The 144179-nt window shown below is 37.7% G+C and overlaps 2 protein-coding genes and 1 long non-coding RNA gene across 4 annotated transcripts in view; 1 reads left to right on the top strand and 2 right to left on the bottom strand.

The window, feature by feature from the left end:
• The window catches only part of LACC1 (laccase domain containing 1), a 13869-nt gene extending 5658 nt beyond the window's left edge, over positions 1 to 8211 (bottom strand). Inside the window, exons 1-5 of one of the 2 annotated variants that reach the window (XM_053457651.1) lie at positions 8177 to 8211; positions 4557 to 5129; positions 3091 to 3272; positions 2030 to 2195; positions 618 to 843 (exon numbers count right to left, since the gene is read on the bottom strand). In XM_053457651.1, the coding sequence (XP_053313626.1) occupies positions 618 to 843; positions 2030 to 2195; positions 3091 to 3272; positions 4557 to 5127 (1145 nt within the window). In that variant the 5' untranslated portion in view covers positions 5128 to 5129; positions 8177 to 8211. Of the gene's footprint in view, positions 1 to 617; positions 844 to 2029; positions 2196 to 3090; positions 3273 to 4556; positions 5160 to 8176 lie in introns of those variants that run through there. The other variant, XM_053457650.1, reaches the window with a different exon arrangement.
• Positions 8212 to 10778: 2567 nt separating this feature from the next.
• CCDC122 (coiled-coil domain containing 122) lies at positions 10779 to 15871 on the bottom strand. The gene is made up of 4 exons (XM_053456026.1): positions 15723 to 15871; positions 13273 to 13671; positions 11468 to 11584; positions 10779 to 11004 (listed from the first exon to the last, which is right to left on the bottom strand). Exons 1-4 carry the CDS (start codon positions 15831 to 15833, stop codon positions 10861 to 10863), a joined length of 771 nt encoding a protein of 256 aa, XP_053312001.1. The 5' UTR covers positions 15834 to 15871; the 3' UTR covers positions 10779 to 10860.
• A 27103-nt stretch (positions 15872 to 42974) lies between these two features.
• On the top strand, positions 42975 to 107674 carry LOC128473319 (uncharacterized). Its single transcript, XR_008346268.1, has 3 exons — positions 42975 to 43338; positions 72116 to 72199; positions 107376 to 107674. It is a non-coding gene; the product is annotated as an uncharacterized LOC128473319 (long non-coding RNA).
• Positions 107675 to 144179: the final 36505 nt, after the last annotated feature.

Raw genomic sequence — 144179 nt, 5'->3', positions numbered from 1 at the left:
TTGAATAGAAATGTGTCCAACCTGCCTCTTGTGTCTTAAAAACTGTATTTTTTAAAAATGAATATATTTCTTTAATATATCTATATTTTAGTTTCAAACAAAGTCTGCAATATCTTATATTTTGTTAGCTAGTAAATAGAGGAATTACCAGTTTTCAGTTCACCTTTGTTTTCTCCAGTAATTAAGCCCAAGGATGCCACTGACAAATATTGACATTTGTCATAGACCAGACAACACACATGCCCATACATTAACAAGTATGAAAGCAAACATAGAAATAAAGTATTTCACTTGAAAAACATGCAAAATATACCGTATACTTTAATAGATGCATTGATCCTGGTTGTTTTGCTCTTTGATGCATGCTATAACGCAGTTGGTGATGCACAATCACTTAATGGTTGATTCTAATGGACCGTATGTGTCATCATACCACTCCTTGACACTACTGACACAGGAATTCCAAAACACAGCACAATTGTGTAACAACTTAACATGAAGAAAAATAATCTTACAAACAATGAATCAACTGGAGTCCATGGCAAAGTAGTTCTAAAACATTTGCCTCTAAATGTTACAGGTAAAGGAGTATTATGTTAAGGTGTACAAAGACTCACCTAGTAGCTCTGCGTATGTCAATGTAGGGGTTGGGTGAGTCAAGCTGCCTAACACACTGAGGGTCGATTGCATGAAATGCTTTGGCTTCTTGCTGTGAGAGCGTAAAGCAGCAAGGTCCCACAGAAGGTCCAAGTACCACGAGTATGTCCTTCACATGGGACCCATACTCTGACATCATAGCATTTACTGTGGCCATTGCAACTCCTAGTAGGGTACCTTTCCAACCTAAAATAGAAAATAGTGTTCAAAGAAATTATAGCTTGTAAATGAGTTCATTTATTTAAAATGAATTTATTTAAAAAAAATAATAATACAATAGAGTGTAGAAGGGCCTGGAATGGCCATCAGGCAAACTAGCCAAACACCTTCCACGTACCCTTAACGTCACTAATCCGCCAGATCCCGTCTGTTAGTATGTGGCCACTGGCTGCATGTAGTGCAATTAGTGTTTATTCCAGATATTTTGCTCATCATAGAGATGATGCTAATATATAACACCACAAATGTCTCATAAAGCAAATTAAAGCATTTTCTAATTGCCATTTCTTAGGGACACAGCTGTTTCGTCTAGCTCATTATCCAGTAATAATGTGTTTACTACAGGCTTTTTATGGCGTGTATGTAGGAGGGAGGTGGGGTGAGGGATGAATATTATACTTGACTTATAATTATTTTTTTAATAATTACACATAACATATGTTTGATTGAAAATATAGTAAAAGTAACCGTGACTTGTCAAGTTCTGCCATGATGTCCACAAAGTGCTCCAAATATTATATTTGCAAACTTATAACAGTCTGGTGTGCTGCAGTGCCACCTACTGGATAAAGAGATTCATAGCAGATGGTCTGCTTCATAGATAATTAATAGACAATTTGAAGACAAGCAGACAAAAGCTTTTAAATACATGAAATCAATATATGAACACTCGCCAAGTAATCCCAAAAGAAAATCTGACAATACCAAGGGCTGATATTACACAGAGACACAATAGGATAAGCTTGTATCAAGCTTACTGTTGGCTTCTTCTGATTTACAAGAACCATTTATTTTGCCCATTTTTTTTAATGTTTTTTGGTAAAAAGGTGACATTTACATTCATTCCTTGCATCATTCCTAAATAATGTAGAATTTAGAGCAAATAATTGATGACATGTAATCTAATTGATACGCTAAACACACGTGTGTTATACAGTACAAAAATAACAACTACAATGCCAAGCTTGTGTGCTTTGGATATTACCTTGACCTGGGAGGTCTTCCCCTTTGCAGGATGCTGATCCTCTCGGAACCGTTTTTACAAGGCACCACTGATGTTAGCCAGTCATTAATAATCCCTGGCATTTAATATAAATTACATTGCACACATGTCAGGAGATTGTGGTGTTTTCAGCAGGTCCAGTGAGTTTACCTGAATGGGCAGCTCCACATGCCTTGGTTACTGGATCACAGAATAGAAGAGGTATACAGTCAGCGCCAGGAGCTGCTATTACGACACCCCTCTGATTGGTTACTATCCCATCATAGCAGTCCGGTTGAGGTTTTCCCATGATCCAAACATTATTGGCATGATCCACCTACCAACAAGTAACACATAATGTTGTCATCTTTGATTTTAACTATATTAGCCATGTCTTAACGTTATTAGTTTCTCGGATCTCTTGCTATAGTTTACAAATGTTTATGAAATTATACAATTCCAAAGTAAATATAAGCTACTAGCAAAGTGCCCCCTTAAAGGGACAGTATAATGCCCTATACAGCAGGTTGCAGAGGGTCCCGTTAGATACCCTGGAACTGGGTGTGCTGGAGTTAGTTGGTGCAATGGTAATGCATCTCCTGGGGTAACTGATAAATCCCTCCATGCATTTGCATGGGTTAAAATACATCTATAAAGGTGACACTCAGCTATCATATGCATGGCTGGAGTGTTAAGAGTAGATGTGTATAATCTGCAAATACCATTATGTGATATTACCTATTTAATGTAATATATTTTGGCAAATTTTTGCACTCAGGTTTAATGGTAGATTTTAATCGAGAATATATAAATAAGATACATGGTTATAAAAAATATAAAAATAGGTCCAAGAAGTACTTAAGTCTGCCAAGTCCTAGTCCCTATTTTGTTTAATTGCTAATTCTTATAATTACACGCCATGGTACATAATTTGGGGTATGCTGGATTTAGGTAAAACTGCAAATTACCATTCAATGGAATAAAATATGTTCAAAACATTATGTAACAGTTACGCATTCTTGAGATTTAAAAGGTTACTTAAAAATTGATTACAATTAAGGAAGTTTGGGGGAACCCTTATAAGAAACCCGTGATGTCACAAAATGCATCAAGGTTTAATAGAGAGAAACTCAATACAGTTGAAAGCAAGGACGCGTTATAGGGAATGTAGACTAGGGTGATGGATTACCACTTTAATAATTTACTGAAGTAATTTTCTAAAGTTGTATTACCTTCACAGGGACATAATTCTTTGGACTGAATCCGGCAACTTCACCTAACCGTCGGAAATTTTCTGCAACAACCATCTTTGGATCTCTCCTTCTGGAACTGCTGAAGAGATTTAGTGCACTGAGGGTGGGTATGTAGGATATGCCTCCTGATCTTGTTGTATAGCCATGCAGAAAGATGTCCTCTGTAAGGAATAATAATAATAATGTAAACTAAGAAATATTAAAAATGAAAGCTATTGACACTGGTTACAAATATGACTGTTTATTTTCTAAGTTGTGTTTGATGTATTATTAGCTTGTTCTTCATTACACACAGTTATGTGAAATGACAGGAAGAGTGATGCTAATTGCTTCTGATTCACACAGCAGGAAAAATATTTGGGTCATGGCGCCATCTAGTGGATTCATAGGGTAAAGCACCAGCGTCCTAACATTTGGATTGATTTGCATTCTTGACAAATATTACCAATTTACTGGTACATATAGTTTGCTGGTAAAATGTTGCAATATTTGGCCCATTTCCTCTTTGAGATAATTTGCCTACTGGCTTTCTGAAATTTAACTAAGCTTAAGGTGGGAGCATTTGGTAACTGGCAGACAAGTCATTTATTTAACGCCCACTCATGGGAAGTTTTAAAAGCCAAGCAATTTCCAAATCCAGTTTCTGATTTACCAAAATCTAACATGAGGGGGTATGGGTAAAGGAGCCCAAGGAATTCATCACAGTGATTTTACATTGTGAATAGGGCTGGGTTGGTTTTGTACTTGTACGCATCAACATTCCAACAAGTACACACCTACATGTGCAGATGGGCTGAAAACTATTCGTTTTTGGGCCACAAATTGCGTTCCCTGTCCGTTCAAGAACTAAATTTGTTGCCCGGAACTCACATTCACGTATTTTGGATACAAATTTAAAGCTTTTTGCTTTACTTTGATCTGATTCGTAAGTGGCCTGGCCTCGCTTTTGTTGCTTTGTACAAATTGTCGAATTTACCAAAATTCGGTAAGTTTGCAATTCGTATGAATCCAAGTGTACACGTCTACTATACATCATGCAGGTTATTTCTTCTCACCGTAATATTGCTATAGAATCTGCTGGCACGCTTTAAAAATATATAATAAATAAATATATAATAAAAATAACAACAATAAAATACTCTTGTCTGATGCAGTGATGATAGTGTGGTCACACATTACATTTCTTATGCTCATGCAACTTGCAGCCGGGTATATCTAGCTGGCAATCACACACTGCAGCACCTGGTCTGTCACAGGAGCGGCAGTTTGGGGGGCTATGCAGCGCTGCGTGCCAGCAGCCCACCAGGCACTTGTCTTTTGTGCTAGATGGCCGGTCCAGGCCTGGTCTGCGGCTCATAAGATCTAATGGATCCTCACCAAGGTAGAATCCCCATGATCACAGTTTGTTTTTACAATACATACCCCAGGCAAATAAATAACCTTACCTGGGATAAGATATGATTTAAGGATTTCAAGCTTTCCTTTCAGAGGCGCCAGACTTTCTAGATGCTCCTGGATGCTTCTCCTTGTGTATTTTTCATAATCCTCCAAGGCTACTTGTGATACACCATTTAAATGTTTCACATAGTCTGTTTCATAGTGTACTTCAAATGTCTCAATTCTGAATTTATAGATCTCAGTAAACAGAAGATTTAAAAACATACCCATTTGCTTCTTTCTTTGCTGTGGCAATAAGACAAGTATTTTATTAATGTTCAGCCTATCAATGTCTTGTTTGATTGAATAAAGAATTGCTGCCATGCTTGAATTCCGTACTATTTGAAGCCCATTTTTTAAGACTTTTAAATGCTGGATTGTTGCAACAAATGATATGTCTTGAGTCCCGTTTACGCACCTGGAATCTTGATGGAGCATTAAGTATGTAAATGGAGCATTTGTGCCGTAACATTTTTCAAGAGTGTTTAGGGCACAGTTCAAAGCTTCTTCATTTCTTTGGTTGTGCAAAGGGCATCCTGGATCAAACAGGTCGATAAGAACTGCTTCTTCTCTACTCATTTCTTCCATCATTTAAAAAAAACCCAGAATAAATAATATACCTACAGAGGTTAAGAGAAAGGGTAAAAAGTGGTTTGGGAAACTATAAAACCAATGCAGGCTAAATCAATCACCCAGTCATTAGTAGCACGCCATAATATTGTCAAAGGTGTATGCAGTATTCAGAGTAAGTAAAAAACATATCCTTAAATTCAAATTGTGGATGATGTCCTCTATGAGACAAACGAATTGGACAAACTGGCTTGACATCATCCACAATTTGAATTTAAGTATATGATTACACTTTATTCACATTGGTGTTACATTGAAAGAATAGATATATTCATTTTATTGAATACTGCACAGTATTTTATTTATTCACTTTTATGATATATTTGTTATAAATTATTGAGCGCTGCACTTTATCTTCTTCCTCTATAATACATATAAAACTGTCACATTATAAATGGAAATAAACGTTATTGAATCTAGCACTCAAAAGCATTTATCACTAGTATTGTCGTTAATATCTTTATTTAATGTTACTTTTTTTCTACCTTTTCTTTTGAGATTCATATTTTCATCCACCAATGGCCACGTAACGCCAATTCCCTTGAGTAAACAATTATTAACTAGATTATTAACGTAACAAAAGAGCAGAGATAACTGAGTGGGGGAAAATTAATGGAGATGCCTAGAAGAGGAAAATAATGTACAGATAAGGTGGGCTTCATTGATTATTTTATTCTGTAAAAGGCATTACACAGCAAGACTACAGCAAAAATTAAAAACATTGATGGAAATTGGTAAAAAAACAAAAAAAAATGATTGAATGTGACATTTTCCAGATTACCACACATATTTGAAAAAAAAATGAAGCTCTACAGAGCATCAAATTGTTTTTAAACTCTGCAGGTATGGACTTATTAATAGGATTGCTCGGTATACGTAACTAAATGTAGCTATGTGTGGTTATTGCATTACTGCTTTGGAGCCTGATGTCTGTCTTCTAAACAGCCAGACCAATAGAGTTCATGCTTAACTAGCTGTTATAATGTATTTTTATTTTAATAATAAACTAAATTCTCTACATAGTGAGTGACCCATGTTATAATTTTGCTGTTTACAAAAATGAGACAAGTTAAATGAGATGTCAAAATCGTATTGGAAAAGAGAAGTCAGAAAGGAGACAAGAAACCTTCAGATATAGTAAGGTAAAGATGAAAAGTTTGCAGGTTCAGACCAGACCTTAAGACCATGCCTCATTACCAGTGTCCAGACAGGGCTTTAAATTGCAGGAGAGACTCAGTGGGTTAAAAGGCTGCCCAGTCCCTCTATTTAGCTCCATGGACTCATCCATATTAGGATTAGACAGGACTCACCAGAATTGGGGTACTTTGACGTAGTGGCGGACTAAGCAACATATGGCTATAAAGTATAATGGAATCTCCAATATTTTTGCCTTAGATAGGTGCTTTTAAATTGTATTTGAGGGTTGAGGACTGATTCCTTGCTTTGCTGTAAATACTAAAAAAAAGGAGAAATACTTTAACATTATTCCACAGTTTAAGACTGAGGCTGTGAATGTTCAAACTTTACAAAAAGGATAGTTTATACCTAGATTAGCGCAGATGAAGTAAAGACTAACATAGAAACAGAATTTAACAGCATTTGGCATGTACATAACTCTAAACTACGCAGGCAAATAAAAAAATTAAAAATAGAAAGGACAGAAGGTTTATCGCTGTCATCACATTCTACTTTTCTGTTTGTGATAGAAGCCTTAAGTAGGACAAAGGGAAGGTGCTTCCTCTTTTTTATTCTTTGTTAAACTACAGCATTAAAATGTATTCCACACATTCGCAAAAATGTTTGACATGAAGATGTAATCTGCAGACAGCTGGTTCCATGTGCTGCCAATGGAGCTTCTCCATCTGTGGACATCTGGTGGCTTCTGGTATGTGTGCCAGGTTAGGTTCTCTTAAAGGTCTCACTGCCTATTTTGGCACTTAAAGGGGTTAAAACCTATTTAAACCTTTGTCATCTACACCTTAGTGTTCAATTGTGATAGTGCTCATACTTACAACAAAGCTATCCGCCAGTGTGCCCTAGCTCTGTCGATGTACCTGTCCTACTCTCTGCTAAGTTCCCACTATAGACCTGCATGGTAATTTGCCGACCTATCTGGCTTTGACTAAAGCTTCTCCTGACTCTGATCTTGACTCTGTTATTTTACAGACTTCTCATTGTGACCTCTCTGGCTAGTATGACTACAAATTCACTGGAACCTGTGCAGAAAATTTCATAAAAACATAGCATTTGACAGAAGATAAGAACCACCTGGCTACCTAGTCTTCCCATTTTTGCTGATGTAAAGACGCATAGCTTAACCAGGTCTTGGTCTGGTCATACATTCAGGATAGCTTTACATTACACTTATTTATATAGTGCCCGATATCTCAGGACATTTCTCAGCACATCTCAAAACTGACAAACTTTTGGTTTCTTACACAATAAATGATTTCCATCATCTCATGTTGAGAATCCAGCCTTAAGATCAGTACGGGTAGTTGTGTTTTCACATGGAGTCTCCCATTTAAAGGAGTTTGGGTGTGTGTCACATGAATGATATAAAAGTACCGGTAGTTCACAGTGTTTGCTTTTCCTATATTTGCTGGCTACACTGACGTATAATTGAGAAATAAATGAAACAGTAATTAAATATTACTGCAGAATAAGAGGATGTAAGATCTAATGGAATGAACAGACATTCTTATGTCTATTATATTTTATTTCAAAATAAAACACATAAGAGCTCTTTTTATTAGTCTGAAAATGAAGTTCATGATACCTGTTTATCTAATGCATTTTAGATAAAAAAAAAAAACAAGTGTTTCCTAATAATACACTGTATGCAACTGAAGTTATTCTTAGTGAATCTGGATTTCATACGCTGTTTTGAATAAATTATTATATCTACAAAGTGTCGCTAACAGTCATATGCATTAAAAGCATACATTGAGGATAACATGGCACGTAATACAGCATAGAAATCAGATAGCAAACTTACAGGTACAGCATTCAAAAGATCTCGAGCTTTCAGTAACTGGAGATTGCACTTCCTTAAACTGCAAGGGATTTAAGGGCAACTCTGCATTACGTACAGAGAGTCTCCTCCCTCTAAGGAAGTAAAGATGTCAGCTCCACAATGACACATTACAAATAGTTTGCCTCATTTCTCTAGCTTTTTATTAACGTTATTATTGCAGGAAAAAACAAACAATAAAACATAATAAATCAAAAAAATATATACCATGGAAAGACGTCCAATGAAACCTTTTTATGTGTGTTCTTTTTAATTAAAAATCTTTTTTTTACTGTTCTGCAAATGTGCACAATTTCAGTGCCATAATTAGGGTGATGTTTTTCAGGACACATCATTTTTACATATTGCTGACCAGCACACAATCATCTGAGACAAATTAATGTTCCCCACAGCAGCCCCACCAACAAAAAATGCATTTTAAAGTACTTTGTAAGTACTTAAATATACATTATTTACCAGTACAAAATACAGAAACAAAACTTACCTGGAGATGTTCCCAGTTTGCTCCAGTTTCTGCTGGCTGCAATCACTGGCAGGAAAGTGCTACCTTTGAAATCAATGGGAGTGCTGTTTGCGCATGCATGCAGTGGTTCTCATTAGACACAGTGGGACTCTTTTAGAAGCCAGTGCTAGAGTTGGCTGGCGGTGAGTACATGTGCATGTACACAATGCACAGGAGATGTGTTAAGCTTTCACATACAATGCACATATCTGTGTGGGCTTGCAGCGAATGTATAGAAGGTATGCATCTGCATGCAAAAAAACATACCTTATTTATATGTGACGCTAAACTATCATAAGTATTAAAGTGTATATGACAGCTGGAGTTTATGTTTTTGTGTTGTAGTTCAGGTTCCCCTTTATACTTTCTATCGTCTTCATTCTTATGACCACAAAGTAAAGAATTAATGTACATAATGTACATTCCTGTGAGTGGGAAATACCCAAATGCTAACAGAGCTACAAGAGTCACATGTCACCCTTTCCTAGTGAATCACGCATGCATATGTATATCACCACAGCATGTATACGGTAAGTCAGGAGGAAATTCCTCACTTGAAGAATATCAGCAAAATCAGCTATGGCTTGTTTTTGTTCCATTTAGTTCAAAATGTTTCATTTACATATCTTGTCGTATTTTTTCTTTAACTTCACAAAAGTAAGTAATTGAGAACAGGAGCGTGTGTGTGTGTGTGTGTGTGTGTGTGTGTGTGTGTGTGTGTGTGTGTGTGTGTGTGTGTGTGTGTGTGTGTGTGTGTGTGTGTGTGTGTGTGTGTGTGTGTGTGTGTGTGTGTGTGTGTGTGTGTGTGTGTGTGTGTGTGTGTAAATATATAACCAACTCCCCATAACTGCAAAGGGTGTAAAACAGCCACCAAGATCTTCACAGTGGAACAGCCTTTATTGGTTTCGGGCAAAATAACCATCAAACATCAACCGGTTTCAATGTACCAGCTCCACAGTCAATTATACACCTTGACAATGGGGCTGGTATGCAGAAATTGGCTGGTGTTTGGTGGTAACGTTTGATAAGTAGCTTAGGTTTTAAGCATTTAAAATAACACTTCTGCCATCACATGGACTTTGACGCAAAATCCACAGACTTTCCCCACCTTCCTGCCCAAACACATCTCATTGCAAGTTGTTTCAAGCTGTCAAGAATCTCCAGACCACGGCTGCTATAGAATTACAGCTTCTATCTCAGGTAAGAACTTTATTTTGCAGGTTAAAGCATTCCCAGGGTACTTTAATATGCATTCTTCTTTAGCGGGCTGTCACAGATGGTATACTGTCCCTTTAATGCAGGTATGCAGGAAACCACTGAACTCAAAACAACAAAAAAGCCAGTTTTTAAGTCCCAATCACAAACAAAGAACTCAATTTTTCTATGTGTAACATGGTGGCTTGTTTAAAATGCATGAACTCAAATGGTTTTACATTAATAAAGAAAACATTGCATTATTGTTTTGGTTTTATATTGTTTCTTCTAAGAGGGGCACAGGGAGTACTTTTTGTACAGATCTATCGGAGTTTTTTACATTTTTAAATTAATTTTTATTTTTTTTTGAAGAGGGAGAAACTCTGAAGTCACTTTGAATCTCCTTTTAGTGAACAAACACCTTTTGGATGATCCCACAGAAATCAGGGGCGCTTACTGAAATCCCCAGTAAGGGTCTGTAGAGACCCCAACAAAATAGATACACTGTCTGATGCTTCTTGTTGTGTCAGCATTTGACATCACCAAAAGACAATGACGTGGGCAGAAATAATGTTCTCTACAAATGGTAGATGCAGTTTTATACAGAAACAACAACCGATATACATTATTTTTTACATAGAAATACATTTAAAGAACATTTAATACGTTAAGCCATGAAAAGCAAACTTATTCCAATGTTACTTAACATGAATACAGCTACACCTTAACAAATTAGTTTACATTACTACATTTGAGAAAGCTAGGAGCCTTTATAAGACTTTCACTAAACCAATGTCTGCCAACACAATAGTTTCCATGTGTTTGAACTTAAACTTTCATCCTCCTCAGCCAGTCTCTGAGGTTTGTGATCAAACTTGAGACATGGCTCTAAGTGGCCACACTAAATTCAGCTCGTATTTTCACAAGCACTATTCTGCTTCGGTACAGATCATCATACCAAGGCCCTCTCTCGCAGATCCGCGGCAATCTTCTCCATGCGCTCAATGTCCCACTGATATTGTCTTCTCTTTAGCTGTGCTTTGTTCAGCTGACAATGCAGACGTTTCAAGATGGCGTCATATCTCTTCTTGTGCACCTGTTTATGATGAAATATCATGTGATTTCTGGGACATACTGAAGAGACTTAGCTTATATATGTTTTGACCTTTTGTTTAATATGACGAGAGACTTGAAAGAGTTCATTTAATTAATGAATTCACAGAGGCCCCCTGTCTACTATAGCCATACCATCATAATGTCTTAGCAATATATTCACTATACAACACAAGCGGCACTCTACACACTGGCTTCACAATACACAGCTCATTACAGTTATTTAGTGATGTATATATCACCATCATATGCCACAGCTCTGCTGGAAAGGAAATATCCAATAAGGTTAATAAAATTAATAATCTGGATTCTTTAAATATCATGGTATATCTCTGTGATACATAATTCATTAATATTAAGGTCCCTTTAACGTTTGCTCTCCTTTTATTTTTTCCTGCTTGTTTTGTTTGGTATCTACAACAAAAATGAAACTAACTGCTACTTGCCTCTATTTCTTTCCTGAGGGCAGCATGGATTTCCCTTTCCTTCTCATAAGCTTCATGTTTTGCGGCAATTGATTGTTTTAAATTGTTGATTCTTTCCCTTAAACATTCAATTTCCTCCTATGAATACAGATAACAGGTTCGGCATTTTATGTATTTATTTATTTATTATTAAAAAGATAAACTATTGTGCGATGATGACAATGACATGCAGTTTTGTTTTTATACATACGAGCAGCCATCTTTATTATAGAGGAGCATAGAATGAGAGATCATTAGTATCGCTTTGCAAGTTATGTTACCCCCCCAAAAAAATGGTTTCTAACATTGTCAACACCAGTATTATTAACACAAAATGAAAATTGTCTGCTACTGTCAGCCTCGTCTTGCTGATTTTTTTACTTTTATTATTATGACTTTTTACACATTGCTTTCATTGGAGAGCAATTCAACATGAGTAACGATCTTCTTGGGATCAAGAAGCGTATCCTCATGGTAACCTCACTGGAGCCCCTTCTATTACTTCAATGTATCTATGTATTTATTAATATTTTGTATGATCAGCTGAAGAAGGGTCATTGAGATGATAAGCCCACACATTTTCTGCGTTTGAAAGCAGGCATTTAACTTATCCTTCCCCATGGCATGCATATAAAGTGAGTTTAAAATACATTTATATTGTTTATTTTACTCTGTAAATACACCATTACATTGATTTATTTAGTGTGCGGAACTATAAATTGTTAGATTTAAGAAAGGCGACAGATCCACTTTAAGGAAGTGCTGTGACAGCAGTAAAAACACTCACTCTATTACGCTATGTATCCAGCCATTAAAAAGACTGTAAAAAAATGAGTTGTCATATGAGGGTAGCAACAGACTTAGCGCAGCATCAAATAAATCAGTCTCTACAGACTTCCTACTGCAAACCCCAGACGTAACAATAGTACACAGCGGTGTTAAGAAAAAGGAATACTGTCACAAGTGAACTGCAGTATCTTAAAGTGTTATAAACCTGTACAGTGTATACTTCGCCAGTTATTCTTTTGTATAAAAGTGTATAAAGTGGATAGCTCGGGTTAGTGAGCAGCCAAAAGATCGCATATCTTATAGATGATATATAACTAAAAAGAAAAAATATTTCATAAATAACTCATCTTTAAGTTTGAGGTAACCGGAGGATGGAGCTTTACTGTGGTTTTTAACAAAAAAAGAATAACTATTATTATGTATTCATTTATATAGCATCATCATGTTCCACAGCAATGTACAATAGGTATCGGGACCAGTGGCGGAACTAGTGAGCTAAGCACGCCCCCCACACACACACACACGCACACACCGGTGATGTTTTCTGCAATAAACATTATTATAAATCATCCAGATTAGCTTTTTTTTTTTTTACATTTTTACCATATCTTTATTCAATCATGATTCCCCTTTTCCATGTTTAGTGTAGCTACACAAATTATATATTGTTGTTTTTCAAGGACCATTTATATGTCAAAAAAACAGCAACACATTGAAAAAAGCACAGCTTTTTCTATTTTACTTAGGTGCCACTAATAAACCATACCCCTGATATATGTCCAGCAACATCCTCTGAGTAGAACAATATCCCATATGCATATATTTAGTTGGGAGCAAAATAGTCCCTTAGATACTACATTATTTGTACTTAATTTTGAACCTTGGGGCGGGGTGAAGAAGGGGTCCTGTTTAATGTATATTTCTAGTGGAGGAAGTAAAAGGTGTTTGGGCACCTATTTTTTCCAGTAAAATACGGAAAAAGGAAATAAATATCAAACCTGCACTTGTTTGATTGCAGTACTTTCTGGATTATGCAGACTGCCCATCATTTGCTCCTTCTTCTGCTTCAGAATTCTGATTTCATTTCTCTTTTTAATAAGCTCAATCATGACTGGCAATTTGTTTTCCTCTTCATCAAAGTGTTTGATCTTATTAGCAATTCTTTTGCGATAGTCAGTATTTCTTGATACAATGGCTTCAAAATCTTCTCTCTGGGTTTCCAGAGCGAGTTTAAGCTTAATATTCTCAGCACAAATTGAGTAGTTTTGGCTCTCTAAGATTCCGCAGAGATGCATTATATTTTCCATTGTGTCTTCTTCATAACACATTTGTTTTTCAACTGCCTTTGTATCCCATAAAACAGACTTCAGCTCTGCTTCAAGCTCATACAGTTTTGTCTATGAAAATTTGAATTTTTATTAGATTTTTTGAGACTATTTATGTAGAGCAACATTAAAATATAAGGATGGTTATTAAAACCTGATATACCAAATCATTAAATAGCACTTCAATATCCTTACTGTTGCAGCACAGAATTAGTCAGGATGAAAAAAAAGATAGTATGGTATTATTTAGAAAGAAAACATAATTTGTGCTCTAGACATATAAACATAAAAATAATTTTAAAATGTAATACATTAGACTGTGAACCTAAATTTACATAGAAAACAAAGACATGAGTAACATTTAACAAATAAAAAATGGTTACCATGTATGTACAGTGCGGAATATGATGGCGCTTTATAAATAATATTCATTTTGATGGTATGATGGCTAGTGACAAAGGGAGTTATCTGACAATTGACAACAGGAAAATGAGGAGGGGGTGAAGAACATGTGTTTTGGGTTGTAGAACAGAGATGTGAAAATGTCAAGTATTTATATACTAATAAGGTGGCGGATATGTGAGCCAGCCTTTCAGCATAAGCGGCAAAAGCTGTAAAGTATTATTAAGTTATGAACTAAAAGTAAGTGGGGTTTCTTACTGGCTTTAGAGAATCTTTGGGAATTTTTTTTATAGAAGTAAGGTTTGCTTAGTCATTTTCTTGATGGCAATATGGCAATTTAATCCCTTAAGGACAGAGCTGTTTTTAACATTTATTTTTGTACCCTTCGTGACAATGGTTGCAGTGCACAAGTTTAGCTGTAATTTTCTGCTCTCTCATTTAATGTACCCACACAAATTATATATTGTTTTTTTCTAAGGGCTTTCTTTAGATATCATTATTATTATTATTGTTTTATATAGCGCCATCAAATTCCATAGCACTTATTTTGACCATGTCATCTAAGTTACTATAAAAAATAATATGGTTACAAGTTGAAAAAATACCCAATGTGTTTTATGTTTTTTGGGTAAGATATAGGGCAATAAGTACAAGTAGCATATTGCTATTTTCAAAACCATTTTTTTCAAAACTAGTCATTCTGCCTCATGTCCTATTTGGGACATCTTTGAAACTGGTCAGTTCAATTTACCTCCTTCAAGCCATATACACTTACTGGCCACTTTATTAGGTACACCTGTTCAATTGCTTGTTAACAGAAATAGCTAATCAGCCAATCACATGGCAGGAACTCAATGCATTTAGGTATGTAGACGTGGTCAAGACAACATGGGGAAGAAAGGGGATTTAAGTGACTTTGAACATGGCATTGTTGTTGGTCAGAGTATTTCAGAAACTGCTGATCTACTGGGATTTTCACGCACAACCATTTCTAGGGTTTATAGAGTATGGTCCGGAAAAGAAAAACATCTTTTGAGCGGTAGTTGTGATGGCTACTTCCAGCAGGATACACAAAGCTCACATCACCTCAAACTGGTTTCTTGAACATGACAATGAATTGTACTCCAATGGCTTCCACAGTCACCAGATCTCAATCCAACAGAGCACCTTTGGGATGTGGTGACCTCAGGAGAGGTCACAGTGCATCTTGCTGTGGGTTTTCAGCATCACTGAACATCCTAACTTGTTTTAAAGCAGGCGGATGGCACGTCGCTCTAGGGAGAGATCAGATGGGGCCACTGCTGGAGTTTTCACTTTTGCTGAATGCCTTGATGTTGAGACATTACAGCAACACTGTTTGGGAGCAGAAGGCAATGTTTGATCGATTTCTAAGCTTGGTTAACCTTGTTATGGTCCCAAAATGTGGTTTTCTTTCCATGAGGATAGGCTCCACACAAGGTAAAGCTGTGGAGGTTAAATGTGTGAAAGTGTAAGTGAGGACATTTTAATGTGAGTGTCTATTAGTAAGTGTTGTAGTGTGAGTGTGTAATTTGTAGTAGTATTTGTGGGTCTGGTTCCCCAGCTTGTTGGTCAGACAAAATCCAGCCCCCCACACCAACAACGTTGTACAGCAGTCTAGTTAATTTATGTGCTGAGCAGGCTAATATGAAGAACGTGCTGTATGAATGAATCAGGCCTAACAAGAGTTTATGGTAACTTACTTGGAACTCTCTTAACACGTCCCTGCTTTTCTCTATTTCTGAAGCTTGTGTCTGCTGTTGCTGTGCCACTTGATTTACCACCTCAGTTAGTGAAGGTGTATTATCTGCCATTTCCTAGAACAACAGTATGTTTATTAAGCACTCACATATCCAGCACTGCTGTATAATTAAAATATGAAGCGGTTAACAAGTATATAACAAAGAAAGACACTCATAAAGATTGAGAACTAGCCGTATGGCAATTTCATCAACGGGACTTAAGAGGGCCCCACTTGTGAGCTTGCATTCTAAAACACAAACATATACCGTATTGCCCGATTATAGGCCGCATACTTATATAGGCCGCACCCTTATAGTTTGGTGCTATTTTAACTAAAAAATACACATTAGTGCAATGGTAAAACAGTATTTTATTTAATGAACAGGAATACATGTATTTTAACATGTTTTGGTATTTGTTATGCAGTTAGTCATGCTTTTGACAGGATATGTTATATACAACTTGAAAGTTGAAAAATCAAGGCCCCCTTTAATTGATAATACACCTTACTTATAGATATGCCACTTTCCCCTGATATGCCTTATACCCCTTATATGCCACTAAGCCCCCAGATATGACTTCTGCCCCAGATATACCTTATAACCCCCTATATGCCACTCTGCCCCCAGACATACAAATGCATATCCAGCCTTCCGCGCTCCACACTCCATGGTGTCTAGTGGAGGCAGCCGGTGGACATATGAACGATGCGTGTAGACAACCTCTGCAGCTGCCCAGCTCGTCCACCGAGGCTTCTATGACGGAGCGCCGGAAGGTCATGTCACGACGCCACTTTGTCATAGAAGCCTATACATAAGTGGTGAGCAGCAGTGGAGGTTGTCTGCACATTGCGCAGACGTCCCTGTCCGGCACCAGGAACTGCATGTCCCATGTGTCAGGCGATACGAATTGCGCATCCCTGCGATAAACCCACTTTAAAGACTTAAATTAGGGTGGGGAAATGTGGCCTATATTCAATCTCTCTTAATTGAAAGTTGACACAAAGCTATAATATGCATTAAAGTAAATATGATGGCCGGAGTGTCCCTTTAATGGATGTTTTATATTGCTTTATATGCAGGCACAATGTGAGAATCGAAGTGCATTGCTATAAGAGGTTAAAAGTAAGGCATGCAGTCTTTCAGGCAAACTAACCTTACAGATAATAGACACAGTAAATAGAGAAAGGGAGTTAAATTATTAGGACAATTGTCTGTTTTAGCCAATGGTAGAGATGACTTGGTCCTCTTATTTTGCAGAACTCCACATGTCTTATGCTGTAATTTTGACATGAGATATCAGAGAGGAACACATCTACATGAGCAGTATAGAAAATAAATATAATGTTATGCATGTTTATCATAGCTATGTATGTTTACTTACAATAAAAGTATAGACTAACAAACATATTATATATGTAATATATATTATATATGTAATATATATTATATATGTAATAATATAATATATGTACCTTAGCCATATATTGTTGTTTATTTACAATTACAGTAAACACGTTATTAAACAAATATAATTGTATGCATTTTATTCATATCTACTTATGTTCATTTAGAGGTAAAAGGATGCTGGATCTATATAAATGCAATTAAGGTATACATGACAAATGACAAGCAGGATCTGTTGAATCTATATAAATACAATTACAGTACAACTATGTATTTTACAGCTTTACAGTGTAGTGTATTTTCACCTAGAGGTGAGTATTGGACTTTCTGTGCCTAAAACTATTATTTAACCCTTGGCCTGACTCCGAAGAAAGAGCATCCTAACCTGCACGACTTTTGCGCTGTGTCTTAAGTTCTAAAGACATAGTTCTAAAGCCAAGAGCGTAAGTAGTTCCTGGTCATTGTGTTTCCGGTCTCCAGGAAAATGGTCGAGGCCAAAGACGTCTAAAAACATGTTAGCTGGAAGATATAGCTCTCCACTGCTTACAACTCTTTACTATCTCAAAACGCTGAGGTGTCACGTGGTATAACCCCCCCCCCCCGCACTGAAGGGAAATGGAATGTGCCATGGTATTTACATTCTGCGCGCGGGAAGCGCTGGATGATGTGAGTTGAAGAATGTTTTTAACCAGTAAAGATAGCACTAGGCTTATTTCGCTGTGCTTATGTATTCAATTGCAGCGCTTCTCATACATTTGCTTCGTTGTTGGCTTATGCTTCCATTAGACCAGACTTACAAATTACAAAGCTTTTGTCCATATTTTCAGGCAAATGTGCATATGCTATCTTGAAGATACAGCTCCTTGTACTTGCACAAACTTGTGGCATATGTACTTATGTAACACCTAAATTAACCACTTAATGACCAAGAGTCTTAAATGCTCTAAAGACCAGAGTGGTCATTCTTGTCCTTTTTCAGGAAACTGTGTATCTACATATAACACAATATTTGCTAGAAATAAAGAGGACAGTGAACCAGCCCCTCTGACTCATATCAGGGAGACAATCTCCCTCTTGGACACTCAGAGCCACCTGTGAGGACCTGCATGGAGATCACGGTGTGATCGGTGCAGGGGGATTGCGGATTCGCAGGGAAGAGTGTGAGAAACCATGTCTCTCACCCTCATCCCATGCTGAAACAGAAAAAGAAGAAAAAAAAAGGTTATTCAATTTAAAAAATAATAATAAAAAAATTAAGTAAGTCACTGGCATTAATAACATGTTCAAGAGGTCCCTAAGAGGACCTCTAACCATTTAAAAAATATATATATATAAAAAAATACAAAGAATAAAATAATTTAAAAAAATATATTAAAAAAATAATAATAATAAAAAAAACCTTACATCCCATTGCCCTAGCACAACATCTACCCAGTATAACCCTCCTGCCCCCGTTCACAACCCCCAAACCCGTTAAGCCATAATCATAAAAACTCTACAAAAAAATGTATACCTTATAGTATGTTGCCTATAAGTGCTGGGAAACTATGGAAAATCTATATACCGTATTTGCTCGATTATAAGACGACCCCCCAAAATCTGAATATTAATTTATGAAAAAAAGAAAAAGCCTGAACATAACACGACCCTATAGGAAAAAAGTTTTACCAGTAAATGTTAACTCATGTAAACTATGTGAACATTTTTTTTTAATAACTATAGCTATGATTGAGAAAAATATTTTGTTTTTATTTCCTTTTTTTAATACACATCTGCCCCCTGGCTTGCCACTCTGCCCCAGAAATGCCTTATACCCTCTAAATGCCACTGTGCCCCATGATATGCCTTTTGACCCCCTATGTGCCACTCTGCCTCCAGAATTGCCTTATACCCCTATATGCCACTCTGGCGTTTTGGGGGTTAAAAGGCATATTATGGGGCAGAGTGGCATATAGGGAGGTTTAAGGCATTTCAGGAGGCAGAGTGGCGTATAGAGGGTTAAAAGGCATTTCTGTAGGCAAAGTGCCATTAAGGGGGTTAAAAGGCATTTCACAGAGCACTCTGCCTCCAGAAATGCCTTATGCCCCCCCATTTAACACTCCCTCCCTCCTCCAAACTTACCGGTGCTTCTGAGTCCACGGTGCTTAGTCCGGGCAGCGTGTAGAGCTCTACGCGATTCGCGAAGACAACTTCCGTTGCAGCCGGGAGGAATCACGGGGGAACTCCGATCTCTGACAGCCGGGGAAGGTCTGCGCGATGTACGCAGACAACCCCCGCTGCTAAAAGCACCTCCTCCTGGCTGCAGCGGAAGTTGTCTACGCGAATGGCGTAGACCTCTACACTCTGCCCGGACTAAGCACCGTGGACTCAGAAGTACCGGTAAGTTGGGGGGGGCAGGACGATCCAGGTCCCCTGCATCGCTGTGGGGGATCTGGATCTTAGTCTCATAGTCAGACCTAGTCGAGGTCTGATTATAAGACGAGGGGTATTTTTCAGAGCATTTGCTCTGGAAAAAACCTCGTCTTATAATCGAGCAAATACGGTAAATTAGGTATTTCTGAAATCAGGACACCTGAATTAATAAACTTGGAGGGGATTTTCCATCAATTTACCTAATTTTATGAGGATTCAGAGGGAAAATTAAAAAAAATTAGGTGTTTTTTCAAATTTTTGCTAGTTTTCACTAAATTTCTCATTCTAAATTTTCAGCTAATCATCCAACTATGGTATCAAAAGAAAGCTCTATCTCTCCTTGAAAAAACAATATATAGTTTACATGGGAACACTTTTCGCAGGAAAAGAGAATAATCGCTGAACCGACATAGCGCAGAAATGTCAAAATTGCTCCGCGACGTGAGGTATCAAAAACCCCTGGGATTGAAGGGGTTAAAAGACGTATCCCCGCGCTCAATAATAAACAACTGTTGGCACTGCCCTGGGTTAAGGCAGTGCCGAACGTAAATGTAAGAGTGCACTGAACAATACATTTTATTTAGCAGTTTTGTTTAATACTTCTTACGCATCGACAAAAGCTGATGTAAACATGTTCTTAGATTTGTCCTAATTTTGGAAATACCCAATGTTTTTATCTTTTTTGCTTAACAATTTACCAATTTTTACATTTTTAATATCAAATATATTCTTATATATTTTACTGATCACAGGGAGAGGTCTCAGCCGGGTCTAGGCAGACCCTCTTGCAACTTTTTTTTACTTTGATTGTTTCTGGCCAGCAGAAGGGCGTCACCATCTTGTGAGTGGCATGGTGCCTTTCTCTACGGTGAATGTGATTGCTTCAGAGAGCGATCACCCAGGGCCCTGGAATATTTTGTATGTTTCTGAATGCCTTTATATGGAACCATTTTAGCAACACCATCTGTGCGAAGAAAGCTTATTTAACCGCATGTGTTGTGAACTGTATGTTTTTCTGTGACGTGCTGTCATGAAGGGTTTAAGTTCCTTTAGAAGATAGGTGCCACTTCTAAAACAAAAACAAATGATGTTTGATTTGTGACCGCATTTTCTTTCTTCTATACGCATCATTGTGTCCGTTAGGGCTGTAGGACAAAGTGATAATCTCGTACACAGCAAACACTCTGAGCTCGGAGGGTCCATGACAGTTGCATAATACAGGAGGTCAGCAAGCGGATATTCAAAAGTGCCATGTTGCTTTAGCAGATATTGATGTTTCTGAAGGAGGTTTCATGAAATGCAGAAAATTAATTAGGTATTTGAAAATACACCAGCTGGAAGAAAGTTTTACTTTAAACAAGCTACTCAGCGGTAAACAAATCGGGGAGCTGCCCTGGATTCATGCTTACCTTAGGGGCATAGCAGCTGTCCATTGGGGTCCCTCAAAATCTGGGGGTATGCCAAGGCTGTGAAGGAGTTTGAAATCTGCACACCACCAGGTGACATCGTATCCCAGAGCCTGGAATCAAGTGGTGCACAGACTACAAGGAGGGATTTTTTGTGCAGTGGCTGTGCTAACCTCCATCACACTGCAACAACTACTGCTGAGCTGAAGTAGGAAAGCAGTCCAATTGAAATCAAGCATTTTCTGAGCCATCGCTGGAGCTGACTGGTAGTAAGTATGTCTCATGGATGAAGATTTGTTTGGCTGAACACATCTCCAGTGCGGACAATAGCTGGTGGGGAAATGGGGGGAAAGCATATGGGGGACAACCAGTGGCGGAACTACCGGGGTCGCAGGGGTCGCGACTTCGACCGGGCCCAAGCCAAGGGGCCGCCCGAAATCGGGCAGGGGCGTCCAACATGCGGCCCGCGAGACCTCGAGGTGCTGCCCGCGTAAGATCGGCAGCCAGGGCAACCAATCTTACGCGAGCCGCACCTCAAGCCCTGCTACTTACTTGTGGGAGGGTCTTCTGGACTGCACAGAGGAAGCGGAGTTCACGTGACATCCTACTTCCTCTGTGCTTTAGCAGAGAAGGCAGAGGGAGGCCGCGCCCCCTGCTGAAGTCTGTGAGCGGCATCGAGGAGCTGCAGTGCAGGTAAGGGGGTGGGGAGGGTGTTTGAATGAGTGTGTGTGATTGAGGGAATGAATGATTATATGAATAAATGAGTGTGTGTGTGTGTGATAGCATGGATGTGTAAGTGCTGGAACCTAGGCATAATGGGACTGTGATTGCTGTTAGCAATCACACTCCTATCATGCCAAGTCAGCCAGTACATGCTGAAACCTGGCCAGCTGCCCCCCTTGTGTAGTGATGCTGCCAGCAGTATGGGGTCTGCACTTACAGCCACCATGTACCAGCATGTACTGGCTGACTTGGCATGATAGGAGTGTGATTGCTAACAGCAATCACAGTCCCATAATGCCTAGGTTCCAGCATTTACTGGATGGATGTGTAAGTGCTGGAACCTAGGCATGATGGGACTGTGATTGCTGTTAGCAATCACACTCCTATCATGCCAAGTCAGCCAGTACATGCTGAAACCTGGCTAGCTGCCCCCCTTGTGTATTGAGGCTGCCAGCAGTATGGGGTCTGCACATCACTTACAGCCACCCTGTACCAGCGTGTATTGGCTGACTTGGCATGATAGGAGTGTGATTGCTAACAGCAATCACAGTCCCATCATGCCTAGGTTCCAGCATTTACTGGATGGATGTGTAAGTGCTGGAACCTAGGCATGATGGGACTGTGACTACTGTTAGCAATCACACTCCTATCATGCCAAGACAGCCAGTACATGCTGAAACCTAGCTAGCTGCCCCCCTTGTGTAGTGATGCTGCCAGCAGTATGGGGTCTGCACATCACTTACAGCCACCCTGTACCAGCACGTACTGGCTGACTTGGCATGATAGGAGTGTGATTGCTAACAGCAATCACAGCGAGCACAGTCCCATCATGCCTAGGCACCAGCATTTACTGGTTGCCTGGGTATGATAGGAGTGTGATTGCTGTTAGCAATCACACTCCTATCATGCCAAGTCATATTGCTAATTTTGTCCAATTGTGTGTTACCTACTTTTATTAAAAATGTGAGTTTTTATTATTATTTTTAAAGGTGGGGGTCATTTTCGGTTTTGGCTAAGTGAACCCTGAATGTTTTGGTCCAGAATTTTCATTTTAGTTCATCCCTAGAATAAATCGAGGGAATCCTGAATTTGTAGTCGCAAAACTTTCTAGGCCCAGAAATCAGTGAGAGGAAGAGTAAAGGTTTTGTGTCATTTTACTTTATTTTAATCTGCATATTTTATTAAAGGCCATATTTTTTGTCACAGTGAAAAATGAGTGCGGCCCGCGCACGTATACAATTCTGATGAAGTGGCCCACTGCAGAAAAAACTTGGACACCCCTGGATTATGCCCTTTGTACATGCGCCCCTTTTTCTTTGATTTTTTTACAGATATGATTCAATATGTAAATTGAATTTGTTGAAAATAAATTGTTGGGTAAAAATCATGTTTTGGGGGGGGTGAGGGGGTGGGGGGGCCCTTAACAGATTCTCGCACCCGGGCCCTGAGGTGTCTAGTTACGCCCCTGGGGACAACACAAAACTTTTAAGGGACCACACAGCTTTCCTTTGCATTAAAGTGCACCTCCAGATTTTTGAAGGACATGTGACTCAATTTTATGGGACATCTATGGCTTTTAAAAGTGTCATTGAAAATGTAAAGTGCTGCGAAAAAGTTTTTTGCTGTGAAGTAAGAATGCCTTCAAAAATAGACATGCTAATATTTAATTTTTTATGATTTAACACAATGCAAAGTGAGTGAACAGAAGCAAAATCTGAATCAAATAGATATTTGGTGTGAAGTCAAGGATTTTGTAGGCATATATTATTTGATTAAACAACCGTACCAAACGTGATAATGATTATCAATTTAATATGTAGGTTGAAACATAATAATTAACTCAAACAGTTGCATAGGAAGAATAAAACTGCACAAGGAACAGCCAAAATCACTAACAAGTCAAATTAATGTAAAAAGTCATTGAGACTGAGCACAGCAACAAGACACAAGGCAGTTACACTGCATCAGCAAGGTCTCAGAAATTTCCAGGCAGACGGTTTCCGGATGTCCTGTCCAAGCTCTTTTGTAAACGCACAAAGAAACGGATAAGGAAAGCAGATAAAAAAACATTTTAAGGCTAATTTATTAGCCTGTAGTTGTGGGAGGGGCATTGGGTTTTTAACTCTCTCGCACAACATTTTTGCAGCGTCTTTTCACTTCTTCATTTCTTTTTCCTCTTTATATATGTTTCCTTCCTAACTAACTAGGGGCCTCTTCTTGGCAAACTTTATACCAAATTTTCCTAAATATCTATGTCCTCTTCTCCATTCCTCCCCATTTGCCCCTACAGCAAATCATACTTACTTCGCTTCCTAAAGATGTCTAGTGGTGCCATCAGCGCAATATTGGCAGAAAACAGTGGGAAACTGGTACATCCATCTGCTCTCCAGAGAAGTCTGGTCAGAAGTGGTATTGATGGAAGGCCAAAGAAGCCACACCTTTGTGACCGAGCTCAACTATTCACGAAAACACATGAACTGGGGTGCAGAAAAATGACCACAGATGGGGGCTTACCTAGAATGGCAGCCAGGGCGGAACCTATATTTGCCCCAACAATTTAAAATGTAAAAAGACCCACACTCTTAAGCTCTCACAAACTCACACTCTTACTCTCTCTCACACGCTGACCCTTGCTCTCTCTCTCAATGCCTCCTTAACTTCTCCAGGACCACTTCCATGTCCCTCTACCCTTTACAGCTTCTCCTCTTGCCTTTTCTTCTTGTCTTCTTTATTCATTTGATTCTTCCCATGTCTTCTTTCTGAGGCAAGCGCAGAAGTCGAGCTGCGAGGAATGAGAGAGGAAATTTCCGGGAGACATGGGACCTCTGTGTGCAAGTATGCTACACTCCTAATGAGTGGCGGATTACATAAAGAGAGAAAAGCAACTGAGGCTAACAACCTACCTGCCGGGTTCCTTAATAAACTGTGGGCAAGTGTACCTAGAAGAATTGCTGTTGTTTTGAAGACAAAAGATGGTCACACTAAATATTGCTGATTTAGATTTTTCTTCTGTTCACTCGCTTTGCATTTTGTTAAATGATACAAAAAACTATTAACATGTCTATTTTTTTAAAAGCATTTTTAACTTACAGCATTTTTCACACCTACCTAAAACACTGATACACTGAATATATACATTCAACCATCTCCTCTGTCTATAATGATTTTGGCAATTCAGCTTTCTCCCCTGGATCACTTTGGATTTTATGTGAATCTTAAGGACTTTTAGAGAAGGCTTGTACAACAGGGCATAATGGACAGATTCGATAGGCTTAATGGTTCCTAACTGACTTCAAACTTTATGTTTCTGTGTTTCTGTATTATGTGTTTAAATGAGAGTCAGCTCTTGACATAAAGATTATGGCATGTTCTCTGGATCCTGGCTGTGATTTAATACAGTAACATTATTTGAATCCAATCCTGTATTACTGATGTACATATTTGAAGAAGACCTGAAGCAGTATGGTGGTCTTTAGAGGTTGTGTTATAAGTCGAAAACTATAGAATAAGTATGATGAAATGGCGAAATATGCTGCAAGCAGATGCATATTTAACAGTTTGTTACATAGTTCATAAGGTTGAAAAAAAGACCATCAAGTTCAACCCTTCTACCCTTCTTGATCCAAAAGAAGGCAAAAAAAGCCCTAATTAAGCTACTTGGAATTCTGCCATCAGGGGAAACAAATTCCTTCTTGACTCCAAGAGGCAATCGCATTTCTCCTTGGATCAAGAAGCTCTAAAATATTAATGTCATTCTGGTACTTGAATTGACAGTAAATATTCGACATGGTTTAATTTGAATGACATTCTCAGTAATGCCTGCTCTTTACCCAGGAAACATCACAGATCATTATTCAATTCAACCTCAGTTCCCCTTATTGAAGAATATGTGGTTTTCTGTTCTTCCACATTTGTAATAGCTATATTGGGTCCTCTGAAATTCAATTAATTAGTTACTTGTAAAAGGACTAGAATTTACAAAAAATGGTCATTTTTGGATATCCACATTATGACGTATAAACAAACACGCCAACAAGAATTTAACGGCAGATGAGAACTATTGGCAGCATATAGTCTGGTTATTTTTCCCGATGTTAGGACTCAAACCTAATTCAGTCCTTGGCCTTCTCTTGGATTCAGGTTAGGGATATGCCTATCAAATGCATGTTTAAATTCCTTCACAAAGGTTTACCAACTTACTAAGGGATAAATAGCTAGTTTTGTAAATCAAAGTCTGGTAGGCAGTATTTAAGATAAAAATAAACCGTGTACATAACAAAATAACATAGCACAAATAACATATGTATATACACATATGTAAAAGAGGGAGAAAAATATATCTCCAAAATAAGAACCAATAATAATCAAGCTTGCCACCCAAAGACAGTCTCTACTTCCCAATACCACTGCAAGATGATGCCACCACAGAACACTGCCTACACCCACAATGGGCAATGTGTTCTCATATGTCCTAATGTTGTTTAGAAGGTGTCATTTTATTTTAAATTAACAGGCCACTGTTAATCTGTATGTGTGGGATACTGTGACATATAAATTAAAAACAGTTTGGTCACTTCTTCCCTTTCCGGATTTCACTTTGCAAACTGGACAGTAAAGGGGTGGTTGGTACCCAACATTCTAATGCTTAACAGAAAGAAGGAATTATTCATGGGATAGGCAACTATCATTTAAAAAGCTTGAAAAAGCTAATCGATCTTGCCAAGTGCACAACTTAATAGAGGAATAGTGGCTAGATCTGCCATAGTCCCATAGACGCCATGATTTTCCAACTAACTTTTATTCTCTTCGACTCATTGTGTTTCTTTATCCAATTTTTTTTCTAAAGTGGAAAGTTTTATATATAACTTTTGAACTGTGTTAAATTGTCCATGGTGAGCTCTTGCCTACAGCTACTGGCCCACCCTGTACCAATAATTTATGATTGATGTGCATCCAAAAGAGTGCTGTACTCCATCAGGTTACTTAATTTACCCCGAAATGTCATAATGTTGCAAATGGCATATTAATGACTGCAGGGATTTGCCTTGTAAGACTAGGCCAGGTGCTGTATTTAATGCTTCACTGAAAACCCTCACACCACATTAACTTTGCAAGTCCAAAAACACCAGTAGATGGCACTGTTCCACAGCACAACTGGATTTATAAATAATAAATACAGATGTTCCAAGCTTTTAATAAGATTTGTACAAACATCTCACTGACAGGAAAATGATTATTAATCAGGTTGATTTTCAGACAGACTCACATAATATATATTGTATATATATATTTTTTTTAAATAAAAAGTATGGACATAGGCTTTTTTGTATTTATGCAAAATAACGTCCTAGTCACAGCTCCTAAATGTATTGCCTGTTGTATTTAGAACTCTAAGGATGTAGATCCGTCATTGAAGATAAAATTTAAGGTTTTTCCTGAATGTCTGTCTTTGAAATTTGGCAAGCCCAGTGTTGGCTAAAAGCTTTTAAGAATCCTTCCTTACAGTTCCTTTCAATAAATAGAATAAAAGCATTGTTCTGACCTATTCAATTATTATTATCACTACAAAGTGCATTTCTTACAAATGCCGGAAGTAGCATATTTTAGAAGCAAGAGGTACTATTATGAATAAAAAGCACTTCATGCAAAGGCGATGAATAGACTACTTATAATTTTATACCAATGTTTTGTTAGATGTCTTACATTAATATGTGCGAGTACCTATTTATATGTGTGTGTGTATATATATATATATATATATATATATATATATATATATATATATATATATATATAGTGTTTTATAAATATGTTTGCTTTTAGGGATCTTAAGCACAGTCCTCTAGGTAAATAAGGCCCAGGAACACCAATTTGCAGCAAATCAGTGTACAAATCAGACCCTAAAACAAAATCATTAAGTAAAAGCCTAATTCCTAATTGTATGCTGCTGTTCCAGACTGACAACCTTAAATGTCTTCTATCTTAAACCACCCTGCCAGACACAGCTAAGCCAGTTTCTGGAAATCCTACCCCAGATGAGATACACAGGTCCAGGAAGGCAGTGTCACACCCAGGGATGGTCTGGGAGCTCAGAGAAACTACCTCTCCACTCAACCTTCTCTCTAATTGTGAGCCTTCAGTGGGTTTACATGTCTACTTTATGCACATGGGGCAGGCTTTATCAAAGTCCTAGTTGGACTTTAAAAATCTGGTTTTGACTTCCAGTCTGTTGCAACGATGGAGATGGAGCATTGACCCACCCTGCTGTCCAAATGCTCTACCCCAGGGATGCATACACACATTTGTGCATAGGATCCCCATGAAACGTACACAATATGAACAAAAGTATTGGGACAGGCCTCTTAACCCCTTCAGGACCGGGATTTTGATACTAACGTGTCGCTAAAGGACCGGAGCCGTTTTTGTGTTTTTGCCATGTCTTTCTTCAACTGTAATTTCTCTCTTATTAATTGGTGCACCCACACAAATCATATATTGTTTTTTTTAGGACAAGTAGGGCTTTCATTTGAAACCATATTAAGCTGGGTAGTACATTGTTTTGTTTGAAATAAACTGGAAAAAGTGGTGAAAAAATGAAAAAAACGCATTTTTTTACAGTTTTGTATACATACAAATTGTACACACATTGAACCAATGGGAAAAAATTATCCCAAATATATTCATTGAGTTGTCCTGATTTGGAAACCACCCAACATGGCCAGGATTTTCATCTATTTTGACCAGTATAGGGCAAATATTGCTAGGCATGCATCGTGTTTTTGAAATGTAATTTTTTGCAAATTTGGCATGGTAGTCTAATAACTGCAATAGTTGTCACAGATACTGATTATCCCCCCAAAATTATATGTTTATGAAAAGTAGATAAGTCAAGGTGTACAACTAGGGTCATTTTGACACTTTTCAAACAGGGATTTTATCGCCAGTTGCTGCCAAATTTTGAGGTATTTTTATATTTTTTTGGGTTTTTTTGCATATGTTGCAATGTTGCTTTAGATTTTATATTATATTTTGTATAGAATTTGTGCAACTGCAGAAAAAAACACCAAATTGTGTTCACCAACATCCCCCGGTTCCAACAAGGCCTCACATGCATGGTTCATGCATTTTTTGAGGAAGCTATGAGGGCAAAACTGGAACATGCGCATTTTCGTTTTCACATTTGGAATTTTCAGAAATTGGTTTCCTGGGCCCATATCCCATTTGGGACATTTTGGAAGCCCCCCGCTGTAAATTACCCCATAAAAGTATATATTTATGAACAGTAGACAAGTCAAGGTGTTCAACTAGGGTAGTTTTGACAGTTTTCAGCTAGCCATTTCTTCACTCGTTTCTGCCAAACTTCACAGGGAAATTATTTTATTGCGTTTTTAACGCATACATTTCAATGTTGCACTGAATTTCTTGCACACCATAAGTGCAACAGTGGAAGAAAACACCACATTTTGTTCACCAAGATCCCCTGATTCCAACAAGACCTCACATGCATGGTTCATGCATTTTTTGAGGAAGCTATGAGGGCAAAACTGGAACATGTGCATCTACATTTTTTTAAATATTTTTTTTATCAGATTGCTTGTAAGTGACAGGTTTAGGCCGCTGACATCAATCAGGGAGACCGATCAATAATCAGCGACTTAAAATGTCACCGACAAGTGATCAGGTAATAATTATGATTATTTCATTTATTAATAATTTGTGTTTTTTCATAATTACCCTAGATGACCCCTCTCTCTTTGTAGAGCAGGGTCATCCGTGGGCTGCCATAATGATCCGATCACTCCTATTGGCCAGGAGCGATCTGATCAGCCCAGCATTTGACCTGGAAGCACCCTGGACTTTCAGGTCAGTGCTGGTATTTTTTTTATTATTATTTTTTTATTATTTTTTTTATTTATTATTTTATTAGTATTTTTTTTAAAAAAATTATTTTTTAATTTTTTTTTTTTTTAACTCTTTCAATGCTGATGCTCCATTGAAGCACAGCATTGATTGATATTTAGTCCCCACAAGCTTGTGGGGACTAATATTAACCCCTGCAATGCTGCGATGGGGGTCATAAACAATCGCAGCATTGAAGGGGTTAATTGAGGAAGAGGGGGGGTAGGGGTTAACTATGGGGGGTGGGGGTGGGGGGGCTGGTCTCCACACTAATGTGGAGACCAAAGAGCCCTGTCTCCCTGTCCCTGAAGCTGCCTCTGGCAGCTGGGACACAATCTCCAGTGGACTGGAGATTGTGGGAGAGGAGTCTCTCTGATCAGCCCTACAGGGCTGATCAGAGGACTTCTGGGGGTTCGTTTTTGCTGCTGGAGGTCTGCCTGGGCTTCCAGGCAGACCACCAGTAGCAGAACCCCCTAAAAAACGGGAATTAACCCCTTCAATGCCGCGATCGCGGCATTGAATGCAGCGATCGCGGCATTGAAGGGGTTAACGCTGCACTGATGCTCTCATGGAGCGATCAGGCAGCAGGGGGGTGTTGGATCAGGCCCCCACACTTGTGTGGGGACCCATTCAACACCCCCACCCCTTCCCTGAAGCTGCCTGTGGCAGCTGAAACAGCGATTGCAGATTTTTCTGCAATCGCTGTTTCTGCCTAGAGAATCACTCCGTGGGAGTGATCGTAGGCTTGGGGGAGGGCTTAGACAGGCTGTGCTGTCTGCCCAGGACTCCTGGGCAGACGGCAGCAGCAGCGCCCCCGCGATCACCGCGATTGTGGTGATGTGGGGGCGTTTTTTGGAGGAGACGTACCTGGTACGTCCCGGTCTACCGGTGACTGTTAACCAGGAAGTACCAGGTACGTCCCGGTACGGAAGGGGTTAAATAAATTCTGGTGTTTCAATCAGACGCATTGTCACAAGTGTATAAAATCAAACACCTAAAAAAAAGCTCAGTGAATTTAAGCGTGGTACTGTGATAAGATGCCACTCTTGCAAAAAGTCAGTTTGTGAAATGTCATCCCTGCTAGATATTGCACGGTCAATTGTAAGTGGTATTATTGGAAAGTGGAAGAGTTTATGAACAGCAACAACTCAACCACGAAGTGAAAGACCATGTAAAGTGGGGTTACTGTGTGCTGAGGTGCACAGTGTGTAAAAGTCGCCAACGCTCTGTTGATTCCTTAGGTGAAGAGTTCCAAACTTCCCCTGGCATTAATATCAGGGCGGCAGGAGCTTTATAGAATGGGTTTGCATGGCCGAGCAGCTGCATGCAAGCCTTATTTGACCAAGTACAATGTCAAGAGAGCAGTGGAAACATGTTCTCTGTTTGTCAGTCTGATGGGCGAGTCAGTCTGATGGGCTGATGAGTCTGAGTTTGGCAGATGCCAGAAGATTGTTGCCTGCCTGACTGCATTGTGCCAACTATAGAGTTTGGTGGAGGAGGGATAGAGGTATAGGGCTGTTGTTCAGGGGTTGTCCCCTTACTTTGAGCAAAGGCAAATCTTAATGCTTCAGCATACCAAGGCTCTTTTCTATTCCAGCAGGACCGTGCCCAGTGCACAATGCAAGGTCTATAAAGACATGGTTGGCTGAGTTTGGTGTGGAAGAGCCTGACTGGCTCACCCCATCAAACACCTTTGGGATGAACTGGAACGGAGATTGAGAGCCAGGCCTTTTCAGCCAACATCAGTGCCTGACCTCACAAATACTCTACTGGATGAATGGGCAAAAATTCCCACAGAAACACTCCACAATCTTGTGGAAATCCTTTCCAGAAGAGTGCTGTTATAGCTGCAAAAGGAGGAAGTATATATTAATGTCTATGTATTTAGAATGCAATGTCATAAAAGTGTAATGGGCAAGTGTCACAATACCTTTGTCCATATAGTGTACATATACTATAACTATGTAACTATATAAAGAAGGATATTGGGAGCCATACCAAAGTCTTATGTATCATAGCCATACAGTATTCAGGATGGATACAGTGGGTTCCTAGTGCTTTGAACACAATATGACAATTTTCGCTCCACTCATGCTTACAAACATATTTTTTTAATAGTTTGCTTTTTCGTACCTAGAACATGAGCTTGATTGCCCTGTAACTGCTGTTCTACGCTCACATCTCACCAGTCACTTCTAATATTCACTCTGAATATACTATTACCCTTAATGGTACAGTGTTCATTTTTATGTTGTTTTATAAACCCACTGTAATTCAATGCCAGCAAACAAAAACTTTCATTTGCTGCACGGTGCAAGCATCAGTTTAGTTATTGTGTTATCATTATGTGCACTTAAACGCCTTGGTCTCAATAGCTTCACCGGCAGCATACACGACTGCAGATGCTCGCAAGTCGTGTTTTATTGCCATTTCTAACAGTAATAAAACCAAAGTGCTGAGTCAAGCGACAAACAGAGTAATTTTAAGCTGAGCTATCAGTCAGGTGTCTGAAGGTGTCACTGGAGCATCAATGAAGATTTATCCTAACCGAACTAGAAGTCCAGCACTTAAAACAACTATGAGGCTTGGCAGGGTACAACTATGCAACATAGTCTGGTGAAAAAAATGAACAGCTTTACAATTCGTGTGCAATTGCTTTGGGGAGGTTTTGTTTAAAGTTAAGGACGTGTTTTCCTTGAGAAAGCTAAGACACGTGGCAAATCAGCATAATTGCCTATTGTTCTAAAACCTCATCACCCATGTCCACCTATGGAAGCTTACATCGAAAGTATAGCAACTTGATATAACTTCATATACACATACATTACTTGTTTGTATTTGTAAACACCATTACATCGGTTTATTCAGTACATTGAAATGAAACAATTGGAATTTAGAAAAGTGTGAAATCCAGTTTAACAAAACACAGCCTTCATCCATAAAAAGTGCAATGTAAATTCAGTTAGTATCTTTACCACAGTGCTGACGGAAGCATATTTTCAAATATTTGGATGATGATGATAATCACCATCTTGAATGCTGAATGGGTGTCCCATGGTTGCGCGGGGTTAAATTGTGAGCTAAATTATAATTCCGTAGTTTGTTATGAAGCATTAAACTGATGAAAGAATGTTTCAGATGCTCACACGCCTTTGAGGTTGAGTGTATCTACCATTCCAGGCAGAGCATAAAGAAATGTTTTGGTTTGTTCTATAATGGGAACCACATGGACAAAAGATAGTTTGCAGTATTCCATTGAAATGGTATTTTTAATGGTATTTCTGAGGCAGGGTTTGAGAAATAGAATATTTACAGTGTCGACAAGTAAAGAAATAATGAGCATGCACTGGCTTATAGCATAACGCATCTTAGAAATGATTACAGCTCCACTGCTTTTGTGAAATAACCACAAAAAAAAAATGAAAACAAGCATCCCGATAAGACTTAAATGTGTGCCAAGGCTTGGGGAATAAACACCCTTGCAGTCTTGTATTTAACAGCAGAATGTGTCCATGCTCCAATTGCTTGTCAATTTTAATCAGGCAGCCAAATTCAACAGCTCCATTCTTATCAGTTTTGCTCAGTGTTACACTTATCACCTCTCTTCCGTTGTGTTAATATTTATTCTTCAGCAAGCAATAATGCCAACAATTATGCTGCATTTGACTTCTAAATATGTTTGACTCGTATCTATAGTGTGAATAGTGGGAGCAGTGGAAAGGCTGCCTGCATCGGTCCTGGAGTGACTTCAGTAATTGTAAAGTTATAACTTGCTTTTCTTAAAGTTTAGATACTGCTCTAGAATACATTCTGTGCTGATTTTTTAATGTATTCCTATACAAAAACTTCTGCATCAGGCATACACTAATGATTACCTAATAGTTGCACTGAAACTTTTCCAAAATATCTCCAGATATCCGTGACCAACAGAAGCAAGAGGCTGAGATGCTTAAAAAATCGGGAACATCTCTCAAAGCCTATCTCTCAAACCCTACTATTTCTTCCCCAGTTCCAAAAATATAACTGATCCATAGATACATAGGCTTTTTGGCCCATTTGTCCAGATATAAAGTCTTAAACCTTAACTAGACCTTGGTCTTGCCATATGTAATTCAAATGCCTATCCTATGCACAGGGCTGGTGCAAGGATTTTTGCCAACCTAGGCAAAACATAATTTTGCCACGCCTGACTCCACCCCAACAAGCCCCTCCCCCTTTGTCACACCCACCTCTTTTAATGCTTGTTACCTCAGCATTTTTTATGCATAAATTAACAGATATTTTTGTCACAAATTTAGAGGACAGCTTGTCATTGTCGCAGTCAGTAACCAATGTTTTTGCATGCAGCACTTTACTAGGCTAGCTAATTTCGGATATTTTACAGTTTTCCCCCAATTCAGCTTGAGGATCAAATAAGGTCCTCCTAACTGGCAAACTCGCTCCAACTCCTCCCCACAGTGACCGCGGCCGCAATTACTGAATGACCGCGGCTCGCAGCCAAGGCCGGACTGGGACTGAAAAGCAGCCCTGGAAACATTTGGTTATCTTGCGGTCGAGCTCTTGTACTCACACGCACCCCTTATACATACCCGAATCACACTATTTGCCATACAAATAACTATAAACATTCTTTTTATCACATTATTTGTATTAAAATGCCAGAAAGCAAAAATGTTAAAAGGCCCATTGGGCGGCCCCTTTAACTTCATTAGGCGGCGGCAGACGAAGAAGGTGACCCGGCTGCCGCTTTCAATCTCGCTCGCAGCCGCTGATCGGCTGTTTTGAATGTTGGTCTGCCGGCAGCCCGGACCGACCGGCCCACCGGGAATTTTCCCCCACTGTATTAGCCTCTATCATTTCTGCTGGGAGTCTGTTCCTCTTATCTACCACTCTCTCAGTAAACCAACAGTGTGTTTTACTGCCGGCAGTGGAGGCTTAGATCTATTGAAGCATCCACTTCGCTCTCATTCCATGACTGTGCTTTATAACATTTTGTTGTCTTTTATTTGCATTACGAACAATGTACTCTGGGTAAACCTATCATGTTCTCAGGGGTAAAATTACAGAAGAACTGTGCCTACCAAAAAAGACAAAACCAAGGTCAAGGCAATATGTATGTAAATTGTTTTACAGCATCACGGTGTTTGTATTGTTTAACTATGACAATTTAATTATACTACAGAGAATGTGGCGAAGGAAGAAGGAGCATCACTTAGAAGATGGGATTTTACTTACGCCTGTAGTATTACAGGTACTTGATGATAAATTATCCAATTTGTCTTAAATTCTATTCTAAAAAAATAAAATAATGAAAAATAAGTAATTCCCTAACGTGTTTAATGGAAATTATATTTTTATATTTCTGTATTCTGTTTTCTACCTAGCAGAAAATACTATACAAATATACTCCTTCAGACTATATTCAAGTAAAGCCTAGTGATAATCTTTTGCTTGAGTGAACGCCCTTCCACTGTGTATTATACACCAGATTGTGCATGTTAAATTTTGTTGCTTCTTTGCAGTGTAATTGCAGTGAAAATATATTAACAAGCTTTATTCTACATTTGATGACTTTTTCCTCATTTTGTCTTATGCTTCAGTAATAATATGGTTTATGTGAAAACTGAGTCAGTTCTTTCAGTTAATTTGTGATGCAGTAACATTGTTCACGTGGCCAGCAAACATGGAAAGATCTGTATGCTGTATGCTGAGTTGGTATTTTTTAATTAGCATGCTTTCTTAATTAGTATACTACATGTGTATTACAACAGTGATTTTGGTATCCTGCATTTTGTGTCGCTTGTTATGAAGCAATGTATATATATATATATATGTGTATATATGTATGTTGTATTCCAAGGTGCTAAAATGAACCTCAATACTGTGATCTGTGTGGTGTTGAAATTAAGCAACATCATCAATAGGTGGTGGTCTTCTTCTGAAATGGCAGACAACACCTTCAAGTTCCAACATGAAGGATCTGTCTTTATATGTAAAAATATAGGCGTATATATATTGCATGTTCACATTCGCACGTGGGGTTAGTTGGCATCATAAACATATTGCTACATATCTGTATCAATGTATATAGTTTATGTATTGCATGTCCATGTGGAGCAATACTGCCTTTCATAACAGAGGTTATAAATCAGCCATACTGGGCATTCAAATCCAGGACTTCACACTGTTTGTCTTATGCCTTTCTTATTTTTTTGTCAGTGATCTTGGTTCTTAATTTTTTGAGTTGCTCAGTCCTTAAGACACAGAAGACAAGCATGTCTAATTGATTGAGGTGACTAGAGGACAACTGTCACATTTTAACAAGTGCCAGAAAATGTCATAAATGTTCCAGCTCTAAAATCTTCTCATATAAGAAATCACATTGAAGAAGGCGAAAAGTGATTTAGCGAACACGTGTGAAAGCTTGAAGCTCTACAGTCCAAAAATACAATATTCAGATGCATGCAGTGCTTAATGAACATCTCCTGCTCCTCTAGGCATTTTATTCTTGACTGAACTTCTTTGGCACTTCTGAACAAAACTTCAGAATAAATGCAATTATCATATCATTAATTAAATAATTCATTATCATATTACAAACATAATAAAAACACGTGTAATGCTGAAGTGCAAATCTTATTGTGATTGTGATCTATGTGATTGTAAGCTTGTGTGGGCAGGACCCTCCTAACCTGTTGTTTCTGTAAGTCAGGTTGTTATGTTATATATACTACTTGTTATGTCCTGTTTAGCCATTGTACAGCAGTGCTGAATATGATCGTGCTATATAAAATATAATAATAACACTAATGTGTATTGGTAATATCATCCCAATATTAACACATAGATGAGGCTGGTGGCAGAAATGTACCCCAGAAATGTGACAAGGTATCCTATGGTCCAAAAGCACCATGGTCTTATCTTTGTTCATGACATATTTTGATCTCTAGTCTTATCTACGCTACCCTTGCTTTTAATGCACAAGCAAATCTTTAGACTCTTACATACTGATTACTGATTGTCTGTAGATAAATACAATTCTCTCTGGTAATGTGAATAAAGCTATTTAGAGAGATGTGTGATAGTTGTGGCACTGTAGCAAGCAGTGGAAGAATCCAATCGGCATACATATTCTATTAAATAGTGGGCTCATGAGACCACTTTTCAAACTTAGTAGAACCTTAGATAGATTCCTTGTGTGTATGTGAAGTTTCATAACCTGTATTTGCCCTGTTTGTATTGTGTTACCTAGACCAGCCACCTGGTAGAATCTGTTACAGTCGTTCCACAGAGAAGAAGAACAATTCAATGTGACTATTTGCAAGACCGAAACAGGAGCTTTTCTTTTGTTTACCCCAAACCAAAACTGACTTATTTACACATACAGCAATCTTAAATATAAACTACATTTTTATTAAAGAGCAACTTTTTCTTAACAACCCTGTGTGTGAAGCTTCCATCGTTGAACCGTTGATAACAAATTTCCAGTTTCCCTTAGAAATCTAGCTGTATATGTTCAACTCACCTTTTTCCCACGCATTCATTCAATCTGCTAACCTAAATGTATATGTCGTTGTGTGCAATACCACACAATGTATTATAGAAGAATGATGTGGATGCAGATATATAAGCCTTATGTATTCTACCTGTCACTGGTCATAAATTAACTTCTTGTTTCTCTTGTGCAAATTAGGCTGTGTACAAGAGCAATTCCTCGCAGTCTCATGCAAAAGAGCGACATTACCTGATGGCTGCTTGTAGCTATAAAGGTCAGTCTACACTTTGCTGCTTACGCTTTAACAAATTTAACAAAAATAGTACTCTTTTAACAGAACAGTACATTTTACATCTCATATGAATGCAAATGAACAGTGGCATATGTTGCGATGTTGGATTTTATGTCATGAATAATGTCATGTAAATCTGGATTTTGTAGAAAAAAAAATAAAAAAAAAATAGTAAAGTGTATTTAATAGTTTAACAAAGGTAAACAGGTCATGTGCTTCTTGGCCAAATCTTTGAGAGAACTTTTGTGTCCATTATTTAAAAAAGAAACTATGAAAAACAATTTATGATACAATTAAAACCTGGCTTTCCTGTAACTCGGCATATTGTTTTTCATGATAAGTACTATGCAAATCTAGTAGACCCCTTCAGTTTGCTTGTGATGGTGCCATGTCTGGTAAGCAATGGTAACCGATACCAATGAACAGAGTGCTTAACCCATCTCCAAAGGGAAAATCAACTGGCAGTATGTTTAAAAGTGATCACGGTTCTTATGTATGCATAAAATCTTATGCTCAGAAGCCCTGACAAACCAGGTCCATTTATTTTATTTTATTTTTTTATGTCAGGTGTCTCCCACTAAGTAAAAGAGTTGTTTAATGTTACCCATTATCTATAGAAAGATGTTAGGATGAAAGTCTGGAGGCAATCAAGTAATAGAAGTAATGCCCAGGTGTTATATAAAGCCCAGTAATATGAAGAAACAAGCTAACTGTGGGTTTGTCTTATTTAAGGAACAAAATGTTCTATAAACGATTTGGTGCAATAATTCTGATCCTTTATCAAAATATTGCGATTTATTTCAATAAGAATTCTACCTCTATAAAAGTATTTGACAATAGCGTCATCTCTATTATACGATGAATAAAGGTTGTTATCCACCATGACCACACTAAATGAAGACTTAGAGAAAACTAGCGAAATAATAAGCATGGTTACTTTATTTGTAAGATTATTACAGCTATTCTCTGTTCTTTTTAATCTGTTTCTTAAGTGTGTGAAACCTAAGTACACACAGTTAAATGGTTCTCAAGCCACAGTGAAGCAGTCAACCACAATAAGCATGCTGACCACTACTGTCCAAACACTGGATCTAGAATGATCCATGTAAAAGTGGGACCTCTAAAGAGGAGCAAGCCACCTAAACTCCAGTGTGTGTTTGTACTATAGACAAATCTGTGTCTTCTAGTAGCATTAGAAATAAAGAAATAGAAAAAAAATCCTGTTGCCAATGGTCCCTTTTTCTTTAAAATTGGAAGAACTCAAGGGGGGGGGATTATCCTCCACACCAGCTTTCCTTGTCCTGACCTATGGATAAGTGATAAACTGGTGCTTACCTGTAGTGATAAAGAGGGACGGGAAGGCAGCGGGACATTATCACTTCCCTGCAATATCACTACATGCGCTGCTGCTGCTGAATGGGAGAAGCATTGCTTAGGTAAACTGATGAATGGACTATGTGTATGAGTATACATATTTATGTCTGTGGTTGTGTGGTGTGTGTCCATGGCAGGGGTTGGAGTGTGATTGAGATGTGGATGTTTTGAGAGGGCATTGTGATAATACTATGACCATTAGTTTGACAGATAGTGGTATGTCTGTTTGAATGTACACTGGTTTGGCTGAAAGTAGTCAGTATAGTTAAGAGTTGTGAGCGCTAAGAGTGTTCCATGTAGTTGAGATGTAAAAAAGTGTCCGAAATAGCTTTAGGCAGCATTTACACAATTATTGGATTCTTGCCCTACTTCTTTTATATTTTTTATGCAATCTGTGTACCAAATTTGTTTTGGGCTGCTTCATTAACTGGGCCAGCTGGCTGTATTGACTCCCCACACTGAATTTTGCCAAACTTTTCTATTTTCATAAGCATTAGACTTCACTTGTATTATCATTACGTAGTAGTGTTTAGGTATGTATTCCCCAGAAAATCAGCACTATTTATAGAGTACAGCTTCACTGCTCTGGCATACATGATTGGTCACCTATAGCATCCTTCCATCATATGCTAATTACATCTTTGGTAACTTAGGATAGTTGGCAACTGTAACTAATAGTGACAAAATCTTTCCTTATCTCGCAAAACTCACATTAACCTCTGCTTACCTGTGTGTGATTAAATTACAACATTAATTGCATTTGTAGTACATGCACACTAAGCCTTTGTTAGGAAAATATTTATTGATATGAAATACAAGATTAGGAAAAAACACAAACATAAGGAGCATTTTAGGTTGAAATTGCATGCTCTTTAGTCTAGGAGATGATGACCCTTGTTGTGTAGCAGGCTAACCAGAAGTTGTCCTCTCAGCACTCAATGAACAAACATTTTTTTTTTTTTTATCAGAGGCAGCAGCTAAACTAGAAACCACAACTTCACCAAGGAACATGTCCCACAGTGCTACCTTTGCCCCCAAACAGCTTGTGAGTACCTCTTTTTCCCCAAGCATCTTATCGGTGCCCCCAAACAGCCTGTCAATACCTATGGGCATATTGTCAATGTCCCCAAACAGCTTCTCTCTGCCCCTTGCCCCACGCCAACATGCACAATGGCACTCATATGTAAACACACTTACACAAATTTACACATGATAACACACACTTACTCATACACACATACACACTCATTCTAACACACATTCCCTCTCACGCCACTCATGCTAACACACACTTTTACACATAAATGCTCACACACACTAACACATACACATCTACGTTCACACGCACTTACATCCGTGGTCACATACACGCCACTGATCAGAGGTAAATAAAGCTTCCGATCACCTGTCTTGGCACTTGTATATTAACCTTACTTTATGAAATCACCGACCTGAATCGACTTCTAGGGATTTTGAGCCTTAAGCATTGTACAGACACACAGTAGTAATAATTTGTTACTTTGTTTTTGCATAATCGGTTAATACATAGTTAGAATTTTAGGGCTGCAACTAACGATTATTTCCATAAATAATTATTTCCCAACCTGCCCCCCCAGTTATGCACATTTGAGCCCAGGCTTGCCACACTGCCTCCCAGATATGCCACATACCCCCAGATATGCCACATGCATCCCAGATATGCCACTCCGCCCTCTCCACATATGCCTTATAAACCCTATATGCCTTATACCTCCTGATATGCCACTGTGCCCCCTAAAATGCCTTATACCCCCAGATATGCCACTCCATCCTCCCCAGATATGCCTTATACCCCCAGATATGCCACAGTGCCCTCATAGATTCACAGACTTGTTCACAACACACTGACACAATACTTTTATAATTAAATACAGGATTAATCTTCACTGCCCCCAGGATTTAGATTCCCCTTAGTTTGCCCCCTTTACCTCTAACTGCACCTTAAGTTAACCTTATTAAATTAATCAAATTAACTCTCAGTCCTCATCATTAAATTAACCCTAAAGACCCCAAAAACCATAACTGCCCCTAAACTAACCTTAGATACCCCATCAACCATAACTGCCCCCAGGATTTAGATTCCCCTTAGTTTGCCCCTTTTACCTCTAACTGCACCTTAAGTTAACCTTATTAAATTAAATAAATTAACTCTCAGTCCTCAGCATTAAATTAACCCTAAAGACCCCAAAAACCATAACTGCCCCTAAACTAACCTTAGATACCCCATCAACCATAACTGCCCCTAAATTAACCCTAAAGACCCCATCAACCATAACTGCCCCTAAATTAACCCTAGCGACCCCATCAACCATAACTGCCCCAAAATTAACCCTAAATACCCCATCAACCATAACTGCCCCTAAATTAACCTTAAACACCCCATTAGCCATAACTGTCCCTAAATTAACCCTAAACACCCCATTGACCATAACTGCCCCTAAATTAACCCTAAACACCCTACTAAACATAACTGCCCCTTAATTAACCCTAAACACCCCAGTGACCATAACTGCCCCTAAATTAACCCTAAACACCCCATCGACCATAACTGCCCCTAAATTAACCCCCACCTCGCCTAACTTTCTGCAGCCCAAATATTAATTTTATACTTACTGTTAGATGAGTTGCTGAGCTGTGTGGACGCTATAAGGAAAGGGGCGGGGTCAATCAACAGTGTGACTGCAGGGAGGGACTGGGAAGCAGAAATGGGCGGGGCCAATCGTAAGCGTGACTGCAAGTAGTAACTGCTGTAAGAACCGGATTATAAAACGAGGGGTATTTTTAAGAGCGTTTTCTCTGAAAAAACCCTCATCTTGTAATCGATTTTATCGATTCAAGTAATCGATAATGAAATTCGTTGGCAACGATTTTCATTATCAATTATTATCGATTTTATCGATTAATTGTTGCAACCCTACTGAATTTCTTATTATTTTAAAACATCTTTACTTTGTAATTAGCTACAACCCTTATTTGACTCAAGTGGGCAACCTAGAAGGTAAAGTTGGCTGCAAACTTGTGGATGGTTCCTTAATAGTTCCAATGGACGAAGCTGCTGCAAGCCATGATGCTCAATGCCAAACTTTGTGGGGTAAAACACACTACCATTGGACTCTGGAGCAGTGGAAACGTGTTCTCTGGAGTGATGAATCTGGAAGCCTGATGGATGAATCTGGGTTTGGTAGATTCCAGGAATATGCTACCTACCATCAAAAGTGCTACTGTAAAGTGGGGTGGAGGAGGGGTAATGGCCAGGCTGTTTTTCAGGTGTTGAACCCATTAGTTACATTGAAGGGTAATGTTAATGCTACAGCATACATTTTAGACGGCGGATTCATGGCTGTCTGGAGTTAGTTACACACAAGCTTTTTTGTTGTTCACTGCAGCTCCTATGATATATCGTCAGCCAATACTGGCTTAACACCATAGGAATTGTAGGCTAATGGGGTAGTTGTGGCTTATTTATACCACCCCAGCTATTGTAAAGTAATGTTTTCATGTTGCGCAGGTACATGCTGGTCTGTTAGCTACCACTACAATGGTCAATGCCTTTTTATGCGTAACCAACATTTGCCTTCAACCATGACACCCCTCTCCTGAGCCAACAAAGGAGAGCAATGGGGATGAGGTAAGCAGGTATTGGGGCGGGTGAGGGGAAAGGTGGGGAGGATTTATTATGTTATTTACCCTCCTGTATTGTATGCTTCCACCTTTGGGGCACGGTTATGGACGGCCCTGCTCCAGCATAACTGGATTTGATGAGTGTGGGATGGCAGAGCCCCACTTTAACCCTGTACTTTTGGTCATACGGTTTAGATTTCATTAAAAAATGGTCCACATTGAACAAAAGGATGCTTTTTCCTTGGAGTGGAAGTTGATGCATTTTCTCAGCTTATCTGCCCTACGGAACGCATTAGGATCAAAATAAATCGAGTGTTTGGGGTGTTATTTAACGTGTGATCCGAGGCTACCTCCAAGGGAAGACTTATTTTTAATGAGGCTTCACTGTCCCTTTAACGAGTGAATCACAGACACAGATGCCCGGGGTTAGGCTGTACGACCTCTATGCATTGATGCCACAGAGACCCCTTATCTGCCAGTCTCTTGCTGACCTTGCCTCGGAGTGAGCGCCGGCTGGCCGCGTATTGGCGCTGGCTGGCCGCGTGTGATGTGTAATCGCTGGGAGCGGAGCCCAGTGCATGCCGCTTACAGTAACACATCTCTGATAGGAGGCTCGCTCTGCAGGGCCAGCCCAGGCTTTTGCATTTCATTTTCCGTTTCCCAGCAGATGCAGGAGTTTATCCTCCGCCCCTTGCCTGTATTGTTTCTGACTGGCTCTTGATCGCGTTTCCCTCAGCCGGCACATCGCTCCTTCTCTGTGTTGTTGTGTCAGTGCCAGGCTGCTCCCAGGCTCCCCGCCACGGGGCGTCAGTCTGCAGCATTTCGAGCTCTCAGGGGCCGGGACACGCTCCTTTCTCCAGGCAGCCGCGAGAAGGAGAGGGAAGAGGAGGGCACGGGACTGGCACAAAGGTAGGAGAGAGAGCAGCATCCCCTGCCGGCTCTGTGTGCAGCCTGTAGCCCCGTGCGTCCCCCCGCTGCTGTACCGTCCTAGAGGTTTCTCATGCAGCTGTGTGTAACAAGGTGCCTGCTCCGGCATCTCACCTTCTCCCGCAGCCTCCCCTTCCTCCCCAGTACATAGAGCTGCATTTCCTCCCTGGGTGGAGAAAGTTTTATTTGCCTCGTGTCTTGCAGACCTACATCGCACACTCCGTGATGGGAGCCGGGGCTGCTGCTGCTGCTGCTGCCTTTTGTTTAGCCGGGACACCACTTCTTGGTGGCAAGTGTCAGGGATGTGGCAGCCCGGCTGTCACTGTCCGCTGTCCTGCCCGCGTGGGGTGCAGTGTTGGTGGCTGCTGATGAGGGCATCCGGGGATCAGTCGCTCACACCCACTTTTACACTCAGCGTGTAACACACATCCTATACTTACTGTATGTACACACATGGCATGTGTTCCACAGCTAAATGTGTACATGCACCCTTTAAAAGGGCTTTCATATCACGTATAATACGTGTGTGTATATATATATATATATATATATGAATTATAGAATATGATGGGGGACAAAATCAACAAGTTTCTCAGAATGTTTGTTTTATTGGATTAGATTGTCTGATGGGAAGCAGTGGGCAACAAAAGGCAAGAGATGGGCTGGCATGCATGGTGTTGCTATTGTCATGAGCCGTGAGATACAGCACTATGTGCTGACAGATGTACAGTGTCCAGCATGTATATGTTGTGCCAAATTGCATACTTTAAAGAGGCATATGAGATTGGCAAGAATGTCACCAGCAGCTTTCTTATCTTAAACCTCTACATTGTTTTCCCCTGCTGAGGAACAAAAGCCCCTTTCTCGCAATGTGTTCATTGTCATATGCATCTATGACCTTTGTCTTTGGCTTCCATTGCTATACTGTTCTAAGGAACCTATAGAACAGATGCCGAGTCTTAGTGAATCAATAAGCTCAGCAGACTACATTCTTCAAGCATCAGGTTTCTCATGGGCTGCACTTGTGAAAACTTACTTCAACTACTAAAGAAAGACTTTTGAAAAATGAAATATGAACTTTATGAACGTTAGGAAGGCTAAAGAAAGAAAAAAAAACAGATGGTGACATCTGTGAAAGGCGAATTGGCTTGTTCGTTGGAAGCAATTGGCTCGTTCATTGGAAGCAATTGGCTTTTTTAATGACCCTGCTCACAGCAAAGAATGCAGTTACAGAGAATGCGCTGCTGATCGCATTAAATAGATGTGACAGTGCTTTGTTTTCTTTGGGCTGCTTTGTTAACCACAATGTATGTTTATTAACATTTGACACTAGGAAACGGTGCAATGCTGGTACTTTTAGGTTTCCAAAGGGTTAATGTATGCATTGATTTCTTGAACTCAATGGCGAGTGGGTCATATCACCAAATTTTCTTGTTATTCATCTCAATTGTTTTTCACACCTTTTAGAAAGACACGGTCTGTTAGGTGTTGAACATTTTTAAACCATGTTTATAGGATATTTTCTGGTACTACAGCGAACACTTTATATTTTAAATGCAATGATCAAACCAGGGCATGTTTTCTCACATTTAATCACAATGTCCAGTACACGCGTATACAGCGGGTGATGAAACCGAAGCCTGAGCTTTTATAGCCTGGAAGTTGTTCCGTATGATAATTTGAAATTAAGTGGGTAGAGGAATGAACACCAAAAGATAAGTGAATCCGCTGTGGGAAGATCCCACAAATAGAGCAGCAGCATTTCTCAAGCATTCTTTACTGTACTTTCTTGTTGTAATTGCCGAGGATATATGCAACTTAAAAAGATGGAACGTGAGAGCACTGGATAAATAGCTAAAAGCTAATGTTTTAAACTGTGCTTTGCAACCTAAAGTAATTTTTGTTTTTAATTTTTGAAGAGTTTTATCATATTCAAAAATTGTGTACGGCTAAGCACATTTTATTAACCTTTTAAGTTATCCTTTGCCTTTGGTTGGAAGGTGGGGAACTTAAATTAATCTATTGCCCACCCAAAGGGCATTGAAAAAGCAAATACTTGGTTTTGCTGAAATATTATTGGCTCTTAGGGTGCCCTCTGTGGACACTAAGGGTAGTGCAGTTTGTGACCTCTGGCCTCTGGGAGATTAGTGCCTGATAAAGCAATTTTGCCGTTGCTGTGCTAAAATAGATAAAACATAGTTATAAACACTGTTAAAGAGTACGTAGAAAATGTTAAACATACTTGCCATTCTTGTGGTCCAGTTCTGAGGAATTGTGTCCCTGGCCTTATTTTTATTTTTTTGGAAGAAAGTTCCAGCATCTTACTTTGTTCTCAGCTCTAATACCCTTGATTCTCAATCTTCCGCGTGGATTATGTGATACATTGCTTACTGTATACTATTTGTAGGAGTTTGAAGTACTTAATAATTAATAAAATGACCTCCTTGTCTGATTTTTGCCATCCTGTTTATTTGGTGGGTCCTGTTGTATTGTTTGACTTCAATAATAGAGATTCAATGGGTTTATGTAAAAAAAAAAAGTGTTTAGTACCAGCTGTTAGAACCCGTTCACTGACGGTATTGCCCTCTGATGTTAAGCCAGAGTATATAGAACAGATAGCAGATAGGTAGGGCACATTTTAGCTAGCCCGGGAGAATTGAACTGGTGTGTCAATGGAGCGCAGGAACAAGAGGCTTAGGACAAGTAGGCCAATGTAAAGCCCGTTAAAATAAAAATACATTCTGGTGATGAGCCCCTTTATAAGCAGCAAAAGGACAGGAACTGTACCAAACACACTTACTAGGAATATATAGCAAGAGCTATAAAAGGAGCTAAATCATTGTGGCTAATAACAATTGGGGAGCTACTAACTCCAAAAAGGTAAATCATACTCAGGTCTCTCTATGAATTTACATATTGATTTCTCAGTGATTTTCTTAACTGATGATTTTGTAGAACACTGACCACTCCTTTTTTTGGACATGGCTGAACTGAAATATTTATTTATATATTAATCCACAGTAATTTTTTTAGAAAAAATATCCATACATTTTCACATGAAATTACAGTAATTAAGGTTAAATATTTATATTTTATATATATATATATATATATATATATATATATATATATATATATATATATATATATATGTGTGTGTGTAATCTCACATATTTATTATTTATTCACTGCTATATTTATTTATATTTAATTATTCATCTAGCACCGCACTTTAAGATACACTGTTTTCTCAGTGTAAAGCCTGTGTCAGAGGCTGCAACAGTCCAAACAAAAATATAATAACATGGCTAATGCTTTTAATATTTAACCCCCTTAATGACAAAGCCCGGGCTCAAAATGCATTGTTTTCAATGGGATTAGGGACCGCCCATTGTCCTTAAAGGGTTAAACAAAAAAAATAAAAATGTGTGTACATGTCTCCCGTACCATGTTATGAAGTCCTTCAATAGGCCAGCATGTATCTAAAGTATCCGCTTCAGCTGCTTGTATGCTAGCACAATCTAAGAGGGTATCCATCATGTTATAATTGTGCCTGTAATGCTGGCAAGCCAAGGGAAAATTCTTTTCAATACTCCAGTACATATATTCAAATCTTGAACCACTAATTGGAAGATTTTTTATGCGCCTTTCAATGTTCACATTTTAACTTATTTATATTTAATAGGAAACGAGTGACATAAGCGGTCATTGGCTACGCTCAGCTAGTCTGCCTCATATTACTGCCGGCAGATTCAGTAGCTTCAGTATCACAAGCAAACACCCCCCTGCAAGGGCAATTTTTTGCATGTATCACAATATCTAATGTCTGATCTGAATAGAATTTTTTTTTATACCCTGGAGACTTGAATCCAACATAAGATTAAATTGAGCTCTTTGTCATGTTGCATATGCTGGGAAAATAGCATAATGAATCACACCATACACCTGGTTAGATAATGAAACCCCTCAATGTTGGTTTGTGGTACAGCAACACCGGTTCTATACTGGGATTGACATATGTTTAGCAAGTGTTTCTTGGAAACCGTGTAGAGGATATCATCAAAGCGTCCATGAAAACCATTTGCAAGGGGTGTATTTATTCTGAGATCTCCCGTAATTCACGAACAATGCATCCCTATTTATATTGGTTGTTGTATGTTGGAGGTAACTAAATATTAGAGCCACTGGTAGTGGTATCCATCTGTACCTGTCCTGCTTATATATCATATATATAAAACTTTTTTTAGTTTACTGTGAGTGTAAAACATGCTAGGAGAATGATGACCAGTGCCCCTGTGGCAAATGACCATGTCACATTCTAGGAACTCCATTCCCATCTCACACTTTTCACGGTATTGGATGGTGAGCGGTGGAACAGATCACAGCACCCAGCTATGATGTTTCTTAGCAACCGTTTACTGTGAAGTAAAAAAAAAGGAACCAGAATGAAGAAGCTGTCTTTCTCCATCATCACTGCTGGACTCACGCATGCAATAAAGTCTGCCGTGCACGCCAGCAGTAGAACTTCTTACAATAGTATATTACAGCCCTTTTTGTGTGAACACAAGAAAACTAAACCAAAGGTAATTGCATGTGGTATGTAATGGCTTGCACAGCCTAATCACTTCCCTGCTCAGTGTACTGCTTTCATTGTGCTGCAAATAATTTACTGCTGAGTGATACGTACTTGCAGGCCAACGCTCTGTCAGAATGCTTACTTTAACGTAACCCCCTCAGTGCCAGATGCCTTATGTCATATGTTGCTTACTACTCAAACACTTAAGCCTAGGAAAATAATAAGAAAAACATGATTTGCGATGAATGATATTTAAAAAAAAACGTACACTTCAGTGACACCTTTCTATTCTTTGTTGAGGCAGCCCCTATCAACACCAGCTTCTCACATACATCATGCCCCCACTTTAGACCTTATCTCAGCTTACATCACAAAATACATCCATTGTGCTAATTTCACTTTGTCGAGTTTTCCTGTGTCTGAGACTGATGAAGGGCGAGGACCACATGCACATGGTTGCACTCTATTGATAAACAAGAAGGTCTATATTGCTATATACCATGGAAGAATCCTATTAACCCCTTAATGACAAAACCCGTACATGTACGGGCTCAAAATGCATTGTTTTCAATGGGTTTAGGGACCGCCCATTGTCCTTAAGGGGTTAAACAGCAGCTATTTTGGATGCTGTGTCTGTGTAGTGCAGTATATGTTGGTGCTTGTGCAATATAGCATCTCCCTCATGATGCTCCTTTACTGACTATTCGACCAAAACTAATCAGCCAGATGCATGTGCCGTTTATAGGCATAGTATTTTAAAGCCTACCTAGTTGGAAAACCCAAAATAGCCTGTGTCAATCTTTGGCGATCACTATACATTTGTGGTTGACATGAGATAGGGAATAAGAGATTTTCTTTTTCACATTATTAAGGAGAGCAGCTGCTGAACACTTGCTGACGAGTATAAGTGGTTGGGACACGAGGGCCATCTGTGGCATCATTATATATATATTTGTCTACTATATCAGTACAGAAGGTTCCTCGTGTGCTGTATTTTGAGCACCAGGACAGACTAGGACAGGCTTTAATAAGTAATTTAGTTCTTTATGAGCTATCTCTTTAATAGAGCAGTGTTATCATAAGTAAACGATGGGTTTGCAAGAGCATTGCCTATTTTATCTTGGACTTCACTGTGCATTACAAAGAGCTAAACGCTATAAGCTTCCCCTACAAGATAGGTTGTGCTTGCTCTGTATAATGCATAAGTAAGTCAACGAGTTGATTTTTTACAGACGCACATAGTACTAAGTCCTTGAGATCCTGAAAAACATTATTTTTTGACTGAATTTAAAGGGATCCTCCAGTGTCCCAGACAGTCCCCTAAAATAATATACTTAGGCTAGGTTTCCACTTGGGTTTTTTTTTGCTAAAAACGCCCATAAAAACGCCAATTTAGCCACACGGCGTTTTTTTAGTGAAAAAACGCTGCAGCCAGATGTTAGCTGTTCTTCAATAGGAAATCGCACAATGCCATTTGGCGTTTTTCTGCTTTTGGCGTTTTTCTGCTTTTTTGGGCTCTGTGGCAGTTTTTCAAAATCGCAGCATGTTGACACTCTGGCGTTTTTTGCAAGGAAATCTTGGCATTTTTCTCCAATAGAAGTCTATGGGAGAGAAAAAACGCCATGAAAAAGCCATGTGGGTTTTTTGCTTTGGCGTTTTTTATGGCGTTTTTTCCACAGTTACAATGCAGAGGATGGACCCAGTATCTGTGTGTCCTACGAGAAATAGGCTGGAAACAAACGGTTTCACACAAAACAAAGTTCATATTAAATTTTACACCATTGGGAACAAACATGCCATTACAAACAAACATACCCCACTGGATCCTGCGTGCCAAAAGCAACAGCAAACAATTTGCACCATCATTTGGGGCCAATCTTCCTAGAGGAGCAGACATTCGGAATAAAGCATGCCTTACAAACCACAGAAAAGAGACAAAAGGGTCTGCCGGGGCGTTTAAGTAGAACTCTACCAAGGAAATGACATCAGGAGGGAGCAGATACTTGCCAATTATCCTAATCCCTTTTAGCTGGGTGAAACTTCTAACTTGTAAAGGCTGGAAAAACTGCCTAAGGTCAAAAAAAGCAATTTCCACAGAAAGGCTAAAACGCCAGAAAAAACTTCAGAAAAAACGCCAAAACACAGGTAAATGCAGTGGCAGTTTTATTGGCGTTTTCCCTGGCGTTTTTCATCAAGAAAAAAATGCAGGACAAAAACCCAAGTGGAAACCTAGCCTTAAGGAGAAGCTGCATCCACTGCTTCCTTCATGATCAGCTGATTCTCATCATAGATTGCCAATCAGGGGCAGGAAAGTGCTCCCACTGAAATAAAAGGTGTATACAAGTCATATTCTGGATTTCACTTGTGCTGCACCACTACTCTGGAATTCACTACCACATTTTTCCCTCGTACTCTAATTTCAATCACTGTCTAACTGCCCACCGTTTCCAAGAAGCGCAAAACCTTTCACTCTAATGTTCTAATCCAGCACCCTAAACCAGCTCCGTGCAAGATCCATATCACCTTCCCTTCAATCAGCTCCTATCCAAGCGGTTCTCTTACTGTCTCTCTTCCCCCTGCAACCACCAAATACATTGTAAGCTCACAAAGGTCAGGATCGTATTCTACTTCTGTACCAGTACTTGTTAATGTGTTATGTCATTATTTTCACTACCCTTACTGTAACAGCGCTTTGGAATCTGCTGGCACTATGTAAATAAATGTAATATAAATTGGAATTTTTACAGTGTACGCACATGGGAGAGGTCTTGTTAGAGATCACGTAAATGTAAAGGGATCATTCAGCTGTTATATGCATTAAAGTACATGTGATGGCTGACGTGTCCTTTTAAGGTTTTATTTGTGGATGTTTGTGTGGTTTCTGATTTAATCCCTGTAGAATCCCTTTTTTTAAATAAAAGAACTTTACACATAAGTGTATGTTGAGCAGTCAGTTAATGGAAAAAGAATCATACATAAGAGATATTGTGCCAGGTGTACTACTGTTATAATTAAATTAGCATCTGCAGTTTTTGAGGTATAATTATATGTAGCATACAGGTGCTGATGCAGAAAAACAAGGCCATCACACTTATTATGTGTTCCCCGTTGTATTGGATGAGGTGAGTGTGTTAACACTGTAATGCCGCAGCTGTCAGGAGCACATTGCTTTGAGTTTAAACTCATCAGAAATCCATAGCATTCTTTTCTTGTCTGTCATTTGGTCCAGTCCCCGCAGAATTATGTTATATTCTACCCACCTATCTCTTGACCTTTAGCAGAATGTGGATCGTTTCTGATCCTCCATTGCTACGTGAGCATTACTCAGACACTCAAGAGGGTTTTATTTGTTTGGGTTAAAGGGAAGGACAATGTGCAGGCGGGCATATTTAATAATGAAATCAGAATATAAAGAACATGTCTTTGTGGAGAGAATGCCTTTTCGTTTGATATATCAGAAGCTATCTTATTTGCCAGAATTGCATCACCTCTTTTAGTAGTTCATAGATTTTTCAACAAACAAAAAACAGAAAGTAAGAACTTTGTTTCAAGCAAGAATGCTTCTTTGATCCTTAGTGCGTCAAGCTAATTTGTTTATTTTGTTCTACTCAGTGTACGGATGTTGTCCATGTAGAATATATACAAATTTAGTACCTCCAAACATACATAGAATGGTCAATAAAATCAAGCTTTTTTTTTCTAATTTTACCTAGCAAACATTTATGAAATTTAAAAATGCCTATTTTAAGGAGGTATAATAAAATGGAAAACAATATTTGGGCTGGGGATTATAAAAGCTGCTGCATTGTACCTTATTGGGCCCTAAATGAGCAGCCAGTTACAAAAGTTTTCAGGGGCCACTGAGTGAAGCCCCAACTAGTCATTCCTTTGCCCCAGCCTGTCCTGTTCGCGTCACAATTTCTGCTTATTTGCCCCTCTGTCCCATATGTCTTGTCCCTTATGTTTAATTAAACCTTAATACATACAGTGCCCTTTTCTTGTATAATGAATAACATATAATTTGTGCAGATACTGTTTTAATAAATGCATATAGTTTTATTATGTACATTATTATATATATTAGCATTTCCACACAAAGCCACTGTATGAAGTGTCAGCTATACAGACATGTACTTAATATGAAGAAAAAAACCCTGAGGTCCAGAAGGATTATGTGCATCTTTTTTTTTTCTATGTTGGCTCAATAAAATGTATCACTTTTGACTACAGACTTCATAATATGAAGCAAATGTACCATTTTTCTATTGGTAAAGGTGCTCAGTGCGACAAGCAGTCAATCGCTCGAACGTGTTAAACAAATAAGCCTTACCAGATCTGTCTCTTATTTTTGCCTGATATAGAAATATTTAAAAAGCCGTTTCAGTTGCCATGGCAACAGGTGCCTGCTTTTGTGTCACATGACAATTAAGCATTTCCAGAAAAATTATTCATGATTACAATTATACATGATTAAAGAATTATTTCAGTGATGTGTTTTGACAGTACTAGGAATGATATTTTGTTTCGTTATTAAGGTGTTAAAATTTTACCAGAGTAGATGGAACAGCATTTAAACCATTTGTTTTTGACGATATTATATATATTATATCTGATCTACAGACGTGTTCTAGCACAGAAAACAAGGCCCTCTGGTTTTGCAGTGATTACATAAAAATGAGATAATAAATTCAATCTGTTAATAAATAATTCTGTGTACTGCAAGGCCTTGTGTTGTAATACAAGTGACATTGATATGCAGTAGGATTTCTGATCAGCCCTATCACTGTGCCAGGAACCATGTGAAGCTCATGTGCATTCGGCTCTTTGGGTATAACAGGTTGGAGTTGAAGTTGCATATTTGTCCATCCAAAAAAAACATTTTTATTGATGTTGAGAAATTGTCTCATAGATGAGGTTCTCTAGAATTTCATATGTTCCTAAATCTTTATCTGTGTTTTTTATAACTTTCATGAAACACCATGGGCTGCATTTTTGTATTTCACTGCAATAAGCCCATTTTTGTGCTTGGGAGGGGTTTTCCCATGTTAACGCCTTTTGATCTTTTGGCGTACCTGCCAATAATGGCCACATAAGGTTTTATTTAGCCAAAGGTTACTTAGCAGCTGGGGATCCTGGGTATGTTTTCAATGTCTAACTGCTGTTTTTTCTTATATTTATACCCTTGCACATTGGAACTTTGTTCTACCACAGGTACCATATTCTTGCTTTATACAGTATGCTATGTGGACCGTGTATGGGAGTTATTTTGTTGGAGGGAGAGTTGGTCGGAGAGTTTTGGTTTCAACTTCTTCACTTCATTATATGTTATGACACTGGTAGGTTTCTTCAACAAGAAGGGTTGAGACGGATCTTTATAATGTGTAACAATGATTGAGGAGACTTTGTGCTGATTGAATTCTATATTATCCAGAACATTAACGACCTTCCTGCAGGAGAATCTCACTGGGGTCAGCCCTCCATAATGAATAGTTAAGTGAGAACATTTAAAACCTCTTCTGCAAACTCTTGGGTCAACTCTTCTTTTATTGAATAGACCCAAGACATTTCACGGTAAACATAGCTTTTTACATGACCAAGATAGACAAGTTTATAATAAAAAAAATCAAAATATAGATTCTTTAATTTGTTAAGAATTAAAGAGGGTTGTAGCCAATGGCGTATATTCAGAACAAGGTCTTGTTACCAGTGGGATACCTCAGGGATCTGTACTTGGACCCATTCTCTTTAATATTTTTATTAGTGATATTGCAGATGGTCTTGATGGAAAGGTATGTTTATTTGCTGACGACACAAAAATTTGCAACAGGGTTGATGTTCCTGGAGGAAGAAGCCAAATGGCAAACGATCTAGGAAAACTGGAAAAATGGTCAGAGCTGTGGCAATTGGCATTTAATGTAGATAAATGCAAAGTAATGCACCTCGGGCATAAAAACCCAAGGGCAGAGTATAGAATATTTGGTAGTGTCCTAACCTCAATGTGTGAGGAAAGGGATTTAGGGGTAAATATTGCTGAGGATTTAAAGGTAGGTAGACAATGCAAAGAGCAGCAGGTAATGCTAGCAGAATGCTTGGTTGTATAGGGAGAGGTATTAGCAGTAGGAAGAGGGAAGTGCTCATGCCGCTGTACAGAGCACTGGTGAGACCTCACTTGGAGTATTGTGTACAGTACTGGAGACCATATCTCCAGAAGGATATAGAAATGTTGGAGAAAGTGCAGAGAAGGGCTACTAAAATGGTTTATGGATTACAAGATAAACCTTACCAGGACAGGTTAAAGGATCTTAACCTATATAGCCTGGAAAAAAGACGGGACGGGGGATATGATAGAAACATTTAAATACTTAAATGGAATCAACAAGGTAAAGGAAGATGGGTTATTTAAAAGGAGAAATACTACCACAACAAGAGGACACAACCATAAACTCCAGGGGCAAAGGTTTAATGGTAACATCAGAAAATATTGCTTTACGGAAAGGGTAGTGGACGCATGGACTAGCCTTCCCGCAGAATTGGTAGATGTTAAAGTCATTTAAGCAAGCATGGGATAGCCATAAGGCCAAGCTAGATATAGGATAAGGGTAAGTACTAAAGGAAAGTACTCAGAGGTTGGGCAGACTGGATGGGCCTACTGGTTCTTATCTGCCATCACTTTCTATGTGTCTATGTTTCTATGTGTTATTCAACCATAGTCACCATAATATCTATTAATATATGTGATCTTAAATTGAGTATCTGTAAGCAAAATTGGGCCCAGCTATGTTGTCTTTTATCCAAACCAAGCATAACAAAAGCCTTTGTGCCACTAAGTGACCCTGATATCAACTTTCATTTCCATTAGAACCCATAATCAAATTATTATTTTGTAACAATTAAAATGAACTTAAAATACTTAAATATTGAAGTACTCCATTCCATCAGGAATAAAAATTCTGATGCTATTGTTAAGGATGATAGGGAATATTAACATATAATAAAATTTTATAATGAAATTGAGATCTTGGCTGGAATAATATCTTGCAATCTTTACAGAGACAATGTCATATTTTGGTCAGGGTCCTGTAACGGATATTTATCAGCGATGATGGCAGCTGTGTATAAAACACACAATATATTTTCTGCTCAGCTTCCAATAGCTACGTGTGAGGATAAATATATGTGACAGAATTATTCTTGGCTGTAATTTTTTCATAAAGCACATTATATCTAAATTAAAAAAAAATGAGGATTACTTTATGAATTGTGTAATCTCTCTCACCACTGTGCTTTTTGATACAGTTGCTATATTTGAGGATATTTTGCAGGCAAAAAACTAAAAGACGTTTAGTAACTAGGCGGCTTCATAAAAAGTATTTTTGTGAAAACAGCTTGAAAGTTCTTCACTGCATTTTCGTTATTGTGGAATATATCACGTTAAACAGCCAATAATTTATATAATAACTTTGGTTTATTTAAACCTCAATGGGGTTTCTTTAATGTCATTTTACAGATTTAACTCTAGGGCAAGTTAGCCTTTTGTATCGTAACTATAGCTTGGCAAGCCAGTGTGTGCATGAGCCTAATATCCGTTTGTCTGTCTAGACATAATGAGTTAAGGAGTGCAAACTTTAGTCGAGGTGGTCCAAACCCCTCAAAACCCATATTGACATAGATCTGGACTTCCCTTACACGACAGGCTTGTTTTGTGTCCAGCTCAATGAGCTGATCCTAAGGTGTGGATTTGCCCTGGCTTTACTTGTGCTTCACCGTAGGCTGGTTTGCTCTCCGCTCTATTAAACTGTAGAGAACTTGATGTATTAATGCTTTCGCTCGGTGCATCTCGCTTTAATGAAAAAAAAAATATGCATGTTTAAGATTACCCCAGCGGACCTGCGACACATTGTTTAGTTTTTTCTTGATCTTAATTGGGAAAGCACACGTCGGCATCTTCCGGTAAATTGCTTTTTGTTCATGTTTCTTAAAATGTTTCAACGACTTTCTTATTTATCAACCCAAATAATTGGTCCTACATGTTAGAGAGCTTCTTGTTTCTTTACAGTTTTCAAACCATGGCTGCTTAATACGGGCTTTTACAGAAAATTAATGAGACAGAAGGTAGTTGCAGGAGGAACTGAATGTCATTATAAAAGAATGTAATATGCCTACTAATTTAGGCTATTGATATATATTACTGTTTTTGTGTGATTTTTTTTTTTTTTTTTTTCCCCCTGAGCTCCTACAGTTTTTTAGGTCTTAAATGCCACGTTACATTCTATGTATGGTTTAACTTATCCCATAAATATTCCCATTTGAAAGGGAAATCTGTAGATAATTGTCATTCAACTATACATTCATGATACAAAATACACTTTTTATTGTTAGGAGTTAGAACTTTATGTGGGGCAATCTTCATTTAACACTTGGTTATGTTTAATTTGATACCTTTTTATTTATATGATAACTGTCTAATATATGAATCTAATTAAAACAGGAATACGCTGAACTTTGGATCCCTTTAGTAGTGTGGGGGCTCCGAACCTACCGTATTTGCTCGATTATAAGACGAGGTTTTTTCCAGAGCAAATGCTCTGAAAAATACCCCTCGTCTTATAATCGGGGTCGTCTTCTAATCAGACCCCAAAAAAATGGCTGGGGCCATGCTGCTTACCGGTCGCGAGCAGCGTCTCTTCCGTTAGAAGCAGGAGGACAGGAAGCTTGTAGCTTCCTCACAGAACTCTATCTCCCCCTCCCTCCTCTGGGGGCGGGGCCAGAGAAGTTGCTGGTACAGCCGGTCCCCTGCAGAAGTCTTCGAGTGAGAGATCTGCAGTTCAGGTAAGGGGGTGGGGGAGGGTTTTTGGGTAAGTATGTGTGATTAATGGAATGAATGAGTATTTAAATGTTTGTGAATGTGTGTTTGTGTGTGATAGCATGGATGTGTAAGGGGGGTGGGGGTTGTAGCATGGCATAGGGAGGCTGTAATCCCACTACTATCATCCCCAGGTTCCAGCATGTACTGGCTGCCTTGGCTTGATAGGAGTGTGATTGCTGTTAGCAGCAATCACACTCCTATCAAGCCAAGGCAGCCAGTACATGCTGGGTTAAAAGGCATATCATGGGGCTGAGTGGCATATAGGGGGTTAAAATGCATTTCTGGACCTCCAGAAATGCATTTTAACCCCCTATATGCCACTCAGCCCCATGATATGCATATATACCTCCAGAAATGCATTTTAACCCCCCATATGCCACTCAGCCCCATGATATGCCTTTTAACCCCCTATATGCCAGAGTGGCATATAGGGGTATAAGGCATATCATGGGGCAGAGTGGCAAATAGGGGGGGTATAAAGCATTTCTGGGGGCAGAGTGGCATAACTTTGCGGGGGGCAGGTTGGCAAATAAAAGGAAATTTAAAAAATATATTTACATGAATTAATATTTACTGGTAAAACTTTTTTTCCTATAGGGTCGTCTTATATTCAGGCTTTTTGTTTTTTTCCTAAATTAATATTTTGATTTTGGGGGGTCGTCTTATAATCGGGGTCGTCTTATAATCGAGCAAATACGGTATTTCTACATTTTGGAAAATACTGAAAACAAAAAGACATTAGTTGTACTCTGTTTTACAAAACCAACATATTACGGTATACAAATTTGGTACAGTCCTTAATAAATGAACAAAAGCACAATCTTTTTTTTTTTTTTTTTTTTTTTTTTTTTTTTTTTTTGCATTTCCTCTTAAATCGCTATGGATCAATCTCACAATCTCTTCAGTTGTATTGACCATAGTCCATTGTACAGTTATAAAATGAAACCTGAGTAACAATGCGTGGAGTTTGGGACAGAAGGTCTGTATAAAGGGAAGTGTGAGTTGAAAAAATAGCAGAAAATAGAAAAAAATCCAGTGACTTTTATTTGTACAGTTCTATTATGTTTTTAAGGCATCCAATCTATTCCTCTCTGATTCCATGGCTGCGTGTTCCTTGCACACAATTCCATGCTAAAAAATGCAGCTTCTTTTCTGTTTTTTGCCTTCTGACAAAATATTTTTATTACTCATCCTAAATTACCCGGTAGCAATGGGTGATATTTATCTAGTTTATGTCTAGTATGAAGGTGATATTTTTGAAGTTAAAATAAAGGAAATAACATTCTTATGAAATTTTAATATATCATAAATGTATTTTTTCCTGTTATTGTTAAGGTAAAAGCATATGTATATATAAAGTTTGGGGTCATTTAGGGGTTTTTATGGAAAACAAGGACAATTCTAGCTATAATAAAGTTGCAAAAGGGTTTTCTTGATCAATTAGCTTTTTAAAGTTGAACTTGGACTAGCGAACACAATGTGCTATTGAAACACAGGAAAGCCTCTCTACGCCTAAGATATTCAATAAAAAATCAACCATATCCAGCTATGGTAGTCATTTACAGCATTTACAACGTCTACACTGTATTTCTGATCCATTTGATGTTTTTTAAATGGACAAAATTAGCTTTTCTTCCAAAAGGTAGAATATGATATAAATATTCAGCCCATATTTACACCATTGAAGCTGCTGTCCTAACTTCCACTTCTCAAGATGTGCCATAGCTGTCAACATTCACCAATGTGCCTGTGCAATTCCAACAACAGGGTTTATTTCAGCTGTCCTGACAAATGTCCCTATTTTGGGACTGTCCGCAGCTTAGCACGCATTATGTGAGCCAAAAATAAGAGGAGATTAGGTATTATCATAAAATTCATACTCATCATCCTCATCACTCCCATCCATTAACTGCCCCTAAATTAAACCTAAAGACCCCATCAACCATAACTGCCCCTAAATTAACCCTAAACACCCCATTAACCATAATTGCCCCTAAATTAACCTCCACCTCCCCTAACTTTCAGCAGCCCAAATATTAATTTTATACTCAGTTAGAAAAGGGGCGGGGCCAATAGGCAGTGAGTCAGAAAGGGGCGGGGCCAATCATCAGTGTGACTGCAGGGAGGTACTGGGAAGTACCATAGTAACTGCAATCTGCAGTCTACAACCACTGTATATTTTAGACCTCAAATTTCGTAAAAAATGTGCGTCTTATTCATGGGGAAATACGGTAATAATAATAATTGCCTCCAAATAAAGATAATGCTCTAACTGTTGGTGTATTCATTGTTGTCAGAAAAAGAGAAGGGGGCACAAATTGATCGAGTATTCTTGTTTTGTCACCTTTTCCCACATATTCAATCAATAAAGCACAGATTGAAAATAAAATAATTATGATAAATGATGGTTCTGGTAAATTTATGTTATGCTGTGACGGAATCAGTTGCCCTTCTGTATTTGAACTAAACTCTGCAAGACCTGGTATCCTATCCTGCTCCAATTGTTTGCTGGCCCCCTTTCATGTTCTAGAACCAACATAGCATTAAAAAAAGGCCACAGAGAGAGGGATCTGGGCCTGTTTCTCCTTTAAGCTTTTGAACTTGAAACCAGCTGTTTTTTTTTTGCTGAGGTAGTAGATTCGGGGCTGGGAACATCATTTTTACTTGAATGGTCTTGTGACCGTGGCAGCGAACAGCCGTTTTACATCATGTTTACATCTGCACAGGCTTTTAAAAAACCTTTACAGTTGTGTCAATGTAGCCTCAACCGTGCGGCTGCCTCTGGGGGCATTGTCACGGCAGATGATTTCCATTTAACGAATTTGAAAGAAGTTGGAAGTGGGACAAAAATATGAGATCTGTTGAAGACGTTGTAAGACGTGCACCCTAATATTCTAATTATTAGTAAAAAAAAATATAACAAATTTAGTTAATGTTTCAAAAAGACACTATTGAGGTGTAATACTGATTGTGAGACACTGCTGAACTGTATATCATTTACATACCCTTACATTTTTAACAATTTTTTTAAATAAAAGTAATCTTTTTTCAAATGAATGTGGTTCCAAAACAAAGCCCTACTTGACGCAAAAAACATTATATAAGCTTTCGTCCTTAAGTGGCTAATGTCACTTAAAACCGCAAAAAAACCCCCCTAAATTATTCTCTAGTTTTAGTGGTGTAATGTACTCTAACTTTGTTGGTAGAGTAATACACAGTACATGTGAAGTGAAATGCAGTATAACATAACTGTTTCTGAAGTATTTATATAAAGTGAAAACATATGAGGGAGAAGAATGGCAATTTGCAATTATATAAGACATATGAAGCTGATATACATTTTACAGACAAGACACTGTTTAAATAAGTTGCCAGCAAATAACTGTGTCTATATAATTATAGCGTTCAAAACCATTCCCTGTCTCATAACTCCTCAAAAACTGTGTATACCGTGTACCTTCAAGACAAGACCAGGGGCTGATTAAGGTCTTTGTGGCAGGCAAAAGGAGGATAGCACGTAACTACTAACATGCCTTGTCGTTACTATGAGTTATCATGACAAAGGACATTCCTTATCAGCAAAGGGAGGTCACTGTAGATTTTGGAATGCCATACGTGGGAGACTGCTTGCTATGTATGTTTGTCATCTGCAGGTGCGTGCATATGTCAAGGTACAGTTGTGTCTGGGAGGTTATATAATATTTTATGTTTCATGTGTACGGCGACATGTTTACATTGGGAGCTGCCCTAGGCATGACTATACTTTTGAACAACAGAGTTATGATGTCATATCCTGACACACTCCACAAGATAAAAAGTGCTATGGATGCTATGCAGGCTATAGTGTAAAACTGGGTAAATTATAGATCTCCTTTGTTAACCACCCAGTGAGCAACAGTGCAATGAATTGCCTAATAGGATGATCTGCCCCCGTTATTGTGTAAGAGGGGCTGCTTCCAAGTACGTTAACCTAATGCTGTGTTGGTGTGGTAGTAGTTAGCATTTTCTTAAAGGCACAACTGAATGCCTCATAGAGCCCCACTAAAGAAGAATGCGTATTAATGCACTTTGTGACTACTTTAATATGCATTCTTCAAAAAAGAAAAAGAAATGTCTGTAAGGAAAGAAATAGCACAACAAAGATGTTTTTAGTGAGGTCAGCATGCACCACTGAGCTGACACTGAGCTGACGCTATATAATATATACAAAATTTGCCAATTTTGTGAATTTGTACAAATGTCAAAGAATAAGGAGGGACCCGGAAAGAAATAAATGAAAACAAAGCTGAGAGCCCTGACTGGTTTGCATTTTGCGGGATTTTTTTCACTTTTGCTTACATGACAGCTGCCCTCCTCCTCCGTGGTCCCACAATTCCTCATGTTAATTATTTGCGGAATCCCCCCCCCGTGCATTTGCGTGTGGCTGGAGTTTGAAAATTCACCTCATAGAGGCTTAGTTCCACGGCAGCCTGTGAAATTTCCACCCTAAGCTTCTGTCCTTCCTCTTCCATTCAAAGGTTTGAACCAATTAACAAAAATCCGTTAATAGGGCAGAGATGCCTCAACATGGGCTTTTTAGTGTATGTAGTGTACAATCTTGGATTTGGAACAAATGACACATCTGCTTTGAGTAATTGAGAAAAATAACCAAAGAACATACCAAGGTAGGTATATTAAAGAGATTAAAGTGTTCAATATAGGTGTTCACTGTCTGTGAAACCAATAGCTCGAAAAGAGAGGCTCATTTGATTGTTAGCTGCCATAACATTCAATGTCTTTGTCCCAACGGGTGTAAACTACATAAACATTTGCTACTCGTGATTTTAAGCAGCGTATTATAATGTGGAATTTAATTTGCTCACTGTAAATCCACCAGGGAAGATTTTCCATGAGTTCCCAAGCAGCTTACTTTGCAGTTGCATGCTTCTTTTTTTGTTTGATATTTATTGTGTTAACAAAAGCTGTCTTACCCATCCTCCCTCGGATAGATGCAGTAAAACCTCCAAAGGCAGATCTAACAAAAAGGCTGACTGTATTTGGTGACATCAAGTATCCAGAGTGTCAGACGGGAACCCTCTCGACACCGGAATGCTTTGTTTTCCAGATGACAGGATGCACATGTTTAAGTAAAAACAGCTTAATAATAGAAGAGAAAATTATTCTTCTCAACAAAAGTGCAACACGATTATTTTTTTTTTGTGCGAGAGAAACATTGTTTTCTTGCTCGCTGGGGATATGGAAGAGCAATGTTGTTCACATCTTCTCTGCAAACAGAATGATAACCCTGAATTTCAATTGTCTGTCGTAACCTTATGCATTAGAAAGGAGTCTGATGCTTATCTGCGTGTGTTGGGGAGGTTATCAGTGTCATTGTCTACCTATGTGCCAAAGCAAACGGCTGAGGAGCAGCTGGAGATTGCAGGAACCTCTTAAGCACCTGATCTTTGCATGTATACTGGGAGATGTCTTCTCTTTGTAATAATGGATGAGTTTCTCTTAACTCTTTTCATAGCTCAAGGGGATCATTGGATGAAATGCTCACTCTTATGGAATAATCTCCCCACGGAATAGTCATTACTAAGAGAACTCTGTGGCCTCGGGGAGGCCAGCCAGAATCTCACAAGTACCCTTTATTACAACCCAGGAACAGAAGCGTGTATTTCATAAGGGTATTATTATTATTGACATTTATTTATTTTTTATAGCACAAACATTTACACAGTGCATGTGGTATGTGGAAAGCACATTGACAAGCAAAGACATATAGTATATAAGGTAAAGTGGTGCTAGTGATGGACTCTACACAGCGAAAATTATGGTTTAAAATCAAAAATGTTTTCTTTTTCACATTTATGTTTGCAGCAAAATGTGTCATGACCTTTTACATGTAATGCAGTTTAAAGTGGGTCTGTCAGCAAAATACATATACATATTAATCAATGGAGCATACAAAATGGCTTATATGTTGTGTTTACATTATTCAACACGCCATATGGAAATTCGCTCTTACATTTCCTACTCCTGCTCAATTGATCATTGTGTGTTGTCCTCAGAGATCCCCTAAACACGTAATATGCAGTGTGCCCACTGTGTTCAATGGCGAGAAAAACCTGCCAAAAAAATAGAAAGACAGTCCTTCCTTAAATCTTTCCTTTTCCGGTGTCCTCCTTTTCTTGGTATTTGCCGAGTATGAATGTGTCATGTGTTCTGCACCAATGTATAGAAACAGCATGAAATGTGTTTATAAATTAGTTGTGTAAATAAAATACACTATTTTGTTCAAAAATAATTACTTAATTACACTATTCACTACGTCAATTTAAAAGCCTTAAAAAAACAAACCCCTAAACCATGCTCACAACCATAACCTTAAAGCAAAATTGGGAGTTTGAAAGTTTTGGCAGTCTGTACCTGGTAAGGTTAATTGTTTTATAAATACCTTAAAAACTACTATATGATTAATTAACATGTTAATTTACACTGTATTGATCAGCCTGTATTTCTGCTAACAGTCCTTTCCATCTGTTAGCAATTAGATCCAGACTGTATGTAGTCTGCTTCTTGCCCCTGTACACGCAGGTTACACCTGTCTTCCTGGTACATTTATGGTGAGACGTATGATACATTATACACACATCATTTTCAGTTTAGAAAAAACATTTCTTGTCTTTCATACTCTCTCACACTATCTTTCATTGTCCCCCTACCTTCTCAGCTAACCGCTTCCTTGTCCCTGTCCACTCTTCCCCAGTTACGCTTCTTGTCTTGCCTCTTCTGTATCTTTTTTGGTTCGCTTCTCCCCACTGTCCACTGCGGTATCCAGGCCTTCCTGAGTGCTTCTGCAAAATGGCATGAAACCAGACCCTCTCCCCTGATTGGAGGAATGGGGTAGAGACTGTCCTTGTGGGGTACAGGCCAAGAAAGAATACAGAAGAATAAGAAGAGGCAAGACAAGAAGCGGAGCTGCGGAAAGGAGACTGGGACGTGAAAGGTTGGCAGAGAAGGAATGGAGACATTTTCATGTGTGAAGTAGTCAGAGTGCAAGCCAATGTTTGGAGTTCTCTGCTTTGTTTTCATTTGTTTCTTTCGAGGTCCCTGTTTGTTTTTGGACATTTGTACGAATTCACAAAATTGGTAAATTTTGTAAACATTTGTATGACTCTGAATGCACTATTATATAGTAACCTGTTAGTTCAGTGGTGCATGCTGACCTCGCAAAAACATCTTTGTTGTGCTAATTCTTTGCTTACAGACATACCCAACGAAAGTTCTGGCAACACCAGCTGTAATCTGCCAATTGGTCACCAGCTGTTGGAGACAAAAAGTCTCTGTAAACTTGGCCCATGGTATAGATAACAAAAGGTGCTGAGCTGGTACAAGGGTGCTGTTGTTAGGTTCTCACGTGTGTTCTTGGGTTAGCAATTGAGTGCAGTGTAGCACCTGGCTGATACTCTGGATCATCACTCAGTGCTGTTCCTTGGGTGGTGTTGTGAGCAGTGTCACAACCTGTACACAGATAGCAGTGCCAGGGTGTTAATAGCGGAGTACTATGTTGATGCAACAAATAGAAGAATCTTAATACAAGTGGGCTGAGACCTACTTTGCCATAGGTGCTAGGAACCCTAGGGATGTTCCTGATAATGTATTTTTTGAACAGCGAGAAGCATCCCTGCTTTTAGGGTTTTGAGTGGTCCTGTAAAAGCTCTAACGTTACAATATGGCCGCATCATTTCATGTTAAAAAGACATTCCTGAATGGAAAACAGTTGTTGATGCATATCAGTCTGGAAAGGCTTGAATAGCCATGTTTAGGATTATGAGGCTACACCTTACCATTCTCAGAGCCATATCGACCAAATTGTGACCTTTTGGGACTGGAGTAAATCTTCTCAGGAGTGACCATCCTGCCAAAATCTCAAAGTGGACAGTGTAAAATCATCCAGAAAGATATAAAGGACCATAGAAAAACACACAGGGTTCTGTTTGTCTCTCTTGTCACAGCTAGGTTCCCCATAAAGACCTTGGGCAAACATGGGGATTCAAGGCACATAGGCAAGATGAAAGATACCGCTTTCTAAGAAGAAAATTAAATCTGGTCTAGATTCTGGCAAAGTCAACTAGAATTAAAGTACAATGTTCTGTGTACGGACAAGTCATCTGTGGAACATTTAGGCAATTTGGGCCTCATGATGTCTTGCAAAATGCTGTCTGCAACAGGAACTTTATGCCATCCGTCAAGCATGGTGATAGCAGTGTCATGGTTTGGGGATGCTTTGATACATCAGGACCTGGACAGCGTCTTATTTTGAAGGAACTACACATTCTGTTTTGTATCAGAAAATTATACCAGAAAATGTCTTGCCATCTGTCAGTCAGTCGAAACTGAAACTTAAGTGGGTCATAAAGTTTTGAAGTGTAAATCCTATTGACATTTTGTAGCAGGACCTGATAAAAGCAATTTATGCTTGCAGACTCACAAAGTTCATTGATTTATAGCAGTTTTGCATGGCAGAGGGGAATAAAATTCCGCCATGGTTTTGTGTGAAACTGATCAATAACTACAGGAAGCTTTTCACTGCAGTTATTACTGCTACAGGTGGCATAACCAGGGTTTATGTAATATGTGGTGAGGTGATGTGTTTTTCACTCACTCAGGTTACCTTTTATCTAATATTTAGATTTAGGTTAATATCTAATAACCTGAAGTGTCAAAATTAGACAGCAATCAGATAAAATCCGACAGGGGATATGTGTTTATTCGCCCAGCTTTATTTGACTATTATATACATGTTTATTGTGGTTTGTGCTTAGTCCGAATTGGAAGTAGTGTTCTACAAAAAAGACCCACTTTGTCTAAGTCAGCCAGCATTTTTATTGGCTCTATTGACTTGCAATTTAATTGGTCTATCTGTCTATACGTGACGCATTTGGGAATCTTGAGCACGTCCATGGGACGGAGCTAAAGCAGTGTATTAAAGCAATCCATACAAGTGAGAGAACAAATGTTGGGAAATAAGTTTTCTCTTGAGATTAAGCGCAGAGTGAGAAGGAACAATAGTGAAAGCATTGAACGTGCAAAATGTTATTGGTTAGGGAATCTTGGCATCGGTCTTTTAAATGGGAGGAAATCACAGCCTGAAAAGAGCATCTACGTAACACTTCTTCTTTAGTGTTTATCCTCAGTGCAGGTATCCAAAGTATTAAAACTCTACTCCTCTAATGTAGGGACTTGGGAGGGTCTACTTCTAACCACTCATACATTTTAATTTCCTTCTCTGTTTATTTAATAGAGACTCTGATGATTGTGTTCCCCAGCTCTAAACTACAATGGAAGGTGAAATAGATATTAGTGATATTGAAAACCACATGCATCGACTAAAGTTGACCTGTCAACTACACAACATAAAAGTTACATTGGTAGAACACTCAGGCTCCTGTACTTTCCATCTTTCAATATGTCAAAAGGCTGTGTCGAAAGCAGCAGACATATGCAGATGAAGGAACCCATGTAACCAAGGGGTATTGGTACTGTGTGCATGCCGTAGTCCTAGACATGTCCATGTGACGTAATTTTTTTTTTATTTTACTTGCTGAGTTTCATTTTCAGAGGTGACAATTATATTTCCATTGAGTATTCAACCTATTTCAGGATTTATAAATGCTAGTAGCTTCGCGTGTGTGTGTGTGTGTGTGTGTGTGTGTGTATATATATATGTATATGTCCCATTTCTGAATTTGGATCATTCAGCTCTAAATATTTAGAAAACATGCAGTGCTTATCCCTCGTTTAAATATCTCAGGCTTCAGTTTCATTGCAGGCAAGGGTTCTGCATTAGCAGTAGCAGATCAGCAATTTTAACGCGTCACACGTGTTAAATGCCAAGTACAACAAACAGCCTTGAGATGCCTCCCTTGGAGAGTCCTGGGGTGTATGGATGATACAGTGCACGCTATTTTCCTTGGGTGGCCTGCAGAATACAGAAGACAAATTTATTCTTAATACGGACGGTGTCAGTGTTACAAAGTAAGACAAACAATATAGATTAGATTTATTGCAGCCATGTAACATAAACATGTAATTATGTTTATAATTTGATCACAATTTGTTTCATAATATGATTTGCCTATGTGCAAGGTTCTCAGCTTTACTGGGCTATACCATGGATATACCCTTTAGGATTCGGCTCCTCTCTGTATGTGTGTGTGTGTGTGTGTTTCACATGGGACTTTTATTACACCCCATAAGTAAAACAGTGTAATCTAAGTCTTTCACACTTATGAGGTGTTGCAAAGTCAACTTGCTGTTTAAAACGGCATAATAGCAATTTTAATGTTTGTGGTGACATTTGCATGCTTTTTTGGTTTACTAAATATCAATTTCATTATTTTTTTTAACTAAATTTACTTTAGCCAAAGACAGAAAAAAATTGTATTCTAAAATTTGAAGATGGGAGGCTTCAGTGTAAGTGACAGGGTGCTAGAGCCTTCTAGTAGAAGTTAATTCACTGACATAAAGATGTTTGGCGCAGGCATAAGGCTATCCTGAATATAAGACCAGACCAAGGACTGGTTAAGGTTTAATATTTATACAGCAGGAAAATCTTATCTTCAAATTCTATGTTTCTATAAAGCAAAGCAGTAGATAAGTGTTAACGTTATTAGCACTTCTTAAATAACTCTTTATACAAAACTCTGCAGTGAATATTACAACAATACAATAAAACTGCTAGACAGGGTAGAGCTAGGGTTTGATTTACTAAGGGGTGAAATCTGTAGCGTGAAACCCTAGTGTTGTCCAATCACTCTCAAGCTGTTGAATAACACATGCATTTTCAATTTCCAAGTATTCACCTCTTAGTAACTGTACCGCATAGTGTCACTTGTTATGGTGGATCAGTTACACATTGGCAGGGCTACAGCCAGGAGAAAGAATTTGATGTTTATCTCAGGACTAGGCTTCATGACAGCTCTCTTGATCCCTAGCATTCCAGTGGTATTCGGGAGACTATTTCATTTCAGGACCCAAGTCATCAGAGAACACATCAACATCTGATCTATTTGTTGTAGCAATAAACATTATTATATAGACATCTGGGGGTTCCCTGTGCTTTAAATGTTTTGTTAAACCGCCTTCCTAATTTAAACCTACATCTACATTTTAGACATTTGTAACTAAATGCAGCCTTAGAACTTCTTGGTACTGCTGGAGGTCCAAAAATAATCTTTAATCATGTGAAATTTTGTCTCAATAATAATTTTTGGTGGGAATGGTGAATTGTCATGTGACACAAAAGCAACCACTTGCACCCAAATTAACCCCTTGATAACAATTGATGATCTGGGCATGTCATGCACTAACATACAGTTAGTGATGTTTGACGTCCCACGACAGTCATGGCTTTAAATGTGTGCAGTTAGCGATCTACGTTCGCTTTCTGCACCCAAACGATGTTGAAGCCTTTCTTGAAAAAACAATATATAACTTGTATGGGTTCAGTAAACGGGAAAGAAAATTACAGATAAACATGAGCACCGCAGAAATGTTAAAACAGCCGTTGTCACGAAGGATACAAAAAATAAAATCAGCCATTGTCACAAAGGGGTTAAAATTTTTATTAATGTCAGTGCTGATTGGAACATGCCAATGGTTGCTATGGTGATAAAGCCACTTTTTATGTGTAAAACCATTTTTTATGTGTAAATCCCAACATGTTATACCACAGTATCTTCTTATTTGTTCCTCTAGACCATGGTCCCATTGCTTCTTCGCATACTCCCAAATAGGAGATAATCTTTTTTTTTCTAACCTATGTATTATATACACTGTAAATCTATAGCAGGTGTTTTAGTTTGGAAGTGTTCCATTACTGTATATTCTCCTTAGCATTTGCTTAAACTAATAACATGGGCATATACTAAGCAAGATAAACAGTATTTTGCATACAGATTAAACGTTCCCTGGCATTTGCTGAAGAGTTTGAACACCAACTAGTGCAAAATATGAAATTCTGCAAGGCAATAATATTAAGTCCAAAACTATTGACACAAATGTTATTTTGACAAAAAACTAACAGCCTCCAGCCGTACCTTACTGTGCAGAGGGTTTCTATGTATGAGCCGCATGATATTGTTTCTTTTTAGATTGACATGGATGCGTACCAACAAAGTTTTACAAATCCAGAACAGTGGCCCTAGGGGGAAATCATTGCGGATATGTAATCCAAGTACACCAAGGGGTCCTGTCGGCGTGAATTTTTGGAAGAAGGAAGGGCATCAATTGTAAATGTAGTAGTAAGTGCTATTTGGGCCACTGGCCCCAGAAGAAAAAAGCATTACCGCCCCTTTAAAATAGCAAAATGACCAAAATAAATACACCGTGCATTATCATAATTAACAAAAGACATGGGGCTCAAAATATAAAAAGAAGTCTGTGATCTGCTTTGTATCATGCGTTCTACCATCCTCTGCAAAGCGCACATCGTTTGTTAGAAGTTCCATTATCTTTGTTGAACTCTTGTATGAGGGCAAAGTGGTATCCTTAGGCTGTGCATGAAGCATATACCGTCTCTCCTTAGCCATAGAAAAATGAGCATTATTTAACACAATTATTTCCGCAGTCTCTCAGCAGAAACCCGGAGAGCACACATGCCAACAGCAAAACAATTTCTATTGCATGTTAGTGCTGCGGCTAATGCCGTCTTTTGTAGTCTTATGCTGCTGATCCTAAAACCTTCTATCGTGTTTTCAAGATGAAAAAATATTTTATATATAATATAATGTTAAAAAATATAGTTATATCTTAAATGAATGATCCCCCCTCATAAAATAATGAGCGTTGCCTTTATTGTTTTTATGTTTGTAGGTTTCATCTTGTCCTAGTTATCAAAATAACTAATCACATCTAGCAGACATCATTGCTAATGGTATAGAAGGGCTTTATTGCCTATTTGGAGTAGATAATCTTTTTGTTTTCCTTAGTAGCACGACTTTAAAGTATTATGAAATCACCTGTTCTGGTTTTTAGCCATTTACACATCTTTCATGCTGCCTCAACAGAGGTCTCCTAGATTAGGAAAACTGTTGCTGCCAACATCTTTATTTTGTTGGTATTATGTTTCTGATTCTTTTTTAGTCACCTTGTTGTTCCCGTTGGCACACAAGATGATCTAGATTAGGTAATCATTTTCTGAACCCGAATCCCCGAGGAGCTTTCTGTAGACTATGCAGTCCCCTTGCTTTTTTGTATCTGAGACCACTATAAACTGATATAAGACCCGCTCCATCCAATTATGCAACGTTTGTTGGATCTCCCCTAAAATCTCTTGTATTATGCACCCCCCATGTAAGACATGCAAGCTAACTTTCAAACTAAAGTTGCAGGAAAACAGCCCAGTGTTATTTCATACAAGTGTATAATATGTAACTACTGTCTTTGTCCTGGACTGAGAAGAGAGTGTTATGCTTGAGATTTCATAATACATGTCTGTCCCCATGACCATTTAATTGTGTATATGTGAAATAGTTTAATTCATTTAGTTAGATATAGACCTATTGCTTTAAAGAAATATCTCACACATTATAGCGCAATGTTTCAATAAGTACATTGGGTTAGTTAGATGAAATGGCTTGACCCATAATTTATGTGTAGTGATTGTCGTGCAGGCTGTAATTATTTTTCCTCCAATCCTTGGTCATCCGTGCGTGTTTTTTAAAGATGACAAAACTGGTGAGATGGCTCCCAGTTAAAGCCTTAACCATAGGGGCTCCAGAATAGCAGCGTGCGTTTGGGATTGTCATCCATTAGACTGGTTCAGGATCTGTCTCTAAGTGTAGTTTAACTCTTCACTGGATACCCGGATTCTAGTCCACCCGTCTCCTGCAGGAAATACGCAATTACTCACACTGGCTTTTTCAGTCTTGGTTCCCATCACATTCAGAGAACAGTTAGTAATTTTCACACAGAAGGCGCTGACATTTCGTGCAGTAGCTTATGTCAAGGTACTCATTATGCAGAACTGGAGGCTGCCTTGTCATGCAGTTGAAGTGTATATAGGTCTATTGTTCTAGCCTGTATTTACTTAAATAATACAGTTCAAGGGCATAATCTAAATCACATATTTTAGCCAGATAAGAGGGCAGTCCAAACAGAAGGGCATTTGTCAGTGTCACATAAGATGTTTTCCATAAATGTATTTATTTAATTAACATTTAATGCCTCAAAAACTGTTATATCTATCTAGCTATCTATCTATATATCTATAAAAGTACAATTCTACAGTTGCCTCCATTTACCCAGCTGGCAGATGTCTAAATGGATCTGTGTCTGTTTATCACAGAGGTTCCAGTGATAGTACTGATCACTTGGACAAAGCATGTGGGGATGAGTTTCAGTGGGAGGTATTGTTAGCAGGGTCTATATATCTGAGTTATGGAATGCTTATGCTATGGATTCATATGCATCGGGTACATAGCTGCCAAAAGTGGCAAAATGCTTAGAGCAGTGCCATCATCTGGGCTTATGTACAGAATGCCAGCTGCTATGGCAAGTGTCCTATGTTTTGGGACGGTTTAGTATACCCATATTGGCCACTACCATGCATGCAAAAAAATGGGGCATTGTGATCTTACAACTGCACCCGCGTAATCTGGGAAAGATCGGCTGTGACATTACGCACAACTGCACATCCTGGTGTGAACATTGCAACTTTGATAAGCATACAAGTGTCTCTTTTTAGGAGTGACTGCCTCTGTCAGGTACCCAAATCCCCTTGATCATCTGTCCTTCCATGATATTCGTCTTTTCTAGCTCAGAATGTTTGAATGTATTACAGCCCTAAGTGTAACCATAATTTGTAACAAAACAGAATGAAATGTATTTATATATTGAATAAATAAGATAGGATATCTATATGTCCAAGTAACATGCAAGCCCTGACCTCTAACCATACATTTAGGTAAATAAGGGATAGAATTGTACAATTGAACAAAATTGTAAAATGTGAATAAATCCAGAAACAAATCTTTCAGACATTGAACTGATGAATACTAATTTTCCCGCCCCCAAAAGAAGCAGGTGCTATTAATTGTTCTTTCATATTAATGTTTGCCATGTCTCAATATGCAAAATAGTTCAGACTCACCTGCATGTTATATTTCATTATTTAATATGAAAACTTTTCTCCAGGGCATCAATAAACTTTGAATGAAAACTAATTAAAGATGTCACAAACCTAAACAAACTACCGGTATTTTGGCGCATGTCTTACTGTGTCCAATATCCCTTTGATTAATTGTCAGTTCTCTCTTTCTACCTTAAAGGTCCTGCAGATGCCAGAATTCCAAATTAGTGTCTACTGTGTCACCATAAAGCCTGATATCAACAGAAGAAACAAACATTGAGAGGTAATGTCATTTTTGTTCTTCATACAAGTTTGTGAAATAGGTGGCCAGTCAAATACGCTGCCTCATTTACATGGTCTACATTGTGTAGTGCTTGCACTTAGGGGTTCAGCCCCAGCAATGGAAAGTTACATGTCTAATAAGAATGTGCACCTTCTCATTATTTCTTCATGTTTGGTGCTGCTGACGGTTTGTATAACACTGAGGGTGTTCTTCCATTATGTCTTCATAAATATGGAAGAGAACACGTGAACACTGTTCTGTAATGGAAACAAATATAATTGAGCATAAATGGAAGCACAGTTATTGATTTTACTGACAAGCCTGTGCAACATAATGTACAAAAATGGCATAAAATCTATGAAAGGCTGAAAATTAGAATGCTAAATAATAAAAAAGGAAGCATTTATTCTATAATATTTTCATTTCATGGAAATTAAACCTGCCACTAGAAGAAACAGTATTAGACAAAATCCAGAGGAGCAGTCCCTCAAGATCCCGTCTGTTCCTCAAGAGTTCTGTGACAAGGAACGTTTCCTGTTTCCTTATTCACTACGCTAGGGATCTGCAGGGGAGTCACACCGTACATCATAAAGGGCAATAAAGGCTAACGTGGTCCTGCATAATTTATTGGAAGAGTTCTTAAATGTCACTTCACCCCTACTTGCAGGAGAAGCTTACTGTGTTTGGCTCTTCATCAGTCCCATAAGTATGTGGCCTTAAAGTAGCAGATCCAATTTAACTGACTGCCCTTTATTATGCGTAGTGAAGTCAGGGAGCTGAAATATTTGTGTGTAAGCTCCTATGGCATTTGTACAGCCCACAGCAAGTTCGACTGCCTTATGTAGATAGCTAATTAAGCTGCGTACTAAAGTAAGCATATTCCCTGTGCAGGATAGCAGTTGAAAGCTTTAAATAACAGAGCTCTTTACAATTCTAAGGTTAATTAAAAAAAAACACAAATAATTTCCAGCATTTGATATTCCTCTATTAAACTAAACATTCCAACATACTGGCTGGGAAAATTTCCAATTTTCCAATTTTATTTATAGAGCACCAACATATTTCTCAGCAATGCAGAATACATAATGAACACAATTGTAATTATACAAAATTAAACAATATATAAAATTAACAATAACATCGGTGCACTTAAGACATACTGGTACAGAAGAAGAACATAGCCCTGCTTTCGTGTGCTTACAAAAAAAACCTCATGAATATAATCTGCTCCTATAGACGGCCTTCTCCCCATGTACAGTAGTAGCCTGTTGATGAAAAAAGTCAGTAAAAAGCAACTTTCCTTGGTCTGCCTATATTAAGGCTTTTAGAGTTGTAGATTTGAAAATACATTTCCTTCCTTCCAGCTGCACCACTAATGTGTTTTATAGTTTTTGCAAAAGATTGTGTTACACATAATAGCACTTAGTTTGACTTAGTGTGCCATTTTTCCTTCGAGAAATTACCCTTCTAAAATTCGCCTTAGGTCCTTAGGGAGAAATAGACAGGGTGTGCTACCGAAAACCCTTCCGTCAATTTTTTTTTTTATCCTTTATGTCACGTTCGCTGTATATTTCCAGTCTTACATAATTAGTCGAACATTTCCTGCAGCTGCCATTGCTTGATGTTCCTCGCTAAATTACCGCCCGTGGAAATTATGCTATACTTTAATCACTGACACAGGTTGCTGTTCCTGGCAGCCGCGGTCTCGCTCAGTGGGTTGCTGGACTTGGTGGAACATTAGTAGGTAGCGTTTGTAATTGTTCTGTGGGCAGTGCGAGGATTAAGGTACTGAGCAAGTTGGCAGACGTCTTAAAGTGTTGTAAGTGGCGGATTCAGTGTGGGAGTAGTATATCTGGCACTCTTTTTTTTTTTTTTTGTATAAATCTGCAATGCTAATTAAGTCGTAAAATGTGAGATCACTCCCTCAGTGATTTATGAAAAGTATGACAGGTTTGAGATTAAATTAGACTACACTCAAATAAACCACAAGTGCTACTCTAACCAATATTTATTGAAAGATGACTATGTGTTGCATAACGTGACAGTCCTTGTAATTCCCAGCAGTTAAAAGGCAAAGCAGAGGACCTGATTGAGAAAGGCAATAGTGCGCCTTTGTGTCTCTTACGCGATTGCCTGTTCGTTGAAGTCTTTTACGGGCTGATTTCTTTCTTTTTTTTGTCTTTACGATGCCATTTCAATAAAAATCACAAGTTCTGCTGAGTGATTCAAAACATGAGCTTTAATACATATCTTTTTTGAAGTATATGCTATTTAAACGTAAAAGCCTGGGTTTTGTATACTGCCTTCTAGCAGCCTATTTGCATTTTCACGACAAAAACACTTATTAGTTATCTATTTTTAAACCATAAATTGGAGTAAAATGACAGCTGATCGGCACGTTGACGTATGCCCAAAATACAAGAAATAATAAGTTGCAAAAGTTGGCACGTGTTGCTTTTTCTAGTACAGCACTGCAGGATATGCTGACGCTATATAAATCAATACATAATGATAATTAATAATGCCCCTGCAATCTTGCCTTTTTTTATGATGCTCAGTATGCTTTTGTGAAATAGAAAATAACTTGTCCTTTGGCTGTTGCTATGCATGTAATCGGTGACATAAATACTGCTTACTTAGAGATGACAAGCCTTTTCTGCATACAGTTTACGTGGGGTTCCCTGGTGGCTGGTGTCTCCATGCATAACACATGCTCATCTGTTTGGATTTGTGACTTCTTGACGACTAACGGATATAAACTGAGCCACCGGTATCTTATATGTCCCACAAATCCCTCCTTAGGATCTCTATGTGTCTGTCCCTTCCTTCTTCCTAGGTGTCCCGGTTCTCTAGGAGCTCGGAATGTTTGCGGATATGAAGTATCACAGTGTCCTAAAAGTCTCAGTAACGGGACCCAAAATATGTTTTTACACTTAATTGTTTAAATACATACAGAATTCTTCTATATGGTAAAGCCATGAGTAGAACAAAAGTATTACTCTTTGGTTGTTTCAATGGGGGACATTGTACCGTGAATCACAGGAAGCAGGTGTTGTAGCGTTGGAGCTTTTTGGACATCTAAACTGTTTAAGTATAGCATCCACGCTCACCCAGTTAAGAAGACTTCCCATAATGCTCAGCCAGCCACAGCAGAGATAAATAACACTTGGCTTCCAGGTGCTGTCAGACTGCATCTGCCAACAGTTGATACCTGGAAACATCCTTGATCCTCAGCAATAGCAGGAAAGGTGGCTGGCTGAGCATAATTATTTGTTGTCTTAACCTTTTGTCATGTTATGTTTGTGCCTTTATTTATAGCTGACAATATTTTATCAGTAATTGATTGCAACTAAATGCATTAACACCATGGGAATACCCGCTGCACCACCCCACCTGTTATTGGGCTACAACTGCCACTTGACTTGCCACTTTCACTAAGCCGCCTGAGAATGATCGGATTTGGCAGTCCAACACATCGGGTATCACAGAGGCTGCTTTCCAATTATAGTTTTGCCCTGTGACATATTTAACAAATGTATTATTCATTATTAGTAAGCGTAGTTCGAGACACACATCCCTTATATCTGAATGTCCACGTACTTTGTTGCTTATCTCTGTGTAATCTAAGATTCCATTGGCATACGTGATACTCTGCCACCGCACATAAACTGTGGCACAGAACTACCTTTAAAGTGATTTTTGATTATCCTCAAGATTTTCTTCACCTTTGTGTTTCTATTATCACATTTCCCTTTCTGTATAGAGGATCCTAGTTCTCCCATTATCTATAATCATCATTGCCTCAGATATATCATTCTGTTTTACAATTGGATTTAAACTGCATATCTGCATATCTTTAGGGTTAAATATACTTATGTCTTTCTCTAATATGATGTCCTAAAATATATGCTTATTAACCTGGTGTATTGCTGGTTCTCTTATTTATTATTTCATTTGGTATTAATTTGGTTTTAATTGCCTGTTTCTTTGTATAGATTCCTTCTACTATGTAATGTTAAACTTTAGTGTGTTTTTCTGCTGTCTCGTAGTGTTTATCACTATCTGTCTGCTCTGCCTCTCTGCATATCATTTCTTTATTTTTTAGTTTACGCTGTATTTTAAATCCCATTATGTATATATAAAATGCAATAATATTTGGTGAAAGCTGGTAATTACCCCATGATAGTTATTTTGCAGTTTCAGAAACAAATCAAACGGTACAACAACTCTGCCCTGGATTAAGTAATAATAAAATAAATGATTTTAATAAAATAAATATAGTTTAGAATGGCAGTATCTTTTATTTTCACTTAAAATTTATATTGAGTGTTTAGAACCTTCTTGTTGGTTTTTACTTATCGCATTTTCAGATCAGTATACCTGGGAACTTGTTGGCTCCGGCCAGCTGGGGCCTGCCCTTGCGGGACGCAGGCAGGACTGCCCACTGATGGCGTTGGGGGCGTTCTCGCTGATGTCAGGTGGCGAAATCTAATTCTTGTTCACCATGATGAAACTGATCTGCAAACTTTGCACCAGAATCACTTTTTTTTTTTTTTTACATAACCTCCTGTGTTTCTGTTTTTGTTCTAAAATATGACATCGGCATGAAAATGTCAAATGAATTTGAAGTTATCTAAATGCAAAACACTGTATATACCTCTTACTCCATTAATGTAATACCTTTATTACAGATAATGACAATGTACCGACAAGTGTCAAAATTACTCTGTTAAAATCTGCTGCCTCTCATCTGCCCTGAACCTTTTATACTGAACCTTTACTGACATTTAGTTGGATATCTGGAAATCAGATACATAAAAAATAAAATAAAAACATGTCCCCTTGGTTATTTGAAGTTTTTGAGCAGTTTGTTTGTAAGTTTGACCAATTGTACCGAACTGGGAAGTATTTTTTGGCATTATAGATGAGCCTGCCAAATATCAGGGTCGTTCTCAAGGTTTTTACCCTGGAACATCCTAATTCTGTCACTAGGGTAGCACACTTGAAACCACCACTGGAGATGGAGTTGAATGAATCCCTGTGTTCTTTGCATCCCCTGTGTTGCATGTTATGTTGAGACTCTTGATACCCCATTCTGCTGAGAGACGGGATTGCTTGGCAGCCGCAGTATTTAATGATGTTTCTACTCGTGGAAGGAGAAGCTAGCCACTGGGAGACCTAATGAAGCCCAGAGGCTGGGAAATGGCAGAAGTGCCTGTGAGTGCCCGACTGTGAGTTGTGTTTTTGTGTGTATGCTGTGAGTTATGTTCTTGTCTGAAGATCCTAATCCATTTGGGCTTGACAATTATGACCTAGACAAATTACAAGAAAAAACAAAACAAAATGTTTCTACAACAACAACCTTTAAGTCCTAGCCTTTGTGTCACCTGATAACCATTCCCTGAAAAAATGTAAAATGAGTTAAACTTTTATGTAATTAAAATATTATTATTTCATGGAAGCATTCAGAAGAGGTATGACAAATATAATACTTAAAAACGAACAATATGTTTAGGCAGCTTTATAGTTGTTGAAACACAAGGTGTCCGTGTCATCTACCACGTTAAATGCCAATAAGCAACAATCAACAAACTCATTTAATTTCTCATCTTTAGGGCATGGAAAGGATGTGTCTCAAAAATAAAGGCAAAATATTGCTGGCATGTTGAGTAATGGGTTGGTATCCACTGACCTCCATGTTGTTTTGTTAATGAATGGTTAATTACAGTACATATATTATTACACTTGAATTATAGAAGGTCAGCTATTACATTGAATGTGCCACTTCTTTTTTCTAGTTTTTTGAAAAATGGATTTCTAATTACATTTCCTGAATGATAATTTCATAACCGTGTTATGTATTGTTTTGTATAGATTTCATTCCTTGAATAAAATATTAAATCCCTAGCATGATGCCATTTATCAGATCCAGGTTTTTTTATTTAATCAAAAAAATTGCAAAAATATATTTAGTAATACAGCCAACTGGAAAAATAATAAATACTGTTTCCCCTTGAAAACGAGGAAATATTAGTATTACTGTTTTTTAAAACCAACGGATCCATGTTTTGCGGTAGATGAATGTTTTTTGGTGTATAAATTACATTTTCGATCGGATGTTTGGAAAATGGTCCAGTAAGCGGGAACATTCAATTAGTTCCTATGGCGAAAAGAGCACATTTCATATCTTGCAACCAAATCACTTTTTATAGAAAATGCTATTGTTTAGTCATTGAGCGTTTCTCAAAACTGAAGGAACCTTCCTGCACAAGTCCATGTTGGATTTTAGAGTTGGGGATTGGCTTAGTTTCTGATTCTCTGTCTTTGTATTAGTCCATTATGTTTCTCTGATTCCAAAACCTTTAGTTTATAAATATGATTGTTTTTTTGTCAAGTGAGAAGATGGCCATATGTAACAATGTAACAATCGAAGGTATTAGATTCTAAGGAACAGTATAGCTACTTTATTTTTTCATATTAGATTTCATGTAGGGCTTCAGGCACCAACTCTTTTACACGTCTTATTTTTTCACTGGGTTGGGTACTGCTGGGTTTAGTCCTGAACCCTGTAATCAGTCTGAACTAAGACAGCTACGTCAACTTGGTTAACTCTACTGAGCTCCAAAAACTGGGGTACGAGTGTCACTTTAAAGGTTCCAGTCTCAGAGATTTACACAAGCATAGCCTTTATTTTTATGTGACAGTTATTATTATCTTTTATATACATTATATATTATTCTCTATTTATTAACCGCCAACATATTTCGCAGTGCTGTACAATTTACATATGAGGGTTGGCATATAACAAATATACAATCACACCTACAGATACAACAGGAATCGAGGCAATTTATAAATTAAATCCCTACCATTTCTCATACATCCCTTTAGGCATTCTACATTCCAACCAAAAAATAAATATTAATCCTGCCTGTTATCGGATGTATTCCTTTTCATTTAATCTGCTGCAGGTTTCTGTATGATAGGCTAAAGAAAACATCTTCCGCACTGTGGCAAAAAACATTTTCCCATCAATTAGTTTTAACCAATTTACTTTATTGTGGATGCTCTAAGATTGTAATTTCAGTGCTATATGACTTTCATTTAGTTGTTTTTTTTTTTTCCCTCAATATTATTTCCCCCCCAAAATAAATAAGAGGCTAAAATAATTGGTAGTTTAAAATTACGTAACACGCCTTAACACATACCGGTACAAATTATTTTTCTAATTATTGTTATGGAAACTAAAGCTAGTTGTATGGTACCATCAGTCGAGCCTTTTATGCTAATGAATCTTTGTAAAGCAATTAAGAGTCTAGAAGCAGACGGGGTCATATATATTTTAAGTCCGTGTTTATCTTGGTTTCCACACGCCACAAGCAATAATGGTTGAATGTCAGGGAGTTGCCCCGATGAGGCACATACGTAACTTAATGATAACTATGATTGTGAGAACAGCTGTAACTAGACTAGGAGTTTATTTACAGGTCAGAACAAAAAACCGGTGTCCTCCGAGTGAGAGCGACGTTTGTAATTAGCAGTCATTGCCTGACAGCAATCAGGAAATCAGGCCTGCAGTGCAGTGTTTACAATCTGAAAAAGCTGACGCGGCGTGAATGAAGATCAATATGTTGTTTGCAACGCAAGGTCAATATTTCTTGCAGAATTTATTTATGTGTGAGTGTGACAGCAAGAGAATAGGAGCAGTCTACTTGCTGTAATATTTGCCATTATCATGATAGATTGACATATTCTTAAAATTTTCCACCTTCCCTACAAAGACCCACCTTTGTTTATATTCCATTCACAACATAAATGGGGTAAAACTACTTTAATTACCTAGCACACAATATTATACTTTTATTTATGTATTACCTTAAACGTTTGTGTTTATTTTATACCTAATATTTTTTTGGCCCACTGCGATCCTACCTCTCTTCTGGCACCGCTTTGATAATAAAGTCTATCACCGTAGTGAATGTTTTATAACATTGATAACGCTACCAGCCAGAATTCTGGATCTGCGCAATCCAATTCAGCCCCTGTATGCAAATTTAAGCAGACTGTGATGACACGGTGCAGCCTGAATATCTGTAACTAGGGACAGCTTGGAATATTATTCAACCTCGGTCCTTGTTGGTAACCAGTTCTCAGTAATGGCTTTCCCATCTGATGTGATGTGTTTAACTTGTGTTTACTTGGTCCCTAGCCAACCCAGAGACTCTGTGGCTGCTGTCCTTATTGCTGAGTGCCGGGATAAATCTCCTCTTGCCCTTGAGGTTGTCCATGGCTGCCTAGGCACAATCCTTCATAGGTGCGGTTCAGAGATCGGTTTTCATGTAGTTTAGCGTTTTTGTGTTCATACACAATGGACTCCAGTATACGTTAAAAATAAGACTGTTCCTTAAAAACAGATTTTTTTTTTTGTTTAAAGCTTTCAGAATATGATGTATTTAACTCTTGCAGTGTTTCATCGTGTGTGTAATGAATAAAAATAATAGCTGCTTGGCCACTGCATGCTGTGCTGCCAATATGTGGTGAAGAATATTTACAATTGCTGGAACATTAAAAGAAATGAACAACAAGGTTTGAGCAAACATATTGTGATGAATTTAGAGCCACTTTCACTAATGTGATTGAATAAGTATTTTAGAGCTTGTTTTCTTTTCCCAATGCATAATTGCTTAATTAATCATTTTTTTTATTAAATTTACTGTCCAGTAGTTTCACAATTTAATTTAATTTCGTGACACCTAGGATCTTCTGCAATCACAGCTGCGTCGGCTTATTTTATTTCAATCAGTCTATCTATTGACCTGTCTGTCTATCTGTGTGGTCTATGAGAAATACTATGGTTTGTGATTAAGTCCCAAGAAAAAAACCATAATCACGCTATATACACAACCTCTAATGCGTTTCCATCTTGTAATCCCATTGCTTCCATTGAACACAATAACACAGATAATATATTTAATGTTTTTTCTACACAAATATTTTAGCAGACATCCATATTTCAGTGTGGACCTACAGCCCCCTGTTATCAATCCTTTCAATTACAAATAAATTACTTGCATAATGGAAATGTTAATTAACTGTACAAAATACCTAAGGGCTCTGATGGAAATATAAAGTCTTAAGAAAGCTGTAGAAGCACAGAAGGGCATGCAGTCTAGCGGCCTATTGTATCATGGACTTTTATGACCAGCTGAGTACTCCCCATATCTATCAGTATGACTAACCTTTTTGGGAGGTTGTTTTGTGTTTCTCACACTTGCTTATCTTTCCACTGACCTTTACTTCATCTATAAATCATTTACTTTTTTCCACCTTAATTCCAACACATTATTCTCATCAATTTCTCTTTTTATTCTTTTTTTTCACCTTCCTTTTTTGTCTTGTGATGAAAAACTCATCCCTCAAAGCAGATGTATCTCTGCATCTGTCATGCTGTCCCTGGCCTCCCTAACCCTGTTACCATATTGTATATTACCTTAACTTTGTTGACCTTGTGCAGACCTGTTTCACGCTCCACTGGATCATCACTCATCATATTTGCAGATTGCATTAACCTTTCTCTGTCCCAAAGTGTCTTTTCTATATATTAACATTCTATTGTATTCTTATTGTGCTTTCATATTTTGAAGATGTATTTTCTGCTTGGAGGAGGAATACACTTGAAATTGTTATGACAAAGTCGATCTTAGATCTTAATTACCCTGACAAAAGCTTTTGGGACCATTCAAATTGATGATGAATTATCCTCTTTCTCTTGTACAAAGTCCTGTGATGTGATGATCAAGGTCTAAGAAAAAAAAAAGCAACATGAGAAAAACACTGGTGGAACATAACATTCCACTTGGGTATTCCTTATAATAGCAGCAGAAATGTATTAGGAGTGGGCATAAGCTGAGTCACTACCAAGCGCAGATCCTGACTCGGTCTGCTAAGTACTGCTTGATTTAAGCCAGACCAACCAAATACTGGAATGGCACCAAAAAGAGAAGTCAAGCACGACATGTATTAGAAATATAGAGCAGGAGCACAAATAACTGGCACACAAACGTTTCGGTGTAACCCTTTGTCAATGTGCGAAGCCACTTTTTGGACAAGAAAAAGCAGGGGAAATACACATGTATTGGTGGAACTAGATGTACAAATCATGCCTATCTTTTCATTTAATTTTCAAAACCAAGTATAAATGGAATCTAACTCTGCCTTTGGCAGCTGTGTCACATAAGCGGAAAATAAAACCTGTCAGCATACATGAAATCATGATTATCTCTATTTTTTTGCTGTCTTTTGAAGATATTCTCATTACCATTATCCGTGTTTAAGGTATTGCTTGTGCATCAGGGATGCAAACAGGTAGAATAGAACATGTTTGACGCTTCACTTCACATCCATCTGCTGCCGCCATATGCAGAAACAAGTGTAACATAAGGCCTCGATCTACGACTGTTTTCCTTTTCTTTAATGCCAGGGCACATGAAATTGCAAAAAATATTTTCCTAGAACAAGTAGACTTTTATACATTGTCAGTTTAAGGAATTGCTATATTTTTGCTAGATTGAAAGCAAAAAAATATTTTTTGGTGCAGTTTAGTTTTTAAAGAGAAACATTGCCCAATCCCTTGCTCCTCCTTTTTAGTAATGATAGGGTGTAATGTTAAACCTGACTACCAGATGGAACCCTCTGACAGCACCTGTAATGTCCTACCAGAGGTTCTTTAAGGATGTAAAAACAATGCACTGTGAAAGCAAATCATAATACACTTAAGTGGTCCCTACAAAAATGCCCCCCTCCACCGTAAAATGTAGTCTGTGTTAAGAGGTAGCCCCTGTCTGCCATCAATTCCATGTACTCTTATGCGCAGGTCTACCCACAACATGGGCCCATTAGGTTGGTGGCAGTGTGGTATGACTGCTTAGGTCTGGATTTTATGGGAACCTGCCCTGAACCAAACAAGGATGTATATTTTAATGTTTTATTATCCACAAATTGATTAACATAACTGAGTAACCACGGTATCTTGTGCTTCCCTCTTGACGTATGAAGAGAATCTATCAGGTGTATCCAAAGTGGCAGGGCCATTTTGGAAGCCAGATCCCTAATTTTCCTCTTATACCCGGTGCATTGAAATGTACCCCCTTCTTTCCCTCCATGGCCAAAGCCTAAAAGAAGACTGAAGTCTGAAAGGGGCATTTCTGGCAAAATGGCGCAGCCCACCCTCCTCACCACCAAAAGTGTTTAGCCACCCAGCTCCACTGAGGCATTTCCAATGAAATCAAAGCCCCAGTGTCAAAGTCACACATGCTTATAAACCACAAAAAATATGTGAATAAAACATTTATGGAGAACTACTTGTTTCTCTTTGTCACAGGAATTACATTTGATCTTAGCCAACAGCCCAATAAATGATTAGTGATAGCTATTCATGAGTATGGTACTTAAAAAGTAGTAAGGCCACAAAGTAGTATGGAAAGTTAATTGTAAGAAACCCTACTCTATCTCCCTAGGTTAAGAAAATGTTTAATATTCCTACTAGCCATTCCTACTAGCCTTTATTATATTTTTTTGTCTTACTTTGTTGTCATTTTGGTGTGCTGCCTTCTTATTACAATTGATTAAAAAAAAAACACCAGACCCGTTGCTATACTGCATATAGCTCCAGGTAAAAACCAATATCCAGAACTTCTGCCATATGCTGTATTTCATATTATTTGATCTTTTTAAGATCTTCAGAATCGGAGGAATGCTGGGGGAACAACCGATGACTCAAATGTTCATGTAATATTGGAAGGCATAGAAAACTGGCTTTAGGATTATTATAGGTTGTTTTTTTTTTATAAGAAGGTGCAGTGGGTAAAATGCATTTAAAGCAATACAATAATAATGGAAATATTTAGTTTAATAAAACCACACTGTATTGTTTATCTTTTTCTTTCTTTTAGTTATTTCATTACTTTTTTAATTGCCCTTTTTGTGGTGGCCATACCCAAGAACTTCCCAGGGCTGGTCGTCTGGAGCTCTTTGTCTTTTGCTGCCCTCTTGTTGCACACACTCACACTTCAGATAATTCCTCTTGTTTTAGGGTTGTTCTTTTTATTTAGATGCTTCATTCATGAACTTTATGTAATAACCATGTTTTTAGTTTGATTCATATTATTTCAGGATGCTGTTAGGACAATTGCATTTTCTGGCCTAGGCAGACCACGCAAAACTTGGTCTTCTTTAGGCACCAATATGAAGCAGAAATTGTTCATACAGTTTATACAGTAACATGCAGACAGTCAAAGATACACAAATTGTAAATTGAGATTACATTTGTGTAATGATAATATTAAATGCAAATGTATGTCTTGTTAGTGTGTCCGTGTGAAATGTAGCATTTTGCACGAAAGGTCAATTTTGGTGTTGTAGACTATGTGTCTATGTAGAAAATTGATTGTGTGGATTGTGTGGCATAAATAATTGATCACGATTTAGGCCTCAATTAAGCGTGTCAAGTTGTAGCATTCGTGTCTATTCCCACATGTTCCTTTCGCTCTGTGTCTGGAAATTCCCCATTAAAAGTGTGACCCTCAGATCTTTGATACTTTTTTGGCAGAAGTGGTCTTCTACAGGTGTGTCCATCCTTTTTCTATTCACAATATGTCTATGTGGCACATTATGTCTATGTGTTTCACCTACATATCGTCTAAAATTGGGCCAGCCAGGACACATTAAATAGAATAACATTAATATTTAAGAGCTTGTTGATCCAAGGAGAAATCCGATTGCCTCTTTTTCCCCCTGATGGCAGAATTCGAAGTAGCTTAATTAGGGGGGTTTTTGGATCAAGAATAGGAAGGTTAGGTAGAAGGGTTGAACTTGATGGGCTTAGGGCTTCTTTCAACCTTACAAACTATGTTACTATGTTACATAAAAGATATACCACATTGGGTGACTTGCATGAGGAGGTATCATTGATTTTATGGCGTTGCCTTGTTCCATGGACCTTTTACAGACACTGTTCACCAATGCTTTGTAGCCTTCTACAGCCTGCCTCAATGCTGTATTCTGTCTACCCCTTTTCACCTGCTAGATTTCCCAATTAGATTATTGACCTGTGACTTATGTGTGCCGTACTTAGACCATGTGATTCATCAGTCTGCACCTGACTGCCTCCCAATTTGTATGTAAACAAACCTAATTATATATAGTGTTAATGCATCTAAACTAACATAATAATATACAGAGCCAATGTCACTACAGAATAAGGGTTTTTACACAAGTGTTAAAATGCCTAACGAGTAATGAGTTAAATAGCAGTGAGGTAATATTACTAAAATAGCTCTTCAACTGCTTTCTCATTTAACAAAATGTTAAAACAACGTGTTCAAAGCATTTTAGGCCTAAATGCAGTTTTTACGTGACAGGTTAATTTTCAGACATGCTCAACAGTCATCTGCTAATTACTGCTTACCAGTAGGGTAAGCCAAACCATTGATTTACGGAGCAGAAGAGATAAAAATGTAAACCCAGCCATATGATGAGCTTTTTAAGCACTCTGCAGACAAAAGTGAAGTTTCAGGAAGCTGTATTCCTGATTGAAAAATCACTCTAAGCAGTTTAAGTATTTAAAGAGAAATGTGCTTATCAGGCTAGGACTGTTTGTCCCACCTTTGTTGGCATAGAATATCGTGCATTATGTTTTATGGACAAAGATTTGTAATTAACTTTAATCATCAGGTTAATTTAGTGCCCAGGTGATCATCACAACAGAGCAGTGGAAAAATTACTCTGAATGTTGTTTGCAAGAGTAAAGCCCTATTCCAATCTGGTGTTAAATTCCCTTATTATAGAAGATCGTACCCATTATACCTTTTTTACATAAATTATTTTATTTTGCAGGATTGCTATGTAGCAGTCATAAAGACATTTCAATACAATCTCACCATGGTTATCACAAAGTATACAAGATGAAAATCCATGTGTGAATCTATGTCTGATGTAACTTGTGTAGAAAAGCAATGAGAAAAAGAAGTTAAGATAAGATTGTATAAGAATGTGTTGTCACGTTGGATCATCTTTTAGTAAAATACAGTTTGCAAAGTGTACAAGGCCCGAATGTGTAATAAATTCAATGTCAATTACAATCAACACCATGCTTTGACCAATAAGTGCAGTCCTCAGCTGGACCCAAAGTATGCAGTCTTAAGTGACTCTTAGGGGGTATCACAGCCCTCAACTTGAGGATGCAACCGTATTCTCTCTTTGGTCGTGTTGTTGATGCAGTGGAACTCAAATTGTCATTCCAGGACAATGGAATAAGTGGCTTGGCAGTGTTCAAAATGTGAGTTTTGTGATGTGGAAGAGTTCCGACCAGAATGTGATTATCTTATGGCAGCTCCCCCATGTGTGTAAGAAAGTGTCAGGTTCCTCCAGCACAACTCAGATGTTTCGGAACAAAAAATTCTGGGTCATTGGGGTGTGGTAGCATGGTACTAATACTTTATATACTAATTATTGAACATGGGTACTGATAGAGCAGTGCAAGTAATGTCAAATAGTTTTGATCACTGCAAGTGGTCTTCGTATTTCTACTTTCCAGTCCCACATGAACATTGATATAGCATCAATGGAGGTTTCATTTAACAATTTGTACAGCAAGGATATCTGCCTGAGCAGAGTTGATTTGCTGATACATATATTTTCTAAAATACCGGTAGTATGTTTCCTCAACAAGAGCTGTCTGTCTGCCATGCCCCCTCATTATACCCTTTTATAGCGAGGGGTGGAAAATGAGTACGATTTATGAACATGTTCAGATGGGCCAAAAACTAAACAAAAAATGTGTCCAAATTGTGGCCCATTTATTTTCAGGCAACGCATTTCGTTCCCTGCCCATTTGTCTTGGTCGAAAATTAGGGGACATTTTTGATTCAAGAATAAAATTTGCTAGTCACATTCACTCGCTCTCTTGCTCTCTCTGTCTCTCTCTCTCTCTCTCTCTTACACTCTAAATGTTTTCCTATGGTCTCTGCTGACCACTTCCACTTCTGCCAACCACTTCCGCTTTCACAGCTTCCTTTGCATCTTCTATCTTCTGCCTTCTCTATTCTATCTTCAATCCTTAATCTGCTATCTTCTTTCTTTGTATGCATCTCCGCAGACATAACCCAGCAGCAACTTCCACCAAATTGCCAGCGCTGCGGTGACGTCCTCCCCGATCCTTCAATTGGGGGAGAGGACGTCACTGTAAGCATTGTTATTTTACACCAACACATGTACTTGGTTTGAAGATTGTTTTATGAATAGCTATGTTAACCAGCATCTACAAGCTTCCTTTATGGCTGTATGTTTTAATGGCGGTTTCTTGGAACCATGATGAAATGTGTATTGTGGTAAGCTTTGGATTTAGCCAATCTGTCTGTATTAGAAGTTTCATATACTCTGCCAAGTTTGTGTCTGCATTCTATCCTTGCTGAATTTATTTTTTTTGTGTGTTTATTATATGAATTGTATTCCCTATGCCTTTTTTATATTTTAACTTCCAGGATGAGCTGATCTCTAAAATGTACAAGTCAATAATTAGATATGAAATATTAGATATTAAAACAAACATATGCAAATGCATTTAAACACATCATTTTTGGTGTGTGTGTTTATTATTTTTTTACACATTTTTAATGCTTATATTTATTGACTTTTTTATTTATTACCGTATATTAACATCATATATAAAGATGTATAAGGAGAAAAAAAACATCCATAAGAACTGGGAAGTAGATATTGATTACTGACATAACCTATAATTGTATGATTACACGAGTTTGACCAACTGGCAAAAATGCAGGACAATTTCTGGTGGTTACACAGAGTAGAATTCACGCATTTTTCTAGTCAATTATTTGCAAAAATGGAAAAAGCCATATCTTGTGTTTTAGTCTGTTTTTAATAGCATTCAGCCATAATTCTAAACAATAAACACTAGCATATCAAAAGGCCTGACAGCAATGTTCTAGAGTAGAGTAGAGTTTCAAGATGTGTGTTATGTAAGCCTCATGGGGTACTTCTGACTGCCTTCAAGTGTTATAATGAACCTGTCACCTTCTAGGTGTCTGTCTCGTTAAGTTTATCTTACAAAACCTGCCTTATGTTGTGATTTTAGATGTTAAAATAAATTCTGCTTCATGTCTTTTGTATGACCAGTTTTTGTAAGTGAATTATTTTGCAAAATGATTCTGTCTTAGGCTAAAATCCCCTCCCTGCTTCTAAAGAAGAAGCCAAATTGGGTGAAATACTCTGATAGAGAAGAGTAACCATGGAAATAATGTCATGATGGATGCCCCTAATAGGTGAAATTATGGGAAAGTGACAGGTTCTGTCTAGAGATGTTTAGAAAAATGTAAATGATTTAAAAAGGCTGAGAAATACCTTGATAACCCATGGAGATAGAATGATGGAGTGATCCGCGTGTAGTAAGGAAACTGTAGATTAAATACTGTGGGGTACAACAGTAGGAGCAGTGCTCATAAGCAACCTAATCACACTAGCTCAGTAAATTCCTGTAAGTGATTATGTTTTTTTTAATAATATGTATTGATAAATAATTAACTCGGTAAGTTCATAACATGGCAGGAGTGGCTACATGCTTCTGTTTAAGTTGTCTACTGTAAAAAGCTTCTGTTGATCATCAAGATATTCATTTTGGATTGACAGTAAAGCGAGCATGCAATAAATCAAAGAGGGTATTTAAGAGAGCAGTTAACTGATAGCATAATACAGATATTCCAGTTAACTGCTCTCTTAAAATACCCATTTTCTTGATACAGCGGAAAACAAAATGTAAAAAGTGGTTAGGTAGATGGATAAGGATAAATGGAGGTTTTGCGCTATCAACCATTCTGTCCAAAGTTTCCAGAAACGGCAGAAATTTTGAGGATGCTATAGTGTAGTTGGTTAATCAGGCAAAGATTAGGAACCAGATCTAGAGTGGGTAGTATATCATGTTCAGGAGTTATGCCAAGGGCCATCTGGGGGATACACCACTAAAATTGTGCAGATTATTCGAATATGTTTAATGGTTTTAAGAGTGCTATAAAAGCGTTCTAGTTAATGATTCATATATTAGTAACACAGACATGTTTATGGTAGCTAGACAGTTCCTTACTTTATCTTGCATTGCATCTCTGTGAACTCATTGTGTTGGCTTTTCAGTTATGTAGAGATAAGACTGGTGCTAGACTTTTCACAATCACTTCTCTGGTAACTTCTCGTGCTTAGTTGAGAAGTGGATAAGAGCTAATTTGACAGCTATTTAAAAGCTTGCATAAGTGTGGATGACATCACTGATGGACAACACAACAGAACTGCATCCTATGTCATGATAGAAGCACGAGGCACCCATTTATGCCCTTCAGTGCTCTGCTATAGATAAAAAATGCATAGGACATTTTAAGAGACTACTTCAGGTTTAGTTTTATGCTCCCTAATTTGGGCTTTGATTAATTAGAAATAACTAATTCTACACTTCTATGTGACTTCACCCAATTGTACCTAAACGATTATGAAAGTGCAACGTAAACCAACAAAAACTATTTTTTATGTTTAATTATAAGGTAAACTTACTGTATCAGTGAGGTGCAGGGTTCAATTAGTGTTTCCCTTTTTATTTAAGTGTCAGGAAGCAGGTAGGCTCCTGAAAGCACTGTGTTGAGGTTGGACTAGCTCTGTGTATGGGTGGAGACAGCCATAGATACCATTGTGTGGAAGGAAACTGGATGTGGGTGTAAAATGGGTGGGAAAGGGCAGAATATGGTCATAGAATGGACATGGCCACATGTGTCTTCCCCTACCTGGAGAAAGAGGAACATAACCCGGAGGCCAAGGGAAGTAGTTCATCACCTGGAGACTCTGTGGCAAATGAGAGTTCCCAGGGATGCTTTAGAAGTGAAAGTGGATGATAATATTTGCAGTTAAAAGAAGATGGAGGAGAAAAAAGAAGTGTACTGGATTAACACAAAAAGAGTTTTAGGGGAAATTCGGGTTTGACCCAGCCTTAGACCGAACCGAGAATCTGTGTGCTGGCTCCTCTTGACGTTTACAGTCTGTACCACTGAAAAGGAAGTAGCGCGGCAGAGTAGAACAATTGGATAAATGTTTGTTTGTGACCAGGCCTGGTTTGCTGATGTCAAATAAGACAAGGAGATGCTCTATTAGACAGGGAATAAAGTTAATTTCAGGAAGCAATATTTCACACCGGGAGTTGGAAGCATTTGGAACAGCTTAGCGGAATCAATTGTTACAGCGGTGATTGAATTTGAATTACGGCTGAATACATTTCCAAAATAAAACCACAATAAATTAATGTGCATTTCAAGCCAGATTCCATTCAAGAGCAAAGTCAGAAGCAAAATATTTCTGTGCATGTTTAAAAAAAGGCAACCCGTGGACACAACAAGGAGCATGCAGATAAATTATCTGACAGCCGTACACAGCTAACACGGGATACATCCTGTCTCACACTCCGTGGCATGCATTTATATCAGTGTACACTTTTTGAACCTTTTGCCTCATTTATTATTCATTTATCTGTTTGTTTTTTTGCCTGGAAAAAAAATTCTCCAAGATTATGAAAACTAGTCATTCCTTTAGCTTGCATTGATAATACAATTTAACCCACTTTTGTGTGTTACTTTTAGAATGATTTTTGTTACCGTTGGTGAGAATTAAATATACAGAGAATCTGATATGACCACCACGTGCAGTATACTATCTAAAGATAATGTCCCTATTAACCAAAAAGAACCATAAGCATGTATTTTGTAATGCAAATAAAAAAATATGTTTTTGTTTTTCCTGTTATTAAATTTGAATAGTGAAGGTTTATGGGGCTGAGCATGTTGGAGCGTTTATTATCATTTATATACCATTACTAAATTAAAGCCACCGGTAAACAAATAACAGTCCGTCTGCGCTCCTGCGCAAGTGTGTGTCATCCTTCACACACCTGATCGTAAGGTTGTATCAATCTGCACCAGACACACATAGGCTATTGTCATCACATTTATCAGTGATGGGTAGGGTTCAATTACCTGATATAAATTTACCATTGCTAGTTAAACATTTGTTCCACCCAAAAACGGGCAAACAACATGGGAACATTTTTCCTTTCTATATCCTTTTGGTTATAGTTACTGTCTCTGGTTTACGCACACCTGGTGCATACGCTTAATGCTGCAGTCAGATCTTGCTGTACTGTACTGAATATTGTAGCATATATATAATAATACAATATACATATCCACTCTGGTCATATACGGGGTGGGTGTTAATTGTGTTTAGCTTTAGCATATATATGATGTCAGAGTAAAATTTTCCTCGAACACTGACAAATATGTTATTTGCATACTGTAAACATTTTAGTATAAATACCTTGCCTTCTATGGATGTAAAGGCATTTTTATAGCAATTTATATTCTGTTACACGTGATAAATATATTTCTGGCGCTTTCAGATAAAATACAATAAACCGCAATGAGATAGGAAATCAGTTACAGACTTTATTTAGGGTAATTGATCTATTGATTCCCTACTGTAAGTATCAGTTTATGTGAGAATATTAATAATCCCACCTACAGTACAGAAATAGGCCCAAAATGTAATGCTCATTATATGTTCCAGTTTTTTTTCTCTCTTCAATGAGATATACTGGTTTCATCTGAATAATTACATATTGTTTCCATTACCCCAGAAATCTAATTTTGTTGTATATTTATTGCTTTACTTTAATGTTAGATTGAAACATATTGTCTTTTATATCCTGTTTGCTATGTGTTATTGTATTATAGGCTATTTCATGTTTCCTAATCATAGTAAATTGTTTACTTCGCAGTCTACAGTTCCTTAACCTTTATTTTTGTTGCTTCACCAAACAAGTTTAGTTGATGGAAAATTCTGGATTAACCTGGTCTTGGTATAAATTATGCTCTGAGATGCTTGTGGAAACCTTTAACCAAGCTTCAGAGATATCCTGTGCTTTAACCAAATTAATGCCATGGTAGCACACATTCAATGTGTCTGACGCCATGTCCGGCCATTTTACAATAAAAAAGAAATGATGATCACCTTCTCGTCAAGATGTTGATTGCATGCCAAACCTTTTGGGGGTTCATTCAATGCGTTTTAGATAAAGATTTTTTTATTGTTCTTTTTTTTTTTTAAATGTCCTATTTCCAGCTTACCATTTACTTGTACATGAGTAGATCAATGTTAGTACCGTCCACAGGCAGAATAAGTATGTATTGTAACCCGTTTATAGTAACTGTGCTCATGGTCCAGACCTTCACTGAAAAACCGGGAGAGAGGTTTAGAATACTTAAAAAAAAAAAAAAAAAAAAAAAAAAAAAAAAAAATTAATAAAAAAATAAAATAATAATAATAATAATATAAAAAAACCTAAACAATTGAGAGTAAAATCAATTTACAGATGATTATATCCTATTATCCCATTATATGTAAACGTTTTGGCGTATGCATTAATTAACTGCACGCCTCAATCGATTAATTTGGAATCTGCTGGCGCTCTATAAATAAATGTAATATAATGATTACATTAAGCAATCAAGGTGGCTATTCTGGGGTGTGTTTGGAAATATTATGATGCAGGAGAGTGGGAGTTTTGTGATTAGACCAATCCATTTTTGTGCTACATGACCTGGCTGTTTTAAAGGAGCTATTCCATTAAAAGAAAAGCATTCAGTTCAGTATCTCGTATGTTCCACAAATAAACCTTAGCAGATCTGTCACTTTATTGTTTCTCTGAAGGGTTAATCACAGAAATAACACTGAAATGTTTCAGAAGCCCTTTCTGTTTCTATGACAACCGTCTATCAGTGCCACCTGACACAGTTTTACATGATTAAAGAATTATTTTTTAGAAGGATTTCAGTATTGAACAGTACTGGGAATAATGCTTCCAATGCAACATTTAGTTAGCAATTTTAAGTTATATGAGCACAGGTTAAACTGGAATTCTTGCTTACACAGCTTCCACGCATTGCACAGAAACATTCCAAACAAGCTTTAAAGGCATCTGCGGTGTATGGAATACATACAATAGAAGCTATATATGTGCATAAGACCAGTATGTACATATGTGTGCCTTTATATGGTGATATAGTAATGTATAAGAGCTTTCCATGGTAGGACCAACACAATGGGGTCTATTGACTAAAGGGAGTGTTGCCAGGAGAGTTGCTTCCCAGCTATTTAACATCTATATTCACTAAGAAAGACCATCAGTGGTGAGTTTATCCAGCGAGAACTGGCCCTGTATAAAATTGATGAAGAAATTTCACTGGTTTAACTATACATTATAGAGGGCTGGTCAGAAGCTCACTTGGGTAATGTATAGTGAAATCCTGGAGATTAAATGCAACTCTTCCTTTAATGAATCGACCCCAATAGGTCTAGTGGAGGCAGTGAACACAAAATACATATACAAGGCAAATACCCAACAAGATAAATTACGTAAGTTCTTCAGGCTAAGGATCTTCTTACCTAATGTATTCATACCTATTGTACCCTGTTGATAATGTCTATATGACATATTGTACCTATTGTACCGTCCCTTTATTATACTGACTACTAATACATATACATCTTATGGGCACTGCATTTTTGAAGGTTTTCCAGTTCTCGGCATACATTTTTCTGTTTATAAAAAGTATAAATTAGGCATCTCCTAGGTACTTTCATACTGTAGGCAAATGTACAATAAATGTGGAAGAGAATGATGCAATGGGAAAGCTTATGCTCAAGGTGTGACCTCAATTAACTATTCTAACGTGGTGTCGGTGTGCTAGTGATTATTATTTTCAAGATTGGGTATATAATATATATATATATATATGCAGTTCCTAAAAATTATAAAAAATGCATCTATTCTCTTGCAGGTAAAACTGTTCAGACATTTGTCTACTGGCTAAAGCCATCCCGAGGCTCTATCTCAGGAGGAAGCTCTTTGCTCTGATATAGCAAGAGGATGTGTATAGATTTTTATTCTTGGCTACTGCTCTCGTTATTGTGTTATCTAAAAGTGCTTTTACTTTTTTTCTGTAGTCCAGAAGCCTCAAAAAGCAGATGTTATGCAATTAATTATGTTACAAGAAACAAACAATAATAATCTGTAACAGTGAGCCATCTTTAAATGCTTGCATTTACTGTATTTACTAAGTTTCATTTTAAAACTAAAATAGAGTTCACTATTGAATCACTATTTTTCCAGTTATCCTCTTCCTAAGTTTCTTTGTTTAATAATTTTTATTTTTTATCATTATTATGACTTTTTTATAAAAATAATATAGGATACAAATTATTTGCGAACAGAAATGACAATAGTAAAGGGATATTTAGTGCCTAAATTAGAATGCTGTATTTCAACAGCCCAGGATGGATGTCAGTATGACATCATACACAGCCTGTATTTCGCGTTTGGATTATCTAGGGAGTACCCACGGGGAAAGCCATTTTATTTTAAAATATGTTTCACATTTTTTTTTGCTTATATGTTACCTACACATAGATGTGGTTTATTCAGTTGGTATTCAAAATCTTCCTGCTGTAGTCATTAACAAGAGCTGACTCCAACCAGTCAAAAACACACGTTCTGCTTTTTATATCCATGCATGTCTGAAGGTTAGGAGTATCAATTTTCTGAATTACTATGTAGCCTTCTGCACTGAGCAGACAAATGTCTTAATAGCCTGGGTGATTTAAATTGCTATACTTGCAAGATAACTTTGTGAGATTCAACTTTTTTTTTTTTTAACTCGGCAGCATTATTTATTTTCTTTTGAATTAGCTCATCAAGGGTGATTTATGTATGTATTATAATACAATGCTGCCGTAGAAATTGGTATTATTGGCAATTATTCTGTAAAGTGCATTTAAGTGAGGTTGGCCTCAGTTTTGGGTTGAGTGTGTAGCTGGAATACAAGGAAGATAACCCATAGATACTGTACTCTATAGGAAATCCTCATTTCCCATTGGTGAATCAACACCTACAAAACATTTTCCATAGCTACCAGGGGAAAATGTATATATTATTTTTATATAACAACTACCTTCTCAGATGGCGTGTGCTATAATAAGGTCCAAGATGCAAAGACAAATGCTTCCTTAGCTGAAATAAATCAAATCATTGATGAGGGGATTTTAGTCCTAAAGAGAGACTGTCCACGCTAAATAGGGACACTCGGGGGGTATGAAATTACGAGTTTCTTCTATTAATATTAAAAGGTATTCTCCATCTGACAATTTGTGTAATTTTAAATCATATCAGAATATTGTTTATACATACATATATACACAAATGATGTATTTGACTTAATTTTAGAGAATTGTTTCCTATTCATCTCTTAACCTACATTTCTCTGCTGAGAGCTTGTAGAAAAAGCCTCTATCCAACGTAGGCCCTTGTTCCTCATATAACTCTAACCAGTGACACATGTTCTCCATTGTTGCTCCTTTCCGCTTCCCTTAGGCTTTTAGGTCTTGCTTACCTTTCACACCCTCACAATTACCTAGCGCAAACTGCCATCTCTCACAATTTCTTCAATCACCATCTGACTCTGTTTCTATCCTACTTTCACTAATGGTCTTTTCTCAGTGTCCATCATCAACATCTTATTGTTCTATGTTCTTCCTTAGTAGGCTTTGTTCAGGATCTTTTAGTTTCAACTGCCATCTCAGGTTGTGCCCAGATCTGCCCTTTCATGCCCTTATTCATGTTTCCTTTACTCATTACTTGCATCTCTTTTCAACAGTTATCAATTTCTGTTACTTGCATAATCTAGGATTTCACCCATGCCCTACTGGAATTCCCTACCTCGTCCTGTCAGACTTTCTCCTACTTATTCAAACTTTAAGTGTACACTAAAAAACCCAACTGTTTAAAAAAAAAAGTTGTAAAACTCTTGTTCTATCTCCCGACATGTTTCATCATTTATTAAAGTACATACAAACATCTCTTATACAGTCGTGTGAAAAAGGAAGTACACCCTCTTGAATTCTGTGGTTTTATATATATCAGGACAAAATAACAATAGCAGGTCTAAAAATGAGGTAAACACAACCTCAGATGAATAACAACATATGACACATTACACTGTGTCATGATTTATTCTACAAAAATAAAGCCAACATGGAGAAGCCATGTATGAAAAACTAAGTACACAATGGCCCTTGATTATTGATCAGCAGCAAGTTTGACCACCTCTATAAAACCCAAGGTTTTAGCAATTTGCTGGTATGGATCATTCAGGTGTGAATGGCAAAGAGGAGAAACATCAGCAATGTTCTTAGAGGAAAAAATAATTCTAAGGTGAGAAAAAATATTCAAATTGGAAAACATTCAAGACATTTGTCAATATTCGCATGAGTGGACATCCCAGCAAATTCACCCCAAGGCCAGACCATGCCTCTTCTCACTAAAAAGAACATGACAGCATGGCTTAGGTTTGAAAAGTTGCATCTGAACAAGCCATAAGACTTATGGAACAATGTTCTATGGACAGACGAGACCAAAGTGGAGATGTTTGGCGGTAATGCACAGTACCATATTTGTTGAAAACCAAACACAGCATATCAGCAACAGCTAATACCAACTGTCAAGCACCGTGATGATTAGGGCTTATTTTGCAGCCACAGAACCTGGGAACCTTGCAGTCATTTGTTCAACCATGAACTCCTTATATATATATATATATAATGTAGTCGAGAGTCAAATGTGAGGCCATCTGTCCGACACCAAAAGCTTGGCTGAAATTAGATAATACAACAGGACAATGATTCCAAACACACCAGCACATCTACAACAGAATGGCTAAAAAAGAAAAGAATCAAGATAGTATGCCCTGATATGTAAAACCATAGAATTCAGTATATATATATATATATATATATATATATATATATATATATATATATAATACCACCTAGGGCATAATACCTTGAGAGGACCAGTTGTTTAAAATAAAAGATATCTTATATAAGGTTGCAATGATTAAGATTATTTCATATATCTCTCTTTCTATATATATATATAGCTCTGTGTTGTACTGAAATGATGGAAAATAGCACATATTTTCTACTTCAAAGGAAATGTAGAAAGAGACATTCAAAAAATTAAAGATAATTGAAAAATGAATAGAAAGAGAGTAAAAAAAAAAAAAAAGAAACAGATCCCAGACGCTATTAAATTAATGTCCAGGATCAGAAATGAAGAACTCAAAAAGAAAAATGGAACTACTGCTTTGTAACTTTTCATTATATGATGAATTGTCTCCTTTTCTGCATTGATATTCACAGAGCTATTTGTAAGATTTAAAAGGACAGTTTACTTTCCTTGACAGACCCAATGTAGAAGAATGTATATCAAAGCAACAATACCTTGAACGAGTGAGAATAACACTCCATGTACAGTGAAACTTCTGGAGTGGCTTCAATGGAAGACAATCCACATTGTCCTTCAAATGATATTTAATGATATTTGAGCAATTATAATTTTTTCAACTTTATAAGTGTCATCATTTATTGTCTTTGTGAACAATTTACAGCAGAGTTCATCTGATCGTAAACATTTTGGTTGCAATTATTTCTATTTATTTATTTTAGAAAAATGCAGTCCCTCTTTACAGGGGCACTGAATGAGTTTAACCTGTAGATTGTTGAGCAGGGCCCTCCTCACCTGTTGTCTTTGTAAGTCAAATTGTTAGATTGCATACTAGTTTTGTCCTGTCCACCCATTGTACAGCGCTATGGAATTTGATGGCGCTATATAAAACAATAAATAATAATAAATGCCATCTTTGTTTACTGACCTGCATATGCTGCATGTGTTCACAAAATATGAGATTCCAAAAAGCATTGTGTGCACTGGAACTTATTAAATAAGGTGTTTGTGTGTGGAGGGGGGGGGGGGTGAATGAACTAAATCTTCCTGTAAAGAGGTGTTAATGCCCAATTATTTTCCGGGACCAGTGAAGCAAACAGTAATGGTTTTCTTACTGCTTAACAAGCATTATTTTGATTATAAACACCTCTTGAGTGCCTCTAATTTTTGTTCTTTTTGAAACCCCGCTCGACTATTTGTGCAGATGACTTGCTAAGACAGCTAATGGGCCAAGAGGCTCTGCGAAGAGTGTCAAAAATTGCCATGACTGTTCCTTTAAGACTGGCTTTTCCCAACAATAGTACACATTCATTGCTACTTTCCTGCCCATATATACTTTAAACACTTTATTGTTTCACTTGTTTGTGATGATTTCTTTTTCTGCTGCTTAGCCGTTTTTTTTACGTTTTTTTTTTTCCCTGAAATATTTCAGTGTTCTTAAACAACGTTTCAGGAAAATTATGATTTTGCAGCATGCAGGATTTGCCTAAAAGAATTGTGATACTGAGCAATACTATTTATAAATCAAAATGACAATTTTGAGATCTACAAATCTATCTTTGCATTAGAGAAAGCCACATGATGTAAATCAAATATTAGCCAGTTTACTAGAACCGTCAAAAAATTCACTGCAAGTTGCACATCCATCAAATATAAAGCCATTAAGAACCTCCGTGGGGAACCTTAAAGTGGAACTGTTTCTGTTACAGCTTTTATCATAACAAAATATATTAGAACTACCAACAGATTGTACCTTTTGTCTTGTAATCCATGTAATTGATTTGGATATATTAGTTTAAAAGTTTACCTCAGGGAAACAGAAATCGGTGGCAGAATGTGGCACAACTAGCATGATTAATTTCCTATCCAAAAGTTACCACCTCACTCTACCCTTATGGCTGCCTCGACCAACAGACCGCAGTCAGCAACTGAACAATAGTAGAGATATCTTAAAGGTGCTGTTCCACCTTCCATGTTTAATGCATTCAATACAGCAAGCTTGGTGGCCCTAAAGGTTTGGTTGCATCCCTCCCATACTGATGAGCTGGGTCATTAGGTTTTGGAATTGATCCTAGTAGAACATCTCTTCTTAAAATGAATTCCTCACACTCACTCTTTCTATGCCTCCCTACCTTCTGTGCCAACTGTTTTCGTGTCCGAGTCTCCTTTCACACAGCTCCGCTTTTTCTCTTGTCTCTTGGTGCACTTCCACCTCCCCTCTTATTCACAATTGCACAGATAAGTCTGGTTCACGGAGAAGCTGGCAATGAAAGAAGACCAGGGGACAAGCAGAAGCTACAAGAAAGGAGACAGGAACATATAACCGGTCAAGGGTAGGAAGTCTCCTTTTGGGACAGTCTGCCCCCAGTAGATCTGCACTCTAGGCTGCCACCTACCTTGCCTATAGGTAGTGTTGGCCCTGTCTCAGTGGGTTGGAATATAACATTACAACAGATTGTTTAACATATTCTGTAGTTGGCTAAACTTAACATTCTCATAAGTATTGTTATTCATTACATTTGTCTATCAGAACCCATCCATAATGTCTAGTTGTCATCATGAATCACAGTGCAAGGTTAAATCATGCTTCAGAAGAAAGTTAAAAAGTACGCTGCACCTATTTAGATGAATTAAGAAGATCAACACTGCAATCGCAGACTAGCCATTATACTAATGCATTTGGGTTATTACAGAATAATGACTGCGATACACCTTTACATCTTCACTTGATAAATGCAGAACCTGACAAGTGCAATTTGAACTGATGAAAAATACATTGTAAAAAGGGTACATCTCTAAACATAGATTTAATTGTACATGCTCTATACAAACAGCCATAGTACTTGTAGTTCTAATTACAAATCAGATAAATAAATTAATAAGGTATAATTTGACCACTTAGATTACATAAATAAAGCTACAGTACATTTCTTTTTTTCCCCTTTGGTTTCATTGTTGATTCTAATATGTAATCTCTAATTTGTTATAGAAGCATTGCCAGATATAAGACTGTACTTGTGCATTTCAAAAGAGGAGATATTTTCGAATAAAACATCATAACCTAAAACTAGAGGTTCAGAGGCTTAGATGTAATGTAAGGAAGTTTTACTTTGCTAAGGGAGAGGTAGATAAGTGGATCATTCTCCCAGATGAAGTGAGGTTAATACAGTGAGGGAATTTGAACATGCATGGGATAGGGATGACAAGACAAAGGATCGTCCAGCAGGAAAACCAGCAGACTATATGGCCAAGTGGTCCTTATCTGAAATCACATTCTATGTTTCCATGTATTTTTTAACTAGAATCTATAAATCTATGGGTTTGGTGTGATTTGTAAGGAGGGTAATAGTCCTTCTGTTAGTTCATTCTCATTTGGTTTTTCAACATTTTAGCTGGTCTATTCTTACAGCTGAAAAACGAACTACTGAAATTAATTTGGAACCCAGAGGTTTGAGGTTTTGAGCCTCAAATACATTCTGCCGGAGATGGCAGGATATATGCTGTTGTCTATATAGTACTCCAAACAGGCTCAGGCAAAGCAGTTCTAGGACCCATTAGGTTTTAGTTCCTGATAATCATCCATCAATGATCGATAATATGAGTAGTTGAAAGGAAAGGTGAGAGAGGGAAGATGAGATAGAGACATTTCAATACTTAAAGGAATTTAATACAGTAAAGGACGGGAAATGTTAGAACAAGAGCCCATAGTCTAAAACTGGAGGGTCCTTGGTTTAGATGTATATAAGGAAGTTTTATTTTACTGAGAAGATGGAACAGCCTCCCATGAGAAGTGGTAGAGTCTAATATAGATAAAATTTAAACATACATGGGATAGGCGTAAAGCTATCCTGAATCTCAGACAAGACCAAGGACTGAGTCTTTACATCAGGAAAAATGGGCAGACTAGATGGGCCGACTGGTTCTTATCTGCCATGAAATTCTATGTTTCTATTGGACATATTTTCACAAAAGCATTTCATTCAAGCTAAACAAGAATCCCTTTTCCTGGGAAAAGTTAAGATATGTTTATACCGTATTTTCTTTATTTAGAACGTTGATAGAATGTATATTGTATACCCAGCCATAATGTTTTATAAGAAGATCTCAGGAGACTTTGAGAGGATAATTAGGTTGGAAGGGCAGTGACTTGGTTTATTGCCTGAAAGAAAAGTTAAACGAAAGTGGCAGGTGAAGTTATTTTCTAAGGTAAACAATATTTTGAAGAGAAAATGTCAGAATTCATGCATGTCAATTACAATTGGCTGGAGTTCTCAACCCTGAAAATGTCAAGATTTGCTCCTTTATCATGAGGCGGTGTGCTATCTGACAGCTAATATGTCATAAAGGAATTACATTGGTGGGTTGTCATTTATTTCATAAAATTTGTTCTTTATTAAACTTTATTCCATGGTCATAAAACTAAATATTTTTTCCTCTACAAAATATATATATATTTCTCTAAATCTAATGTAGTATTAAATCTGACGGCCAAATAATATCAACATTTTTATAGGTTTTGTATTTTTAATCTTTATATTTGGATTCATGTTTAGCATAATAAATATGCTGCCAGAATAAATGTACCCATTCTGCCATGACAGCAACATCTGTGGGTAAGTCTAGACCCTGCCAAGCTGTGGCCTTGTTTCATTCATGGTATGCCTCACTTCCACAAAAGCCATTCTAGAGGAAATTATCTATTTCTGTATTTTGGGTATAGGTAGCACCTATAGTTATTGGGTCTATAGGTACTAAATGTGCCCTGCATACTTTAGAATGTTTGATCAGGTACCTAAAGCCCTCTTAAAATGGGTAAGTATAAATGTCGTTTGTTGTACGCCGCAAGAGAATGACCAGTGTGAAGGACTCTCCAACACTCTTAGTAAATGCTTTTCCCCAAACATATATGGCAGGTAGGTGGGATAAACTAAGAAATGGCCTTTGTATATTCATAATAAATTAAAACTCTTACGTCTATCATTAAGCATTGGCTAATTATATCTATCTACCTATTCTGCCGGGTTGATTGACTAGTTGCATAAGCCTGCTTTGGGCCATCAAGTGACTAATGTACACATGGGAATCTGTCACAGCAGCAAAATTGTGTTGGCAGCAGTATAATTCTATCATTATATTTCAAAAATGTGTGGAAATCAAAATAACTTTAGTTTTATACATCACCGCAAGCTGTTTACATGTAAAACAGATGTTTAGATAGATTTTCTACTTAACTGGTAAATATGCTTCGTAACTATATGTGTTTAGGATTGTATAAATAGCACAGTGACACCCCAAGAGATGAAAGAAAAAGCGCTTTGACATTGAGGAAAATGGCTTTGACGTAGAGGTGATCTAGATTCTGATTACACTAGAGAGGTATGCTACAATGATGGCGTCAGTAGATCTATTTAAAAGGGCAATGGGAAAAAAACAAAACCGCACTACGGTTTACACATCAAATTACACATCAAATTAGTAAAACAATACGCGAGTTTTGTTCACTTTATGTGACGTGAAAAAACTTTACTTTGTAAAACCAAAGCAAGGGAAACTTTCCCTTTGGTAGAAACGATATATTATCTATCAAATCATATATAACATACAGAGCTTTTTCCTGTGAGCTAGAAGTAACTGCTGGCCCCATGCTTGTCACATTACTGTACTTATTATGAAGGTGCAATGCTGGTTAGACAAAACGCTAATTGCATTGCATTGTGTTAGATCACATAATGCTTATCAGATCAGTCATGTTCTTTACTCTTAGGGTTTCAAAACATAAAATAACACAGAAACTTTTTAAAACTTTTCAATTTGTGTGTCAACAACTTATAAGTGCCTACTTTCGTGCTTTCTGATAATTATACAAGTCAAAGCTATGAATCAGGCAAAAGGTTACTTTATTTTTGGGAAGCTTTGGGGATTCACCAGTACCAGGAATGTGTCATTTATTTACAAGAATGTTATAGGTGGAACAGCACCTTTAAATTAAGTTTTCACAATCAACACTTGCTAACATGACAAAACAGCAACACATATCACTGATAACATATATGATATTAGAATTTTATAATATGGCAATATGTCTGTTTCTGTTGAAAAGGGAAAACCCAATCATCAAGCATACATATTCAGGCTCAGCAGATCTGTGCTTTCTTCTCGGGGGCATAATTTGTTTCCTAATTATTATTGGCCTTTTATGGATATGATTTAGGTCCATAGCTTTTTATTTCTGAACTCATCCTATTCTAACATTAGGTGCCTGTGTTGCACCTGTGTTTTGCCCTGCTAATACTTTTTATGTAACGGAATGAGACATTTAGAATAATAACAATAATAATAATAATAAATACACTTGGGAATTTGGGTTATTTAAAAGGAGAAACCAAGGAGTTAATGGCATTTAAAGACATAAAACCTATATGTTCCTCTTGGTTGCATAGATGATCAATAGCATTCACAACAAAGCCTGATTTAATACAATTCTTAAAGATACCACTTGTCTAAGTAATAAATAGTATGTAGAAAAAACAATCGTACTTGATTAATTATTTTAATAAAGTCATTGTGACTAATATTTAGATATTTAAGCCGTGTGACAGTAAATCACAAACACGCTTTTCTTCATGCTGTACTGCTTTTAGTATTTAGAGGCAGTTTTTCTCTATTCCTAATGCCCGGTTTGAATAGCCTTGATGTATTAGTCCCTTTATTTGTAAAGATTGGGTTTAGCTCTGCGGTTCAATGAATGAGAACACACTCTTGTTTCTGAGAAATTACATCCCTGGTATTACCTTTGTTTTATTTCTACAACCATATCTTCCCATTCCCTCCCCTTTTCCCAGTGTATAATTTTGCTTTAAATAAATTCAGTATATAAGAGGAAGTGTTAATATTAGTGTTCTTTTTTTCTGTCTTAACTTGGCATAAATTATGTTCTAAGCCTTCACACTGAGAAATGTAGTAGGGGATCTAGTGTTTTTGGAAAGGCTCTTATTTCACATTTCTTAAAGAGAAAGAAACTAAAAAGTTTTTGAAGGAACAAGTATACATTCATTATACCCTCTTGCTGTAGCTTTTGAATACCAAACAAAAAAAAAGTTAATTCCTGTTCGACACAAAAGACCAATTTGAAGAATCTGGGTATCACTAGTAAACAATTAGGGTAATAAACATTAAATACTAAACATTGATAATAATAACAATCCCTCTAGATTGTAAACTCGTTTGAGCAGGGTCCTCCTCACCTGTTGTCTCTGTTAGTCAATTTGTTATGTTATATGCAGAGGCGTATCTAAGGTATGGCAACTATGGCTCGTGCCATAGGCCCCATTTGAAAGGGGGCGCCAGTGAGCGGCTTTTAAACCCTCCTTTTTTTGTTTTGTTTTGATGCGGAGGAGAGAGAGGCGCCTAGCAACCGCTCGGCACCCCTCATTCTCCTCCACGAGGCCTCTACTTCTGTCCCGGTGCCGGCATTTAATGCTGCGCGCCGGAATATGACGTCCTATTTCGGCGCTCAGCAGTGAAGCAGCGGGCGCCGCAGCAGAGCAGAAAGACAGAAGCCTCGTTCTCCCATCGCTGGACCTAAAGGTGAGAGAACTACAAAGAGGGAGAGAGTAGATAGTGAGTAGGGGAGGGAGAGGGGTTAGAAAGTGAGTAGGGGAGGGAGAGGGGTTAGAAAGTGAGTAGGGGAGGGAGAGGGGTTAGAAAGTGATAAGGGAAGGAGAGAGGGATTAGAAAGTGATAAGGGAAGGAGATGGGGTAGATAGTGAGGAAGAGGGTAGTAGGGAAAGGAGAGGGAGAGGGGTTAGAAAGTGACAAGGGAGAGATAGGGGATAGATAGTGAGGAAGAGGGTAGTAAGAATATTGAAGTAAGTAAAGAGTGTGAATTAATGTGTGGATGCATTGTTTGTGTGTTAATGTGTTGATCTATACCTGCTATCTGCAGCAGGGTCTAATATTTATATATATATGGGCAGCAGGGGCTAATAATTGGGTTTTAGATATTTGGACAGGGACGCAATTTCAGTGCTTGCCATAGGCACTATTTTCAGTAGATACGCCTCTGGTTATATGCTACTATGTCCTGTTTTCCCATTGTACATCGCTACGGAATTTGATGGCGCTATATAAAACAAATAATAATCATAATTTAAAAAGCAAGCTGAAAAATGAATACTGAAAACTAAGTTTAGATGCTCAGCAACTTGTTCAGCTCAAACAAAACTTGTGTATTTGCGATCAGCCATATTTTAGCTGGTAGGTCCCATGCAATTTGTACACTCGTGGCAACTCACAGCAGCTCAAAGATGCGAATACTTTGTTCATAAGCTAACCTAACTAAACTCTGGGGTAAGTGCATAGAACTTAAAGATCAGACTTAATGATGTTGTGGGCAAGCAGTCCAAATGGGAAAAACTCAGTCCTACCCACTATGCCTCTTACAAGCGTTACTCTTGTTCTAAAGGCTATAGGTATAGACTGTTTAATTGACAACGTTTTTAATCTTTTGTTTGCTCATGAAAATAGAGATAGAGTTTCACTACCCAGACTTGGCTGAATGTGTGCCATGAACAATTTGTCAGTGAACAAGTTAATAAGCAAACTGACCTTGAAAGACCCCTATGCATTCTAATTAAATTTTACCACTTTGTAGATTACCATGCTTTGCAGTGGGTGGAAGCTTTTGACACAATTATTGATGCTATGCCTTTCATACATGGAAGACCGAGGCAAGCCAAGCACCCTTACACTCTCTCTGTAGTGATAAAAGGTAGATCAAAACATGGCTGTCCATAAGAAATCAGGAGAGGTCACCTTGCTGATATCTCTTCCTCTCTGTATGCTATTAAAATGCATTGATTTTCCCATCGAATGCCTGTCTCATAATAATTATAGTTTCTGATATTGCTGCTGTCTTGAAAGTGATTTGTACCCTTCTATGCATATCTACTTTAAAGCACAGTAAATGGTGCGGTCATGTAATACATCTGAAACTTCAATAAGGAAATAAGATGAATTCCATCAGGACTGAATGCAGTTGAAGGAGATTGCAGTTGAAAGATGAAAGGCACACGTTTTCTCACATAATGCATCTGAAAAGCTGTGGAGTATTGTGGCACAAGAGCTCACACTGCACAGAAGCACAGACTTGCCAATAGTAGAATAAACATCCACAAAGTTCTTGATAGTACCTGATCTCTGTAAATTCCATGTTTGCAAAATCCAGAATTGCTTGTATTTCCAGTTTTCACACATTATTTGTATATAAAAGGGTATTTTAAGACCATCTGATGTTTTTCTCTTGGTTATAAGGGTAAATGCTTCTTTAGTCATATGTTTATTGATGCCTGCATCCTGCTGTCCTTGGTAATTCCTCTGGTGTGCTATTTCACTAGGACAGTGATGATTAATGGTGCCCAGTGCATGCATGACCCATAAGATGTGTCCTGCAGTTGCATATGCAGTGACCCTCACATGCACAAGTAGCTTGCACACTGCAAACATGGTGGACTGGATGGCAGGACGTGTCAGACCAGGAGCCTTTGGCTGATATCCCTCCGTTAAATCCACGCCCCCTGACGAAGCTCATTGTAGCGTAACGTACGTTGGGGTTGGTACGTTTGGACTTGGCACCATTCATTACCAGGCCTTTTGCTGTTTTCAGCCTTTCTTATAGGTTTGGTTAGTAACTTTTGAGCACCGATGTACCATTGCTGTATGTTATTTCATTTGTTCCTTTTCACTTTATTGCTTTGGTCATCCTTGTGTTTCTTATTTGTGCCTTTATATACACACGTATGTCCATCCTAGTTCCTATAGTCCTGTGCCCCTGTTCATATGTACCTTCCTATATGTGTCTTGGTTCCGAGATACTTTTATATTATATATTTTTTTATATGTATTTAAATCATAGTGTTTAATAAAGATTTATATTTTTTTTCCTTACGTGCTCTCCTTGCAATAGGTTTTGGTGTTTATCCATTCACTACAGTAAACCTTGATTCCTGTATTGGTTTAAGCGGAAACTTCCAATGAATCATTCAAATAAGGACACTATATTCACGTTTTGAAAATAAATTCTTAAAAAATGTGTTTTATGAAAAAGGGAAGCCTGGACTCAAATATGTTGTAATTCCTTCATTTTTGATCAGTTGATCGTAACAGTTTTTCAAATGTTTGGCTAATGCATTAGATGCTTTTCATGGAATCCTTAAATTATTCTTTGTTCTCTTTTAGGTTGCGGAAAACTCTTTACATTTCACAAGAATACCCAAGATACTTAAAAGGTAAAAGTCTTAATTAATTGTACACTTACAGTACATTTACTTTGTGACTTATCAGTATCTATTTATGTAACTGAATTGCATTTAGAAGAATAATACGTTTTTGTTATTTATCAACATATCTTATGTACACAATATAGTGACTTTTAATTTCTGATACAGTTATACCCATCAAACATTCTGAACTCCTAGAAAAAGAGAGACCGGGGATTTAAGTGGGGCAATGGAGGGGGTTTGCGAAGAAGGACTGTACTACTAAATAAGGATACTTTGGAGATATTAGGGCAATTAGCCTTACCTCTGTCGGTGGTCTCATCTTATTTGAATGCACGTGCATGATGTCAGACATGGAAGCCTCACATGCATTTGTCTATATTAAATCTCATCTGCACAGTCAACTAATTCAGAGAAATAATTTCCAGTTGAGATGTGACTTTCAGTGCCCACTGCAAGATATAAATAAACATACTTGAGCTCTTGTGAGCATCTTCCATGACTCTCGGCTGCAATGATGATGAGGGTCATCTGAGCTGTACCCCACAAAAGTAGGTACATCAGAGGCAACAAAAGGGTGGCATAATTGGGAAAAAATGTGTTTTATGCCTAGATTCTGTTTAGTTTGCATATAACGCCCATCTTATGTGTGTCCACCTGTGATATGTTGTGTGCTGTCATTTACATAGGCTTTGTCTGTAATCTCCATGTATGTCGAACCACATATATTAGATACATTTGTTAGGGAGGCAAGTGCTTATCAAAAAAATAAATATTTTGCTTTCATTACTTTTGTGACTTGATTCTGAATATACAAGGGGAAGTGTGACGGGACCCCCTTGTACCCCGATTGGGGACGCCTGCCAAACGTTGCTTCCTCCTGCCAGGACACCAACAAGTAACCCCTTCAGCGCCAGGCAGAACCGGCGTTGTAGAGAGAAGGGGGGACGTTGCTGCACCGGAGCTGCGTTGGCACTGCGCCTATCCGAAGCTTAGCTACACAGCGTGGCTACTGTCCTGAAAAGGACAATAAAGGATCATAGCAGCCCACCCCAAGCATAACACAGCACTCATGTTGAAGTGAAAACAGGACTGGGTTTATTTGGAAACACACGGGTATTTAAAACAGTACAAGGGGTAATTTACATACAATAGACACAAGAAGCCACACAAAGTTCTCCATCAGGTCCTCCTTTGCACACGGCTCAGTATTTGCACTCAGCCCAAGAGGAGGTCGCTATTGTAGTCTGTGGGAAGGATGGTTAACACAGGTGTTTTCCTGACTTCTGGCTGAAACTTGCTGGATATCAAATCCAGGTACACATACCAAAATGCAGTAACCCCAAACTGTGTCCGAGCGCCAGTGTCTTTACAGTCTCTTGTACTTTGGGAAATGTGGCACTCCATGCCAGGGCCCATAGTCTGTAGGAAGGAGGCTGTAGAAGCATTATTAAACACTCATCTACAGACACCAGATAAGCCTCAGAAATCTCATGGTGCTGCCACAACCACAAGGGATTCTGGGTAGGTGCATGCAAATAAGGTCAACAATAATGAACTTTTGCCTCTATATCCACTTTATACATGGATCCCTTAAAAGTAATTGCCCGCTGTACAAGAAAGCCTTTAGACAAAACTCGGGTAAGAGGTGCAATAGCCAGATTGGACCACTCATGGACAGTTGTTTTGTCATTAATGGGACTCGTCAGCATGAGGTTGTCTTACTGGCTTAATAGGAAGGAAGGAAGGCTGGCATTCAGTCCCCTCCAGGAGCCCATGGCACGGAGGCTTCAGTGACAGGAAGTAACAAGGAAATATGCTTTACATTTATGCGTTTGCATCGTTATATTATGTAATGTGACGAATGGTTTGCATAAGGTATCTATGAATAGCTTTAATCAGCTAAATATAATTAGTGCAAAATGACAAACAATATCCTGCCGACCCAGGAAAAGATCCTAACACTCCTTATCCTTAACAAGATGTGTTAAGGGAAAACTATGCTTTAAATATTTTTTTTATCTTTAGTTTTGTGCAATGATGCATTAATCACCTTGTTTCTTCATATTTTCATATGAATATATAATTTCTGTGCTTTTGCTATGTTTTCAACAGTTTTTTTCATTCTTTCTCCTTTAGTGAACCCACACAAATTATATATTTTTCTGGACAACCAGGGTTTTTTTCTCAAACCATATTCATGTATGTAAGACATTATTATGAAAAATAAAAAACATGGGATTTTAAAAATACATTTATTCAGTTTTACAGGTATATAAATTATCCACAGCTACTATAAATGTTAAAAAATACCAAAAATATACCGTATTTTATATGGCCTGATTCTGTAATACTATATAATTTTTTTAAAAATTGTTTTTTTTCTAATTTTTCTGTACGTTTTCTTTTAACCCCAACTCCTACTACCCAATATGCATTAAAATTACATTTAAATAATTAACCCTTTAGGATCAAGTAAAAAAAAAGAGAACCACTATTTCCTACAGTTTTCCTTCACGGAGAAACGATCAGCTACAGTGGTGACACCACAATCGCTGTGATCAGGGACTATTTTTACCAGTGGCCGACCAGGTATGTCATTGGTCCTCTTGGGACATCTTTGGTGTGTCATTGCTTGGGGTTAAAAGATGTATTCCTTGACATAATGAAGCCATTGTACCCTAGAGTTATAATAAATGCATTATACTTTCACTCAAACAGTTAAAGCCTATAAAACTTATCTTTTTTTTAGAACTGGGGTAGTTTTATGTAATATAATAGCATTTTATTCAAATTCCAAGCAGGCATAACTGCCTAGCTGTATAAATACAGATTACTAATTATGGCATCACAAAAATAAACCGCCTGTAAACAAACAAACACATGGTTTTCCATGTATTCATTTATTTTTATGTTTTATAATGGTTTTACATTTTATTTGGTATCCACCGATATCATCACATTGGAGAGAAGTCCCATAGTACAAACAAAACAATGAAGGATGTTTACTGTGCATATTTTGAGGAACCTGCCCATCAGCTTGAAATTGAGATTATAGAAAACATGTTATGTTTTTTGTGTTCTGTGTATGTTTATGCATGACAGTTAGCCATAGTATGTATGTATGTATGTATGTATATATATATATATATATATACATACACATACATACGTTGTTAAATATCTGTACAGGAATTTAGATATCTTGGCAATTTTCTAGAGTACCATTAATCTAAACTATTCTAAAGTACTTTAAACTGTTGCCCTTTAAAAAGTAAAAAGCGATTAATATGTCATATGAAGAATAATTTAATCGGGACTGGTGGGATAGAGGGAAATTAAAATGGCAAAGCACAATTATGGAGAGAATTATAGTTGCCTTTCTTATAACATGTTCTGGAAGAGATACATATATCAGCAAACAAGGTTGTTACTTTGCAGCTATGGCTTGTATTCAGGTTTTTATGTTGTTCCCAACTTAATTAAGCAAAAACACTTGTTTATAAAGAAATGTACTGAATGATAGAGAGAGGTAAATATGCGTAATTATGTCCGTACACCAGTAATGATGCTATACATGAAGCCTCATTGTGTGTTTATAGACCAGCTATGATATTGTTGTTAAAGACAGTGTAGGATAGCTGATTTTCCTTTTCTTTTTAGAGCCAGAAATGTGATCCCAGAAGATACACTCATACAAAATGATATATGAGGCCTTAAACTTATCAGGCCCTTATTACAAGGAAAATGGACATGGTTGTGTTTATCGAAGAAAAGATGGCCTTTTTATTCAAAGTTAATACCTTTTCGGGGGTTCTTCAGATGGAAGGAAAAAGACTTCAGAGGCCCCAAAAACATATGCTCCATAGACCTATTTCTATGTTGACCTAATAGATCACTTATTAAGTAAAGATTGTGCCATGTATAAAATAACAGCAACTCGAAAGAACCATCTTGTTAATTGATTATCCTTCTAGAAATGTCAAATATATAACTGAAACAATAATACAGTCTAATAAAAACAAAAAAAAATACTATAAAGATAATTAGTAAGAATTCTTTTGGAGTGTATTGGAAGGCATGGGAAGGGCAAGGTTCATAAATTAGCCAAATTCCAAACGATTTGATTTGTTGGAGCTGCCAAATCTAGAGAAATAGTTTCCTCTGTTTAATACTGGAAATCTCTGCTGCTTAAAATTACAACGGAAACACACGCAGGTAGCACTTGTTTAAACTTGCTTATCACACTGCCAGAGATAATTTAAAATAAACCCATGCGGTGATCCATCCTGCTTTTAAAGATACTGTTTTTGGGGATTTAATACATGGTGTGCCTTGTTCCTTGGTGAGTAGATTTTGCCAGACTGCTGTGTGACTTCTTACTTGTCACATTTTCTGAACTAATATGCCATTGTACGCATCAAAAAAAGGTCAAAGCCTGCCTAAACCACCTGAAAATAAAACTGGTCTTTCTTCCTGAGCTGTCATGTACTTACCCAAATTAAAATAAAATGTATGTCAATTTGTCAAATTATAATCATATGCAAGGGTCATCTGTATACAGTAGACTTGTGCATTCGGATTCGTGCGAATTGCAAATTTACCAAATTTGCTAAGGAATTTTTTCTTTTTTTTGCGGGCAGCTTGTCCAATTGAGTTCCTGCAACGCTGTGTACTGATTATGGGTTTGGTAAAAATAGAATACAGATATTATATTAAGCAATTGAAACTTCCAGTATTTGACAGGTCTTTCTCAGGAGATTTTAAGGAAATTTTTGATTAAAATATCGTCAGATATATATTTTTACTTCTTTAGTTTTACAAAATAAAGTACAGAATTCTAGTCTAGTTCTGGTAATTAAATACTTTACATCTACATCTGAATGTTCTAAAATGCTTTTGTATTAAAGAGAACTTTTGTGTACTTTTTCTTTTAAGTTTATAAATAGAGGTTAATTTGAGTCCTAGTTCTCAGAATTCCCAGTTGTGTTTTTTTTTTGTTGTTGTTGCTATTAAGCTGCCCTCAATACAGCGAGTACATCAAATTCTTTGTGTTTAGAGAGATCCACCGGAAATTAAGATGGATGACTCTATTGTAAGCTCTGTTGGGGGTCTGACGACATCGGCTAAAAGCCTTATTTCTCATTTTTCTGCCATTTCTTTCAAGGAACACAAGTATTATTCGTTAGGAAATCTTAATAGTTTTTTTGGCCCAAACATTAAATTGGAACTTCAAAAATACAAGCAGCGGACAGAGCGGTCATTTAGCTATTGTGGATAATGAATGATTAGATAATCTGATGTATCTAAACAGGAATATTCAAATGCAATAGCTTCCATCCAAATAAAGAAATAAATAAAAATCTTATATAAAAAGTTATAAAATAGTTTGTGTTTGGGAATTTGAGCCACCAAGGTTTTGCCTTAAAAAACTTTTGGCTCTGTTTTAGTGCATGATTACCATATTGCCTTAGTATAGTCAACACCTAATTAAGGTTGCACCCATAAAGGGACACTTTGTTGTCCCTTTTGCAAATATGTTCTTCAGAATCCCTCCAAATGCACTGCCCATTTGTCCCTTTGCCCACCAGCTAAATTAATTGCAGGAGATGTATTCAGCCAAACGCATCTCCCCGCACATGAGATACTCACCCCGCTCATCTCCAACACTGGCTTAGAGAATTCTGTGTGTAGGGTCTGTTCAGACCCGAGTGCACTTGTGTGGAAAGTGCTGCCATTGATTTAAATGAGAACACTTTCCTGCCACTGATTGACTGCTTCTAACTTTATTTATTTTATTTTTGTGTTTAAAAGCATATTAAAATATTAAACAGTCCCTTTAAATATCAACGTTTCTGGGAAATAAAATATGTAATCATTTTGTAATAAAGTTCTTATTACAGGCCATGCATTAGTTTTATGGTCTGTAGATTTAGAGGAACGTTGTGGTTTATATTTAGATCAATAGGCTATTTCTAAGCAGCTAATAAGGTTAACAATTTGAATAGTCACAAAAAACAGCCCATTTAGAAAAGTTTCTAGCTATGCCAATAGGAATTATCACAGCCTGATTACTAGTACAGCCTGTGAAAATGATAATCTTACTCATTTTTGGAATGCATTAATGTAAATGCTCTAAACCTCTGGGCACCACAAAGCCCTAAATTAAATCTGGTTTGAAAATTCACTAATGTGTTGTAGGCATTGAAGTGGTTAATTGCATAATCCCTTTGATTCTTATTTTGCGATGAAATAACGCATAATCCGTAATAATCCTTTTGAGAATTGTGGAAATGTCTTTGCCATCTTTAGCCTTTTTTAATATAATAAATACTTCCCAGATTGCCTTTAAAAAGAAAATAATCTGTAGAGAGATGTTCCCTGTGTCATCATTGGGCAAACGAGAGAATTGTGTAACAGAGCAAAATCTGGGTAACTGCATTTATAAGACTATTTAAATGCGAATGTATTAGCTTGTGAAACCTCTTGGTGAAGATAATACCACTAAAGTTTTTAGAGGTGGTTGGCAGGCCCGTACAGGCCATTTTGGCGAACCGGACAAAGGCAAGCCGTGCAACAAGAGTATAAAATATAATGTGCAGCCACATGTATTACATTTAATGTCTGCAGGTCTTAATGCCCCAGGGCTGCTTTCTACTCTTACTCCAACAGAAAATGTATATAAGAGAAAAAGAAAAAATATTAGTACTTATGGATATAGCAACCAACACAGGTGCAACCCACAAAAGAGTTTCTCCAATATCAAACCACAAATTCAAAAAAGTGGGGCGCTTGTGTAAAACTAGGAGTATAAAAGATAAAATCCATACAATAATAGAATAGCAATCAAATTATACTTCTGGAGACAATATAATGGGTTGGCTTTTCTTCAAAAATAGATACTTTACTCTCAAAATAATCAAATTAAAAATGCCAGTGTTACACTGCAAGTAATCACTTAACTTGTGGGCTTCTGATTTTCATGACAAAGAGAGTGGGGAAGAAATGTTTTTTACATTTGTACCTTTATGCCATGCAAGGCTAGTCATTAACTATGCATCCATGAAATGCTAATCCTCTCCTGAAAACTAAAATAGGTTTTCCTATGTAAAATGTGGCTGGTTACGATTGTCACCTAGTATAGAAGGGAGCAAAACTGCAAACAGTGGGGAAATGTATGCAAGGCCTCAGTTCTTAAAGGGTTGAAAGTTTGCTGGTGCTTATATAAGAACTTAACATATTACTTTGTAATAAGGATAGCAAACTGACACCACCCGTGATGCTCATAGAGCACAAGCAACAAACTACCTAGGTAATAAAGTGCAAGGGGGTGTTTTTCAAGGCCAGCAATGCAGTAAATAGAGGTTAGACTTTTGGTCAGAGATAAAAAGGCAAAGTCTACGAGAGAAAGATGTTTGCCTAGAACAGTAACACCCCCTTTGGTTAAGCTTCAGGTATTGTGTCTGCTAGGACTTAGATGCTTGTCTAGGAGAAACCACAACTAATTGAAGTTGTAAATCAGGCCAACGGGTAGAGGCCAGCTGGGTATGTGCAGCAGTACACAAAAACATATAAAAGTGGAGTACTACAGAATTTATAACAGCGTACAGGCAAAAGACGTGAAATGCTGTGCGTGACAAGTGCATTGCTATGTCATGCCGTTCACAGAGTATTAAGTATGCTCAAGTATTAAGCCAGAATCACAACCTCATGCTGACGAGTCCCATTAATCACGAAACAGCTGTTGATGAGTAGTGATCTGGCTACTGCACCTTTTTCCCCAAGCTTTTTCCCCAAGGCTGAAGTACAGCGGACATTCACCCTCAAGGGATCCTTGTATATGGTGGATATAGAGGAGAAAGGGGATTATTGTTAACCTTGTTTGCATGCCCCTACCCAGAACCCCTTGTGGCACAAGATTTCTGAAGGAAAAACAAGCCTTCCAGCTTGTCTGGTGGATGTTATTGTTTAATAATGCTTCTGCTACCCCATTCACAGAGTAAGGCTCGGTAATACTGAGAATAATGGACTGCTGTGATCCAGAACGCTCCAAAGGCTCATCTGTGCATGTGAGAGTACCTTGATTCAGCAGTGAGAGGTAAGGCCCTGACACTTATTCGCTGAAGTCAGAGGCATTATGAAGAGGGTCAAAAAAGTTCATTTAATGCAAAAACAAGCCATTACATGTATGTCCATATAAAGGACTGTGTGGAATTCTCCATTCTTTGAATGAAGTATGAAGACTGCCATGTCTGAATATTATGGGCTATTATTTTCATATCATGACTTCATGTATCTAAATTCTCATTTGAACAAGGAGTTCTGATAGTTTCCCATTTAGGGCCCTCCTCACCTGTTGTTTCTCTAAGACAAATTATGTTATATATATTACCTGTTAGGTCTTGTCTACCCATTGTACAGCACAACAGAATATGATAGCGCTACATAAAACAATAAGTAGTGAAAGATAACATTGAAACAAGTATTGACTGTTCTAGAGATTAAAAGAAAACAATTGCCCAAAATAGTTTAAGATTAGCAATAAATAATGTTAAGAAAAAAGATGTTAATAATAAGTTACGAGTGTGTGAGCAACATTCGCATTTAGAGCTCATTATCGCATAAGTGGTTATTGGAGGTTAAAGTAATCGCTAGTGTATGTATACAAGCTTATTGATGTATTGTATTTTTAAGTTTAGCCTTTGTTCTTTTTTAAATTATGTCATTCCATCAGAACGAAATGCCAATGGGACTTTTTATGCTTCCCTAATTAGCTTTTTTGCCTTAAAGTATCTTGAAACAGCAGCTTTCCTAGCAGGCTCCTTGCTTTGTAGTGGGCTGATTCATGTTGTTCCCCAAAGACCATTCATCTGAGATGAAACATTTCTACTAAAATGTTGCCACTTTGTAGCAAGCTGGACTTTGAGCGGTAAAAAAGAAGAAATGGATGAACCTGTCAGGAAATATCGTTTGCTGGACCTGAGCCATCTTGTTCTCATTGTGCACAAAAGAACAATTCCTGGAGAAAGTGAACCTATATATCATAATAATCTGAATTTATTCAGCAGAACCAACATAGGATGGTTTCTGTAGCATTGCTTCTCCGATAATGCATCAGCATCAGCTGCACATTGCAAGACATTTTCTCCCTCATGAAGTACATTAGATTAACAAAGAATAACTGGCGTCTGTTACCTACAACAATAGGTATGTATTGGAAGTGTTGAGAAATGTTAAGGTAGTGTGACCTTCTGCTTGACTGTTACAGGGCTGAAATAGCAGGATACCAGCAATTTCTGGTGGGCTACCTGCCCTGGGGCAGATTGGAAGCTCCCTCTAAATGCATGTCTGGCCATGGGGATCACATAACATAATGTGACCTGTACGTCTGGGGCAGCAGCTTTCACCAGAGAGGGAGTACAATGCATGCTAAGCTGATTTAGGAACAGGTGTGTGTGATTATTTAACATCTTTAATGCTGAAATGCAGAACTGTGTACGTGGGTATGTTTTCTGCTGCAGAATATGCATATAAAATACTTATTTCCCTATGTTAGTCTTCTTAAGAAGTTGTGGGATATGATGAGGGTAGTGAGACATGATCATAATGTTGATGGCAATGGTAAGGTATTTAATCTAAACGCATATGGGGCTAGGACCCCACAACTATGTTCCACACAGTGACTTGACTAGAGACTAGTGTGAATTTTTATCCAGGACAGCTTTTCTTTATTCCCAGTGAGATAATCTTTTCCTCTGGGTTAAACTTATGTTGTCTCCTTACAGTGGGTTATGGGTTATGTATGTGAGCGCATCGCACTTTGTCACATATAGCAAGGGAACACTCTAGGAATCCTTATTCCCTACGTCTAGGATGAAATCCATCTTACATAGTTTTGTCATATCACCCCCTCCTTCATGAAAAGTACTGAATGTGGGTATGTTGATGATCCATTGTAGGAAGAAGCTGTAAATGGAAAATATACTTACGAAAGTTACGACTCTATAGTGTAATAAAGTCATTGTAATGTCTCATGGAAAGAAAAATGGCATTTTGTGTAATGGCATAATGACTCACAGTAGCCTACTTGTCTCACTGGCATGGTGGATGGAACTTAGATACAGGATACAGTATCTGTCAGAATCTTTGCTTTAAAAAATAATTCATACTCCGCGCTAGGAAATCTTGAAACATTACATTTTTAAAATAGAAATAGATTACTTTATCTGAAATTGAAGACTTTATCTTTCATATCTAAGGGCTACTTTGGAGACAGATGAATTTTACTAACCAAAGTCACTTTTAGAGCAGTTCTGAATCACAGTTATAGCTAAATGAGTACTTTTATATGTATTCTTTAAATATAAAAAAAATAAAGTACTTACCTTAGGGAGAAGCTGCAGCTTTCCCTTCCTCTGTGATCCAATGATCCTTGCCAATAATTTACAGTACACTATTGAAATCAATGAGAGAACTTCCTCCACATGTACAGAGGGGTCTTAATAGACCAACACTAGTAGCGAGTAAGTATATCACATGCAAGGATATTTGTTTGTCAGAAACAGATGTTTTTCAGGATATTTGTTTGTCAGATGCATCTCCTGCATTTTGAATAGTTTGGGGCAGGTAAATACACATGACTTTGCATTTGAAGGGGGGGGCACCATTTAAATTAAAAGGAGACTCTCAGCTATCACGTGCAATAAAATTGCATGGCACACCATTATAATCTAATTTATAAGCTTTATGTAAATGAAAGTGTTCAAAGTGTTGTATGGACAAACCTCAACGTCTAGTATGCGTCTAGTATGTGAATGTCTGCTTTTCATATATGGATACGACACAATATCTTGGCGCTCTGCTTGAGTAACAGGTGAGGTTTTCATTTGTAAGTCCTACTTTAAGTCATGCCCCCAGGCAAGCCTCCAAAAAACGGCTCCCATTGAAGGTGTCCTGCATTGGGCACCTGAAATGTTGTAGGTTTTTTGGCTGGGCTGGGGGATAGAAAGAACTGGATTAGCCCAGCATTTTAATCACTGCTGATTTAGGCGAGGTTGGAAGCTCCACCAAATCCTTGGTGATTTGTCCTGCAGAGCGCCTTTTAATGCAGTCTGTGGAGGCTGTTCTGAGCCTGCACAACCTCCATAGTGTAAGTAGGCTGGTTGGGGAGATTAAAGATGTCTCGTGTAACCATCTCATTGTGAAGGACATTGGAGGCACAATCGCCCCCTCTTTTCTTGTAGCAAGGGGCTGCCACCTCACTAGACCTGCTGACCAAAGCCCAAGTTTAATACATCGCTGGCTGGTGCACCGGTCCACAACAGGGATCCACAATGCAATTTGCAAGCCTCACGGGCCGTACTGTTATTCATCTTACTTAGCAAATACCCATGGACTTTTAACAAATTAAAGGTCAAGCAGTTCTTATATATATTATATCTTCCATTCACCAGTACGCCACACTTCCATCGGACTTAGCTGATTGTGCTTTTGTAACCCTTAAAACTTACATTCTAGTTTAATTAATCTCAGAATTGTGAAATCCTTATAACATATAGCTGTCAGGTTCTACCCTCCTCAGCCGGGAGTATTCAAAACTTTGCTATGCTCAGGTTGTTCTACAACCACTAGTGGCCGCCCTTCTCTCTCTGGAGACCTCATTATCACTAGCAGCTGGGCCTCGTTACCTGGATTACCCTGCCTATATAAACCTGCCCTTCAGTCAGGGCCTTTGCATTAATGTGTTTGGACTGCTTTGCTCTGGCCCTGTACCTGACCCAGTATTGTTCCTGCTGTGTGCCCCGCCGTTGGGCGGCCTGCCGCGTGCCCCGCCGTTAGGCGTCCGTCAGCTAAAATGCATTGTGGGGTACAGACAGAACCCCAAGTTTCCCCCGCGACTGGGCTCCTACCCGACCTGCTTACCCAGTGTGTGACAATAGCGGTTAATGTTTAATATATTGTATTCCTTAATTGGCACATTGCCATGCCTATGCCTGTGTTGAATAAGGGTGCCTATGAGTTGTTATACTTAGAAAATACACTTCATTCTGGCATCCTCTGCAGCAGTGTTTCACTAGAAGTTTTTTTAAGAAACACTTATGCCGTATTAATTCATCACAAAGAGCTTTTGTCATCTCAATGAAAGAAAGATTTTTATTAATAAAGACAGGTACCGGGGATTTACTGTAAGCACAATATCAAAGCATCAAACCTCTTATCAGCCATATTTCATGCTATTTACTGTATAACAAATATATATTTACTTCCAGATGTGTTTGTAGAAATTTTATGTAAGGCATACTGCAACATTCTGTGCAACCACAAAGTAGAAAGAGCAGATGTGATGCCACGCTTAATGAGTACACATGTCTTTTCCCATGTGCATGCAAATGTGCTGGCTTAATAATTCCATAACATTCCCTTGCGCGCTGTCAAAACACAAATAATTCTAGAACAACAAGAATGCTACAAACCATTTTACATGCAGCATCAACTGTTAACTTTAATTTTTTTCAGTCTCACTTGATCAAAACAGGGAGGGTATTGTCAGGAGACCAGATGACTCCTTCAACAGGCGGATCCATGAATGTGTCGGCTAGGCAGCAATGTTTTTTAACGCAGACTTATGGTCAACCTAGGTTAAGGGTGAAGGTGGCCACTGTATGGCATCGGAAAGTGCTTTGTAATAGAAATCCATTATATTCCTCATTTTCAGCCTAACATAGAACCATAGAGATGTATATAGTCTTAACAGATAAAAAGATTAATTCGATCTAATTTAATCAAATGACAGAAACAGCTCTGGCCATTAATAAAGCTTTGGGCATTGTTTGAAATCCTAGTGAAGTTGGGCATCTATATTTCCTCAGAGGGTTTAATTATGAAGATACCTGCATTAATTATTAATACAACTTCTCTCATTACAAGTAACATGCTTACTGTGATATTTAAAATGCATAGCAAATTTAATGTCACATTTATTGGCATCAAACAGGAAATTATCATTTTGCACCTCAAAAAAAATCTGGTTAGCCTTTTCATGGCCAGTATCAGTTGCACAAATGTGCATCTTATTGAAATACCGTAAAACTGTTTTAAATTGATAGCCTTAATAGCGTGTTTACAGTTCAGTTTTAATGTATTTAGTATTTCACAAGTTCCTTAAGATACTTAATAGTTTCATCAACCTCTCCATTAAAGTGTATAATATATTAATGTCTGGAGGGATGTACCCATTTAAGTACACCATTAAGTACAACATAAATATTATAAAAGCATAATATATATATATATATATATACACACATACAGTTAGGTCCGGAAATATTTGGACACTGACACAAGTTTTGTTATTTCGGCTGTTTACCAATATAATAGTTAAATAATGAATATGGGCTGAAAATGTAGTCTCAGCTTTAATTTGTGGGTATTCGCATCTAGAGTGGCGGAAGGGTTAAGGAGTTACAGCTCTTTAATATGTAGCCCCCTCTTTTTCAAGGGACCAAAAGTAATTGGACAATTGACTCAAAATCTGTTTCATTGACAAGTTGGGGCTATTCCTTCATTATTTTTTCATCAATTGAGCAGGTAAAAGGTCAGGAGTTTGGAAGCTGTTGCTGTGAACCCACAAAATGCGGTCAAAGGAACTCTCGGTGCAAGTGAAAGAGGCAAAAAAAAATAATCCATCAGGGATATAGTCTTCATCTAACCACTACTAGACCCGACTAAACTCAATGTCGACACATCTCTAGATTGTAAGCTTCTTTGAGCAGGGCCCTCCTCACCTGCTGTCTCTGTAAGTCAAATTGTTATGTTACATACTACTTGTTATGTTCTGTCCACCCATTGTACAGCAATACGGAATTTGATGGCGCTATATAAAACAATAAGTAATAATAATCATATAGGAGGAACATTAGGAGAGATTCTGAAAGCACTGATGTGCTCTGCAACACAAAAAAGGCCTGGATGTCCACGGAAGGCAACAGTGATGGATGATCGTAGGATCCTTTTCAAGGTAAAGAACAGGCCCTTCACAGCATCCAGCCAATCAACGAACACTCTCCAGGAGGTAGGCATCATTATCCACATCTAACATAAAGAGAAGACTTTACAAGAGAAAATTCAATATCATCTCGGTTGTTTCAATTCAAATCCATACAGAGCCAAAAATGATGTCAATGTCCAAATATTTCCCAACCTAACTTGCCAGGCTCTTACAAGTGTAGTTAATCAGCAATGAGCTCTACATAAGAAATGTACCATTTTTCAATCTTCATTCTGTTTGAGCTAGTTATGCCAGGCGATTATCTAAGCATTGTCGTATTTTGTTGGAACATTTCTTTTGGTGTTTTTTGTTCATGAGAATTGCAATAGGCCATGTGACTCAATTCTTATGTTCTAGTGGTTAATGTTGCTGTTCCACTTACCGACAAAACACATGAATTGTGGTTTATTTAGGAAGTGTTTTCAGCTTCTATGGCAACAACCTGTCAGTGTCTGCTTTTGTGCCATATATCTGTTACCGAGGAAAAATATGAACTACAAACTTTTACATAATTAAAGAATTATTTTTGTGAAAAGTGCGGCCATTCAACAGTACCAGCAATGATGCTTCTGATGCTTCACTTAGTTTACACAAGTGTTAAATTCAGCAGAATAGGTAGAAGAGCACCTTTAATGCTTAGGTGCAGGAAGAATATTTTATATTTGTTACATCGTAAAAATAGCAGTTCTCTCGCTGACTTTGAATCTTTTTTTACTGTATGACTTAGGCCAAGTCACCTTGGCAGCGATCAAAGCACACACTCTGTATCAAAGGAAGAAATCTGTGATGCCGGCAATGGAAGCCAGTGACAGGAAAGACATGATCCGGCTGATTGTGTTTTGATTAACCTTGACTTTTATCTGTATGGGCCTCAGGTACCAAAAATATCATTTTAGGACTTCATGTGCTCACGGTTTCCTGTAATAAGATTTGATTATGCCATATACCCATTTGTCTTTACCTTATTTCTCAACTGCACCTTAGTTCACGCTATATATATATACTTTTTTGTTACATTGTACTGCATAACTCAAATATCTCAAATTTAAATTTAGGGCAAAAATGCACATTTCAGAAGCCAGAAAAATACGTTTCATCTTCGTTTTTTTTTTAAATGGTCAGAATGTGTTTATTCAGTATTATATATAAGCAAAATGTTCATAGCACATTGAGGAGCGTTTACTCTTTGACTTATGATATGTTCCCTTATTTGTAAACATAGTAGATTACTTACAAGAATGAATAAAGTTTCTTTATGTGTATTTCTAAATATTGCCAGTACATTTGCTCGATCCAGAGCATGCGCCTACTGGCAAGCTGGAGATATGTTCAGCCAAACGCCTATAAACCAAGAAGAATCCCTTTATAGATTTTAAATGGTGGGAAAAAATCTTGAGTTAAAGGGGACACTCGGCGGTGATATTCTTTATATGACAGATGTGGCCCTTTATCTCTGTTGTATTGTATTTCAGAGCTGCCACATCTCATGTTTTAGACCAACATCTTGCCCTAAAGAATATGTGATAAAAGTGATCTTCTGGAAGCCCATACAAAGACTGATTGAGCAACGCAAATAAAGCCCAAGAAGAGTGTTACTACTTTCGCTAACAGTAGCATTTACAATGAGGATAGAGCTGGATAATATAAATCTGATTAATTTACAGCATTATAGGTAATAATACCACAAGTGGTAGCTGGTTTTCATGGCTTGATTCAGCTCTAGTTCCCAGATCTCACGGTTCCCTTTTAAAATAAGAAGCTCTTATTCTACCATGTTGCAAATTATTATAACGCTGCAACTTATTGCTCTTGTGGTATATGTCTTCTAATGCAACCACCAGTGATGTTATATTTTAATTATTGTTTACACTGTGGAATTTCTTTAAACAGACTGTCAGGCTGCACACACTGTTCTTCCTTCGCGTAGATCTTTTGTTTTTAAGCTATTGTTTGGAAAGGATTTGTGAGAAATGGGTCAGTCAACTGAAAGCAATAAAGTCAGCAGCAAGATGTCTTCCCCATATCCCATCTGGAAAAGGTTTTTTTTTCCAATCCTCTCTCTGACATCTGCTTAGTGCCAGAAATTAAATCTCCCTTGTGAGTAATTAGACTATATAGTGTCTGGCTGAATGCTTCTCCCCTCCCACTGACTGTGTTATAAAATACTTTACTGAGAAAATCCATGGCTGAAAAAAGGCTGTATCCCAGAGCAAATAAAATGCCTTTTTATTAATTGAAAGGCATATTGAAACCGTATCTGCCTCTTATATAGAGCCAATTGTTTAAAAGACAGCTCCTACCAAACTTTTTATTACCATTTTGTTCCTTTTGTGTTCCATTATTATTCCTTTTGTGTAAAAACAGTTTGATTTTTTTTAGATAATGTTTTGAGACTCCATTAGCCATGTGTACGTGTTCCAGCTCAGTTATATTTGCACCATCTACTAGACAGACGCCTTGACTCCTTATTATACTGCCCGTAGAGAAGAATACACTAGCACCCAACACTACACTCTGCCTAATGAAAGTCTATGGAAGAATGGACTTCATCAGCATTGCTATAAAGAATCAACTCAGTGTGGTGTTTGAGCATGAAAAGTAACTCAAAATATCACATGACTGGGAGACAATGGCAAGTATATTGGAAGAGATAAAACCTGGTTTATATAAATGCTAACCTCCATTACTATATATATATATATATCGATAGTGCTGGGTTTTATGCTCAAAAAGAAAAGAAAATCACATGGGAACTTCTCCTTTAAACGACCCACTTTGGCAATGATGCTCTTTTTTCAAAGTACGTTTTGTGTCCAATGCCTTTTATTGTCAAGATTCTATCAAAATTGAATCCAGCAGTGAAAATCCGCTGTCACTTCTGTTATTAGTATTCGTTTTTAATGTTCGTATTTAGGTTACAGCTGTGACATCCCATCATCCTCCATCAAAGGCACAACCAGAGTCTTTTATGTAAAACGTTTTCATTACTGGCGATCTCCATACCTGGGAACTCTCCGGGTCTCTCCTGCCGCTTTTCCAGGTCAACACTCGAATCCTCCGGGTGGGGAGAGCAGGGTCTTGACATGCATCACTCCCCGCCCATTTCACCTTTAAATGGGGGCGTTTCCCACCATGTCAGTGGGCAGTCCTAGCCGTGTCCTGCAAGGGTAGGCTCCGTGTAGCCTACAAGTTCCCAGGTATGGTAATCTCTCCAATATTACATTGGAACACTGCAGTGACCAAAAGTAGATGCAGAAGGATGTAACCTTCCTGTACCCAGCATACATTACTTCCCAGACCAAAAATCCACTTCTAGTACTAGAGTTTACGTGTTCAGTTTCTTTAAAAAGCTATGTCCGTGGCAATCTGATATATATGATAAGCAGATAGATAGTATATCCCATATATAGCACAACATAAAAGTATTATGTTTTATTGGTATTTAAGTGAAAAGAAACCATAATAGTTATATTGTACAGATGTGTGTTAATAGGACTCGTAATAACGATAGCCCTTAATGGGGCATATCTCCTCTTTAAAGAAGCAGCCGCATTAATAGATTATGGAGTGGGAGACATATACAGCTGCTTGAGTTAATCTGTCCTGGTGCTCTGTTCATGCTTTTACAAAATGTTCTAAACTAGATTTTTGCATAATCTATTGTTTATGTGAGCGTAAAATTCTGTCTTTCCATTTGATGAGCAAGTTGTTGGTACAGTTTTCTAGTGAAGTGACTATGCATTAATTTTTAACCAATATGCCTAATTTACTTATGTTTGCCTTTTTGCGCAAAATAATTCCTGTCTCCCAGGAAATCACATTAGGATGACATGAGTGGTCTTCTTCCGTCCACTTCATTTTAATTATACGGTGAAGGTTCATGCGCTTTAATGTTCTTTATAAATTTAGTCTGGTCAAAATGCCACATGTATCCTGTGCTACTGTAAATTTTCCCCAATGTTAGTAAATCCGCAGCGTAAGGTTAGCTGATACCAGAATAATGCTGTATAGGAAGACGACGCTACACAAACCATTGCATGGAATTTATCATTTTTTTCCCTTGTTCTCTAAAAATCACTGAAACCTGTGACTGTACATGAGGTTGTAAGGGCCAGAGACATAAGCATGCCTTTAAATAACAGGCACAAGACAACATTTTGGATAAAACACACAGCGGCCTTTTATTCAGTTTACATATTACAACCATTATTAACGTAAGCCAATTTAGTTTCTTAACAGACGCAAGCTCTTGGCCTATACCCAGAGCATTCAAACTTAATTAAAACCCAGCCAAACGCCCTGTAAGCCTGAAGACTTTACATCATACACTACTAGTTTACCCAAGGAAGGCAACTTTTACCCCAGTTAAAGCCACAACAAATGTATTGTTCTTTTATTTATTTATTTAAACCATTTCCTTTGTTTAAGCATAATAACCTGTTCGGGGGGGGGGGGCTTATCAGCAGCTCTTCCACGCTGCTGTCCGTGGCTCTCCTGCTTCGCTGGTGCTCACCACACTTGAGGTCAGTGCAGACAGCTTAGCAGTTTGCGTTGGGCGAGTTACCGTTGTCACCACACCACCAACTATTTAGAGACCAACTTCCCGCCCAAAGTGCGTCTCAATTAGCCTCGAGGACAGTGCACGGCCCCAGCTCGAAACTTCTTCACACACATTACACATTGTGTTTATTTCACCTTTACTTGCCCACAACCCCAACTGATGTTGCTACTAGAGAAGCTACAATAAGGTGACCGGACATAGAAACATAGAATTGATGGCATATAAGAATCATTTGGCCCATCTAATCTGCCCATTTCTCCTGATGTAAAGACTCAGACCTTAATCAGTCCGTGGTCTCCTCTTAGGTTCAGGATAGTTTAATGTTCATCCCATGCATGTTTATAATGTTTAAACTTCTGCTGGGATGCTGTACTACTTATTTACCACCCTCTCAGTAAAGTAAAACTTCCTTACGTTAAGTCTAAACCTCTGAATGTCTAGTTTTAAATTAGGATTTATATTTATTATTTGCTTTGTATCATTGTTTGCCCATAAATCTGCTAAAAAAAACGTTATATTTGTGGCCCGCTACAAAAATATGGTGCTTTTTAGATTTCTGTCCAGCTTCCTAAAGCGCATAAATAACATTACCGTCTCTGGTGTGCTGGTCCACAGGTGCCCGAGTACTCTTGGAAAATACATTTCTCTTTTTCCAACTGCCTTTCTTGCTTCATAGGAAATATCTGAGATGTGTTTTCCCCTGTCCAGAGCTTTTATGTATTGGAGCAGATTCTGCTAACAGCATGTTCAGAAAAGTGGATGTAATCATTGCCTTTGGCTACTTTCCTTTTTACTGATGTAATTCCAGCCGAATGACTGTTGTGGACAAATTATGGGGCCAGGAAGTTGCCCGTTTTTGTTTTTCTTTTCCTTTTGGCTTAAAACAAACACCAGGCAACATTCAGTTGTTACAAGTTGCATCAGAAAACCACCTTATCTTTATTGCAAGACAAAATGTGCGACATTACAGAAGCCTTACCCTCCAGTCGGTAATCACTGAATAAATCACATTCTCCGTGCCCATCTCTGCTATGGCAACCGATCCTCGGTGCTTATGAATGTTCAAAGAATATATCTTAGGCGTGGAACATGCGTGGCACAAGTCCATACAAGAAGTTGTATATATATTCTTAATAGGACTTAAGAAATGTTTTTTTTTTCTCTCGTGTGGTGGGGGTTATAAACTCTTTCTACTTCTTATAAGAAGTAAAGCAGATGTGAATGCTTTCTTTTGTTGCCTCCCAGAGGGAATTAACAAGGGAAAACAGTCAGATCTCCTTTAATCCATATCTAATTAGATGAAAGTCAAGCACCCGTATGTCATGTAATCATTATATAAAAAAGACTAGCTCAAAGACGTCACCCACAGCTGAGGTTTAAACCAGACTGAATCAGTTTCATCGGTGGGTATCAATCATGGGATGTCTGAGGTCCTAAACAATTGTTTCCTACAAGACTAGTTGCTCTTTATACAAGCTGGTGCCCAAGCAAATCTTCACATGAATTACTAATGTTTTCAACTGCAACCAACTGGCACTTAGTGTGTGGTTTGTTTTCAGCTTCTCCAGGTTAGCCCTTGATAATGCATAGTGATATCGGGGATCTGAATTGTTTAACTCACTCTTTATTGAATATATCCTGTAGAGTCACAATAACCCAAAATCACACATGATGAATACTCATATAAATAACATAACATTAATGCGGACAAGATACATGCGGTGACACATACACCAATGGATCCATACTGTTAATACACAGACTGCCGTCATCATTACAGCTCCCCTTCTACAGCTGCACTGATCTAAAGGAGTATAACAAGTCACTGTTACCACAAGCCTCCTGCCCCTGGTGACACTTAAGGCAGTCCTGAGTCCTGACATGAGGATTTGATACTAGCGGTGAGTTCTTCAACCATTTCAGACAATTCTTCCTTTCTAGACCTAGTTTTTGTTCTCTCTGTATGTACGCATGAGATCATCTCGTTCTCAGTGAATCACAATGACATAAGAAAGCGTGTAAGTCTGTGTTTAAGTGCTGTGGTGCTGTTCAGGATTTACTGTAGTAATCAATGTAGGAAGGAGAAGGAGTATCACTCTGTAATCATCACTTAATATAGGTTTCAGAAAGAACAGGACTATTCAGGCTGCAGATCTCTTCTTGTTACTTTGATTATCAATCTACACATCGACTTGCTGAAGGAGCTACAATATCTGCTACTGTAATTTGCTGACGTGGGAATTTAAACTGTGTCCCGTTTTATGTATTGCCTTCCCTTGCTGGCATTATGCATATCGTGGTGTATGATAAAGTACATACTGGAATAGTAGAAGTACACATAACCTTAAAATTAAAGAGAATTTTGCAGAATTCTTTAAAATAAATTCAATATTTTGTAATTTTCATTTGTTTAACTTGCAACACTGTCTTATGTAGAATGAGACCAGATTTTTTAAATATAAAAGCCAAAAGGAAACAGGGAGATGTCTTTAACTAAAATAACAGATGTGTCACATATCTTTACATATTACCTAGAGATGTGTTTTGTAAATGAAAGTGTATTAAATGGAGTGATCTTGCCATGTTGATTTAATCTTGATGTACCTGTTCTTTTTCAATACAATAGTCTGGCTTCATGCATCTGGGTTGAATTCTGTTGAGGCTTTCTATACTGTAGTTAGTGGGCTTAGTCTTGCCAAGGGAGATCATCTCAGTCTGACACATGGCTTTGTTCCATGCCCCCAACATTTCAGGTGTCCATATGCAGACACCTGTTTTGGGGAGCATGACAAGAGCAGGGGGGGGCAGGACCACCCCAGAAATTGGCTGGGCTGGGCTGGAGACCCACCTCACAAGGAGGCATCGTGCAAACTGCAATGGAGGGCTGGCACACACCTGCATTGCTTTTTCACCTCCTGGGGCTAGTCACAGGAGATCAGAGGATTACCCAACCGGCCCATCATCACCAAAAGCAGCTAGTTATGTAGTTGTCCACTGACTGCCAGGAAAGATTTGTGGTATGGAGCATGTAACATTATGGGTTATTAGTATTGGTAATGCTCTTTTTTTGCTCCATTATAAATGTTCATACTATGTTGGGTATTTACCATTTAAAATAACCAGCCTCATATATGCAATCCTATCATATGACACATGTTGGGCACCCTGGTAAGCCATTTCAAATGTCCAGTTTTGTGTGATCCAGTGATGTTCACACATATCTATGTCCCCCTTTAGGGATTTGCAACATTATTGATTCTCCACTTGTGAAAAGCTGCTATGAGCTTTTGCCTTTTATAAATAACAGGCATGCATGTTACTGAGTCATGTATTGGACCCTTACACGACGTCTTGAGATATTATTTCTCTAGTTATAGTGTAAAATACAAAGGTATTTTAAGCCAGAGATAAGGTTGTATACACATTTAAATGGGGATATTATTATTATTATTTATTGTGTTATATAGCACTGTCATATTCTGCAGTGTTGTACGATGGGATCTAACCATTCAGTTTATAGTTTCATTGCCTATAAATCCCTGCTTGGGATTTACTATCATTTATATTGCATGCATACAAATTGCTAAATAATGTCTGTAAATGGGATTTCATGGTATAGAGTTTGAGATGCAAAGACAGGGTGAAACTCCATAAAATCTCCTTAATTTGTGATTTCAAAATCATAGTAACAAGCCACATGTGCTTATATTTATGGTATCTCTCCTATTGAGAACCCCATCTTTGCTCCGTGGTATTTTTGTTGGGAAAAAAAAATACAGTATATTGCATATTGGCTTGGGAGAAGGTAATGTATATCCTTTATTGTTAGATTGAACCCAGTGGTTTGTTACAGGGGATGCAAATGTTAACTGCTGTTTGAGGTTTTATGTACAGTTTGTTTGTAAATGCAAATTTGCCTAAAATATTTTGTTTTTACAATTGATGTTTTTCATAATCCTCATGATTACGGTATATCTGCCATAGTATATATTGTTACTTCTATAAATAACTTTAAATGCGTGTAGTCTTGTAACTGCCCGGATCTGTTATCAACCTAGTTGATTAGCCGATTATTTATATGTTTCTTTATCTATTTCTGTATTTTTTTTGTCATTTAAGGTCATATCAAGTAATTCATTCTTCCTTTTCTTTGGTGTAGAAATATACTAAATGTATAACTTTGTATCTAATTCATTATAACCTTTTAGGTGTACCCATCATGGAAAAGTACTTGAAAGTGATTTCCTTTAAGCATTTGTTAGCCAAATCTTTAGCAAATGTGTAGAAGAAAGTTTTTCATTGTCGTGTGAGTATTAACAGAACAGTGCTGGCAGGTCGTAGCCGACGAACATGAATTTGTACCCAAAGTGCACTATTTAGAGACCCAGAATATATTACAATTCGTTGATGTATGGTCAGATTATGCACACTTGAACAGGCTGTCTGTTCCTTGGAGCTAAGAATAAGATTTCATTTATGCAAATACCAGGGATCTCATGTGAAAGGGACGTGTCATCCAGGTACTTGTGGATGGCAGCTTCACTTCAATTTATTTTCTATTCTTCGTGATTAATATGGCAATAACTCTGTTCACAAAGTAAATGAGAAATAATTGGAATGTGTCACAGTTGGTTTTATTAAGAGTTTGGATCTGAGTGGCGTTCTAACGTGTATTAATTATTTATGAAACTTGACTATAAATAAATTAAAATCCCCAGCTAATAAATGACATGTTTTCCCAAGTAATAATACGCTCCGATATCCTGAAATATGTCTATGCTGATTTCAGTGATGTTTATTTGTGTATCTCTGCCTCCTTCCACACCAGTGACACGTGCATGCGGGCTTCCTAACTATTCAATTGCCAAAATATTCACACCCGGTGGACAGGCTTCTCCCGTTTCAAATGCTTATGTGGTATGATATGTTGATTGCTTAAAATGTGTCACCCCTCCCAAGCAACATGCTCGGAGAACACACTCAATGACAACTGGCCGTTAGAAAATTAACACGTCACTGTCAGCGATAAACGAGAGACATTTTTTGATTGTTCTGTGTCACATGACCCTGGCATTTTCTTGGACAATTTAATAGTCTTGCAGAATTATTAATAATGTAGGTGAGGCATGCACTGACTAGGTTGCTGCTATGTCTTGGTTAATTAATGTTAAGTAACTAAAATCTGTGATTCTATTCACATAAAAACAACAGGAATGTTTAAGAAGCAGCTTCTTCTGCAGCAAGCACTCAGTGCCTGATTTCGTGTCACATGACAACTGTTCCTGGAAAAAAATGGGATTGAGGCAATATTTTACTCAATTATTTCTTAGCGTTTCTGCACTCATTGGTACTGTGAACAATGTTTGTAATGGATTTAATTATTAAGCATTTAGCAGAGTAGGTGGAACAACACCTTTAACCGCTTAACGACAGGTGATGGAGAGGAAAACCGATCCTTGCGGATAAAGGAAGTATCCCTTAAGTCATGGGGTTTTGGAATGCCCCAGGGACTCGTGGGGTCTGTAAAGATGCTGATCGGTTCTCTTGCCGCAGTATTTCCATAGGGTTCTTCTGATTGCTGTAGAGGGGAACACCAAAGAGCAACCCTCTACTGCACTCGGGAACATGCTGATTGCTTTGCTGGGGAGCCCTAATATATGATGTGTTGATAATAGAGATCCTTAGGGTCATAAAAAAACCCAATAGAGTACAGTGTAAAAAAAAAAGTAAAATAAATATAATAGATTTATGATTTTTTTTTTAATTTTCACCCTCTACAGTGCTCCCCATTTAGAATAAAAAAAAATGCTTTGTTGACTTTTTTTCTGAGAAAAGGAAAATATGGAGTAATTAGAACTGGGGGGGGTGGGTAGCTAAACCGACTTGGAAGATACTGCATAACATAAAAGTGTTTTTTTGTTTTTGCTGCAGCAGCATATTTTTGGGAAAATAAAAGCAACATGCAATGTGAAAACCACACACACACAAGAAAAAAAAACATCTGGGTGTCTTTTTTTCAGTAACAAATAGTTTATTTGGGGATTTTGATATCTGTGACCACCATGCTAAAAAAAAAACAGCAATTGAAAAAGTGATGTGTAAAAAAGCCATATTTTCATATCTGATATTATTTAGAATGGTTATCTGTATGGGGTTGTGGAATCCTTATTTATCATTACAACGTTCGTCTATAATCTTGTATATCACATTTTTGCAAATTATTATGCAACCTCTACATAATCCTTCAATGTGATAACACACTCAACATGTATTTTTGGATTGAGGATTGGGTTTTCATCTGAACCAAAATTAATGCTGCTAATTATTTGTGGGCTATTGTGGGAGAATTCTTTAAAGTGGTCCTAACACTGATTTGCATCACTATGTATGTATGAGCCTGGAAAACACAGATAGGAAAATTATCTACATCTAGAAGAACGCAGATGTTCGTGACAAAGGGGGGTATTAAAACAGATGTACTCTGGAAAATAGTACAACTGCTTCTCCATCTACAACAATTCCAATCATATTAGCAGAGAAATACAAAGTCAGGCAGTGCTGTGTTAATGAAATGAATGAAAGATGTCTGCACCCCGACTCTTTACAAAATAACCCCGCTATAAATAGCTAACCTTCGCCTCACTTCAACAGCTTCTCCTGTTTTGTTGAATAAATGTAACGGAGAGGGCTCTTTGGTGGCGATGGCCCTAAAGCAAAGATGCTAATTCCCAGGCGTTTCATCAGTTATATGAAAAGAGAGGTCACGCAGATAAGCGAGAGAACAGTACGAAGAGGTGACATTCAATGGTTTCTTGTCATTGTGTGCCATTAGCATGCAAGACCTATCTCCTTGTGTTTGTGTTTTTCTTGACCAGACAGGGAGGCTTTTAAAGTTCAGAAGCTGTTAATGCCACACAAGTTATTGTTTCTTGCTTGAATGCTTTAAGTTTTTAGTGCCACTGAAATGCTTCTCCATCCCAGTGTGCGCCTAAATATTTAGCGGCGAATCAAGGAATGCATAATTTATACGTGTCCCAGAGGTATTTGTGTAAATTGGGAAAGCTCAATGAGATCCTTCAGAATCTATATCATGCCTTATGCAGAAATATATATATTTTTTTTTTTACGTAGAACTGGCCCCAAGACTAACCCAGTAAAAAAAAAAAGTATGTTTTAGAGAAATATTGCAGCACTGTGTAACGCTATGATTAGGAATGTAATATAAATTATGTATAAAGAAATTCTAAAGAGTGAAATTCTGGAAAGGATGAGCAATCAGCTGGAGCCTTGGATAGGATGTTATGGTGACCATGATATTCATATACAAGGTATTACCAAGCTAGATCCCTCATTCCCTCACATCCCAGCACAGAATGACTGGATTGGATCCCTTGTTACTTCATAGTGGCTGAATGTTACACAACCTGTGCAAACCAAGAATAGCATGGAGTTTAGCTAATACTAAACTCTGGGATTAGCCAGTACATCTTCACTTATGAGGGAGTTATGGGGTTGTCTTGGAATTTGGTCCTATATAGGAGCAGATAAATAGAAGCCTAGTTGTGACTTCCTTTTGTCCATCATTGCTATTGATGGTCACAAACTTAAAAGCATGTATAGTAATGCATTATTTAAGATGCTAAAGAAAAAAACTTTACAAGAAGCTGCAGCTCCAGAGCCTAATCATCTGCCTGAAGGTTTGATAGAAAAGCACCCCCATTGAAACCAACGGGCGAGCTTTTGCACATGCAAATTGGGGGCTCATTATACCCCTACCTGCAACGTTTAACAAGCCAGACCTGGAGCTGACTGACAGGCAAGGGCATATACAAAATTAGTGATTCTGCAAAATGAATGGTGTCCCTTTAATAAACGGGAGCGTGGCTATTTTCACACCCACGTTGCAAAGGTTTTATATATATTTATATATATAAAAATAGTAACGTTTTCTTTACTTTTGAAAGATAGCTGAAGAGTTAGAGCTGTAATTGGCAGTAATGCACACTGTTACACAAGACAGAACATTTCTACTTGTGTTCTGTTACCTATGATTAATAAATGCCTTTTGTACGCACAGAAAAATGTGAGTTTCTTATGTGAGTGTTATCAGCAATTTAATACAGTAACAAATTCAATAATACGTGTATGCACATCAATTCTATTTGGACAGAGCATTTCCCACTTAATGGTATAGAAATCCCGTTGCATGGTTCTAAGTAATGGTATTTCTCGTGCTACCCCAAGCCTCAAGTATTAAGCCAGTATCACAACCTCATGCTGACGAGTCCCATTAATGACGAAACAGCTGTCCATGAGTGGTGATCTGGCTGCTGCACCTCTTCCCAGGTTTTCTCTAAAGGCTCTCTTGTACAGCGGGCAATTACTTTTAAGGGATCCATGTATAAAGTGGATATAGAGGCAAAAGGTGATCATTGTTGACCTTATTTGCATCTGCCTACCCAGAATCCCTTGTGGATGTGACAGCACCATGAGATTTCTGAGGGAAAAACAAGCCTTCTGTCTTGTCTGGTGTCTGTAGATGAGCGTTTAATAATGCTTCCCCTTAATTTTAAGTGGAAGGGTTTTTTCATCACCTTTACCCACCATGACTTATGTAATGGTATTTCTCATGCTTCTAAGAAACATTAGGTATTTTTCAATGCAAAACTACACGGGACACTAATGACCCGATTGTTAGCATTTTCTGAAATCAGGAGGCTGTTTTCTGCTATGTTTATATGATTAACTCTTTATAGATGCGGTATAGAAAGCAATATACATTAGTGAGCATCTGGCTTCCAAAGGGTCAGGGCTTAACAAAAACCCAGGTGATCGAAGCTTCTATCATTCCATTTTTGGTAGCCAATATTTTTTGATTTCGGAATTCTCCATAAATGTGTCTGTCAATGAAAGTGGTCAATGCAGATGGAGCAGTAGCTTGCTTGTTGTGTCTGGTTTTGAGCCTGGCAAACTACCCTGGCTCATTTCATGGAGTTTTTATTTATGTATGCGCATATTTATATAGACTTGGTACAGACATTATTCTGTTGCCTATTGGGGATGCCTTGGAACTGGCCTATACAAAAGCACGTAATGTAATTCAGAAAAAAAAATTAAAACAACAAAGCTTGTGCAACACTAAATATGCCGTTTTATTAACTTTAATAATTAAAGACATTAAAGTTGGACATCGTTTGAGAATAATACATTTCAAATAAATAATTTATTATCTCTTATCTTTTGTTCTATTTATTTGTCCTCTTCAATTTGCATGTATAAAGATCAGTTGAGGTAGGAGAAAATCATAGTTCTATCAACTTCTGCAGATCCCCATGAGCTAAAGAATTATTTTTAAACCAAATATATTCAAAACAATTACACTGAATTTTAATAAGGTTGTGTTGAATATTTTGACTTGCGGAAAACGACATCATCAAAAATGTGTGTGACATTTCCAGAAATAGTCGTCTATCCATTTCCGTGGCTCTGTAGTGCCTTGCATTTGCTTTAGGGTTCATTTCACTTTCTAGCAAATCCCAGGTGCATTTTATGGAAGACAGATCGGACAATTTAGTAGGCAAGTCCGTACATTTTAATAAATCCTCCTACTTTACCTTCAATTTAAAAGCCGGCAATGAATCTGCTAAATCTTTTAGTATACCCATTATAACATATAATGGAACATGGACTATCCTGCACAGGAGAATTCCTCATTACGATATTAGTTAAGTGGCTTTTGGAGATGTAATAGACACATTTACATGAATTTATAGTTAAACAGCCATCTCAAAAATTAGCTCATTGTCTTGGCAATGATTTTGTTACATCAGTTTTCTTGATAATGATTATCTCCTGTCAGTTTGATAAAAAAAAAAATCTGAAAAATATATGGAGTTTTTTCAAATATATTAGACTTATTTTACAGAATGTTGGCTAGGGTGATTTGGGATGCCCGGTGGATTTCTTGGTTTTCTAGACCTAACCAGTTTAAAAAAAAAAAAAAAATTGAATATGAAAACTCTGTATTAAAAGATCAAGAAAATTAGTGAAAAAGCTGTCCACCTAGTTGTATTTATCTCACTTATCATAGAGAAAGAAGATAATTAGGTGCCTTTTAGCTAGTTTTAACTAGGAGATGATAAAGTTGATGGGCAGAGCTCAGGATTAAATAGTTAAATTCCATGTAGTTTAGAGTCTTATCATTGTGGTCAGTGGCCCTGGTATCAGAAATAAATGGCAACATTTGGTAAGTATCTGGTTCATACTACCACCTTTTCTATGACTGTGTATATTTTGGTGTTTCTGGAATAACAGTGAGTGAGGGTCTGTAATATAATGTATAACATTTTGTCATTTTATTTTTGCATAGTATGATATAGTAGTGGCTATTAACGTTTATCAGTAATTAATTTATTTTGTATGATCGATTTAGAATGGTATAGTACTTATATTGCATTTTAAAGAGCAATTTACACAGCCATACTTTTATGAATAAAACCACTATTTATATAAATATATGCAAAAACTGGTTGGAAAATGGCTGAGGTCATGCTGTATAATTAATACCTGTACAGAATTACAAAAACAAAATGACAAGTTGTTAGCCTTTCCTTAGAAAATGTAATTCAGATTTGTTTATTCTAACTGGGAAGTGTCCTGCCAGTCAAGCTTTGTTCTTGAATGAACATAATGCGGTGTTTTAGCCATCAGAATATAGTGTTAAATGTAATTGTGAGCATCTGAGCATCAGGACACTTTTTTTCTGTTGGAGTGTGGACCAGTTTTTGGAGTTTTACTGTAGTCAAAGTAAGTTGAAAATCTTATCAACAGCTTACACATTACAAGACAAGTTAAACTATTCAGAGACACCTAGTTTAGGGCAAATCCCACCCCATGTATTGGTTGAACTAAAACAGACAAAAAGATTACCCCCTCCCTTTGTTTGTCCTTTAAATTACAAACCTAATTATATATATATATATATATATATATATATATATAAATAATCATATCATCATCATATAATCAGTCAAATCAGCAAAAATTTACCAGATGTCCACAAGTATGTCTTTTTGCCCCCCTGGTGTATTAATTTGATGGCTAAAACGCCCATCACTCTTTCAATGTCATTAAATCAGACTACAAGGAGCAATCCTGCCTCTGTGACCGTGAGAATCTACCCAGACACACCGAGGCCATTAGTGTTCTTTGACGTGACTTTAAAATACCAAGTTACTCATTATTTGTGTTTTAATGTAATAATTTATGTATTTTTGGGAGGATATGTTTGTTTATCACACTTTGTTAAAGGACACTGTCACAGATTAAGGAAAACAAGCAATCACTTCAATTCATTATATTAGCGATTCGACTAATAAGACGAAATGCCTCTTAAAGGAATTAATCTAATTACAGCTGCAGTTTTTAGAACCTGGTGGAGTCTTTCCAATAATCAATTTACACTAAATTATCTTGTAGACGTGATAACAGAATTAAAGCATTATGTCCTGCATTGACTTCCTTGTGGATTTTTCACTGGGATACTCTGTTGAGCTATAATTTTGTGGATTGAATAAAAAATAGTAAATATACATTTGGATATTATTGAAATACAAAAATCTTAAAGATAGTAATTTAAAATTATAACTTATTTTGTTGGTGACTGGTGAATTAGAGATAAATGCAGTAGTACATATGGTGCATAAGCATAAAAATCAATAAAATAGGCAATGTTTATTAGGTTATAAATATTAGGAATTATGGATCAGAGCAGTGTCAGTAAGCTTCCACAAGATAACTTTCACTGGGAGAGTGACCTTGGTTCAAACATGTGAGTTAGCCAAAGGGAATCTCCACCAAGAAATGGAACCAGACCTTAAAATATTTAAGGAATTCACCTGACATGAAACAAGGTGCTCTGTTGCTCCCTTTAATACAAATATGTTGCTTGTATTGCTGTAAGCTGATTATAGGGCATGTTTGCCAAATAGCTGAGCTGAGAACAAAATCAAATGAATAATATACTTTAAGATACAGACTGAAGTTTATTGTTCTTTCCCAAGTATGTGATGTTGCAAGTGCATTAGCAAGCTAGATTCTGCATCAAGAGCTTCAAATAAATCACAAGATATTTTATATTTGTATAAAGTGACTTTTTCAATTTCAAACCCACTAAGTCAGCTCTTCACCCAACCTCTATTTTCTTGTATTCTGCCAATCCTAGTTTATAAGCAGTAGTTTAAATGTGGTGAAAAACCATAACAGGTTGGATTTAAATATATTATTTAATTCACATCACCCTACAAAATCAAAACAAACATGGAGGTTGATTGTACAGCTGAACCAGAATTTGAAACATTAAAAAAAAAAAAACAATTTAAGGGGACCCTCAAATGCCCAATACAGACCCACCAACTAAGAATGCATATACAGTACAGGCACTGGCTGGCAGCGAGTATACCATATATGCAGTGGGGTATTCTTTGGAGGACGGTCCATGGGCAGATCACCATTTTTGACTTTCAGGATCCCCAGTATCCCTCTGCTCAACAGTCGGTTCAGTACAAAGGGATAATGCAAGAACAAAAGTCAAGGCAAGGAAGAGTCTCGTACACGGTTCAGGATCCAATGGTGACGGTGCAGCAGAATAAGACAAATTTTTAATAAAATATATACCTTAATTTAAAGTGATATTAATCGTGTAAATCTGTGTTACCAATTGACATTGATATACCAAAAATAAAATCCAAGGTTACACGTGACAGAGACCCATATTTCAACTGAGTAGCTCCGCTGTAGAGATTTTTGCTGCTGAAAGCTCAATTGCTCAAGAAATTAACCCTTTGTAATCACCCAAGTACTAGTCCAGAGGTAGTGTAGGGTGCACACAGAATTAGGTTTATTGAAAACAACACGGATATTTAAATTCAAACATAATCCCATCAACAACCAGCCTGGCGCCTCCATACAGCTGTATGGTCAGCAATGCCCTCCCAGAAAAGAGTCACTATTTCAGGGTGATCCTGAGGGTGGCAATCCTCGGGTACTGATGGAGAGCTCAGGGTCCAAGGATGTTATGCTCCGAAAAGTGGCTTCATCCGTCATCAGGACCCTGAGCGACAGTGGGTATAGTAGCCGGGCCAGAGTTCCAGAGCCGCGGCTGGGTAAACCCCAGTTCTAAGGATGGGCAGTGCGACCAGGTTTTGGAAATGAGCTCCCTCTCGGTAACCACCTCCAATTGTGACCCACCACGAGCACAGTATAAAGTAAAAGAACGACGTGGTAGGGCAACGTACGTCTGTAGCAACTCCAAAGTCTGGTGGGCATTGCCGCAGTTCCTAGGAATAAGTTGGTTCTTCTTCATAAATGTGACAAAAATAACGTTCATATTTGAGAGAAACTGTAAGGAGCAAAGAATTGCAATTATGTGAACAGTGCATTTTCCAGCCACTAGCGAGAATACATTTTGCTCACACATTATGAAATACTGTACAGTTTTTCCATTTTACATCTTAACATTTCTTAGTTAACAGAATAGGAATGCCTTAGAATGCTCCAACTAGCATTTTTGCTCACATATGTCAGAGTATCATCTCCAGTGAATTATGCACCATCTCAAAGTAGAAAAGCGTGAAAAGAAGTGATAATGGCCTATAACAATCCAGTGGCTCATGAGATTCACCTACACTGGCTTCCTAATGTCATTTGTGAGATGATTATACAACGCTAACACATTTCTGTTATAATCTGATGTGCTTTGCAGATTCCTAGGCTGCGACAGCACCAGCCCCTAGCTTTTCACAACATGGTTTGTAAATTAAAAAAAAAACCTCCTCTTTACATACTAAAATGCAGCTGGGGCTGTCTGTTTAGAATCTAAATAAGTCAGCGGTCCCTGGTACACATTTATTTGTAGCCTGCAACAATTTTGACACAAATTCTGTTTGCATTGAGTTGATTACCCCTCAGGATAGCTTTCCAGCGTATTATTCTAATGTCAGGCCTAGCAATATGCATGCAAACCAGCAGCAACAAATCAATATTCAGTCAAAAAGTCCACTGTGACCTTTAAGCGTGTACAATATACAAGCTCTCCGCATCTAAATAATACAGTTTTTTGTGCTCTGCTTCCGCATGCATTCATTTTATTTAAGCAGGGAACCTTTACGGATGCATATCCATGCATCTTGCCAGTTGTACTTATTGATTTTCATCCTCTGCTCCTTTCTAGACTGAAGGAGGGCTGAAGGATGCAGTACTAAGCCATGTTATACACATCAAGAGCACAGCTTAGAAAGAGCATCACGGAGTTGATTGCTTCATCTATTTTTTTTCACCTTTTATTTTGAAATACACCTCATGTGGACATTTTTCCGTTGTAATGTGACAAGCACACGCGGCTGTTTTAGCAAAGGTATTACACAAAGGTTTGTGAGAAATGTTGGAGGCTTGGGGCAAGATTAATATGTTATGCAAAGGCAGCATTGATTTGTAGCGTGGACATTCAAGTGTTGGTGTTCCCAATGCCTCTCCAAACCAGTAACATTACCCCATGGCTATGTGTGTTCTATCTAGAAGAACAGACCTGCTGCTTTTCGACCTAGAGTTCTTTGAAGCTCTTTCCACCCACAGCTAGCCTGTACAACCCTTGTTGTTGGCTTAAATATGGCTGACCCAGGGGGTGCTTCAGTTGCTGGTATGAAAGTGAGAGTTTTAGTCATTTCATAAGCAGTAGAATATCACACACTTGTTTCTTTGGGTGCTGTATACGGTTTTTTGGGGGTTTTTTGCATAGAAACTCCAAAATGTAGGTATATTTTAAAGGTAATAATATAAAAAAAATTGCACAGCACCATAAATCCTCACACATGGATGTAGAAAATACATAGAATATGTTTCATTCCACAAGTGAAAATGTTCTTCATAGGAAATTGCACAAATAAAGGAAAATGTATTTACATAGGCCTCTCTCCAAATAACACAGAATAAATGAACAGTACTTAAGAGATACTCGTTTGGTCTAGAATGATCATTCATTAGTATTTTATGTGTAAAAGGGGGCGATCCAGCTGCTATTCAAGACCTGATATCAGTAAATGTTTATCACTTATTGTGCCAATATCACACTACAATGTATCAACAAGTCAAAAGGAGTGGGTCCAGGCTGTTTCTTGGATACTGCATATATAACATACATTGTTGGTCATATTATTAGCGGTAACCCAGAAGGGCACTCAAGTGACAAACTAATTATCACCTGTCTTATAATGATAAAATGTAATTGAAATATTTGGAAAGGATCTTGGCTTTTTAACACACCATTTTATTGTGACAATTGTCATTTGACATGATTGCTTTTTGGTGAACTTTCAGAAGCTTTAATACAAGGACCACTGTAGTTCTGACCTTTTTGTTTCCCAGCTATATTTTTCTGCCACAATATGAGATGTATCAGAATGTTTCTAGAGAAAGGCATCATTAGCTGGTTGAACATGTCTGCTAGAAAGAGAGAAGCTATGATGAACCACCCCCAATTGCCCTCAGTGGGTTAACCGAAGCTAACCAGCTCCTATTGCCTAACCTATACCTCTTGGACTTTAATTCATGTAATAACTTTATCTTTAAATGACCATTTTACCCCTTGTAAATGCATAGGGGGGTTTTGTGAAATTCAATTTATTTATTTATTCAAACACATCTGCTTGTCAAAGTATATGCCCAATGCTTACCACAAATCAGCTCCAGCAATTGCAAGTGTCTCACGTGGTCTAACAAGACCTCCTGTGTGCATGTGCAGAAATCTATTTCTGCACATGCACACTAGCACATGCACACTAGCACATGCACACGTTTTGGCTACTTCAAACAGTTACAAGTGGTACAAAAATAATAAAGGTAAATATTTTATAATTTCTTTCATACATGTACATAATGTGTAGTAATGGGCTTAAAAAGTACTTTAATATGCAATTACATTGGTGGGGCTGTTCGGGACACTAGACTTTCCCTAATAAACAGTAGAAGAAACACTTTACATGAGTGAAATTTTCTTCACCATGTACCCTCTCGTTACACCCTAAAATGAGAAAAGTATTATATGTGGGAAAAGCCTGTGGCTGCATATTTATTTGTTTGTGTTGTCCTGGAATATTCAAATCAGTTCACAATGGCCACCTGTAACCCAATCAGAATTGTGCAAAATCATGATACGCACACACACAGACTTATAAATGTGTGTATTAAAATCACACATTTTATTTAATGGTTAAAAGCAAGAAAAGTGGAAATTTAAGTTGTCTTCTTCTGTGTTTACTAACTATTGCAGAGTCAGGTATACAATACCTGGTGTGTAGGTCATTTAAAAAAAGAAAAAAACGGTTCTGCATTCAACTCCCAGGAATCTGGGTGCTAGCAGGAAAAAAGGGACAGCATAAACCCTCTTGACGCTCGGCTTCACAAAGGCCCTGTTTGGCCGTAACATTGCTTTTTTTGCTTTTTCTAAATAAAGTATCCTAAAGATTGGAAGCTGTTTGGAGTGCTGGGATACCTTTTCTTTGTTCGTGTAGGTTATTTTAAAGCATTTTTTGCATTTATACATACATAGATACATACACATAGACTACTATGCAAAAGTTTTAGACAGATGTGAAAAAAATGCTGTCAACAGAAAACAGAAGAAAATGTAAATCAAATCAATATTTGGTGTGACCTCCCTTTCCCTTTATAACAGCATCACTTCTAGGTACACTTGCACACATTTTTCTAAAGAACACAACAGGTAGGTCACTCGAAACATCCTGGAGAACTATCCACAGTTCTTCTGTGAACTGAGGCAGCCTCAGTTGGTCCTTTCTCTTCATGTAATCCCAGATAGACCCGATGTTTAGATCAGGCCTATGTGGGGCTCATACCAACACTTCCAGGACTCCTTGTTCTGCTTTACAGTAAAGATAGTTCTTAACGACTTTGGCTATATGATTGGGGTTGTGGTCATGTAGCAGAATAAAGTTGGGGCCAATCAGATGCCTCTCTGATGAGACCATTAATTCTGACCAAATCCCCAACTCCATTTGCAGAAAATGTAGCCCCAAACCTGCAAGGAACCTTTACCATGCTTCACAGTTATCGGCAAACACTTATTCTTGTACAACTACCCAGCACTTCTGAGAACAAAATGCCTTCTGTTGCAGTCAAATATTTTGACTTATCAGTCCAAAGCAACTGCTGCCCCAGTTGCTGTGTTTTACCTGAGAAGTTGAGTCACTTGGCCTTGTTTCCTCATTGGAGGTATGGCTTTTTGGCCGCAAGTAATCAACAAAGACCAATACAGACAAGACTTCTGTGGACAGTACATGGTTGTTGCAAAGGGAAGTAAGAGTAATGTGTCTTTTGTCTGCTGTAGTAAGTTTACTTGGCCAACCACTGCTACTGTGGTCATCAAGATTGTCTGTTTCTTTGTGCTTCTTCAAAAGAGTTTGGACAGAACATCTGAAAACCCCCGTCTGCCTTAAAATGAATGCCTAGGAGAGACCTTGCTGATGCAATATCAACAAAACCTTGTGTCTGATTGCTATGTTCAGTCTTTCCATGGTCCATGATTTTTTCAACCTTGTTAGTGAGTTTGGCTGTTCCTCATCCAGTTTTATTCCTCTGACATAGCTGTTTCAGTTTATGATTGTGTTTCATATAAAACAAATGATCATTATCACCTGTTTGGTATATTTGTTTAATCATACACCTAACTATATGCCTACACAATCCTGACTTTGTGCACGTGTACCTAGAAGAATTGATGGTACACACCAAATAGTTATTTGATTTCGATTTTTCTTCTGTTCACTCACTTTGCATTTTGTTGAATTATAAAAATAAAAAAATCAACATGTCTAAATCTTCTGCATAGTACTGTGTGTGTGTATGTATACACATGCAGTATATCTAGTATGTAGAAACATACATTATATCTAGTTCTATAATGTCATTTCTAATGACCATTGTCCAGAATAGCACTGCATATTTAAGGTGAGGTCTTACCATTGACTTGTAAAGAGGCAAAATGATATCCTCTCCCCATTAATCAATACCCCATTTTACACATGCCAGTATCTTATCGTCGTTGGAGCTGCTTACTGGCATTGTGCACTGTTGCTAAATCT

Source organism: Spea bombifrons, chromosome 2, assembly GCF_027358695.1.
Source record: "Spea bombifrons isolate aSpeBom1 chromosome 2, aSpeBom1.2.pri, whole genome shotgun sequence".
Taxonomy (NCBI): Eukaryota; Metazoa; Chordata; class Amphibia; order Anura; family Pelobatidae; genus Spea; species Spea bombifrons.
The sequence above is the reverse complement of the archived record's forward strand: the minus strand, read 5'-3'. Positions and strand labels throughout refer to the sequence as shown.

What these genes read in the sequence shown, in the direction of transcription:
- CCDC122 (XM_053456026.1), bottom strand. Translation starts at nt 15,833, where the DNA reads ATGGCAGATAATACACCTTCACTAACTGAGGTGGTAAATCAAGTGGCA. An exon ending in ACGTGTTAAGAGAGTTCCAA is followed by an intron (nt 13,672 to 15,722) that starts GTAAGTTACCAT and finishes AAATTTTCATAG; the next exon opens with ACAAAACTGTATGAGCTTGA. An exon ending in CTGCAATCAAACAAGTGCAG is followed by an intron (nt 11,585 to 13,272) that starts GTTTGATATTTA and finishes CTGTATTCATAG; the next exon opens with GAGGAAATTGAATGTTTAAG.